This window comes from Gigantopelta aegis, chromosome 3 (genome assembly GCF_016097555.1).
Source record: "Gigantopelta aegis isolate Gae_Host chromosome 3, Gae_host_genome, whole genome shotgun sequence".
Taxonomy (NCBI): Eukaryota; Metazoa; Mollusca; class Gastropoda; order Neomphalida; family Peltospiridae; genus Gigantopelta; species Gigantopelta aegis.
In genome coordinates this window covers 57875786-57997681 of record NC_054701.1, presented here as the reverse complement: position 1 = coordinate 57997681, position 121896 = coordinate 57875786, and the positions used below count along the sequence as shown (strand labels likewise).

The 121896-nt window shown below is 36.7% G+C and overlaps 2 protein-coding genes across 2 annotated transcripts; both read right to left on the bottom strand.

Annotated features, from left to right (window-relative positions):
- Positions 1-1961: 1961 nt before the first annotated feature.
- On the bottom strand, positions 1962-72329 carry LOC121368313 (protein retinal degeneration B-like). Its single transcript, XM_041492993.1, has 22 exons — positions 72233-72329; positions 46818-46988; positions 45787-45919; positions 44901-45104; positions 42567-42815; positions 39424-39801; positions 25590-25682; positions 23703-23825; positions 21980-22120; positions 20466-20637; positions 19183-19384; positions 16124-16598; positions 13841-14011; positions 13204-13359; positions 12256-12404; positions 11510-11632; positions 9984-10100; positions 6736-6884; positions 5581-5730; positions 4599-4782; positions 4055-4183; positions 1962-3090 (listed from the first exon to the last, which is right to left on the bottom strand). Exons 2-22 carry the CDS (start codon positions 46893-46895, stop codon positions 2785-2787), a joined length of 3882 nt encoding a protein of 1293 aa, XP_041348927.1. The 5' UTR covers positions 46896-46988; positions 72233-72329; the 3' UTR covers positions 1962-2784.
- Positions 72330-84553: 12224 nt separating this feature from the next.
- On the bottom strand, positions 84554-103734 carry LOC121391215 (acetylcholinesterase-like). The gene is made up of 9 exons (XM_041522918.1): positions 103640-103734; positions 96242-96289; positions 93786-93837; positions 92248-92421; positions 90420-90589; positions 89191-89347; positions 87645-88480; positions 86796-86899; positions 84554-86420 (listed from the first exon to the last, which is right to left on the bottom strand). The coding sequence occupies exons 2-9, from the start codon at positions 96263-96265 to the stop codon at positions 86177-86179; spliced, it is 1761 nt and encodes a 586-aa protein (XP_041378852.1). The 5' UTR covers positions 96266-96289; positions 103640-103734; the 3' UTR covers positions 84554-86176.
- Between the last annotated feature and the right edge of the window lie 18162 nt (positions 103735-121896).

Below are 121896 nucleotides of genomic sequence, written 5' to 3'. Positions count from 1 at the left end.
GGTAACCTACAGGGAAACCCGGCAAGATCTGCTCACCATGACTAGTTAAATATCAACAGAGCTTCAACTGTAGGTGCCCAAACTTTGTGTGCTGGCTTACATATTCTTCGACCAAACAGAATGTCTACACATTTCTTGAATATTTAAAAAGACTAGAGAAATTTATCACAAGATTCAAAGCCATGATTTCAAATGAGAAAAACAAAATTAAGTAGCTAAAATATATGCTGAAGCAAACCCAAATTTGAGGTAATCTGGGAGAACCCACGTTATTGTAACCTGTTATTGTAATATAAAATGGTTACTACAGGGCAAATTTCAAAGAATCCTATTTGTTTTAGTACAGCTTTTGTGTCTTGGAACATTTTAATCAATGATTTCCCAAACCTCTGAGGTTTAGCTGAGCACCTTAACTAATAGCATAAGAGAGCAACTACTGTAATACATACACATTTGTACTGCACCTCAACATATAAAATAAACTATCTATAGTATATTATGTTCAGTAACTACACAAACCTCCATATATGTTGTTTTTGCTTCTTATTCACTGTGCACAAGAATCTATACCTAGATATCGTTTGGCAGTCAAGTGGCATGATCTTGCGTACAATCAACAAATACAATAAATATGAAATGAAAATGTGCAATACTATGCAGTTCTGTATTTATTACATACCCTTCTGATCTTTATTTTAAATCAATATATAAATCCTGTGCCTTTTGTTTATGTATCAAATCATTGTGTCATTAGTATTAATAACACTATCAGAACACTGTAACAGTTGCTAACAACAGTTTTTGTGCTTAAAGTTTCTGTACAGATTGTGTTTATTTTTGGTGATGTACCTTAATTTCCTGCGTATTGTCACGTGTTGTAAGTTTTAAAGTTCCTAAATTTACTCTCTGAAGGGTATTGGACATTGTGGACTATGTGACCATTTCTGTTTATCAGGGCTAAAAACATATGGCCAAAACAAAATGTGTTTCAAAAAGATTCCATAAGTGAGAAGAAGTTTTTTTGAGTAAATAATGGTTTTAAAGTTTGTTTTTGTTTAACAACACCACTAGAGCACACTGATTTATTAATCATCGGCTATTGGATGTCAAACATTTGGTAATTCTGACATATAGTCTTAGAGAGGAAACCCACTACATGTTTCCATTAGTAGCAATGGATCTTTTATATGCACCATCCCACAGACAGGATAGCACACACCACGGCCTTTGATAACCAGTCGTGGTGCACTGGCTGGAACGAGAAATAGCCCAATGGGCCCACTGACAGAGATCGATCCAAAACCGACCGCGCATCAAGCGAGTGCTTTACCACTGGGTTATGTCCCCTTCCCCAAACAGTAAATAATGGATACATCAACATTTATTTAAACACATCGCAATATGGAATTTTTTTTAGTTCTTCCAATAACTGTTCTTTGTACCTTCTCCATTGGCTTACTTATTTTTCAAACACACGGTCAGCTTCTCTGTTCCTATCTTCATCTGGGTATAACAATACATTAACTTTTAACTCGGCAGTGTAATGGTTTCTTTATGTGCAAGTGTCCGATTCCATGATTGTTCAAGTGCTTATAATGACTTAAAATATGTCCAATGTAAGTAAGTTTCAAAGGAACTAACCAGTTGCAATCAAAGCTTACATGAATGTTGTAAGGAGTTAAAATATGTTTGTCAGAACACATAAACAAGGTTGATGATAGTTATGAGATTGATCGTCTTTCATGCATATAGTCTGCCGACTATCTAACGGAGCAGACTATCTATACCGTTTTCTCTAAAACTGAATTATAGCTAGTTGCAGACTATCTGATGTAGCTGGCAGTACACAGAAAATTACAGAAAGCAGACAGTATACACTGAAGCCCTTACATATTTAGATTAATACAGTCTGAACAAGAAAATCTTGACTTGTTATACTGCTGATGTTTGGTCTGTATTGAGATGGGGGGGGGGGGGGGGGGGAGAGATAAGATCCATGTTTTGAAATTTATCAGTGACATGTCAGTAAATTAGGGTACACTGAAGTTGTTTTTAGAAGTGTTACTGTTTTTGTTATTTAAAAAAAAATTCTCCCTGTAATTTACATAAAATATTGTCCTATAACATCCCCAGGTAGTCATTAACATAACAGATTGCATTGTAACATTATTTTGTCTTGAAACTTTACCACATCATTAAGAAGGGTGGTTTGTTTGTGTGTGTATGTGTGTGTGTGTGTGTGTGTGTGTGTGTATTTTGTTGGCATTTTTAACATGTACTTAAAATATGTCTTGCAGCATCCCCATCTAGATTGCAGATCACAGAACGCTATTACAGTAACAGTATTAAGAATGGGGATTCCCCTTAAAACAATTAACTTTTTTGACACATCTAATAAATGCCAATTAAAACATGCCTTTGTTACTAAAGAAAGACTGAAGAGGTATGTAATAAAACAGGGTACCACACTTCTCTGGCTATTTACTATCTACTCCACATTAATTGAAACAAAATTAAAATACAATCAATATTTCCATTTGTTATTAGTATTGTACACAAATTAATATAACTATAACAAAACCAAAAAGAAACAAGAAGGTATCACAATATTTTAGCTACACAGACACACATAATCATGGGGGCTTTCAGTTCCATCAATTTTAAAGCTATGTCAAAACATGATATTTAAAAATCTATGGGCATCTTACAAAACATATTCTCTGCTATAAAACATAGAGCATGGACTGGCATGGCTGCGTCTCTACACATAAAAATAAGTTTTCTTTAAACGGCGGTTTCTCCTCTACAACACGATGTTCGTTTTGGCTGGGTCTCTTCTTGCGACGGGGACTCTGTGTCGGTCACCGTTATCTTGGTGGAGGTCATGACATCACGGATAAACTCGGCGCCTCCACTTGAACTGTGACTGGGATACGACGCGGCCCGCTTGGTCAGTTTGCGGGTATCAGTCTGTCGTGGCAAACGGAAACAGCTGCGTCGCAAAAACATCCTGGCATTGCCCACGGCAGGTACGGAAAAGCCTGGAGACAGCAGGTCACTGAGGTGAGCCGCGTAACCATCAGACAGTATCTGTGAAAATCAAACACACGCTATTGTTTCATGTTTACCGTATCTATATAGTATATTTATTTATTAAGTATAACCATAAGAAAATTTCAATGTAAAACAGACACAAAATATTATTTCATATTATCTTATTTACATACGAGACCACAGTAATTGAAAATAATTAAGGTTGCACAACATCATTAATTACCCCATGGATTTCAATACAATTTCTTTCAGAATACATTCTGTGAAAAATACAATAGTGAGAAAGTCATGTCACTACTAGTTTTAGGGAGTGCTCTCCCTTGACACATATCTTATTAAAAAAAAAGTCAACATGAATTTTTTTTTACTTTTGTTTAATGACACCACTAGAGCACATTGATTAATTAATCATTGGCTATTGGAAGTCAAAAAATTTAGTTACCTACCTTCACGACAGAGCACTGATGGTGTTGCTGTTATACAAGTGGCAGTATACCATTTACACAGTTGTTATCAGTTAGTACTAAATATAACAAGTAACTTCCAACCAATGGGTTATTTAAAAACTACAGAGGTCAACCTACTTGTAATCATCAAAGAAAGATTTCAAAAGGTGTATCAGAATTTTGTAGTATTTTTGTTATGAGGAACCATTTCTTATACGAGACTATATTAAGCTGCTACAAGTAACAACATGACAAATGGTGGTGTGGCATTTTGTGCCTTAACTACCCATAAAACTATTTAACCAAATTACAATTTCCTGACATAGAGTCAAAATTGCTATGACAATAAACAAAAATGACTAAACTAATTGGACACAAACTATTGGCTGAATCTAAATAAAAGGATTTGCTGCTTACCTCTAGCAAATTAATAAGCACCAAGCTGATGACTGTGTTTGAATATTATTAACTCTTACTGTTAAGTTTGTTCAATAATATTTAACCTGCAACAGTTTGTGGGTTTGTTTAGTTTTCTGAAAATAATACATATTAACCTGTGCCTGTGAATGCTGTTTCCTTGAAGCCTTGCCCACAATAAAAATATTAGTCGATGTAATTCCGAGTTCTTTGTAGAGTACAATATCCTTACTGGAACCATATGCTGTTTTAAAAACCACTTTCGCCTAAAAAAAACAATTATATAATACACATATTTTATTTTTAACATGAGATAAGTAGTTGTTAAGTAAAACATTTTTATGTAAAAAGTAAATTGTCTTTTTAATCAAAATATATTAATGATTATCATTCAATCCCCATAGAAACTTCACTCATCAGTCTACATCCCCAACATAATTTCATGCACACAAGCCTATTAAAATATGACAAACCAAATGATAATATTTTATTGATTTGACGTTTTCAAATATTTTGTATTACCAAATTGAATCTTTGATGATCAAACTGTAATCTAATTTTGAATAAGATAACTGAACTATTCTATTAGATGAAAAAACTTTACAATTATGGTAAAATCTATGGGTTTAATGTATTTGAACTGTTTGATGGTGATTTTGTACAATGTCACTGTATTAGTACCTCAGTCTGTAGGTTCTTCAGGTAGTTGAGCTTCTGTCGGAGAGGGTCCTTGGACAACCCGTCCATGAAGGAGACCATGCCGTGAGGAAAGTTATGCTGGGCCAGCCACGCCACCACCTTATTGTGCTGCATGTCCGGTCGGGCCGTCACGTACAGGATCAGATAGCCCAGTTCCTGCCAGTGTCTGTAAGGCAATCAGCAGCAAAGTTATGGTATATTTAGCATTGTCAAATCTTCAATAAATTATCATGTATACGATTGGACATGGTCATGGTCATAGGGTTTTACGTGCACATTAAGAACAAGCTGTTATAGTGCACGCCTGTCATGGGTGCAGGTGCTGGCCTCGGCCTGTTCCTCCATCCAGGACAGGAAAAGGGTTGAGGTGGGTGGGAGACGGGACCGACGGTGCTGGCAAGTGCAAGAGAGCACCAGCAACTCAATTGAGAACAGTAGCTGGTGGGGAAATTTGGTTCTATTGAATTTTGAATGTCCCATAGGATTAAGTCAAAAAGGAAAGTATTGCACAATTTCTTGAAGGAATTTTGGCACAGTTTTGAATTATTCATCTAAAGATAAAAGGGGAGGTATATGATTGTTTTCATCATGTTTTTTAATCCTTTCTTACCAGTGTTTGAAATACTACATGCATATGTGCATATTGAACACTGAATGTCCAAAATGCAGATAAACATTTGGAAAGAGAGAAAAAAAAAGCCATCTTTGTTAGCATATAGTTCTTTTCCCAGCCACATCCTCATAAATACAGAAAACATTTTGGAGATGGGGTTTTTTATAAACTTAAGCATATATAGATAAAATAAAATGCCCCATAACACTAGATTTTATTTTATTTTATATCAATGTTGCCTTATATGTAAAATTACCTCGAACAACTTCCATTTTTGGTTTCAGTTTAATTAAATAGTTAAGTGCAATTTCTGCAGGTTGTTTCAAAATAATTATTTGGAACACTGATTACCTGACAACATCAACAGCCCCTGCTCGCACTTTAGGATCTTTGCCCATGATGCTGACACTTGCAGTAAACGATCCATCCACACTGAAAATAACAGTCTCTGTCTTCGGTGGTAACACAGTTAAGTAGAAATCACAGGATGTGTGATCCCCTCTGAAAATGTAACAGAAATGTGTTTTTAGGACATCCAGTTATTTAATCATGTTTATACAACATTCCCTCACTGAGAAACATTTCGATGGAGATCTGTAATAACACACTGATAACAGACACTACAAACCTGAAAACCATCTTGACTGGGTACATTCCCTGACAGAGAAGCATTCCCTTGGAGATCTGGAATAACACACTGATAACAGACACTACAAACCTGACCACCATCTTGACTGGGTACATACCCTGACTGAGATGCGTTTCCATGGAGATATGGAATAACACACTGATAACAGACACTACAAACCTGACCACCATCTTGACTGGGTACATTCCCTGACTGAGACGCATTTCCATGGAGGTCTGGAATAACACACTGATAACAGACACTACAAACCTGACCACCATCTTGACTACGTACATTCCCTGACTGAGACGTGTTTCCATGGAGATCTGGAATAACACACTAATAACAGACACTACAAACCTGACTTGGCTGGGTACATTCCCTGACTGAGAAGCGTTTCCATGGAGATCAGGAATAACACTGATAACAGACACTACAAACCTGACCACCATCTTGACTGGGTACATTCCCTGACTGAGAAGCATTTCCATGGAGATCTGTAATAACACACTAATAACAGACACTACAAACCTGACCACCATCTTGACTAGGTACATTCCCTGACTGAGACGTGTTTCCATGGAGATCTGGAATAACACACTAATAACAGACACTACAAACCTGACTTGGCTGGGTACATTCCCTGACTGAGAAGCGTTTCCATGGAGATCAGGAATAACTGATAACAGACACTACAAACCTGACCACCATCTTGACTACGTACATTCCCTGACTGAGAAGCGTTTCCATGGAGATCTGGAATAACACTGATAACAGACACTACAAACCTGACCACCATCTTGACTGGGTACATTTCCTGACTGAGACGGGTTTCCATGGAGATCTGGAATAACACACCGATAACAAACACTACAAACCTGACCACCATCTTGACTGGGTGCATTCCCTGACTGAGACGCTTCTCCATTGGGATCTCAAACGTAAGTCGACCGTGTCCGTCTGTGATCTCGGTTCCCATGTGAATCCATTCCCCGGATGGCGGCTGACACATCATGTGGATATCAACCTGAAGAGTGGTTTTGTTGATCACATTTAATCCAATTTAGTAACAGATTTTAAAGACTATCAATATTTATGTCATTGTAAATATACATCTTATTTCAGTTAGAAATAAAACATTAAAGGAAACATGTCACGAGACCATATTATAGCTCATTTTAAAAGCAAAATGATAAAAAAATAATATACAAATAAGTTTATAACAATAAAATATGCATAGTTAACTTAAAATGAAGAAATTACGCTAATCAGTATCAAAGTACGATTTATGCACATTTATTCGTGAGCGTTCGGGAAAAAAAGGGAAGTGACGTCAGAGCCGCTGTACTCTTCCATTGTTGTTAACTGTTTATATATGAAGTAAGGGGCTTACGATCTTTTCAGTCCAACAGTGCCGTACTGCGCAGCCTTTGGGTGTAAAAATAAACAGTTTAAACGATCGGGATTGTCTTTTTACGGTTTTCCAAAGGATTGTATCTGAAGAAAGACGCGTGTATTTTATCACAAACCAAAAGATTGGACATCAACACCGCATAGTACTTTGGTTTCAGCCTATTTACAGCCCGGAGCCCGAACGTTACCCGGAGACAAAAACAGTACTTGGTTGCAAATGCTGAGGTGTACATTGTACATATTTGGCACAAAGATACACCTCAGCATGATGTATTTATATATGTTAAAACAAAAATGTAGAATTTAAAAAAAAAAAAAAAAAAGGAAAAAAAAGAAGATTTTTCACGTTAGGGCTGTAGGCCTACATAACAAAATCTGTATTCACCATCCGAAGAAGGAAACGTCAATAAGTAATTAAATATGGCATATACAAACATGGAATTTGGCATGAGGATACATCTCAGTATGATGTATTTAAATATGTTTTTAAAAAAAACGTGTAGAAAACAAAAATAATTTTAAATAATGTTTTTAATCTTCGGGCGGAGTACATCACAAAAATGTTCCTCATCGCCCGAAGCCCCAAAGTAACACGAAGTTCAATACAAAATAAACCACTACTGTCGGTGTCGAAATAACTATTATGTTTCATCCACGGGCTGAATGGGAGTGTTGTTTTAGTTAATTGGTCCTTTCTTTCTGTGGCCTGCACCTGTGATTCCTGATTGGCAGGTGTATATTGCAAGGTATCGACCAGGTAAGTGATTACCACTGTCTAGACATACGTACAAAATACTTGCCAGTTTTTTAAGATCACAGGGTATCGACTATAATACAATGTTAATGGACATTATCAGCCGCCCTGCTTCATTACTGTAAATAATGCTGTAAAACCCTTGATTAAGTAGACTTTCCCATCTAAAATGACAAAACTGACCAATTATGTAGTACCAAAGAAAAGAAAATTATCACTTGGGTATCGTGAGTGGTCTTTTTTTACTCTAACGCACCCTACCAATAGGCCTAATAATATGCTGGGGATTTTTCAAGAGAGAAAAATACTATAACCCCATTTCGTTCTATTGATGCAAATTGAAATATATTTAGTTAAAAAGTTGATTATACTCTCAAGTCATTTATGTTGTTTTACAAGTCAGGTTAATGAAAGTGAAGCGCCTTGTAAATTAGAGCGTTTGTTTACACTGTGCATACAGATTTCATTATGTACAGCCCGAACATGAAAAATGCGATATTTAAAAAAAAAAAAAATAAAATAAATGTTTGTCCTACATTTATATTTTTTACATATTTAAATACATCATACCGAGGTGTATCTTTATGCTAAATATGAACAGTATACACCTCGGCATCAGCATCCGGGTTTTTGGTTTTGTCTCAGAGTTACTTTCGGGCTCCGGGCTGTAAATTGGTCGACCGGTCTGGTCTGGCAACATCGGTTTCTCCACCCTCCGACTCGCTATCCGTTTCTTCTTCAGTGTCACTGTTGTAAGTAAATGTGTGTCTTTCTTCATTTACTAACAGCTCAAATTGATACGGCAAAATGTTTTGCGAATGAACACTCATTGTTTTGGTAAGCTGTGCAAGTCTTAGATTCTTTATGAGTGGTACGGACTAATGCTTTTAAGTGTAAGGCTTCAGATCAAGCGACGCGTCTCTGACGTCACAGACCTCGTGATTGCCCTGCTCATTAAAGATTGACAATTTCCGCTAAGAGCTCGTATCTGGTGGGGTTTTTACGGAGATATTTTAAGTAATTAATTAAAAAATTTAGTTTTTTTTAGGTGATTCAATTTATAATTAATTGTACATGGTTGGTGCCAAATATAGGTCACGTGACATGTTTCCTTTAAAGCCAATAAAAGCTTTATCTGTTGATCACGTTTAATCCAATTTAGTAACAGATTTTAAAGACTTTCAATATTTATTTCATTATAAATATACATCTTATTTCAGTTAGAAATGAAACATTTAAGACAAAAAAGCTTTATTTTTGTACAAGTTTATTCACAGGTCTCATATAAGTGTAACAGATGCAGATTAATTAGAGGTATTCCAACTGCAACAGAGGAGAAAACTCTGAGACTACTATGTTATAGTGATCTCCTCTCCCACCCACCCCAACCCTTTCCTGTCCGTGACAGACGTGCACTACAACAGCTTGCTCTGAATGTGCACATAAAACCCTATGACCTGACCTGACCTGACCTGACCTGACAATGGAGAAAACTTGGAGTGTTTTCTCTTTTATAGATACATTACCTGTCCTGTCCTCAACAAGTGTACCTCCCCCCCCCCCCTCCCCCCCATCCCCATGCAATGTTGAAAAGAAATAAAAACTTTATAAAAAGTTTGAACAGGTTTAAAACTATGCACAGGTCTCATATATGTTTAACAGATGCAGATTAATTATAGGTATTTCAGCTGCAACAGGGGAGAAAACTCTGAGACTACTATGTTATAGCGCTTCCTACCAACTATATATATAATCAAGATTTTGTTTATACATGCTAAAGATATATTTGGAATTTATTAAGTTTACTGTATGTAGGTTTATTGGATGCATCTTTCCAATAAAAGCAGTTTATTTGTAATGGTTTTACTCCTTTACTGTAGATTCTACATTTCATGATACCACTTACTTTATACTGAAAACAAACTCAACAGTAACTTATCTTATCATTTCTGTACAAACCTTTTCCCCAGAGAGTGAGCTGATATCAAGTGAACCATACATAAACTTGGCTGAAAGCACCTGTGGTTTGTCCTCCAGGACTATGACATCATTTGCTCGGTGGTTTGACTGAAGATTCTACAAAAGGAAAAAAAGGAAAAAAAAGAGATAGAAAAAGTTATTTGCAACATTCTGCATGTTCTTGTGCAAAATAAACGAGTGCAATAAATAGGAAGTGAAAACAATGTATGTGAAGTTCTGTATTTATTACATACCTTCTTTTATTTGTTTACAAAACGTTTTTTAATTTAACCCTTTCAGACTCGTGAACCCTTTGTCTTCAAAGTGCCCCAGGAATTGATATATTTGGCAGTTTAACAAAGGATAAATTTACAGATGGTTATTTGGCTGATAATTTATTTATAATTCATAGTACAAGACTTGTTCAAGCATATTTGTAAAAATAAATAAATTTTCTATGAGAAGTGCCTAATTATTATACATATATACAGGTATATTAAAAAAAATCACTGGTTATAAAAACATAAAATTTCTATGAAAATGTGTAAATGAATAAACTGCTATAATATCATCGTCGATCTCGTCATCACTTGCTCTCCGACAACATGCAAATCTAGAAAGAAGTATGTCAACTTGATTTCGTGATAGTATATCAGCTGGTGGAATTCCATCAGAATGATCACTCTCACATTCCAATAAAACATCACTATCGTAGTCATTTTCCGTGAATGTCGTATTATCAAAAATGGATGTTGCCATTGCAGTTAACAGTTATACCAAACAGGCTGAAAAGCTCCGAATAAATGAGCACATTCTCACAGCAAACCATGTAACTCTTCTACAGGATGTTGTTGTTAGCACTGCCTCTATTGCGCATGTCAACCTGTGACAAATTTGGTGGTAAATACAAATTGAAAACACAACAGGATTTCCCATTCTGTAGTCTGAATGGTGATTTTTTTTTAAACAGGATTTCCCGTTCCATTGTCGGAAAGGGTTAACGTCATAACTACACTTTCTTAAATATATTAACAAATCCTCCTTTCATGGATTTCATAACGTTAAAAATCATATTCCGCGGCAATCTTGTGTAATGCTTCAAGTATGACGTGACATCATTTCTAAATTATACATCTGTAACAAAAAGGCATTAGAGCCAGTAAAAATAAAAAGGGAATTCCCCATTTACAAGTTCCGGCCCAGATCGCACGTGTGATACAAAATACATTTATCACACGGTTTGAAAATGTCTTTATCACTCTAGTAAGATTGAATAGGTATGTAATATAATTCACCATTACCATGATTACCAAAGAACAGTTTCCGATGGGTTCCAATGATCATAAAGCACATAACTAAAAATGTGTTTCCTATAAAATTTCAAATTCCAAGGCCTATTACCAGAATTTTTAGATATGACATAGTATACAGCTTGTTGATGACTTAAGTCGAAAACCCTACATCAGTGACTACATTTAGTACACTAATATCCCTGTAATATAGAAACAATGGTACATAAGTCTTACCCTGACTTTGATTGTTGTTCTCCGTTTGAGCCACTTTTCCCTCGGCTGAGTAATTGTGAAGTTTGATACACCACCTCTAGTAGTTCTTTCTGCATCACTGGATACCATATCATTCCGAACAATCTTCACAAAAGAAACCACACCAACAAATCATGCAGATGGAAAATAACAGTGTATTCTCTGCACTTTTTTGACAGTTCTAATTATACTAATATAAAGCACATTCTGAATATCCATCTATGAATTCTATCAAGCTATATTTAAAAATAATTTTATCAACAGAAACGAGAAGAGAATAGATTCCAAAAATGTAAAATGTGATTTTTTTTTATAAATTTGAAAATTTTTGAAAAACCACCCGAAAGCAACAAGGCAAACATAATGAATTGTATCCACACACACACACACACACACACACACACACACACACACACACACACACACACACACACCACACTTGCCAGACTTGGTACTGAGTTATAACAAATTAGCACAAAACACAACCATATTGGATAACAGGTCAGGGAGAAGCATTGTAACATTTTAAAATGTTCCAAATGAATCTGCCAGCTTCTTTTTGAGTTACAGTCCCACAACAAAGTCTGTCTAAAAGTACATCTGAATTTATTTTGGTGAAAAAATTATTCTATTTAAACAAGAATTAAAATAGTCATATATAATATTTTGTAGCTGGATAAAAGCGTAATATTAATTTTTAAATGTACTTGGCAGATGTTTTTGTTTACCTGTCTCAATATGAATGCCACAGCATCTGTGGACTCCCAGAAGCTGGCATGAAAGAGGTGAGGTAAAGCATTGGTTGGGAAAGAATGAAGAACTTCAGGACAATACAACACACAATCGATTCTCTTCATGCCCCACCAGTGACCTGTCACTACAAAACAAATAGGGATTATTCATTATGAAGTGCACATCAATATTAAATTCTTCATGAATATTAAAATGTAATTGGCCATTCACAATTCCTTAACTGGTTCACAGTGAAGATAGGGGCTAGTAACCCTGAATGTGAGCATCGCTTATTTCTAGTAACATGTCACTATTGATTCATTCATTCATCGAGTAAAATAATCAATTTACAGAACAGCAGCAAATTTGCTGTGGCCACTTAAAGGCGCAGAACCTAGTTTCAGCCTGTGAAGATGGACACTAAGTTTAGTTAATCTACAAACCTGCAACACACATTTGGATAAGGTTATAACGGAGAGAAGCTAAAGTCTGTGATGTTTAAACTGGGAAATACTGTCAAAAATAACTAGAGCTTGTCTTGATAACCATTGATTCTCAGAAGAATGTGCCTTTTTAGAATTATCAAAAATGCATTTTGGGGATATTTCAAAAACCAGAATGACCAGAACAGAACCCTTCAGGTGTACAAAAATTATTATTCTAAATAATAAAATGTAATATAAATCATTAAAAAACAGCTTTAATAGTGGAAAATACATAGTAGTGTTTAAAAACTAGGGTCTGTCACTTTAATGCAGAAATTTTAGCAATTTTAGATCCAGTTTAGGTTAGCAGTTATCACTTTTGGCAAGTAACCACATAAAAAGTGGTAACTTAACAGAAAAAAAACCCTCCACTTAAAAACAAGTGACCACTGAATACAGTGGCAATCAGATCTGCATTGTTCTAAACATGAATGATGGCTGAATGTGTAATTAGCCTACCATTAGTAATGGTTGCCACAGTGGTTTCTCCCACACCAGATGTTGCACTGTTGATGCTGGATCCACTGCATCGCCGCTGCATGGTTGAGTGGACTGGGGATGAAGAGTGGCGTCGGTTGTCACTGAACAGCGACAGGTGGTTCTGAATCGTTTCAACTGGCACAAACAACAGATCACTCACTGTTACACAACACTGCACATTTTTCAATACAATAGCACACATTAACTGAATGATTAGGTAAAAATTAATTAAATCATTCTTATCCATAATGAAATCAATCAAACCATGTAACATCAATCAGGACAGATATTCCTGTGTCAAAAACACCGAGATGTAAATCTTCTCAGTTCTGGAGTAAAAATAAATGAAGATGTAAAAAATCTTTAAAATGATATGTGTATGTGTTATAAATGCCAATAAGAATCATATTATATATTAAGCAATCTTAGTAATGAAAACTGACAATTTAATATGGCTTTCAATGGAAGATTGCATCAGTGCTGTGGAATCAATTAAGAAGATATATTTTTATCACTTTTATCCCAAAATCATGAACCAAAGCTTGTAAAGCATTTATTCTGCACAATTAAATAGAAGCACAGGTTAAAATAGTAATAAAACAAACTTAAGACATACCAACATGAATTGTTTCTACATCGCCAAGAGGGAATTTGCTGTATCTCGAAATTTTTATTGGTGCTATATGTCTAAAGCCGATCTGTATGAGTGGTTCCAGTCGAATGGCAATGGGGTCACTGGAGTGGAACATATTGTACACCTGATGACAGGCTGGTCTGAGAGGGGGATCTGAAAGTGTAAAACATGTTCATTAATCACGCCGCTAAAAATTGAAAACAAATTCGGGTAACCCATTTCGTTTTTACATAACCGATCATGAACGTGTAAATGATGTCATAAATTCAACGCGCAACGAAAAACGGGTTATGCAAACTATACTTACGCTCGAGTGACGCACGAAAGAAACTATCACTCTCACAATTTTCAGAGGCTTGTTAATAGGTAGATTCCTGTTGAATGAATCACCTTCCTGGCATACTGGAGTTGTAATCATTAAGCTGTCATATGTATTTTGTATTCAAGTGGTTTTACAATAAAGAGTCTGATAAATACGGTGACCGGTCAAAACCCCCTCCAGTCAAAACCCCCTCCAGTCAAAACCCCCTCCAGTCAAAATCCCCTTATTTAGGAAATAATTTTAAGAAATGACAAAATAATTAATACCCAAAATATTTATTCACACTTGCATATTATAACATTTGATTGCATAGACTTTTGTATAAGTCATAATCCATTAGATCGCATTTAGATCTATTTCTATCTGATGCAGTGTCCGATTTTGACCGAGGGGGTTTTGACCGAGGGGGTTTTGACCGAAGGGGGTTTTGACCTGGATTCGATAAATACAAACTTTTTTCTTTTTTTTAATGGTTCCAGATCAGAAACATAGCATTGTCTGGGTTGGGAGCCCCAAATCACAGTTGTACATATAACACATACACATACCTTGTATATGCACATACCATATAACCGGACATTTTCGTGGATTTTTATTTTCGTTGGTTTCGAGGGTAAGTAGTCAGCATCGAAAATATAAATCCTTGAAAATATTTGAAAAAATCAACAAATTCTAACTAAAATATTTATTGTGAAAACCATAACACACTGACAATTTACCGGAACATTTTATTTCCTGTCATGCGCAGTCCACCGGATACGACAAGAGAATAGTATAGTCAAAACAACAAGGTAGAATTTTTAAAAAGTTATTGCGTGAATCTCACTGTTTGTAGAATATAATGAAATATTTTTAAATTTCGTATATTGGTTTTGTCAATGTCCGCCCGCACTGCATCAGAGATTCTGGGGTGGATGAATGCAGATTTCAACATTTCCTGGCGTATTTTTAATTCTGCCATAACTTTCATAATCCACCTTGCATGAATTGGTTTTATTGCCGAAGTACGCATTTCGATCTTGATGTCCATTACAACTTCACCGTGTTTCATAGCCAGGGAAACCCGCTTTGAATCCCATGTGGTAAAATTAGACTTCATGGCATCCTTAAGTACTTTGTTCACACATATGTCGTAATTGGCTTTACACAAAATCAAAGACTGTGATCAGTTGTCTGTCGAATAGCATACCGGGTATCACAGTGGCCAATTAGGCTACAGGTGACTGTTCTATTGTTTAACTTTACACGTCGGTAGTATCGAACAACTGGCAGCCGAAGTGAAACTTTAATCAACAATAGCAAGTATTCTCGCATCTAGACTTGCTAAAACTCGAAAATAAAATCACTTTCAATTTAGATTTGGCAAACAACGAAAATAAGAAACCTTGAAATGTTTTTATACCCCAAACCACGAAAAATTAAGACCACGAAAATTTCCGGTTATACGGTATTACATAAATATGTTACATACTGAGATAATTATATTATGTTTAACAAGTATTCAGAGAGTACTGCTAAAGTAATACACTGCATGTGTCCCCTACTGGAACAACATATTTTCTTATCTTCCAAGTTCAAGGGCAATAAATCTGCAAAAAAGGGTTAAATCATCATGAAATTCAAACCTGATCTGTAATAGTACATTGTAAAGCCATACACAAAATTTCATCTTAATATTTTGAGGCATTGGGGAAAAAGTCCACAATTTGTTTTTCATATCTCCTAAATTCAAGGGCCATAACTCTTGTCAACAATGGGTAAATCGTCATGAAAGACAAACTTGATTTGTAATAGTATATGATAAAGCCATACACAAAATTTCAGCTCAATATATAAGTGGGACAGATGAACGAATGGATGGACAGACGGACAGACAGAAGACGGAAATGAAACCTATAGTCCCCTCCGTTGGACCAGTAGGAGACTAATAAGACTTTACTTACTTGAAACATCTCCGGAGAACAGACGTCTGTAAGCCAGGACAAGACCCAGTGGAGATCCTAACATGAAAAAGTCTGACACGTCAAATTCAAATCTGGACACAGCACCATCCATGTGACTGCCACTACTTGTTCGCCTGGACGATCCGTGCTCGTGGACACTCAAGCGGGCAGAATTGTGACCGGACTCATGCCTCTCGCGACTGACACTCTCATGCTGCGCAGTCTCACTTTTACTTCGCTCCGTTCGTTTCTTGATATTTGGAAGAAGCTCTCTGTTCAGATCTGGATCGCTGTGACTCAACTGCTTAGTGTTGTCTGTGAGATCCGTACTGGATGGTTTCTGCTCGCTGGAATGGTCGTCCAGGCTGCTGTGACTGCCGTAGCGACTAGGACCACGAGTCAGCTGAGTGTGACTGGAGCCAGTTAGTGCATCATATGTTAGAAGTGATCCCGCACAATCAGCAACGATACACACCTACAACAGGTTACAAGGAAGTGTATCATACATAACAAGTGATCCTGCAAAATCAGCAATGATACACACCTACAACAGGTTACAAGAAAGTGTATCATACATAACAAGTGATCCTGCAAAATCAGCAATGATACACACCTACAACAGGTTACAAGAAAGTGTATCATACATAACAAGTGATCCTGCAAAATCAGCAATTATACACACCTACAACAGGTTACAAGAAAGTGTATCATACGTAAGAAGTGATCCCGCACAATCAACAATTATACAAACTTATAACAAGTTACAACAACAAACGAGTGCTCGTAAATACAAACATGCAGGCACACACATTCACATGGATACAAACACACACACACACACACAATGTAATAATTCCAATGTAAAGATTGATTTTATCAGCAAAAAGATCAGTGACAAAATCCTTAAAAGTTTTTAATTTTAATAGAAACTTAATACATTATCTGCAAACTAACATGATTGTTAACTATGAATTGAAGCTAATGATAGCCTGTAGAGGTTTACTGGTTATTGTTGTCTGGTTTGTTTGCCAAAAAGAAAGAAAGAAAGAAGTGTTTTATTTAACGACGCACTCAACACATTTTATTTACGGTTATATGGCGTCAGACACATGGTTCAGGACCACACAGATTTTGAGAGGAACCCCGCTGTCGCCACTACATGGGCTACTCTTTCCGATTAGCAGCAAGGGATCTTTTATTTGCGCTTCCCACAGGCAGGATAGCACAAACCATGGCCTTTGTTGAACTAGTTATGGATCACTGGTCGGTGCAAGTGGTTTAAACCTACCCATTGAGCCTTGCGGAGCACTCGCTCAGGGTTTGGAGTCGTATCTGGATTAAAAATCCCATGCCTCGACTGGGATCCGAACCCAGTACCTACCAGCCTGTAGACCGATGGCCTAACCACGACGCCACCGAGGCCAGTTGTTTGTAAAAAAGGTAAAGGGACAAGAAAATGGTATTGTATCGGCTGGAATTCTTTTTTATCTTAGATACGAGCCGTTTTGAGTCTTGATGACGCTACATGTGTATATGATGTCATCTCTGCATCATCACATCATAGGTGCGTCACACTATATTTTTATCTTAGATAAGAGCCGTTTTGAGTCTTGATGACGCTACATGTGTATATGATGTCATATCTGCATCATCACATCATAGGTGCGTCACACTATATTTTTAACAAGATATTTTGATTCTTTGGTATATTTCTATATACTCATAATAGGTATATGGTGTCTAAAATCAACCATTTGGGATATATATGGCTTCCAAGTTTGTGTTGGTGGCCATATTGGATTTATGCTAATTAGCATGTTTCCCAGTGTCAGATTTCGGTAGATTTTGGATATAATGTTGAGTGGAGTCACCTAAACAATATAAAACAATAAAACCTTGTGTTGCAGTTTGTTCAATCATATTTTTACTGGACTAAATCGAGTTTGTTAGAGCCACGCAGAAATCAAAGAGATCTGTTGTGTATTATATCATTTTGCCATACAGCAACAAGTTTAAAGTTTAAAGTTTGTTTTGTTTAACAACATCACTAGAGCACACTGATTTATTAATCAATGGCTAATGGATGTCAAACTTTTGACTAGTCTTAGATATGAAACCCGCTATGTTTTTCCATTAGTTGCAAGGGATCTTTTATAAGCACTATCCCACAGACAGGATAGCACATACCACAGCCTTTGATATACCAGTTGTGGTGCACTGGCTAGAATAAGAAATTTTAAGGTTTTGAGTCTTAGAAAGAAAACCAGCTACATTTTTCCATTAGTAGCAAGGGATATTTTATATACACCACTCCACACAGGACAGCACATACCACAGCCTTTGATATACCAGTCATGGTGCAATGGCTGTAATGAGAAATAATCCAATGGGCCCACTGAAGGGGATTGATCCTAGCCTGACCATGTATCAACCAAGTGCTTTACTATTGGGCTAAAGTTTTCACTTTAAAATACAAAATAATTTAAAATATTAATTTTATATAATAACTGATAAATTTCCTTATTTGCAAAGAAAACAGAAAAAGTTTATAAAAGCTAAATGGTCTTCGATGAAGAACAATACTAATGTCTAAAATGCGTACCTTTGAAAGCCTGTATTTAGCAGGGCTTCTAGATTATGGTAGCCCCACTCCCATGGCAAGTGAGCTAGTGATATTCAATGTTGGGCTAGTAAATAACTACTATTGCCATGCCCGACGGCTAGTGAAAACAAAATTGTCAAATGCTACGGTTAAGTCTATTTTTTAAATATACATGTATATCCTGCCCCCCACCACCACCACCACCACAATGTGTTAGTGTTTTTAAGCTCTATCTCCCTCTTTATGTGACATATCTGATTATTACTATTAATTAGTCAAATTATATTAACTTAAAGTAAAAGTAGGGCTAGTGAATTTTTAATTGTGGCTAGTAAATTTTTTAAATCACTGATCCCATGGCTAGTGAATTTTATAAAAAAATATTAGAAGCCCTGATTGAGTGATGTTCTTTAGTCATAATATTTCTTTGTATAACTGAGAGGTGCTCCCTACTGACCTGTCCAGTAAATCCTCTTCCTTCCTCTGATGAAAGAAAGTCCTGGAACACCTTGTTAGACTGGGCGACAAGCTCATTAACATGCTCCTGATAGTCGGCACTGGACGAAGCAAACAGGGCAATGGCACCAAGAGGAACAAATGACTGCGTTCTAGCTAAACAAGTTTCAGCACTGTGAGTATCAAAACTGTATGGACTTAGGCTGCAATACAAAAACAGTACATACGGTAAATAAATAAATAACAAACGAAGAAAAGAAGCATAGATACAACGTATTAATATACAGAATTTATCCTGCAATCTCTGTATACATTGACAAGATATGGTGACATAAGCCCCACTCAACTCAGTGTTTCAGACCAAATTTCCAATAAATATATTCTTTAAATTATTTGGTTTAGTACAGGAAGGAATGAAGGAAACGTTTTATTTAATGACGCACTCAACACATTTTATTTACGTGTTTTAGTACAATAAATACAAATAACGTTTAGTTTTGCAATAACTACAAAACTTGTCTATATATTTATGAATTAAGAGTTTAGAAACGCTTTTTGAATGTTGCAGAATGTAGCTAGCGTCTTACAAAGAATGACATCATGTATTTTGTATGACATCATACTGCAAAAGTCTTGCTAGGTTGACGATACTCAATTTGCATACACAAAAATGGAATAAATAATGATTTTCTGACTATTCCTTTTGGATTGCAGGATAAATAAAATAATCGTTACTGTCTTAAGGTATTGGCTTTATCCTGCTCAGGTCGAATGGTGAATGTTGCTTGGCAGAGCCTCGCAGCATTCGCCATTCTAACCTTCACATAAGGCAGGAACCGGTTATTCTCTCTATATAAAACTTATGATCAGAGGAACTTATATGATTCATGTTTAAGTTTAACAACTATTAATCCCCGCCCATCCCTTTGAATACTAAAATGTATGACTGTATTAACTCATTTTTCAAATCACCAAACACTGTGATTTTTAGCGTCCATAATTTTCTAAAGTTATTAATTTTCAGTAAATAATACACTGACATTAGCTCCTGGCTGCTTGCCTGCTACTTGAATATGATAGAAATTACTTAGTAAATAAGTTTTCAAATAAAAAAACATTGTAATTTTTAGTGTCCATAATTTTCTAAAGTTATTACTTTTCAGTAAATAATACACTGACATTAGCTCAATGTCTGGTTGACTGCTACTTGAATATGATAGAAAATGTCTTGTATCTGGAATTAATTTGTGACAACAGTGGTCTGTAGTACGTCTTGGTACTCACCTTGACAAAATAGACAATGTGTCACAGCAGACGGAAGGGCAGGTTACAAGACGGAATGCAATATGGCCAGAAGCAGAATTGTAGTGAGAATTGATCACAGTGTCAAAGGTCGACTTCAGAGTGTTGAAGTCACTGCGCTTGGCTGTGTCTTTCCCGGTGTCCAACACACTACCTAAATAATTTAGGAAAAAAATTTAATGATTATTTTGGAGTTTATAAAAATGACCCTATCTGCATGTAATTTTGTTTTGGTTATGGCACTGATAGATTCAGTATGGCTATTTGATTCATCACACCATACTCAGATATCTAGAGAAAATGTCAAGACTAATAAAACATCAAAACAAAAATATATTATACAGTGAAATCCGTCTAAACCGGACAGTATTGGAACCAAGTAACATGCCCAGTGTTAAGAGGTATCCGGTTTAGACAGGACAATATCTGTACAGATTTTTAAAAATCGATCATGAAAAATGTCCGGTTTTGGAGGAATTCTGGTTTACAGAGGGTCCGGTTTTGAGAGGTTTCACTGTTCACGTCTTTGTAATTAAGGAGTTGCCGAAACTTACAAAAGGATTGGTGTCTCAGGGGACATTTCGTTTTCAAAATCATGATTAGCGATATTTTTAGTGAACTGAAAATTGATTAGCAACTAATGCTTAATGTTTAAAAATTGTGTAGCGATCTTTGAAACTTGTGTAGCAAATCGCGACACGATACTGAACAAAATGTTCCCTGTGTATATTAATGTTATAATTTTCCTGTCAATTTATAAAAATGAGAAAAAGGTAAAATGTATACATAATAACTGAAATGTTATGGAAATTTCACAATCAGATGATTTGATTTCCAGTAGGTATGTTCCTGTCATCAGTTGGGTATAAGCTAAAGCATCCTAATTTTTTTTATCAAAGTATGTCTAAAACGACACAAAATTTTGAGTCTTCTGTACTATAAGACTCCATCATATGCAGTCATGTGGGATAGAAAAAGTACACCCGAGGTGGTGAAAATTTCGACCTGGAACGAGGATGTACTTTTTCTATCCCACATGACCACATATGATGGGAGTCTTTTTCTCTCATTCATTCCGTAAAATAAACCATTATTTTACATGAACAGACAAAGATGACTGAACAACTAACCTTTTTATTTGACCATTTTATCATAAATAACTGCACTATCGTATTTACCGTGTTTGTTTCATGTGTTAAATAAAATTTAACACTACAAATTAACAAGATAGCTTTTAAAATGAAGGTTTTCATAACAAAATATTAATTTAAAACTGTGGCTAATGACCTCACGTCACCGCCTCACATTAATATGACGTCGTATATTACCACCGACGTCATGTTAAATGTAAGCGCGTGATATCCCATGTAAGATAGAAATTTCTTACATGGCTTTCTTTCATGGGATAGCTCTGTTCCATATACCCGAGGATGAGAGAAAAAAGGTTCTCGTGACAAAAACATTTGATAAATTTCATCATTATACACTAAACTCACCTCCATGCATAACAAGAAAGAGAAACTTTGTTGGACAGGCAGATGCAGAAGATGGTGGGGTCGTTTCTATTCCACCTGGTAAGGACGTGTCTACGCTGTACATCTGACGAAACTCTTCCACGCGTCGTCCAAAGTTAGAATCTGAAAACCACAACCATATTTACATTGAAGCCAACACACTGATTAATAAATTTCAGGCTTCGACAAATCGTTAATTATCCACTATTATTCTAATACATAGGGCACTAGCCACAGCTTCTGTGAGGGCTAGTGATTTCTCAAACATCTGTCGAACACTGAATAATAACGACTTGGTGTAGAGCATTTTATGATTTATAACTTCTAAGTGTCATATGATGCTATTCCAACTTCAAACCTACCAATCTCTTGAAGATGTCAATTTTTCTGAGACGTAACATCACGTTGATGACAATCAGATACCAACAAAAGTGTTTTTCTGAGGCATAACATCACGTTGATGACAATCAGATACCAACAAAAGTGTTTTTCTGAGGTGTAACATCACGTTGATGACAATCAGAGACCAATAAGTGTTTTTCTGAGGCGTAACATCACATTGATGACAATCAGATACCAACAAGTGTTTTTCTGAGGCATAACATCACGTTGATGACAATCAGATACCAACAAAAGTGTTTTTCTGAGGTGTAACATCACGTTGATGACAATCAGAGACCAATAAGTGTTTTTCTGAGGCGTAACATCACGTTGATGACAATCAGATACCAACAAAAGTGTTTTCTGAGGTGTGACATCACGTTGATGACAATCAGATACCAACAAAAGTGTTTTCTGAGGTGTGACATCACGTTGATGACAATCAGATACCAACAAAAGTGTTTTTCTGAGGCGTAACATCACATTGATGACAATCAGATACCAACAAAAGTGTTTTTCTGAGGCATAACATCACGTTGATGACAATCAGATACCAACAAAAGTGTTTTTCTGAGGTGTAACATCACGTTGATGACAATCAGAGACCAATAAGTGTTTTTCTGAGGCGTAACATCACGTTGATGACAATCAGATACCAACAAAAGTGTTTTCTGAGGTGTGACATCACGTTGATGACAATCAGATACCAACAAAAGTGTTTTCTGAGGTGTGACATCACGTTGATGACAATCAGATACCAACAAAAGTGTTTTCTGAGGTGTGACATCACGTTGATGACAATCAGATACCAACAAAAGTGTTTTCTGAGGTGTGACATCACGTTGATGACAATCAGATACCAACAAAAGTGTTTTTCTGAGGTGTGACATCACGTTGATGACAATCAGATACCAACAAAAGTGTTTTCTGAGGTGTGACATCACGTTGATGACAATCAGATACCAACAAAAGTGTTTTCTGAGGTGTGACATCACGTTGATGACAATCAGATACCAACAAAAGTGTTTTTCTGAGGTGTGACATCACGTTGATGACAATCAGATACCAACAAAAGTGTTTTTCTGAGTGATAAGAAGTCATACAATCGTTTTGCAGTCCAATGATAAAAACAATGACGTCAAACAGGAGCACGTGACCAAGAAATGCACATAAGGCAAAAAAAATTATGCAACAAGATTAAAAGTAGAAGTCCCAAGTTTTGAATGGCTGAAGGGGAGGGTGTCCATATTTAACTTGTTAAATACATGAAAAACAGAGCATCTTTTTTGAGTGATGCATAATTGTGGGCATTTAATGAACAAACCATCAAGACTTGCTGAACCTTCGACTGCATCGGCGTATTCATCTCCACTTGAGATCATCTCCATGGACGACGTTCGGACGAGATGGTGAGCGCCGCTCATTTTCCTCTCCCTCTCAACAGCCTCTGAAAACACGATCATGCTATTAGCTTTTAAAGTGGGAGGCTGTTACGAAAAATCTACCGAGTGCAGTAAGGTGTAAGTACCACTGTAACTATAAAAGGAAGGAGAGTGAACACTGCAAACAGATTATTCTGAAGAACTATACAGCAGTGTATAGGTGGCACCATGGTGACATTCATTTCTAACTTAGTTACCATAACATTAACATACTAAATACTTAGTAAGATATTAATTCACAAGAACCTGTCACTTCCATGGCCTACTGAATCTTTTATGGGTATTGTAACCACTGAGCAATATCCTACTTTAGGATACTATGATAAGCTAAATATTTTGCATCCACGAAAAATATTGAATAAACAAAAACGTATTTATAAACAAGAATTCACTTACTATAATGAATTATGAAGTGACACCTACATGTAGTGCAGTCAATGATTTTTCTAATTATTTTAAAATCTGTTCTTGGAAATTGTACAATCATTATCTGTGTTTAGCAAATTCATGTTTTTTATATTGTATAAGTGTTAGATCTATAGGCTGAAACATGCATGCCTGGTAAAGGTCAAAATTTATTGGTTTAGGAGACATGGCAATTGTTGCTTTTATAAGGAGCCTTGGGACCAGGAGGTACGACATCAATGCAATTTTGAGTACCCCAGCAAATGTACAAGGAAATGAAGGAAGAAAATGGTTTATTTAACGACGCACTCCACACATTTTATTTACAATTATATGGCGTCGGACATATGGTTAAGGACCACACAGATATTGAGGGAGGAAAACCACTGTCGCCACTTCGTGGGCTACTCTTTTCAATTAGCAGCAAGGGATCTTTTATGTGCACCATCCCATAGATGGGATAGCACATACCATGGCCTTTGAAGTACCAGTTGTGGTGCACTGGCTGGACAAATGCACAAGTTCTTTATGCCTACTTCACTGGCTATGTACATAGTGCTTAGATATCAGTCTTGCATAATCATGCCGTGCACAGTTCCTTCCTAAAATGTAATTATTTATAGGATTTTTGGTTTTGTAACCCCTTGTACCAATAGCTACTGTGTCTCATATACATGCACAGTTACATTGTACATATACTTAACACATTTCATTTATTAAAATATAACCATACATGTACATTATGCAAACTGTTTCAAAAGTGTGCTTATTACATGTATAATAAATTGTACAACATCGACAACAGAATTTGTGAAAATCAGAAACAGATAATTACAACATCTAGATCTGAACAATTATACCCAGACATCATGGTTTAAGGGGAGCTATCACTAGCTCCCTATCACTGTTCAAGGAGATTGATTTTAACTCCCCTTAGCATGTGAATTTTTCTTTTTAAATAATCCTAAAAAATATTAAATATCAGTGCTCAATATACATGGGGAAATATGGTAATATTATAAAATTAAATGGCTCCCAAAAATCTAAGTTAAACAGAGAGGAGCAATTAATCAGTAAATTTTTCACTGTGAAGTCAGATTATACTCAAATCTGAAATCAGATACCCACGGCACAATAAATAATCAAATCTCTACAATGTTTAAAAAAAAAAAAATTCAAACCCTAAAATGGTTAAAAGCAGACAGCCTAATACAATACACTGTGTCATTGTACAAAGCAGATGCCATACTACAATAGAAAACAGCAGCTGCTTGAAGACTGAACTGGAAATAACAACCTGTACACATGTACACGTCTATATACAAGCAGACGATTGTATTACACCGTGTAATTGTTATGAATACCTTGAGCATCAAAGAACTCTTCTTCATCAGAGCTCGACTCTTGGAGCTGCTCCAGACTGTCCAGTCTCCAGTCTGACACATCTCGACTAGAGCCTGTAACACAATCACAGCAAATCAATACACGAATCAATACAACGCGTCAGTTCCACCGCACCGGCCTCGCGTACAACCGACAACTCACACACTCTGGGACTGACAACAGAAACAATTACATGGTACAATGTTGTTAAAAGAATACAGTTTAGGTACACCATACATGTAGAATTAGGCTGTTTAACTACACTGTATAAGACCGGATAGATTTTGTTTGGCTAACGTACTGTTCCAATGAATTTGGCTACCGGTACACATTTTCTGACCATATTTGTCAAACTGCTTATAATTTTGGAGAACCAGCTTAAATCATGGCACACAAATACACACAGATATGCACACACACACACACACACACACACACACACACACACACACACACATGCGTGCAATAAACACACACACACACACGCACACACATACACAGACATATGCACACACACACACATACACGTGTGCACAAACACACACACATACATGCACACATATACACACAAACACACATACATGCATGCGCACACACACACATACACAGACACACACACAGACAAACACAGTCAGTCAGACACACACACAAACATAGTAGCAGAAGCAGCCACCAAGTGCTATTGTTAAAAAATTAAAGTATTCCTTCAATTGATCTGCAGTAAAGAACATCTGGGGTATAATTCATGTTTATTGCTCAACTGAATTAACAGTCTCATATATATCATCAGTTCATGTAATAAAATAACAGGCAAAGTGAATGCACTTAAATTTATATTGCTGGATTAGACTGAAATCATTACTGAACTGATCGAAATTACAAGTAAATTCAGCTGCAAAAATCTTCAGTCCTCCAAAAAGAACACTACATGTATATATAGAATAACAAGTTACTGCCTTAAAATATTTGCTTTATCCTGTATCCACTGTTTCTATCGGCCAATTATGATGATCAATTAAAGCAAAGTCATATACATATACTAGCAGATTATGACTTTTGATGTCACTTATGTGACATCACATGCATAACTACATTACAAAATTGCTCATTTGACCTCTAGGTCATGAAACAATATAGCTGAATAACAGAAATAATAGCTTATCCACTTAATTGTTTTGGTCTGCAGGATAAAGATAATAACTATACTCAAAGGCAAAAGTTATTGTGACACACAAAAAACAAAGATAATTGATGATAAGTTTTTACTGCCGAGTATGAAACGTTATAACATGGAAAGAGAAGTGTCCGAAGGTATGGAAACGAGCAATAGTCTATGAAAAGGGCGCACCTGCCATATGCAAATGAGCCACATCACTAGAGGGGGTCCAGAGTGAAATTCACACAGTCAGTAGCGAGTATGTTCACCTTGAGCATTGATACAGGCCTGGCACCGTCGTCTCATTGAAGCCACTAAATGCTGGAGAAAGTTCCTAGGAATGCCATTTCAGATCTGAGGAAGGATCATCGTGATTTGGATCCATGTGTCTTGGCGAGGAGTTGTCACGGGTGGTCGGCCGCTACGGGGACGGTCCCTGACTTGGTTGTTTTGTTGATATCGCTGCCGTAAGTGCCATATGGTGTTTCTGTGGACGTTGAATTGATGTGCGACATCACACTGCGAGGTCCCAGATTCAAGCATCCCTATGACTCGCCATCTGTCATTTTCAATGAGGCGTGGCATGACAAAATTGCAGTTCACTAATGATGTTTTTTTGGCTTGTGGACTTCTGAAGGCTGCACAGAGTGGCTGAATGTCTGGCCTTTTATGGTGAACACTGGACAGGATTTCTCCTGAATATTCCATGTTTCTTGCACAAAGCATGCAATCGCTGCAACAACTGCTTGGTTGCATTTCTTTGAGCGGTTTCATGCACATTTTCTCTGGTTTACATCCATAAATCCATTCAAAATGTATTACTCCCAACAATCCATGTCACAATAACCTTTGCCTTTGAGTATAGTTAATGATGTAGGATATCAGGGTGAATCAGAAATTCCCATTCTTACCTTCACAGGATAACGCCAATACCCTACATCATTAACTAGTTATTCTCTATCCTGTGAATGTTAGTTCTAATAATTAATGCTGGTAGGCTCTGCCAAGCGGCATTCATCATTTGACCTGACCACGATAAAGCTGATACATGTATGTTAAAGGGACATACCCTAGTTTTTAAACATTAAGGCATATTTTTTACTATTATAGCTAGTTTTGTATAACTGAAATAATACTTTACTTAGATTTTATGGTTTAGATTATCAATTTCCGTACATTCAAAGTGTTTTTGGTCATCCTGGTATTTTTAATATCACAAAATTAAAATAAATTTCTCATATTTTTAAAAACGCATGTGCGTCTGAGAAGTAACAGTTATGGAGTTGCGTTTTAGTCTATTTTTAGAGCGTATTTCACCATTTCAAAGTCACAGACTCAAGTTTCACTCAACTGCAACTTCATTCAAATGTGTTACAGGTTTGTAGATTAATGAAACTTAGTGTTAATTTTCACAGGTTGAAACTAGGGTCTGCCCTATTAAACTTAGTGTTAATTTTCACAGGTTGAAACTAGGGTCTGCCCTATTAAACTTAGTGTTAATTTTCACAGGTTGAAACTAGGGTCTGCCCTATTAAACTTAGTGTTAATTTTCACAGGTTGAAACTAGGGTCTGCCCTATTAAACTTAGTGTTAATTTTCACAGGTTGAAACTAGGGTCTGCCCTATTAAACTTAGTGTTAATTTTCACAGGTTGAAACTAGGGTCTGCCCTATTAAGGTAGTAACTGGTTATTTTATATAACCTGCATTCCAACAACAATATTATATATAGTCCAAACATCATATTTATTCCTTTTTTGGGGGTGGTGGGTGCATGGGGGGAGGGAGTATATGCAAATTAAATGTGCTTTGCAAATCAAGCCAAATGCACAACTAGCAGCAAACAAAATTCCCAAAACCACATTTTTGTTTTGTGAAAAATGTTTTTTACTGCTACATTGTGTACACGTGTATGTACATTCAACTTTATCAAGCAACAAATTAACAGCCGTTGATAATTTCTTGCTTGATTACTAACATTAAAAACAAAATTGGTTATGGCAATGGTTCCACTTTTATTAGACTACATTTGTAGCTGTGCTATTAATCAAAATATTCTATTGATTTTGCAAACAATCACCTTCTATAAAGACGAAAGATGAGCTGGGGAAGCATTAGGATCGAACAAGCTGATACTAAATAAATACTTAACTTTCACACAAATCAGTTACCATGGTTAGTTGCATTTACATGTCTTGTTGCAGTGCACATTGCAATGTTACTGTAGCGGGGCTGTTTCGATGCTCCAGTTTGATGTAGCACATGATTGTGCGAGTACTGGATGTGTATATAAAACATGTTATACTACATGTATGATGCAACACGTGCATGTAGCCATATCTACTGTGTAAAATGCTCTCTTGATGCGCGGTTGGTCTAGGATCGATCCCCGTTGGTGAGACCATTGGGCTATAAATTTCTCAATTCAGCTAGTGCACCACGACTGGTATATAAATAAAAGGCTATGGTATGTGCTATTCTGTCTGTGGGATGGTGTATATAAAAGATCCCTTGCAAGTAATGGAAAATTGTAGCTGGTTTCATCTCTAAGAGAGGGGCGGGGCATAGCCTACTGGTACAGTGTTCACTCAATGCATGGTCAGTGTGGGATCGATCCCTGTGGGTGGGCCTATTAGGCTATTTCTCGTTCCAGCTAGTGCACCACAACTGGTATTTCAAAGGCTGTGGTAAATAACCCTGTCTGTGGGACGGTGCATATAAAAGATCCCTTGCTGCTAATCAGAAAGAGTTGATATCTGTGTGATCCGTAACCATGTCTCATGCCATATAACCGTAAATAAAATGTGTTGAGTGTGTCGTTAAATAAAACATGTCTTTCTTTTCTTTTCCTCTCTAAGATTATATGTCAAAATTACCAAATGTTTGACATCCAATAGCCGAGGATTAAAAAATCAATGTGCTCTAGTGGTGTCAGTAAACAAAACAAACAATTACTTTATTTTGGGATTCACTATTGTAGACATATTTATTTAGTAACACAAGATGTCTGTGTCAGTTTTGACATTTTAGTAAATCAAGATTTTGTGTCGTTAAATTTTTTTTTTTTTTTTAACTTTAATCTTCACACCCTTGTTTTGGCTTCGTAAACAATAAATATAACATATCTTAAGTAATTTCATTTGAAATCCATATTTCGTAAAAGGTACAAGTTTTTAATGACAAGATTTTCTTCGAACACATTTAGTTGCATTAGTAATGTTCAAACAAATAATATTCAATAACAATTTTGCACTGGACTTTTGCACTGGAAATGTCAGGTTTACGGTTATTGTAAGGAAATGCAAAGTGATGTCATTCAAATTCAAAATTAGCTATATTATTACAATGCTTCACCACATTAAAATAAAAACTGGTCTATTAACCTTGACCCATGTTAAAATTATATAACGAGCAGACGACGCTGTTTACAGGTCTGTATGTTTTTATTTTTCATAATTCTGCACAAAATATTAATTTTAAGTTTTAAAAGATGAAAGATATAAAAAGTACCTTTTGTCAAATATATTATATCAAAATATTACCGTTGGATATGTTTTATTTATTGTGTACGAAGCCAAAAGAAGGGTCCGAAAAGTGACTGTCGTCGACCGTAGTCAACATTTCTGCTATAGCAAAGATAACTTGCAACCATGCGTTCTAAACCAAATACACATTGTAGAAGAGTAAAATTTGTTTTGTTTAATGACACCACTAGAGTTGTAGAAGAGAGTAATAAAATTAATGTCCACTGAAACATACATGTAACTGTAATTATATTTTTGGGGTATTTTATTAGTTACAAGTAAGACAATGTTGTGTACAGTAATGTATACCCTGGATGTACATGTATATGTAGACATAATATTTGGTAGGGATGTAATGTCACATGATACATGTATAATTCTCAATACATTTATATGTACACGTACACATTTTTCATTCAGTTATTAAACTAAAAAATATATATTTACACATTTGTGTTCAAATACAGACTCACCAAAAACCTTTATTTCTATTGTTGTATATATTTTCTATATACATATATGCACAATACCCCCGCCCATTACCAATCTCGGATGGACTGCTGGTGCTCTCTTGCACTTGCCAGCATGGGTGGTCCCCTCTCATACCCACCACAACCCTTTTCCTGTCTTCGATGGAGGAGCCGGCCAAGGCCGGCGCCTGCGCCCATGACAGGGGTGTGCTACAACAGCTTGTTCTGAATGTGTACGTAAAATCCTATGACATGACATGCACAATGTATTTATGCATTTTTTAAAAGACATACACGTACATGTATGAATATATAATTATTTCACTTGGTATTTAGCTCATGTTAATGCATAATGCTTTAAAGTATATCTGAGAGATTATATAGGCTACATTTGCTACACTCTATCTCAAATCATTCCCTCACCCCATGCTGTATTATTTCTAGCAGACCATATTTTGTCTTACCGCTATCGGAACCCAACAGTACACGTAAGCCAGTCCACACATCCATATCCATAAATTCCTACAGGGAACACTTTTTTCCATACTATGGAATTTATTACACATTATTTATTTCTGAGCCAACTGCTTACTAAATTGCACACAAATATAGAAATTTCTTTTATTTCCAAAACACTTTTCCGTTTCTTCTTATGTCAAACCAAACTCAAATTATTTATAAAAAAACTTTTTTGTACGAGATGGGACGGACTGTAACATTATATTAAATTTATGTTGACTGGATTATATCAAGACTTAAGTTGGCCAATCACTTTCTCTGGCTTGGTACTTAATTCATTTGTATTATTTGACATTAGTGGTAACGATTCAAAAATATGAAAATCAGTCTGCTAAATATTCATCATCTGTGTGACACACTTTCAACTTTTCTATCTTTTATTATTATAAAAAACTTGTGTGTATGGAAGGTTTGGGGTTTTCTAATTCAGCAATATTACAGAATTATTTTAATATATAGATTTTATATGGGGATCCTTATTATATTGTAAGGTGGATATTGTGGTGTGTGTTGTATCATCATTCTACTGTATTATTACATACAGTACCTAATAATATTTTGTGACTAAGTACAGTCAAACATGTATATAACGGCCACAAAAGGGACCTGACAAAAGTGGCCGTTATAGAGAGGTGACCCTTATATACAAGTTCAAAATTAGAACCCATATATTAAAGAATATCACAACTGTCATAAAAAAAAAGGTCGCATTTTTAAACCATTCCCACACTAGCTTATTTATGTCATCATTGCCTTTCGCTTTCTTCTGCCTTTTTCTTTTGGCTGAAACATTATTGTCAAAATCGGCCAGAACATCAACTTTCCTTTTTAAAATAGAATTAATCTGAAAACGTCCTACACCAAAATGACTTAAATTGCCTTTCTCAGATTTGTTAACAACATCTCTGTTCTAACGTTTAAAGCAGTACTATTTTTCGGTGGCATTTTGCATCCAAATGTATTCGTTAATATATTTCGCAAACGCTAACATTGACTTGCAGAAAATATTTTGTGTAATTTAAAGTTATTACCCATGTGGCATGTTTGACTCATTTGTTTGTTTCATGTCACCGTTAATCCTTCAGTGGAGTGTGACCGCTGATATTACAGCTGAATAAGATCAGGAGTCGCTTTAAAAATCCGAACACGGGTCATCTGCAATGACCGCCACCTTCAGCTATTCATGTTTATTTACCAATCATGTCTGGCTAGAAACAAGGAAACGCTTAATTTTTTTTTTTTTTTCTCGAGACTCAATAGAGTGACCATACATACAGATTACATTATGTACAGCCAATGGGAAGTCATCTACTATTCAGTGAGGATGCTGAGAACCAATCGAATTACACCACCAGTAACTGCGTGTCACGGAAGTTATTGAGTGCCCGTTTGTTTTTTCAATTACGATCAGAGAATTACAATGGAACTTTACTTTGACAGAAAATAAACCCAAAGCTACAGACATGGCCATATAAACACATTTAATTTATAATTTTTAAGATGATTGAAAAAGTAAAGACATCTTGTGACCGTTATAGCAGGTTCAACCTGTGATTTTGGGTGAAAAATAGTGACCGCTGGCCGTTATGGACAGGTGACCGTTATGTACAGGTCAAATAAGGAAGGAAATGCATTGGGGGGATTTATAGTGGTCGATATAGGCAGGTGACCATTATGTACAGGTGGCCGTTAGACCAGGTTCGACTGTACACTGTATAATTTCCTAATTTCCCAAATGTTAAGAACAAAATAATGTACATATCTGACAGTGTATGTAGATCGTGAAAACTGTCATAAAAGTTGAAAAATACATGCAGTACATGTATATTGTTGCAAAATAAACTTGTAAACTTGTAATCATTACATCCCTACCAAATATTATGTCTACATTTTGAAACATTATAGTGCAGAACCACAGTACAAGTATTATATAATATCAAGAAACCGTTAATTCAAAGTATCATGAACAAATCTAATCTAATGTATGGTGTTATTCGGGTATCAAATTATTTGTTTAACTTGTCAATGTGCTTAAAAACTCTTCAAATATAATATATATATTCCTAATTTACAATTTTTCACACCTATTAGTACGATTATTACAGCAACATTTATTTGGGATCTCAAATGGATAATTAAACAGCACATCATGGATTATATACTAGTGTAATGTATAATACATAGTACAAATTATCTATAGAGACATACTGGTATGCTGACTGTTGATATGCAATACACAGGCATAGGAAGGTGCCAAAAAGTGTGTGTGTGTGTGTGGGGGGGGGGGGGGGGGGAGACACACACACACACACACATATATATATATACATATAAATACATGAATAAATATATAAAAACAATCGCTACAGCTCCTTGTCCCCCCCCCCCCCCCCCCCCACACACACACACTTCCTATGCCAGTGCAATATACATGTAAGCTGTATGTTGAACTATATTTGTAAGTTATGATGTGACACTTGAGTAACATCACACTAATATATCCACTCCATTGTTGGCACCAGATGCATTATGCAACATGCCAATCCAACATCAGTAAAATAATTACAGATGGCTTTTTCCCCCTTTTTTTTCTTGGATGTTTTGGGTTATTTTTTTATAAAGCCACATTAATGTGGTGCTGCAGAAGTGTTGATAGGTGGTTTCTGTATGAGAAATATTCTTTTAACACACCCACACACAAACACAGATTAACACCCATGCACCTGGTGTTGTAGAGTAAACAGAATCCTATCATTATCATTATAAAAAAGTTAATTTTTTATCATTATAAAAAAGTTCTTTTTTTTTAAATACAGCTTTGGACAAAATATTACTGTTATAGTAGCTAACAACTTCAGCATTATCGAGTAATCAATAGTCACGCACATCAATAGTCGCACACGTCACTTTTTTTTTCTAAAGCTTGCGAGCATGAGTGATGTTAAATTTATTAACAAATGATAAAATAACACTTCCTGGTCCGTTAATAGAATATGCCTAAAATGAAAAACATTTTGACAAGTGATTTACATCATTTGTTTTTTCATCAGTAAAAAGTCTGTTTTCTCTAATACCAAATATAAGGGACTGGAGATGGAAATTGCCAAACATGTAAATAGAATGGAGTGCGCAACCATTCATTATGTTTTACATACACATCCTGTACTACGCCAGAAGTGGGTTCTATTTAAACATGCTTTGGCTAATGAATTTGGCAATAAATATTAATAACAAATATGATGTTATATAAAATAAAATAAAATAATAAAAAATATGATGTTATATTCAGCCAAGGACCAACTATTTAAGTAAATAATATTAATTGTTTTATTTCTTTTTGGTTATAATGTCATGTGTATGTATACTTTACTGTTTGTTATTAGGTGCATGACTAGGATATAATAAGCTGCTATATTTCCAATGTACATATATAGAACATACATATTTTAGATACATAAAATACATGTATGTATCTAAAATCAGAAGCTATAGTATATAAGTGGCAAACATCACAATACAACTTCAGCTGACCTCAAATTTTAGAAGTGAATTAATGTAATGTACACATGGGTACAAACATTTTAAAACACAGAACAATGAGTACGACATGTAGTGCAGACCTTGCTTTTTAAGGTGCACGGGTGCGATCGCGCTCGTATCACGCATGTAATTTCAATCTGATGAGTGTAAAAAACAGTGAACGCTACACTCAACAAACGGCACATGTGAAATAGATGGGTATATTTATTTCCACTGTTTACAAAAATCAAGTTTTCATAGCTCATTTAGCTGATAGGAAGATCCTTTTATTAAAACAATAAAAATTAAAAACATGGCAGTGGCTTCCATGCAGTCGTTAAACTGGTATTTCTTTTTGTTGAACAAATCGGGAAATACTGGTTTAATAGACAATTTTGAAGATGTACCAGGTCAACATTCAATCAGAGATACACTGCCTATTTTATTTATTTTGGAGAGTGATTTTTCACTTACCTAGCATATTTAGGTGTGCGATTTTCCACTCGCCTATAATTTTCAAAAACCAAGGACTGGTAGTGTAAATATCAGTATGACTTTGCTTCTTGTTTCATTTACATATAAGCAATCAATAACCAGTAGTTCGTGAAAAAATAAATAAAGTTCAGTAAGCACTGGTCTGTGATATTTATACATGTATGTACATAAACATTTCATATAGGATTAGAAAGAAAGGAAGGAAGGAAATGTTTTATTTAATGACGCACTCAACACATTTTATTTATGGTTACTGTAGATCCTGAAATTAATGTGATCATAAAATCAATGTGTAAAATGTGAGATTGTGTTATTCGCATTAATAATATGACACATTTATTTCTATGTTTTGTCCAGCAATAGTCCAGCATGCTGTGTGTCACACGCCATTAAAACAAACAAAGATTAACATTCTAATACATTAGTAAAACAACTGGAGCACAATTCATCATAGGCAAGACAAACTAATTGTTCAATAGTCGAGCAAAGCCATCACGATTCATCGGGCGTGAATGGGTTTCAGCATGCTAATCCCAAGGTCAACAATTTCTTTGTTTTTACTGTTCAAGTTCGCCGTAACTCTGTCGGCATATCTTAGTAAGATACAGCTGTAATGGTACATGTATGCTAATGTTTAGCCAGATTTAGGTAACTATACACCTTAGGTAAAAGATTGCAGCAAAAGTGTGCTTTGAGTTGATCTCACTAGGGACACTAGTAACTAAACAGAACAGAAATTTATTATGCTCAGTCTGTACATTACACAACAGCATATGAGGAACAGTTTAACTGATGTGCACACTGACATGTTTATACTATTTTTGCTCCTGTAAATCATGTCCTACCATTGAACACATCCTCATAAGAATACGACATGAGTGTAATAACTTCTTGTCTTGTCTTGACACATTAGCCTATTAATGAGTTGATCTCATTGAAGATGCCAGGAACTAGGATTTAACCAAGAAGTACACAGACGCGTGTTGTTAGTAAATTAATATTTCATATGGAGGTCACTCGCATTAATTTCATGTTGCATTTTAATCTGTCCACCGTCACTCGCATTAATTTAGAGATCTACAGTATATATGGCGTTGAACATATGGTTAAGGACCACACAGATATTGAGAGGAAACCCGCTGTCACCACTTCATGGGCTACTCTTTTCGATTAGCAGCTAAGAGATCTTTTATATGCATCATCCCACAGACAGGATAGTACATACCACAGCCTTTGTTACACCAGTTGTGGAGCACTGGCTCGAAAGAGAAATAGCCCAATGGGCCCACCAACGGGAATCGATCCTAGATCGATCGTGCATCAGGCGAGCGCTGTACCACTGAGCTACATCCCGCCCCTTTTCCATATAGCTACATGTAGGTGTTGTTCTTTTTTAATATTATATCTGTAGTGTTAGTAGTCAATGTTGCTTTAATCAGTTTGATAATGGTTTAAATGTTTTAATAAAATTCACAAAGCCTCCACTCTGTACTAACTGTTTGTACTGACTTTATTTGTTCATCACCTGCGAGTGCATCTTCATAAATCAAGGCTAATATTCGTTCCTCGTATTCAACCTTGATACATGTCATCAAGAAATCGTGCCACAAAATGCTTATATTTCATTGGATGCGATGAGATCTGATTGCAACGAATCGCAACGCTCCTTATAGATTCCCTTGTTATTGTAAACAAAGATGGCAGCGTCAGCGTCCGGCGGTTAATTTTTGATATTGCTTTCAAGATTGTCACATGTTACCGATGCTGTGATTGGTCAGCGATGTCATCGTGTAAGGGACATAATCAGTGTTACAAATTTTCTTCCAATAGAGGGCGCTAGTAGTGGATATCAGTAATCTTGACTACATGTATCATGGCTGAATACAAGGAACGAATATTAGCCTTAATTTATGAAGATGCTGCGAGTGCTGTTCCTCAACATGATCAGCTTCAGGTGTAGCAACATTTTAACAACTTTTTCACTGAGAGTGGTGAATACTCTCAATAAGCATTGAACTGTGATAGTTATATGCATATTCATTTTGCTTTTTCACTCTCTTTTTTAATATTTGATCTGTAACTTGTACCACTGAACATTTTAAGTGTGTTTTTGTCAATAATTTCAGGTTGCCTTGACTTAAAAGAAAATTGTTTTGGAAATGATAAAAAATTTCGGTTTTTACGTGCAATTCGTAATAACATTGGAAAACATAGATGTTAATTTATTAATGAAACACCCATATCGGCCATAGCAAAGAATATATTTCAGGTCTTTAGACTGCATCAAAGTCACAATGGTACAGGTTGTGCCCAAAATAACTATAAACGTATTGACTACTAAACAATTTCAACTGAAAAAACTACTGAAATATTAAGTGTAAATTAGCTTGAAATAACTCGAACTGCATTTCTGAATATCTATAACCCTTCAAATCACTTCCATTTCAAATCCTCAATTAATCAGGTTAATATATACTCCTTAAAGATCTCGTTATACTGAGAACAATAAAAACTACATGTTGTGTCCAAATTAGTGAGATCTATAAAGCCTTGATTGCATATACTTGTATGTAGGGTAACAAAAAATCAATTCTCTCTACCTAGAAAAGACATTCTTCACTATGGGCAATTATTTCTGTTTTATTTGTATCCCAACCCATTTTTTTTTTTTTTTTTTTTTAACAAATTACACATAACATCACAATACAAGAACACTTAAAATGGATGGTGATATGTGGTACACATGTAGGTCAAGTTGTACAGTTTGAACATGGTTTAATTGTCGGCATAAAATTCACCACAGTTCAGACTGCTGCTCCATTCACTACGTTTTGAGGACAAGCTGTGTCAACTTCATTTGTTCTTGTACCTTTGTCCAACACCCAATAGCCATTGTTCCTTTGTGCAACCTTGATATCATTCATTCATAGACCTTTGTCTGACACTCAGTGGCTATTTTTCTTTTGTGTTGGTGTGTCAGTAAACATTCATTCATTGCATTCTATTCCTAGATAATTTTCATATTTTACAGACCTCCCCACTTAAAGGCGCAGATACTAGTTTCAGCCGGTAAAAATGGACACCAAGTTTAGTTAATCTACAAACCTGCTACAAACATTTGGATAAAGTTATAACAGAGAGAAACTAAAGTCTGTGATGTTTCAACAGGGAAATACCGTCAAAAATAATGTGAGCTTGTCTCATTAACCATTACTTCTTTGACGAACGAACGTTTTTAAAAACCAGGGTATGTGTTACTTTAAGGGTGTTATTTCACTCTGGCTCCTCAAGGAGAATAATGTTTTGCTCTCCTTAGTATACACAGGGCTCGAACTTAAGAATTTGTTACCTACATGTATGGCAATTTCAGGCTGTCCAGCACACCCTTAGGAAAAAGTAGGAATGAAAATATAGAAAAAGTAAGACAAAAGTAGGAAAACAAATGGAAAAAGTAGGACAAAAGTAGGACTGAAACATTAAGTAGTGGCATTATTCATGCTCATACTGGGAAAACAAATGTGTTAAATCCAAAAAGTATTATTATTGAGAAAAACCTTTAACATTTTTTATGTGGTGCTTAGTTTGTACCTGTATTTTATGGTCTACCCAAAATAATATGAATCTTATGTAACAGTCACAAATTGCATACTAATGAGAACCTAGTCAATTTCATCCTGTAACAAAAGACTAAAGGCTGTAAGATAAGAAAATGGACTGCCAATCAATCATTGTTTTTAGTACGTACAATATATATATAGATGCTGAATAAATGTAGGTTTTCATTGGTATAGTATTGTTTGACATCATGTTTTGTACAACACCATTTTTAAAGTAAGACATATATCAAAATAGAAACTGTACCATCAATACATAACACAATAAACAGATTTTGTTGAACATTTTACTGTTCTGCATTACATTCTTTTTCTGCTATTATTTTCAAAAAGTAGGACGTTATTATTGCAATTTATCATAACAGAAATTGTACCATCAATACACAACACAATAAACAGATTTTGTGCAAAATTTTACTGTTCTGCATTGCCTACCATTTCTACTATTAAACTACAAAAAGTGGGACAGTTGTAACAGCTGGTTTTTTAAATTTGAATAAAAAAACACCCAACACTTACCTCCCAGCGACTTTGACCTGTTGGACCCGACAGATATCCTTCTTAAAGAATCGGAGCTCTGGGTATTAACTAATGTATTTGAGCTACTCTCCAATGGACTTGCTCCATCACAAAGCACCTTTGAATTGGTTTGAGCAGTTTCATCAGGACCAGAACCACAAGTGTCTGCGAAGTGAACAGTGTTATCTCCCTTGATGCTTCCTCGTTTGCTTTCGCCGATCAGCGACTCTTCCTCGGCCACAGCGTTTGCCATCTTCTGCTGCAGTGCCAGCTGGGTCTCGAGTTCCAGACGCCGGATGTCATTCAGATTGAGTCCGTGCCATTCATCCTGCCAGCACCACGCCTGTCGGTGTGCACGCAGCATCGTTTTACGCAAGGCTGAAAATTAATTATCATAACGTTTAGTATAACATACATGTATATTAGGGGTATAAGAGGAATACATCTATTTATCCTATAACTTGCCCATAATATCCATGTTATAAACCCATGTGATAACTGAGAGTATTAACCTGGTTAATAATGGTATGCAAATTTAAAGTTTATATGCAAATTTGCAAGGTCTCTAGTTGTTGTCAATGGGTCATTTGTTTACAAACCAACAAGACCAGTATATCTGAGCATAACATTTTCATAAGCTTTTGTTAAAATCCATGACGTCAAATTAATTTGTGCTAATCGTGATGACGTCATATTACCGATGGAGGTGACTTTAGTACTGTAATTTACTAAATATCGAATGAAAATGTTATTTTAGAAGTGTTATAGGATAAATAGTATTCGCTACTCGTGTTTATTAATATGTAAAATATCAACCTCATCTAGTTAATCTGTATTAAGTCTCCCTTGACAAATACTGATTAACTAGACTCGGTTGATATTTTACATATTAAAAAGCGCTCGTGACGAATCCTCTATATATAATATAGAGTGAAACCCCTCTAAACCAGCAGACACCCTCGGGACCAAGTAAAATGTTTGGTTTTAAGAGGTATCTGGTTTAGAGGTGTCAAGGTCTTTTATTACTAGTTTTTAAAAAAGGACCATGGAAAATGTCTGGTTTTGAGGGAATTCCGGTATACAGACTGTCCGGTTTTGAGAGGTTTCACTGTATATATATAAAATCAAAAGTGGGAATATATCTTCGGGATTACGTTTCAAGTTATCATTTGTTGGTTGTGTTTATGATCAACAAAGGGGTTAATCAAATTCTGATGTTTATATATTATAAATATGTATAAAATATTTGTTTGGATAGTCAGTGATTTTAATGGTTACATATAATATCACACACTATTCAAATTAAAAATATCTATAGGGTTAATGCAAAACAAAAAAAAGTGTTGTGCAACCTTGAGGTTTACCATGGTATATTTCTGTCTAGATAATGTTTTTGTAAAAAAAAAAAAATCCATATCAGTTTGAATTCTGGTTTCGTTTATACAAGAAAATATCTTTTTATGTACTCTTGTTTGAAGCTGTATGGTTTGTTTATTTGGATGTTCTCAAAGTACAGACATGCCAAGTTCATGCTGCACCAGCATGTACAAGTTTTTAAACTTTCAAACATAATAAATGTTTAAACTTTGTTAATGTTTAAAATAAGTGGCCATAAATAAAATCCAGATGAGATCAAGCTCCCCGTGGTTACTGATTTCTTTTACTTTGAAATGTTGTTGTTCATGGGATGCATCTTATCTCACGCTAAAAGGCAGTACATTTTTCAATGTCAATATCCATAAGAGTGCCCATGCTGGAATTAAATAAGCCATTCGACATTTATCTGGTCTATTTACTGTGTTTTGAAGTTTGTTTGTTTTGTTTAACGACACCACTAGAGCACATTGATTAAATTAATAATTGGCTGTTGGATATCATGCATCTGGTACATGTAATTCTGACATGTACTGGGTAGTCATCAGAGAAAACCCACTACATATTTCCATTAGCAGCAAAGGATCTTTTATATGCACTTTCTCACAGACAGAAAAGCACATACTACAGCCTTTGACCAGTTGTGGTGCACTGGTTGGAATGAGAGAAAAAAACCAATCAGGTGAATGGTTCCACTGAGGTGGTTTGATCCAGCGACGCAAGCACCTCAGGGGAGCACTCAACCAACTGAGCTAAATCCTGCCATCTTAGTGTGTTTTAAATAACCAATGATGTATAAAATAAAATAACTGACAAAATCTGTGTAATAATTATGTATACATTATGTAGATGTATGAGACTGATCAACAGACTTATTTATTCGTCTCTGTGTACTGAAATGTTTTTAAAAATTATATAATGTTGGCATATTTGGAGCAGTGAGGTTTTCTTGTCTTCTGATGATTTTAATTTCAAGCCTGCAATAAACAAAGTTGTTCATCTTAGTTTAAAAACCACTGGTCATTAATTGAAGAAACCTGAATGTGCATCTTGAGAAAGTATTCAATTAGTTTTCTCAAGGCATCACTTTGAAGCCACTTGCCAGTACTCTGTGTAAACTTCATTAGCATTAAGCAAAGCTAGCTAGTCAAACACAGCCGACCTCTTCAACACTCGGCAAACGTAACTTGTGGTGTGACATATCTTGGACAGAATTCAATTACCTATTGATTTTACTCACACAGCATATCTTGTGAAAATGAAAGCACCAATGTATTCCACACACAGCAGACATGGTCACAACAGTGCAACTCAAATACTAGTACATGTCACAATTTGTCAAGAGTTAAAAGCTAGTATATCTTGTGCAGTTTGTTGTGTTTAACGATACCACTAGAGCATATTTATTTATTAATAATCAGCTATTGGATGTCAAACATTTGTTAATTTTGACATAGTCTTAGAGAGGAAACCCGCTACATTTTTCCATTAGTAGAAAGGAATCTTTTATGTGCACCATCCCAGATAGAATAGCACACACCACTGCCACTTATATACCAGCCGTGGTGCACTGGCTGGAACGAGAAATAGCCCAATGGGCCAACCGACAGGATCGATCCCAAACCAACCACACATCAAGTGAGTGCTTTACCACTGGACTACGTCCTGCCCCATCTTGTGCACAATGCAGCATCTGAAATGACAGATACATGTGTAACATAAATTACATGCATTTACCTATCTAATTATGCAACTACACGTAAGCTAACCTGTGTCGTGTATAAATTTTTCAATCTTGTTCTGCATTCCCCAATATCGGAACTCCACTTTGCAGAGTTTGTAGGCTGTCATGATGACTTTGGAATCATTCTTGGGGTCTTTACAAGCCTGGCTGTACTCTTCCAACCAGTTGTCCTTCAGTGGACCTCGGCCAGTTTTAGACGACCGATACAGTTTGGGGTCTTCTTCCTTCCTATAATCTGTACTCGATATTGGATCGTTCACAATATCAATTACGTCTGTCAAAAATTAACAAATGCTTTAATATCAAACATATATACATGTATATAACACTCATGATAAAAATAACTGTGAAAAAGTAGAACTGAACAAAAAGAAGAGAAGAAAATTAATATATGTGATTCAGTGATACCAGTGTACATGTACAATATACGTGTATCAATGAATGGAGTTTCTCATGATGAATTACAGTTCCACTAACCAAAGCTTAGCATTGCCAATACACCTAAAATCTAATTAGCTGAAAATGGCAAACTGCCTAAGAACCACATAATTCATCCCATAATTCAAGCTCTTTTATACACATATTTATCGGCTAATGATAATCATATTTATGTAATTAAGATATAGACCAGGAAATCCCTTCAAAACTCATCCCACAACAAGATCAGAATTACATTTTTAAAAAACATAACATAAATTAAAAATCTATATTCAGGACCATTTAGAATTAACTTTTGAAAATTGAAAGAAATAAAGTTTAATGACACACAGTACGGAAAAGAGTTGCCGTGTTATTTTAATATTTTTATATTTATTATTAAAGATAAAGTTTGTTTTGTTTAACAACCACACTAGAGCGCATTCATTTGATTATTAATCATCATCTATTGGATGTCAAACAGTTGGTAATTTTGACATATAGTCATAGAGGAGACCCGCTACATTTTTCCATTAGTAGCAAGGGATCTTTTATATGCACCATCCCACAAACATGATAGTAGATACCACGGCCTTTGATATACCAGTCGTGGTGTACTGACTGGAATGAGTAATAGCCCATTGGGCCCACCGATGGGGATTGATCAGTTTGGGCTACATTCCGCCCTATATTTATTATTTGTCATTTCTTTACATGGTAGCAAAAAGAAAGGAAAACAAGTTTAGTAAATACACATGTACCAGTAAGTGTACATGTACATGTTAAAGGGACGTTCCTGAGTTTGCTGCAATTGCTAAGATGTTATCAACTAACAGAGATTTTTTAATGATCGTAATTACATATCAAATATATTTTTCTGCATAAAATATTAGTGGCTGTATATTAAAAGTGTTTCTAATCATTCTAATATTTTTACTAGGTTAAATTTTATTTTATTTCCTACAATTTTTTTTTCGAATTATTTGAAGACAAAATCCAGTTTGGGCTTCTTACAAATATTAAGATGACCAGAAACACATTGAATATACAGACACTGATATTCTAAACAAGAAAATATATCTAATACTGTATGTAAGTTTAATCGGAGAAATATTTTATTAATTTGAAACATTGTACAATGCAGCAAACTCAGGATTGTTCTTTTAAACCTACGCTTTCTAAAATGTGGTCTTGAGGTCACCATGGCACAAGTTAAGTAGCTCATAGTTTTTGCAATCCAAACAAAACACACAGTGAAACATTTTATGGCAGATTTCTAACACTGCTGGCAAATAAGTCAGTAGTTAGGTAAATAACAGCACATAATAATTAATGGTCATTTACAAAAACAAATTAGCAGGTCTCGAAACAGCATCATTTAAAAAGCAGTCCATTTATTAGAACCTAGCAGGTCATTTATTCAAGAGACAGATCTGTTATAACTGTACAATTTTCTCATCTGTTATTTTGACTGGCCTCAGTTGCGTCGTGGTTAGGCCATCGGTCTACAGGCTGGTAGGTACTGGGTTCGGATCCCAGTCGAGGCATGGGATTTTTAATCCAGATATCGACTCCAAACCCTGAGTGAGTGCTCTGCAAGGCTCAATGGGTAGGTGTAAAACCACTTGCACCGACCAGTGATCCATAAAAGGTTCAACAAAGGCCATGGTTTGTGCTATCCTGCCTGTGGGAAGCACAAATAAAACATCCCTTGCTGCCTGTCGTAAAAGAGTAGCCCATGTGGCGACAGCAGGTTTCCTCTAAAAAAACATTGTCAGAATGACCATATGTTTGACATCCAATAGCCGATGATAAGATAACAAATCAATGTGCTCTAGTGGCGTCATTAAATAAAACAAACTTTACTTTTTTTCATCTGTTATTTAGCTTGTGATTCTATTTAGAGCCCTGTTTTTGACAATTTTACTAATTAATGTCTTACCCAGTATTCTCTGTCTTTTATCGTCAGGAGACATATTGAAGACATTTTCTGTCTCACCTCCATCACTTAAATACTTTGTCTCGATCTCCAAAAGAAACTTTTCCACAAATGGGCAGCGATATTTGGTTTTGGTATATGGATATGCATTCCATGCTTCTTCTTCCACCCGCAGAGCTGACTTGGGAAGAATAGCCCGGAACCAGCCTAATTAATGAAAAAACAAAACAAACTAGATCTTTATTTTATTAGTTCATATTTGTTTTAGAAACTAGAGTAGTGGAAAATGGGTGAAAGGGTATATTAGAAAACTTATATGATGAAATGCAAATTTGTTGATAAATTTAATTCAATGAATGAATGTTTAACGACACCCCAGCACAAAATACACATCATCTATTGGGTGTCACAAAAGGTAAGTATATTTAAATATTATTAAATTTAAATCAAACTTTCAAATGAAGGGAAGATATAATAATTATGAAAATAATTATTTACACCTGAATGTACTGCTAGTATTTTAAAGACAAGAAGGTGGATCAATTTGTTTTTGTTTTTTAGGCATATAAGTATACACGTGGAAGAATGAGACTAAATGTAATGCTAGGGTTAGACTACCAACTGCTAGCAGAAAGTTGGCCAACTCGACAATTGCATTGTAATTTCTTAACTCACGGCTTACGATAGTTGTGCTCAGAATAGCAACTAATAAGTTATATGATGGAAATAGAGTTGTAAGAGCACTCAGACTAGCAACTGGACAGTTGTGGAAGTTGTGACAGCAGAATGTTTCTGCTGGCAGTTGGTAGTCTTACCCTAGCATAAAACCTTTTTGAGAGGTTATTCCTAGAACCTTACTATTACATTATAAGTTTTTTAACTAGCGTACCAGGTAAATGACTTCCAATGTGATATATCTTGTATGTATACTGGCCACTGCCTCCCGGTCCATCGGTGTAGGGCTTGTTTTCAATAATCTCTACTCCACTACCGGCACCTTCACTTTCTTCACGACTTTTTTTCTTAAATTCACAAAAAATATATTTGTATCACATGCAGTGGAAAAACATTGAACTTTAAACACAAATTAAGTATCTGTTCCTTGTACTGTTCAGCAAATATTTTATAATAATAATTCCACTTTGTATGTACATCTAGTATGAAAAGACACGCAACTTTAATTAATAGTAACAAAAATTATCTTATTTCTTGATTATTATATTAATAATTCTTTGTATAAATTGCAAATTAAAAACTAAAATATTCTTGTTATTTCCAAAATAAAAAATAAAAATTTCCTCAGTTTTACCATAAACAAAATTGAGGCTAGCTATAAAAGAATACGCTCCTGAAATTATAATAAGCAAGCAATCACAAGATGTTTCAAATACATTTTTAACATTCTCTTGTTGAAACAAAATAATGTGAAATCAAAAACAAATAATGGACAAGTTTGCTTTTCAAGCACACACATAAGTCAAGGTTTATCACCCATGTTTTTAAGAAATGATAATCGGCATCATTGCCCACCATTCACAAAAGGCTATGTCGTTTTTTATTCCCAATTTTGGACTAAAACATTCCCAATCTGAATGTAGAGATTCCTTTTGTTTATTATTATATACAGATATACATGTATTTTGAAATTGATATTTAACACTTAACAAAAAGCCCTACCCTCACCCATAACATTTCATAACACAAAATAGATATATCAATTTGAATAAATAAACGTACATGCATATGTACAGCATTACTCTTTTAAATCTAACTTGGTTTAATAAGATGAAAATTCCCTCTTTTGTTTTGTAAAACGACACAAAAATTCCCCTAGACAAAGCCATGGGTGTCAAGTAAAATGTTTAATATAAAACCCTGTAAGTACTGAACCGCATAACATGTGCAGTAAGCGTCATGTACCTGTATCATATAAAGCTGGGCAATGCGGTAGTCCTCCACGCTCATCGGCAGTGGAATGTGGTATTCTTTAATCAGCATAGCCGCTGATATGGTGTGCCTGCCTTCATCATGACACCATGGTTAGAATAGAAGTCTTGATGGAGAACATCACCAATCAAATCATCTTACAATCTGTAAAATACAATAAACATCATTTTCACCAAGAGAAACAGAACTGACACGTTCAATATCTTTCATTGTGCATAATTTGCACAGTATAAAATTCACTGCAAATGTTTTTTTTAGAAACTACATTACATCCATGTTTACATACATGTACATGTATGTTTATGGCAGCTTAATTAAGTCAAGCAATTTAACCATGTTGTAACCATTCAAACATGTACATGAAATTACCTCGCAGCTAGAATGTCTGTATTGTAAACAATATATGTAACAAATGCTAAAATGTTCAGTAAACAGTTCAAACATAACAAATATGGAAGACAGGACTTGTCTTTATAAAACTTTGCTGTAAAGTCTGAATTGCAACATGCAGTTTGTATACCATTGCTGTGACGTTTTAATTAATATAGTCTTCAACTTTGTGGATGTCTACAGTGTACAAGTGAAAATCCTCACTTTAAAATACAAACAATTGCAGCAGGAAGGAGATCTTTAATCAGACTGCTTGCAAGTGTCATAACAACCATACATGTAGGTTAGACACTTACTGGTTATAATGGGTGCATAAATATGTAATAAAATCTCTCTCTTTTTTTTGTTGTTGCAAGAATAGGACCAGGAACGTGATTGTGTTAACAATAACATGCATAAGACTAACTGGAAAATTATGTAGCTATTCAGTTTATGTATTACGTATACATATTTGGTAGTCAGTGATTGCAAATGACTGATCATATATAATTAGCGTCCATTTGCAGGCAGTGGTGTGGGTAATTTGTGGCATGCTTCCATCAGAGAAGCGTTCAAGCACACCTGGCATGGATACAATCTCTGACTGCCTGAGAATTCCGTCCATGACAGCATTCCAAGTAGTTTACACCTCATGCTTTATCACTACCACCAAAGCGTTTTCAAACAAAACACAGAAAATAAATCCTTGCCAAATATAATCCATCTGTGAACCAAGTTACATAAAATACTTGCACAAATAAGACAATCTGTGCAATTAAAATATAAGCTTCAGCTGTAACCACTGAGGCTTCAAACTTTCTGTACAGGTAATTGCTCTGTGAAGTCCATATTGATTTAATGACTACAGCACAGCAACACAGAAAGCATAACTCTTTGCATCTGGTACCGGTTACAAGACTGCTATTTCCACACGCTCCTAAATTCACTGTTAGGAAAGCCACTATATGAAGTTCATGTACATGTTGCACTCAGCACCCAGGTACAAAATGTTAATGTACAGTGGCAACACAGCAGCCCACGTATCACAAGATACATACATGTATAGTTTTCGCACTAATTTGTTAACCTGGTCCATTAGGCACTACATGTATATGCAGTTCAGTTAATTGTATTGAAGAAATAAAACATGATCCATAAACAAATAGCTTTCAGACACATGCTAATTAACTTTATCAGTGTTTACCATAGCGGCAGGACGTAGCCCAGTGGTACAGCGCTCGCTCGATGTGCGGTCAGTATGGGATCAATCCCCGTCGGTGGGCCCATTGGGCTATTTCTCGTTCCAGCCAGTGCATCAAAGGATGTGGTATGTACTACCCTGTCTGTGGGATATGGTGCATATAAAAGATCCCTTGCTGCTACTTGAAAAGAGTAGCCCATGAAGTGGCGACAGCAAGTTTCCTCTCTCAATATCTGTGTGGTCCTTAACCATATGTCTGACACCATATCACCATAAATAAAATGTGTTGAGTGCATCGTTAAATAACACATTTCAATTGTTTGCCATAAGCAATATAAAGGTGAACTGAAATTTGCTCTTATGAATTAGTACTATAGTCCGGACCACAGGAAATGCCTTTTTTATACTATAGTGCCCATTTCTAACTCTAGAAGTATGGGATGGACTATAGGTGAGCAATCGCAATACTTAACAATACATTATTTATATAAAATACAATTTTATTATCCATCAAGTACATGAATGTGTCCTCTGGAACAAGGGTCAGAAATTCTGAGAAAAGATTATAAAAAGAAGAAATATCAGATGTCGAGTTGGTTGGATGGATGTTTCAGCTGTACCTGATCTGGCCTTGATTTAATTTAATATTTTAAATATCATGAAAATCACAAACTAAGTGTAACTGTAATTAACCCTGTGTTTTAATGAAGGATTAATTAGTAGTTACACCAGGAATTGGAAAAGAAAGGTCCCTTCTTTTCTGTTTTTTAATTATAGACAAAATACTTTTATTGGTGTCAGTACCATACAAACTGGCATAGCAGCAGTGATGCCCCCCCCCCCCCCCCCACCCACAAACACACACACTTTCTAACACCTTCCTATGCCACTGATACAATTATAGCTAGTGGGTTGATACAACTTCTAGAACCATTTTAGCTAAAACATCCACCACTCCAATCACATCCTCTATCCCCATTCATACAAATTTGTGTTATTTTCAAGTCCGCCCCAGATGTTTCAGGGTGAAATGCAAGATGATCTGTGCAAACTGTGTGAAGAGAGACTACCAGGACTTACTCCACACCTGTGACATCACACTACTGTTCTAGGCATAGATTATTTATCAAGAATCAACATCTGCGAAACAATGCAATTTGAATGCTCTATGCATTCAGGTCGGAGCTTTGAATCCACTACTGACAGAACGTATTCATTGTAAAGAAGTACCATGCTTTACCCACGAGGCCAAATATATGCATCATCAAATAAACATGTAATTTGAGCCATATAAACCTGATACTAGTGATATTAGTAATGTATTCTGTTGGAACACAGCAAAGATTGTCGGAAACTAAATTGGAAATCAGAGATTACAAGTCAGGGCTAGCTCAATCTGCCACTCGCCAAATTCGCCAATTGCGAATTTTAGGAACAATTGGCAATTTTTTTTTTAATTTACGAAAAAATTCAAGTAATAATTGGTGTTTTGTTGGAAAATAACTGTGAGTTTTGTTCTTCTTTTTTTTTTATAGATAATTTGGCCAAATATTTTGCTCTCCCAAAGCTAGCCCTGCAATTTTAGCACGTGTACATCATGCTTAATGCCAGCCATCCACATGCCGAGGATTTCCTGACCAAATATTTCAGGTTAGGTCCGAAAGGATTCTAGTTTTGGATTATTAGTTTTGTAAATATTCTTTGCCATTTTAACCAATATTTTCATTAAAAAAGATAAAATAGAAGTTAATTTAGCAATGACGTAATTTGTTTCAATGAATAATTGATTAAGATGGAGAATGCACTCGGAAGTGTAGATTCATGAAAAATAATTAACTCACCCCTACTGCAGGGCTCGTGAATTATTTTTCACGAATCTACACCCCCTCGTACATTCTCCATTACATAAGACATTTCCAAAGCTGGTGCAAGTTGATTATGGTGGTCAGTTGAATAAACATCCCACTATTACATGTAATTTTACATTTAACTTTCTTTTTTCTTTTTTTTATTATTATTATTATTTTATTTTTTTTAATCTAATCAGTACAACCAATATATCCTGGTCGGAATTAACTGAAATATGTACAACCAAAATGTCTTACCTTCAGAAAGTTACAACACATTTTTTTGTAACAGCTGTTGAGTTACAACAAACAATTTCTCAGATGAACTTAAACTAAGTTAAAGAGGTCTGCATATTTACATGACAGGTTCACAAGCACAAAAGCCTCAAGACCATCTGCAAGTACCAGTAGTTACTGCAGCTGAAAGCAAGGTGCCAAATTGCTGTCAGAAGCAGATACATGTGCGTGCATGTAAACAAAAACAAACCATCACAGAAACAATTCTTAAGCCACTACACTGACCACCACAATTATAGGTAGTATTCAACCAAATAACTTCCGGCTGGGTCAAAGTTCGAGGTGCACCCAACTTTTGATAGAGAAGTGAACACCACAAGTCCTGTGATTGGTTATAAATGTGAGTGTGTTGGCTGTAAAAAATAATAGTTTCATCTGGGTAAAAAAAATATGCAATTTTATTTCATCTAGTACCAATGTGTCAAGTAGCCTTGTGCTTGAAACATGTATGGGGTACCTGTAAAAAAAAGTACTCGAATTTTGTGCGGAACTAGGGTAGTCATAGACGCTACCCGTTATCTCAGAAACAAGTAGCTTGACCCCCAATTATTTTTGATTCACTTTAGGTGTGAGGGGTGGTAGTATTTATATCCATGGCGTTTATGTTGATTGATACGCTGCAGGTGGGAGTTTTAGCCACATATGTTACTATTGTCGTCTATGGGATTTGATTTGGTAGTATACACCCTTTAGTGATGTTGTATATTATAGTATGGTTAAGTACAAATACTAATGTTTATATGCAAATGGGTTTCAGTGGTACATTTGGGTATGTGCCCATGTCAGCTACATGCTATCTACACCACTCTGAATCACTGTCCAGCACTCTTAAACAATTCACAAATGTAAGCTTTTGGCCCAGCACTAATATGCTGTCAGTAAACAACTTATATATTCCAGCTATACAAACATCACAAACACGAATACCTTTTTACTTGGACACTTAAAATTGTCCAGGCACAATAAATTAATGTCCCTGCATGGTGACATTACATCTATATGTATCATATGTGTACAAACTTTGATTTATGCAGTGTGAGGGTGTGCCTGATAATATAAATTAAACTAAATTAATTTTAGAAGAAATTATGTGCACACCTGTATGTATTTTCACCTTAACCATAGTGTCTAAGATTGGGATTGGGGGTGGGGACAGGATTAAATCCCACCAACAACTAGGATAATGAGCATTTTTCAAGGCAAAGCTGGGGGGTGGGGTGTCAGATTTTTATTTGTTGTATTTTACTGTTTGATGTTATTTTATTTTCTTACACACCTGTTGGTGAGAACATCATTGTTATTTTTTATAAGACATACTTGTTTACACTTAACGTACATGTGTTAACAATTTCAAGAAATACGACTGGCCATACATCCAATGAAAAAACAGCACAATCGAAATTGATTACACTGTTACATATAGTTAACCTGACAATCATTTGTCTGCGATGTAAGGCTGTAATAACTTATAGTTGAAAAAGATGTTGAAATTTCTTAAAACCTGGTTTTCGAGGATGTGTAAGAAATGGAATAATACATTCGTGTCTGTTAGATACCATTTATCTTACAACTCGTTTAAAAATGTATCAAACTCACTTTCCCTCGTTAGATACATTTTAAAACAACTCGTAAGATAAATGGTATCTAATGGCCACTTATGTTTTATTCTCTATCTACATTATCAGGAAATCAGGGTACTTAAAATTTTCAGAGTGAATTTCTATAACCACAGGTGTAACTTGTAGCAACCATTATGGCATGTCAGCAATTCTACAATATATCTACATGTATATGTGTACAATATATAAAACAAAAAGTGGTCCAACAAAATGACACCCTACTGTCAATTCTATCACCTCAAACAAAAAGTGACTGTGAACGATCTTTTACATTTTAATTATGCAAATAATAATTTTCCTTAAAAAAAACCCTCATTTCCATGGGGTCCATATGACACTAATCTCACAAAATACTTGTTGATAATCCCATATACCTCGAACACAGCTGCATGTATCTCCCACACAGCTGCATGCACCTCCCACGCAGCTGCATGTATCTCCCACACAGCTGCATGCACCTCCCACACAGCTGCATGCATGTAACTACCACAGAGCTGCATAAATTGAAAATTTGAGTAACCCATATCATACTTTATGTGTAAACCATTTTCGAAATTTAATATAAAACAATAGCATAAAATATGTACATATTATAATAATGTATTTTATTGAAAAAATAATTTAAAGCATACAATTATTAATATTAATTCAGCTTCACCCTGGGAAAAAAATAAAAAAATAAATGGTGGGTTTTTTTTTTTTTAATTTGCTGCGGTTGTTGACACAGAACATTCACTGGAAGGAGTGTAGAGATGAACAACATGTCATCCAGTACTGTACAAATTATTCTCAAATTATTTCACACCCAATGCTGATGTGTATTTTTGTGGTGGGGTGTCATTAAAACTTTCATTCATTTGTATGTACATATGCCAGTTCTACTATTAGCTTTCAAGACATAAAACATATATTATAAAAAGCTTGTGAGCACCTTTATGTCAACTACATGTATTATGTCTCTGTTATGGATTTAAATGATATCCATGTTGCATATTAAATGGTTGTAGGAAAAAACAAAACCAAGAACAGATCTGGATAGCAATTAGCATTACATGTACAAATAAAACATATATAGTCACACACACACAGTGACACACACAAACACAAATGTTCTATACTATGCTAAATTATTTACCTGATTTTATAAGAAATCACTTTGCATTTCTTCCGACTTCCCAACTTCCAGTAAGCAGATCAGCATAGACAATAACCAATTCTATTTGTAGGTACAAGTACAGCACAATTATGCTGCAATCATTAACATCTTGTACTCAAACTCAACCCACTTGTCTTAAACACCAAGATACGTCATATAAGACATAAACAAACTGAAGAAGAACCAACAGCTCCATCCAGATATTCACCAGTAGGTAAAAGCCAAATACATGAAAACACACCGATCAGATTTTATTTTCTTCTACACGTCTTCCATACTGCAGAACAGTCAGCAACAGAAATGGATACAAAAAGGAAGATTTAAGCTCAATAAATTGTTAACAGACTTATTAGCATATCGTGACATTTAAAATAATCAATACAGATTGTCCCTTATTACCCCTTAGCCAGCAACTGCATGTAGTACTGTAGGATGCCATAAATTTTATTGATTTTTCAGTGAAAAAAAAATATTGGATATAGGTCTGAGAAAGGGGCATTTATCCATAATCACATTAGGCGAGCTGTATCCATGGCCGAGAACACTGGCTTCCAATCTGCCCAGCACTGATGCATGCCCGTTCTGTATTGATGGCTGCAATAAAAATGCCATGTCCATTTTCTAAGTGTGAAAGTTGCTGTGCTATACTGTAGATGTACATTAATTGCTCTTATTGATTAATTTTCTCTCCTCAGACTAGCTGACAGCAAAAGCATTTCAGCAAATGATTGATGTGGAACTATCTATGAAGGTGGCCACAGATTCCTGTTTATACAAGATCTAAGGCGGCGGTGTCTACATCGATAACAAAACATTCTTCTTGTCAAATTTTGTTATCATGGTAACCAATGAAGTGTGTAGAAAGTAAATATATATGCATGTATATACATGTGTGTGGATGTATATATACATATATATATATATATATATATATATATATATGTATATACATACATACATACATACATACATACATACATATATATATATATATATATATACACACACACACAGTCAAACTTCGACAACTCGATCTTGAAGGGAATGAGGAAATAGTTTGAGTTTCAGTGAGTTCAAAGTTGAAACAGAAGTAAATGTCTTAAATGATATAATGAATGTTGATGTATTTTGCAGATGTCAACACATGGCAGAACATAACTAACAAATAAAAAAACTGAATGCCGAATAACAGTCAGTACATATGGGGTTTTTTCTCACAAAATCATCTTTAATTATTTTAAACAAGAAAAATTATTAAAAATCAATAATTCAAATCAGGAACCAACATTTATATAAAAAAACAGAACAAAAAATAAAAGAAATAGCACTAACAATTATTACAAATGGTCTTTGCTCTTTAACCGGACTATGTATGCATGTATGTATGCCCACAAAAGACTGTCGGGTAAAATGTCAGGAATTAATGTGCTTATATCAAATAAATGTTCAATGTGGATACAGCTAACTAGACTGTGTCTGTAATTATGTGTCACGTACTGAGGCTCTCCGCCATGCACGACCACCGACAACCAAACACGGGATCAGTTCGTTCCGCTTAGCAGGTGATCTATTATTCTATTAATTATCACCGTAATCCTCGACTGCCCAGACTACCCGAAACAGGCGCACGTCATCTGATTGACCTAACTGACAATTCATTCCTCTTAAAATATTATCGGCAATGACAGTGTGATCAATCACCATGCTTCGAGTTTTAGAGGTGCATAACCTATTCAATCTTTATGATGGGACCAAAGAATTACATGTACATGTAGGTCGAGAGATCAAGTTTATCGAGTGTTCGAAGTTGGAGTTTTTGAAGTTTTCTTTTAATGACGGCATGCATGTAATACTGTACAATTCAGGCCTGTAGGTAGTGTTTGTGTGGGGGTTGGGGGAGGGACACTAGTGTAGTGTTTTTTGTCCTACTCTATACAACTATAAAAAAAATTAAAATATGTCTCTCCCCCCCCCCCCCCCCCCCCCCCCCCCCCACATCCACACTAGATTGTACCCCCTCCTGATATATATGCAGCTTCTACAGGTCTGCAATCTTAATCTATTACTTAAAATCAAAGCATACACTGTGTGTAATTAATACAGCAACATGTGCATGTAATCTTAAATCACTGAAATAGTATGTCATTATTAATTATGATCTTTCTGTCCAAAGGTTAATACCAATCATTTAGAGAACTTTTTAATTCGAAAACTACATGTGTTCAAATTGCAATACACGTATAAAAATAAGACAATCATAAGTAGCCATGACAAATCTGAGAACTGGCAGTTTTTGCCAGAAATAAATTGTTGGGTATGCATGCGCCATGGAATTGAATATTTACAATGTGTGTGCTGGCACATGCACGTGTTGTCCCCCAGAAAGAAAATGGATTATGTTTAGGGTTATGGTTAGGGTTATGAAAATCATACAGTAATGATAAAGAGTCATTAGTTTTGTCAAAAGGTTTACTTAAAAAAATAAGATCTGCAACAACATTTGGGTACGGCACCATACCCGTTTTAACCTGTGGCAGAAACCCTGACTGGGGAAAACATAAATCTGCATAGCAGACTTTTATCACATATGTATGGTACATGTATTAAATGGGTATATAATTGCATTTCTAAAAATATTTTAAATGTCCAAGTTGTTGATAAAAATGAAAACTGATCCCTGCAGATACAACAAATCATCACACCAGACACGATTCCTATCTGTGATACACAGTATGTTCACTACCTCAGGGCTTTTAGAGGCTGCCTGAGAAAAGGCAGGCAGTCATATGTATTCCCTGAAGGTAGCACTATACCAATTAATTTCCGGCTGGGTCGAAGTTCGAGGTGCACCGAAATTTTTATAGAGAAGTTAACACCACAAGTCCTGTGATTGGTTATAAATGTGAGTGTGTTGGTTGTAAAAAAAAATTAGTTTCATCTGGGCTAAAAATGTATACAATTTTAATTCATCTAGTACCACTGTGTCAAGTAGCCTTGTGCTTGGAACATGTATGGGGTAAATGTAAAAAAAAAAGTACTAAAATTTTGTGCAAAACTAGGGGTGTTGTAAAAACATCTGGTTATACCGAAAATGAGCCATGAAAGGTACCATTTTCTGCAGTTAATACTTTGAGGTAGGGGTTGTAGTACTGATATTTATGGGTCATAGTTTGGTTGATATATTGCATATAGTGTTTTTAAACACAAACGTTAACATGGTCGCCTATGGGATTTGAATTGGTATAGTCCAACCTGAACAGTGAGCTAAAAGATGGTGTATAACTGTATTAGTAGGTGTGAAAATCACAGCCAGAGTAGCCACCAGACCCTGTCATCTGAAGCCTACTAACTTAATGAACACACTCAATGACACATATGCATGATTTATACACTGTACAGTCCTGCTAATAGAATTACAGTCTTTACATTATTGTATTGTTGTTCGAGGCATACACTATGATGGTGACTATCTATTACTTATCGGCAGTAATTTTAAGCCCAGTGCTCTCTTGATGCACGGGCAGTTTGGGATTGATCCCCATCAGTGGGCCCATTGGACTATTTCTCACTCCAGCCAGTGCACCATGACTGGTACATCAAAGGCTGAGGTGTGTGCTATCCTGTCTGTGGGATGGTGCATATAAAAGATCCACTGGTATTAATGGGAAAATGTAGCAACTAGGCTTTCTCTCTACGACTATATGTTATAATTACTAAATGTTTGACATCCAATAGCCGATGATTAATAAATCAATATACTCTAGTGGTGTCGTTAAACAAAACAAACTTTATGTAGTAGAGTCAAAGGAATCAATGTAATACTGGTAAACATACAGATCATGTAAAAGCTGATCAGATTACTAGCAGCCTTTGGATTAAAGTTTAAACCTGTAACATACTGTCCTTGTAAGTATGTGACTTTATATGAAAAAAACGGCCTCCACAAGGCTCAATGGGTAGGTGTAAACCACTTGCACCGACCAGTGATCCATAACTGGTTCAACAATGGCCATGGTTTGTGCTATCCTGCCTGTGGGAAGTGCAAATAAAAGATCCCTTGCTGCTAATCGAAAAGAGTAGCCCATGTAGTGGCGACAGCAGGTTTTCTCTCAAAATCTGTGTGGTCCTTAACCATATGTCTGACACCATATAACCGTAAATAAAATGTGTTGAGTGCGTCGTTAAATAAAACATTTCTTTTATATGAAAAAAGACACTGTCAAACTTGTAATAAAAACCACACAGGACACCCAATATATATTTTGGTACTGGGATATCATTAAAATATTACTTTTATTATTCAATAAAATCGTCTTTACGAACAGGCTGTTTTTATATACAATGCACAATTGTGAAGTGAAACATTAAAGTGAAATAATTAAGGACACTGTTTGTGTTTACATGTAGCAAGGTAAACGCCAATCCAGTGAGACTTCAAGTGCCGCATATATAAAACAGCCATGATTTTCTCTAAATGCAAACATTAATTTGAGGTAACGGTTTCCATATTCATTCCATCTTGGTGACCTTAAAACATCAGTAAAAGGTTTTATTTCTTAAAGCTCCAACTGACCAAGATGACGAGTTTGTCACATTCTGTAATATAATATATTAAATTTTTTTGACATGTTAGGAAATAATGGCCAGTTAAGACATTTGGCCACCATCAAAATATGCAACTATGATCACTCTGGCCCATTTACAAATTTTAAAATAACAATAATAAATAAATGGAAAAAAAGAAGAAAAAGTAGCCCATGTAGTGGCAACAGTGGGTTTCCTCTAAAAATCTGTGTGGTCCTTAACCATGTGTCTGACGCCATATAACCGTAAATAAAATGTGTTGAGTGCATCGTTAAATAAAACATTTCTTTCTTTCTTTCATATTATCATTACCGATATTCTGTGTTACTCCAGTCGGTCTATAGGATCGACCCCAGTCGGTAGCCCCATTGAACTATTTCATGTTCCAACCAGTGCACCACAACTGGTATATTAAAGGTCGTGGTATGTGCTACCCTGTTTGTGGGATGGTGCATATAAAAGATACCTTGCTACTAATGGAAAAATGTACTTAGGTTTCCTCTCTAAGACGATATGTCAAAATTACCCAATGTTTGACATCCAATAGCCGATGATTAATAAATCAATGTGCTCTAGTGGTGTCATTAAAGAAAATAAATTTAAATGGTAGTAAGCTCATTCCCTAGAGCTAGCACATGCCCATGTACATGTTTAACCACGAGTATTGTTGTTTTCCCTGGAGCCGTGTTTAATATCTCCATCAGATTATCATTACCGATACTCTGTCATTCTCTGTATACAGTCTAGAGTGAAATGTCATTTGTAACCAGTCACAGCTATAAATGGTCAGTTATTGGGTCATCAGTCTGGAACAGGAAACATTTCTCTTGTACCCAAATTGGACGTCTTTAACTTCCTATCAGACATGGTGTATTTCTCAGTGCAGAATTTGAAAGTCATGCAGGGTCAAAAATAGCCAGGGTATACAATGTATATACATGTGTAGCAATTGTTAACTTTGTAAGCCTGTTACCTGTTTTCCGTGAAGTTCGTAAGTACAACTTTATAACAGTTAATAACTGACCATATTGTGACAGAACAGAATGTGTCATTGTACAACTCTTGTAAATAAGAAAATGTCTACAGCAAAAAAGGCAATGGAAAAACAAATAAAATATACATGTAGTCCACAGACAATAAAGGTAATTAAAAATAGAAATTTATGCAATTCCACCAGTTATTGCCATGGGTAATTGCAGGGGTTGCATATGTACTGCAGATAATGTAAACCATGCAGGGCCCATATTTTTAAAGTTATCTTTGTGCCACGATACTGTAAAACCATAGTAGGCTATGACACCACTCTGGCATGTGTCAGAGTGATGTTATAGCCTACGATGGTTTTATGGTATCATAGCGCTAAGATAACGTAGCAGAATAAAGCTGATATCTTAAGACGGTAACCAATTATCTTCTGTATATATATACATGCTAGTCTCCATTTTCTTAATGTGTTTGATTTCTGTTACATGATGAACATGCAGTGATTTTAATTTCATTTAAAGATACACTAGTTAGCACTCATTTGATTTTAGTGTTGAATCAATTCATTTTCAGTAGTCCATTACAATATTTTAAATACTGTTTTTCTGATCACAAATTATTGTATATATCTAATTCACATGACACATTCATTTGATGATGAAATGTACATTAAAATTTGGTTAAACTTTGGGCATAATTTCTTATTGATGGAAATGTTTGATGAAAAATGGAAATGTGCCAAAACTGGTAACAGAATTTGCCCTCCCTTCAGGGCTAGCTCTGGCACTCTCCACATTCGCCAAGTGTGAATTTTAATAACAATCGCTACATTTTATTTTAATTTGATGAAATAATTTCCAGTATTAATTGATATTCTGTTAAAAATAACTGGGTTTCTGTAAGTTTAATAGATAATTTGGCGAAATTTTCTGCTAAAGCAGAGCTAGGCCTGCCTCCCCACAAAATAAACTAAAATAAAAGATTGATTTTATTATCTTAGGATGCACTAATAATGAGTGAATTACATGTAAATGTAGTAATTGTTTATGGCGATTAGTTACTTTCTTAGGCTAATAGAACCCTAGGCCAATAGAAATATTTCTTACAGGATGCATGTCTGCCTCTCGGTAGGTAATGAGATGTGAAGATCAGTTTACAGGTAAACTACATGTAGGGGCTAATTTCTTAAATAAGTTGAAAATTGGAGTAGGGTTGATACTTTATTACAATTTTGAGGCAAACAGATGGTGAACACATTTCTGTAGGTGTTCATTATCTTTGGCTAAGCAAGTAATTGGTAATTTGCCTAAACTTAATTTTAGGCGAGTGATGGCAGCTAGTGCAAGCAATCACTTGCCTTAAAACACAAGGTCTGATAATAACTGTTTCACATTTGTTTGGGAAGAGGGAAAGGGAAAAATAAACCTTCTCTCTTTTTTATTCTCCCCCCCCCCCCCCCCCCCCCTTTTTTTCTTTCTTTTCTACGACTTCTTACATGTACCTCACGATCCTGGATTATCCTGCTTCATATATTTGTAGTTTGAAAGATATTTCAAAACAAAATATTATGTTAGCGCCATAACAATAGATGTAACATGATATATTTTGACATCATGTTTAGTCTTTTTAAATGTTGGGAATGTAAAATGTTCATTGACAATGTAGTCGGTATGCAGATTGGTGTAATAACAAATGTATATTTGCAGAGATCAGTATAATTTAAGTACACTTGAAGCATGTTTGAGCTATGCCTAATCGGAAAGATGTTTCTGTGAGAGCAGTTAGCTCTGTATTGATTTCTGGCACCTAGCAACGGAGTCTTTCCAGGAAATGTGTTAAGATTAATGATGGCACTTTGTGAAAATTAAATGCCTACAATCTTTTACTATTATCATCACAGTCTTAGACTCTTGGTGTGTCACATATACTCATATGCTCAATGTAACTACATGTAAATCTATATTGAAAAAAGAATTTGTCCACATTGAGACTTGCCCATACATTATAAATAAATTTACATATATTTACATGTCTATAAAATGCATTTTTATAACTTATATGCATTATATATATATATACATGTACCACTATAGTACAGGCTGAACAGAGATTTTGAACAGAGATTTCTTTTTTAATTGAATAGTGTTGTTCAGTTTAAAATCCGCACACCCTAGTTCCATCCAGCGAAAATAAATTATAATTTGGTTAATCTACAAACCTGTAACACACTTAGATCACGTTTTTATCAAATGGAGTGAAAAAGCAGGTTTTATATCGATAAATACCATGGGAATCCCCATGTCCCAATTGCTTGAAATAATTTTGAAAGTTTGTATTCTGATGTCACAGGTAGATGTCGCTCAAAGCACAACAATGCCTACAATGCCTACGTCACGACAAATTTCACAGACTTGGGGTGCGTTCGTTTCACCTCTCCTGGACATGTTCCAACTGTTCTGTCCTGGTTGTATCCCCTCTCCAGATATCGTAGGACTTAGCAACATTATTGGTTTTAAGGGTTTGTAACGTTTTGTATTGAGATACTTACTTGTCTGAACTTTATTGTTACTGAAAATGTTCACGAACTGTGAAGAAAAATCTCACAAATGAACAACAACAAATCAGATATTGATTGTGCGAACCGTGCATGAGAAAATAAACTGAACCAAAATGATAACGGTCACGTGGTATACCAACGTCTGTGACATTGAAATGGAAATATCCCGTCTAAAAATAGATTAGACCTTGTCTGCTCAACGGTTTTTTCTCAAATGTGCGTCCGTTTTTCAGAAATACGAAAAATGCATTTTATGTATTACAAACACCAGGATTACCAAAAAATACTTCAGGTGAAAGGAAATGTATATTCTAAATAATAAACGGTAAGTAAAGTGCAATTTTATTTGTGAAAAAATGGGTTTAATAGCGAAAAACAATGACGCAATGGTTAACAACTAGCCGTAACTAGGGTGTGTCCCTTTAAAGCTGTTAAATTTGTTGTCCAATTTCACTTTAAAAAATATATGCATAACAATGTTTGTCTGAAAAGAGTGCTTGAAATACACTGTACATGTATGTACATTGTACACAAGGAAGGAAGGAAGGAAATGCTTAATTACTTCACTTTAATGTTTCACTTCACAATTGTGCATTGTATGTAAAAACAGCCTGTTCGTAAAGACGATTTTATTGAATAATAAAATTAATATTTTAATGATATCCCAGTACCAAAATATATATTGGGTGTCCTGTGTGGTTTTTATTACAGGTTTGACAGTGTCTTTTTTCATATAAAAGAAATGTTTTATTTAACGACGCACTCAACACATTTTATTTACGGTTATATGGCGTCAGACATATGGTTAAGGACCACACAGATTTTGAGAGGAAACCCGCTGTCGCCACTACATAGGCTACTCTTTTTGATTAGCAGCAAGGGATCTTTTATTTGCACTTCCCACAGGCAGGATAGCACAAACCATGGCCTTTGTAATTGAACCAGTTATGGATCACTGGTCAGTGCAAGTGGTTTACACCTACCCATTGAGCCTTGCGGAGCACTCATTCAGGGTTTGGAGTCGGTATCTGGATTAAAAATCCCATGCCTCGACTGGGATCCGAACCCAGTACCTACCAGCCTGTAGACTGATGGCCTAACCACTACGCCACCAAGGCCGGTTATGATAATATGAATTGATGGAGATAGTAAACATTGCTCCAGAGCAAACAAAATTCACTTGCATACTCCTGGGTGAACATGTGCTAGAGCTAATGAGATTACTACCATGGACACTAACATATTTCATCATATTTTAGAGCCAAGAAAGATTTGATTTATCGGTCTTCGCCATTGAGCAAAATCAAGGCACGGTGAAGGTGACTATCCTGAAACGGCGTCAGATGAGCAATTACCTGTGATTTTAAACAAGCATTCTGAAAGTACCACTAAAGTAATACATCTCCCCTACTGGGCCGAACAACTTTTCATATCTCCTAAATTTAAGGGCCATAACTCTGTGAAAAATGAATATATCGCCATGGAAGTTAAACCTGATCTGCAACAGTATGTGATAAAGCTATATATCAAATGTCATCTCAGTATCTTAAGGCATTACAAAAAGAAAATACCAGAAATCTAATTTTCATCCCTCTAGTTCACAGGCCATATTTAATGTAACTGTGAAAATTGGATAAATCACCATGAAAGTCTTAATTTGATCTGTAAAAGTGCAAGATCGATAAAGCTATACAAAAAAAAATTCACCTCGATATCTCAAAGTATTGTGGAAATAAAAACATCCAGAAAACTACATGTGTAGGACAGATGGATGAAGACGGAACCAGTTGGACCATTACTTGGCATGATTAGGGGACTAATAAAATGTATTACACATTTTTGTTGCAAGATGATCAATTTGCATCTCTTCTAAACCTTTCAGGGGTGCAGAAATCAAAAACATTTCACTAGCCAGCCAGACTAGTACCAACTAAAATTTACTAGCCCGTCAGAATCAGAATTTGTACTAATCCGCCAGAATTTGATTGACAAATCATTTCCTTCATTCATATAGATTTACAAAATTCAAGTGACATCCCACAAGTATTTAACAGACCAATCTATTCATAACCGGCAATATAATTTGAATGTAAAGAATCCATTTCTAAGTAGTATTGACCTTTGACCAACTCTTGTTTCCTGACTGTAGTGCTTACGCAGTTGATTATTTGGAACTCTGAAGTCCTCTAAATTGTCTATGCTTTACATGTATTACGTATTTCGTCATCATTCTCAACGGTCTGTTTGAATGGTTTTAAATTCTGGCATGGCCGATGCTCTGTCGCAGATTCGATGGAAAATTATGGTTAGTAAAAAAAAAAACCAGATCGTCCGCCGGACTGATTGTTGCATTTTTTTAACTCGTCCCTCAGAATTTTTACTCGCTCTGTCTTTCCAGGTGAGTGTGGAGGAGAGCAAGAGTGATAACTCACTTTTCCTGGCCAAGATTGGTCCGGAAAACAATTTTTCATATCTCCTATATTCAAAGGCCATAACACTGTGAATAATGGGTAAAATGCCATGAAAGTCAAACTTGATCTGTAACAGAATATGATAAAGCTATACACAAAATTTCAGCTCAATATATTGAGGCATTGCAAAAACAAAATCTGAAAAACAAATCTTTCCATAACAGCATGGTAGGGGCAATTAAATTATGGTCCGTTTTGGTTTTATACTATTTAAACTGTTTTCATAAAGTGACCAAAATAAAAGTGAAAATTTAACATATGAATATTATCATCGTAAATTGCTACAAGTTTTTCTGTTGTGAGACTTAAGTTTATTTTAGAATAAAAAGCATTAAATTAATGTTTTTCAATTTTGCATAATTTTCATCAAGAAATGATAAAATGATCATGTGATTTATAAAGAACAGCATCTCAGTTGGTTCTTTTTAATTTTTTATTTATTTATATATTTTTAATGCAATAAACAAACACATGGCATGCCTCATATTTGGTAAATTAGAGGACAAGGCCATTTTGCTTTGACCAATGGAGATTTTTTTAAGGTATTACGGCAAACTTCAACAAATGTCTTAATACAACACAACAGCACACTTTCAAAATAAAGAAGTGTGAACAGTTTCAAATTTTTATAATAAACCAACTTTTAGGAGTCGTGTTTGAGTACGATGACCAGTTAGTACTATTCAAAATAAGACATGGTCTGCAGGGCTTCTAGAATTTTTATAAAATCCACTAGCCATTGGATCAGTGATTTAAATTTTTTACTAGCCACAATTAAAAATTCACTAGCCCTACTCAATAAAAGTTTACAAAATAATAGTAATAATCAAAATGTCATCTAAAGAGGGAGACAGAGCTTAAAAACATTAATGTTGGGGCAGGATATTCATGTTTATAAAATAGACGTAAATGCAACATTTGACAAAAAAAAATTCACTAGCTGTCGGGCATGGCAATAGCAGTTATTTACTAGCCCAACACTGAATATCACTAGCCATGGGAGTGGGGCTACCATAATCTAGAAGCCCTGTGGTCTGGTAAGTGATGAACATCATGTGCAGTTTTCTACATTGCAACGCATAAGATCCCCCTTTTTTTCTTCATTTGGCGACTAAAACATTTCATATTATATAGTATATAGATGGTTAGGCCATCGGTCTACAGGCTGGTAGGTAAGGGTTCGGATCCCAGACGAGGCATGGGATTTTTAATCCAGATACCGACTCCAAACCCTGAGTGAGTGCTCCACAAGGCTCAATGGGTAGGTGTAAACCACTTGCACCGACCAGTGATGCATAACTGGTTCAACAAAGGCCATGGTTTGTGCTATCCTGCCTGTAGGAAGCGCAAATAAAAGATCCCTTGCTGCTAATCGGAAAGAGTAGCCCATGTAGTGGCGACAGCGGTTTCCTCTCAAAATCTGTGTGGTCCTTGACCATATGTCTGACGCCATATAACCGTAAATAAAATGGGTTGAGTGCGTCGTTAAATAAAACATTTCTTTCTTTAGGCACCAGCTGGCTCCTAGATTGAAATATTAACGTAGAGGGCTGGTTGACAGTGAACGAAATCAAACCCCAAACCTTGATTGATAAATCAATATATTTTGCAATATTCTTGTAGGCTATTTCATGGGTTTTTCAATGTCAATTTTTATGTAGCTTCGTATTCGATCTCTTTTAGATATTTTATTGTAATTCCACTTCATATCCATTTTTTATTGGTACAGTTGTTTAAATTACATTTTTTTATTTTTCAAATACGATCAGAATTCAGATGCCTTATTTGGTAATCATCAAACATAAACATGAAGTTCTAGGCAACACTGGCCTCAATAATTAAAATGTAATACTTTACAAGGGAGATAACTGAAACATGAATTTGTTTTCAAAAATATAAATTAATTAATATGATTTCTATATGTCAAATAAAGTACATTTATAATATGACTTTTCACTGAATATCACTTTATGGTTTCTGTATCTAGATCTATATATTTCATCGCTAAGTATATATATATACATGTATATATATATATAATATTAAGTTTTTCACAATTCTTTCAAAAAGAGTTTAAAAATTCAAGTGACATCCTGCAAGTATTTAACAGGAGAATCTATTCAAAACACAAAGGCAACATATTTTCAACATAAACAAGCCATTTCTAGGAAGTATTGAACTTTGACCAGCTCTGTTTCCGTGGAATGAGGCTAAACCGATACCACTACAAAAAGGGAACACTTTCGCTGGGGAAAACGGAACCGATTTGGGTATAAGTACTGTAGATCCTGAAACTAATATGATCATAATATTAATGCTAAAATGTGAGTTTGTGTTATTAGCATTAATAATATAATACATTTATTTCTCTGTTTTGTCTATGTGTCCCACATTATTAAATTAAAACAAAACAAACAAAGATTAAAATTCTAATATATTTATACACGGTTTCTAGAATGTTTATAAAATCCACTAGCAGTGATTTTTTAAATTTACTAGTGACAATTGAAAAATTCAAAAGCCCTACTTTACTTTAAGTTAATACAATTTTACTAAATAATAATAATAATCAGATATGTCGCCTAAAGAGGGAGAAAGAGCTTAAAATCACTAACATTTCGGGCTCGGGGTGGGGCAGGGTATCCATATTTACAAAATAGACTTATAACTGCAACATTTGACCAAAACAAATTCACTAGCATTGGGCATGGCAATAGTAGTTCTTTACTAGCCCAACATTGAAAATCACTAGCCATTGGAGTGGGGCTACCATAATGTAGAAGCCCTGATTTTAACCCTTTCTTTGTTTTTACTGCACGGTCGCTGCAACTTTGTTGGCATACCACTGGGTGAATTATTCTTTGACTTAACCAAAAAGTACACAGATATGAATTGTTAGGAAAGTAATATTTCAAAGGGGGGACACCCGCATTAATTTCATGTCACATTTTAGTCTGCTCACCGTCAATCGCATTCATGTTAATTTCAGGATCTACAGTATTTAATGGAACCTCAATATATTGGTGAAAACGGTATAATTTTGTTTAGCTATAACAGCATCTCAATGTACTGGCGAAAACGGTGTTGGGGTGTTATCACTGTTAACACCTGGAAATGTCTAGTCTGAATAACCACTATTAAATGTTGAATAATGCAAACAACGTAGGTTTTCTGCAAACATCTAACATCTGTGGACTGTATTTTGAAGATAACAAAACTGCTATCAATATGGACATAAAAATAAAAGAAAGTAACAGATTATTAATATACATGTGTATGTAGCTGTTGTTTTATTGAAGATATCACAGGGGACAATATTTCAAAATCTTAGGTAACTTGAAGTTGATCGGTTCACGTGAGTTTTATATACTTTGGTAACCGATTGTTCGGTTATATATATGTGAATATAGTTTTCGATGAGTTAGGCCTACCTAGTAATCAGTCAGTGCTTTATTTTGCTGTTTATTTGTTAAGACCCCCAACTCTGGTAGTACCCATTCAGTGTTTCTGCCAGAAAGAAATTTTGGGGTATGGCACTTATATGGAATTGAATGCAACCACAGTCAACAGAGTTTCTGGGTGCCTCCACCCAGAAAGAAATGGGTTAAGTTTAGGGTTATAGGGTTAAGAAAATCATACAGTAATGATAAGAGTAATTAATTTTGTAAAAAGGTTAACTTAAAAAAACAAAAAATCTGCAAACAAATTTGGGTATATAGCGCCATACTCATTTTACCTTCTGGCAGAAATCCTGCCATTTAATTACTTAATCGTGGCCTTGCAGAGTACCTCCCAATGTGTCACTTGACTGAAAGCTGTTTTTGTCTACTTCTGTACTTTTGATAATGCATTTTTATGTTTCCAGTGTAAAAACAGTTTATGAAAACAGTTAACAACTATATAAACTTTTTGTTCTGGTTATATATTCTCACCCTGTCGAGTCATTGTCTCTATTAAAGTCACTCAGTCATGGATTTATTTCTCTAAATATGGATTATAAATGGAAATTACATTCATTTGGAATACTAAATCTCATTATTGTACGATCACACAGACATAGAGGGAGGAAACCTGCTGTCACAACTTTATGGGCAACTCTTTTTGAATAGCAGCAAGGGTTCTTTTATATGCACCATCCCACAGACAGGGTAGTACATACTACAGCCTTTGATATACCAGTCGTGATGCACTGGCTGGAACGAGAAATAGCCTAATGGACCCACTGATGGGGATCAATCCCAAACTGACTGCGCATCACGTGAGCACTTAACCACTGGGCTATGTCCCGCCCCTACACATCAAACACACACGGCGAATACGCTGAAATAAAATAATAAACAGTTGGAACATGAACTCACAATTTTGTATTATTATTATTATAATTTAAAAAAACTAAATAATTGTGTCTTTTGGTGTTTTTTCAGTGTGTTTTTTGTAAGGAGCTACCGTACACAGTACCACTTAGCAGGGGAGGGAGTCTTGACAGTCACAACTCTATAGTGCTCGGTTCGCCAATGTGGCTTATGACCAGCCAGTCGTTTTTTGCTAAACGGTGGCAAATTATTTTGACTGATTCACAAAGTGATCATTCAGTTTAATGCATAACATAAAAAAAAACTGTGTACTGTCACATGTTTTGCTGTCCAAAGGTTAGCTTAATTATAACTTAACCCAGTTGAATCCAGTTCTACACGCAGGGGCAAGTTCAGCCTGCCGTTTGTGTATGTGCATACACATTAATATTGCATTTTATAGCCAAAAAACCCGAGATAAAACACTGCCCCCTCCACATCAAAAAGGTAGTAGTAGGCTAATAATAATAATAATATTTAGATAAATTAAGAGGGGGACCCGTGAGTGGTCTCAATATCACTGGTATAAAACAATATATATATATTTTGAGTTTTACTGCCACTTATAATTCTGCGTATTTGAAATAGGACTACATACAGCAAAATAAATTTTAGTCATATTTATTTGCAGTAAAATTCACTTTTTAAATTTTTTTTACATAAGCAGCTTCAAAATCACAATCTGTGAAAAATTAAGTCCAAGCCCTGTTGTTAGTTTGTGTACTGTCTGTAGTTGGTTTCTCTTTCAGATAATCTACTTCAGCAGCTGATAATTTGTAATTTTTATTTATTTATTATTATTATTTTATTTCATTATTATTATTTTAAAAAATAAAATGTTCAGTACTGCAGGGACAGTATTACGCTATTCATGTCTATGGAAACAGTACACAAAAGGGTCCACTAGACTGATATACAATCTCCATGCACTCCTTAATGTATAAGCTTATTATCATTCAGTATGTTTTTTATTAATTTTTAATAATTTATTTTCATTGTTGTTTTTTCTATTTACCGTACATCGCAAAGAACAGTCAAGCGTTCTGGTTACATGAGCTTGGTAAATCATTTTAACACTGCGATTATTCGGGGATGCCAGTCACATGACACCAAAATAATATGTCACACCTCCGCTTTCCAAATAGCCATTATTTTTCTCTGAATTATGGGCCGTTGACATAATTCAATTATTTTTATAAAATATCAATAATAAGTGAGATATGGTGGTTATGTAGATGATTCAATAAATTACTTTTATGTACAAATTAAATGTATATATTTTCAGATAATACTTTGTTGGGTCATTAATTAGGTCAACCATCCATGACTGAGTGCCTTTAAGTCGTGCCATTTGGGATTTTACACCTTTTTAAAAGTAATATGCCACCTACTGTTTGTTTACGTTCCAAGTCTCACAGTAAGATGTGTAAACAGTCAAGTTGCTAACATAATTTAAGTATATCCAATTCTTTGTTACATTTTACCCTAAAAATTATTTTTTCTACACAGGAACCAAAATAGGTCAAAAACACATGACCTGTATGCCAATTAAAACATTTGTAGTTTTCTTAATTTATGGCGATCATGCCCAAAATATATATCGAAGTGTCGCCTGCATGTACATGTTTATTTTGACATACTAGTGAATGACGTCAGTACAAATGTGAGGGCACACATCAATTGTTTTTCTATGGAAGCAAATAAGGGCTCTAAAATTTTAAAACATAAACTAAGGATGTAGATCAATAGAGTTTTACTTTAAAAATATGACTATTACTACAATATATATATATATATAGTCAGCATTATTTATATTTGAATAAATATTAAAAGAATATTTAGATAAAAAAAAAAAATAGAAATAACCAAAGCTATTTACAAAAACAACAGAAAAGAAGTTTGTCCCTTCTTATGTTGTAAGCAATATTCTAAACACCATACAGCAATCTGTTGACTGCTATATCAATAAATATAACTATAAAAACAGATCCTTTTTCACTGATTGCTTCAAGACATAAATTCAACCATGCAAATTAGTTTATCTACTTTGTTTTTATGACATTTTCTATACTAGAAAATAGTAAATAACATGACTCAATAGAGTTCTGTTTTTTTTGTTCAATTGTACATAAGCATGTGTGCACTTTTGATTGTATCAATTATAGTGTTTTCCCTACCTTATTTTAGCATGGTGTGGCACCATGCCTCAATAGTCTAGCACCATCTTGCCTTAATCAGCGCCATGCTGCCCTGAGATTAAACAAGCCTTTTTCAGTAATTAATTCTAAAATTGCCTTTATAAAACACCCAAAAAGGTATTATTGCTTAATAAAATATGCCTCTTATATCTTTTGCCATTAATTTATTAAAGCAAGCACATATAAATTACATTAATGTTTATTTCAATTAATTTTTGTGTATTTTTAATGAAATACAAGTGCCCCGAAAATGGTGAAAATGCCCCAAACGTGTTTTCGTCCAAGTACCATGCCTTGCCAAATTTCTAGGGAAATCACTAAATTATGTAGATTTTTCTGCATTGTTGGTTCAGGTAACAATTAAAAGGTTTCTTCAACTAATAATTATAATAAAATTACAAAGCAGTTTTAAAATATACTAATACAATTATTAAGTACCTTGAATCACCAGGGACCCACGCTACCTCTTTGTATCACATTATTTCTGTGAATCTTGTTCTTAACCTCTTGGTGTCTCTTTTTATGTTTATATTGGCAAAAAAACTATTGAAGCGTGATCATGCATGTGAATGTCATGAAAATCTCAGTCTCGACCTTAGAATACTCTTGAGTTTACAATACTCGATCATATGCCATGATATGGGACTAAATGTATGTGGGGGGGGGGGGGGGGGGGGGGGGGTGGGTTTTCTCCTTAATTACCTTTCGGTCTTCTGTCATCATTAACCATAATCCATCGTTATATAAAATATTTGTTTGGGTTTTTTTTCTTGATGTACCAGTCGTGGGGTAATGATACACGATCGACAGATCTACTGCTTGCAACTCATTTCACTGCTGAGTCTTAGGTCTAAGGTCAATGACAGTCACTTTTCGCACCCTTGTTTTGGGTTCGTACACAATAAATATAGCATATCTTACCGTAATTTCACTTGAAATCCATATTTCGTAAAAGGTAAAAAAAAATAATGACAAGATTTTCTTCAAACACATTCAGATGCATTAGTAATGTGCAAACAAAAAAATTTCAATAGCAAGTTTGCATTGGTATTTTTGCTTGTTGTTCATTTGTGAGATTTTTCTTCACAGTTCGTGAACATTTTCAGTAACAATAAAGTTCAGACAAGTAAGTATCTCAATACAAAACGTTACAAACCCTTAAAACCAATAATTTTGCTAAGTCTTACGATATCTGGAGAGGGGATACAACCAGGACAGAACAGATGGAACATGTCCAGGAGAGGTGAAAGGAACGCACCCCAAGTCTGTGCGCACTCTGTGAAATTTGTCGTGACGTAGGCATTGTTGTGCTTCGAGCGACATCTACCGGTGACATCAGAATACTAACTTTCAAAATTATTTCAAGCAATTGGGACATGGGGATTCCCATGTTATTTATCGATATAAAACCTGCTTTTTCATTCCATTTGATAAAAACGTGATCTAAGTGTGTTACAGGTTTGTAGATTAACCAAATTATAATTTATTTTCAAAAGATGAAAGAAATAAAAAGTACCTTTTGTCAAATATATCATATCAAAAAATTACCGTTGGATATGTTTTATTTACTGTGTACGAAGCCAAAACAAGGGTGCGAAAAGTGACTGTCGTCGACTATAGACGAACGCTCTACCACCTGGCCAGCGAGCTACATCCCGCTCCGTTTAACATAAGCGAACCAAATTTTTGCTTTATGATTATTATGCCATATATACAATAACAAATATTAAAACATAACAAATAAAATACAAACCTGATGCTGTGCACACTGCAATGAAAGCGGCAGCGTTCAATGCTGCAAAATTATTCTTCTATTTTTTTCTCTTTTTTTTCCCTTTCTCAGAGGTTTTCTGCTTCCTATCATAGACTAGTCAGCCGTCAATTATTCTGTAGCATTTGTAAAGCAAACGGCGTAACATTATGTTTCACTCCAGTAAATTATTTTATATTACAGACTCTTGACATGATTCTTATTTTAAACTGGGCCGTTCAATATTGTGATACTATTAACGGGCGTCCGGTCACCAAGTGCATATATTATAAATGGAATGAATTAATTAATTAATGTTTAACGACACCCCAGCACGAAAAATACATCGGCTATTGGGTGTCAGACTATTTTAATTGCAAAAAAAAAATTGATGATCAACATCAATATAAAAATTCAACAGTTAATTATATTATAAATAGTGACATGTACCAAAAAGCAGACCCAGAAAAATAGGAACAGTGTTTGTGTGGAGGTGTGGAAGTGGATTAGTAACCATGTATGTATGTATGTATGTATGTACAGTATGTATGTATTGATGTATGATGTATTGTATGTATGTTGACTGTTACATAGATATTAGCGCACTGGCGCAAGGGATAATTAAATCCTTTCTGGCCTCACAAATTGTCCCATGCCATTGCTGGGACTCGAACCTATAGAAAGCATTATAAAAACTTAAAAGAACATTCTTTTCTTAACTGTTTAAGGAGTTTTAGACTATTAACTACTCAGCTGCCCCTCCCCCAAACAAAAAAATATATATATATATTCACACACATACAGAGAGAGAGAGAGAGAGAGAGAGAGAGAGAGAGAGAGAGAGAGAGAGAGAGAGAGAGAGAGAGAGAGAGGAGAGAGAGAGAGAGAGAGAGAGAGAGAGAGGGAGAACAATCCTAGCTACGGCCCTGTATATATATATATATGTCACGGGGATTCTATAATACCCGTAACTGAATAAAACACGATTGTCCAAATATCTCTCCTAACTGTATATCTATTAGATCTCTCTGTAACGGGCAGTTCAAAACCGCCTTGGCTCGTCTAGGTATGATCAGAGATACGATCTTATATAAAGTATATATTATTATAGCACGTTTAGTTCACTAGAAAACACAACAAAAACACAAGACACTTTGGAATCTGTATTAACCTACGCTGACAAATATACTGCCGCAGTAGGCCTAGTTAATTAATAACAACAATAATAACAGCCCAGAACTGATCACTTAATTAGTTAATCTCTAGGTGTCTAGTTTACACAATATGCTAATCACTTCACCGTGACACAACACCCGCACGTGTGATAAATTGAGAAACGCTTCTAGAGGAACTTAATTAATAAAGGAATTACAACACTATTCCTAACTGGTTAATTTTTAATTAACCCTTACTACTCGTTCCGTAACCTTGTAACACAGAATTAATACTGGTACCTATCACAATAAAGGCAATAACCTACATTTTACCTAGGTCTTCTAGGATGACTGGCTAAGCTTTATATTACTAAATACTCGTATAATGTTAGAACAAAAAGTCTACGATTTACTTCGTCAGATGACCGAAGACACTGTCTAAAGAATATTGGTATAATACAGTATTAAAATATTTAAAGTCACATCAATCACATCAAGGTTATACAACAGAGCAGAAATAATATATTTACCAAAGTCCAAACGGACAACGTTCCCCCGGGATACCTTCCTATGGTTCTCTCAGATATCTCTAAACCCTAGCTATTTATTATAAAATCAGAAAATCGCCTAGGGGTACAAGGCGGTCCTCCCCCTATCATCTGATATTCCACCTCTCCCAGAGTCGGTATATTTTCTTAGATCGCCAGACTGGCTGTCGCCATTCCGCGAGCAATCCCCTGGCCATAAACAGCACTACCGGAGATATTACGTAACTACTAGCCACATGGCCTCCACACCTGCTCTGGGTGTGTATTAGGCGTACCGACCGAGGACCGTCGCGCAGAAGTATTACGTAACAAGTTGCCCACCTGGATAAGTGCAATTTGGAACTGTACACGGCCTTCTAAAACAATTAATATCGCCACAGGCGAAAACAAAATTAAGAGCATGTACCGTCACAATATATATATATATATATATATATATATATATATATATATATATTCACCCACATAGAGAGGAGGAGAGAGAGAGAGAGAGAGAGAGAGAGAGAGACGAGAGAGGAGAGAGAGGGGGGAGGAGGGGGGGGGGGAAGAACTTTAGAACAAACAACCGGTTAGAAGGAACTGATTGTAAAGTCCCGGGGTATTTTCCTTTATATAGAACGAACTATGTATAGCGAATGAACTGTTAAAATCGTTAATTTCAGTGTAAATTGGTGTATATACAGCGAACGAATCTAAATTAGAGAGAGAGAGAGAGAGAGAGAGAGAGAGAGAGAGAGAGAGAGAGAGAGAGAGAGAGAGAGAGAGAGAGAGAGATGGAGACGCAGGAGCACTAAAAGTAGCCTAATCCTTTTAAGGGGGGTCTCGAAATTCGAATGGGCTAGGGTCAACTCCTCTATCTTGCATCTCGCTCTTCCTGATCCTACGGGCTAGAATGTTCGTCACTGGTAGGCCTGTTTATAATTCAAGCTTTGTAATATGCGACTTGGAGTAACCACTAAAGACAGACGGACTTCAAAGTCTAGTTACACGCCGATATAATAAACTATTATGCTGTATAGGACTAATTACATTAAAACAGTTTATTTAATGCCACAAATTTTCACTATTCATTCTTATCTTATATACATATTATAAAGAAATGTTGATACATTTTGCAAAATGTGTTCCTTTCGAGATGACATCAATTTAATAATAAAAAAACCAATTGTTAAAGGTAGACTTCTATTTACTTTCATAAGAGGTGAAATGTATATGTATATCTACAGATAATACTACAGTACATCTCATCTTCATTGCATGACGTTATTATTTTGACAAAAAACACACAACAACAACAACAAAAACCATAATCTTCTCATACGCTATGTTGTTGGGGGTTTTGGTGGGGTTTTTTGGGGTGGTGGTGTTGTTTGGGTTTTTTTTTTTTTTTTTTTTTTTTTTTTGGGGGGGGGGGGGGGTGGTCTGATATTAAAACATATTTTGTTTGTGACTAAGGTTGTCATGGAATGATAATTATTATGTACTCTGATACTATCCTAAGCTGCACCTTTTATCTTTATTATAGTATATTTTTGTCGACTTCTTCATTTAAGCCCTGAGCCTAATTTCAGATAAAATGTATCTTCTCTGAGGTGGTATTTTCCATATTTAATTAAGCCTGGGGTTTAATATAGGAAATTCGGGTACATCTGACCTTCATTGCATGACTATATTATTTTTGACCAAAAAAAACAAAACAACAAACAACAACAAAAACAACAACAAACAAACAAACAACTTAATCTTCTCACACGCTGTGGGGTTTTTTTTTAAGGGTCTTGGGGTTTAAAAAAAATAAATTATCAGTATTTACGGCTAAACTAAAATTGTTATATCTAAATTTAGTCTGACTACTACATATATGTATCTATGTACGTAGGCCTACATTGTATCTCAGGACAAATACAAATTTATTACGACTATTATCAGTGCCATACAGGCACACAATTGATATATTATGCTATGTTGTAGTCTTGACATTGGAACTTCCAGCAATCATGTATCGGTGGGCACATGTCACTGACGTAGAAAACTGGGGGGGGGGGGGGGGGGGGCATGTGTCCGCCTACTTTTCTTGATCCAGTAGCAGCGGTGGTGATTTATATATATTTATATATCTGTGTGTGTGCCCCCACCCCCACGTTTTGGCACCTTCCTACGCCAATGTATGTCGGCAGATGGCAGATATAACTTACTAGTAAACTCTCATGAGGATCATGCAGTCAGATTAATGGCGGAAATTCTAGGCGGGTGGATTGTAAGCTAGTTGTTACAAGTCCCAAGTTACATGTCGGTAGAATTTGATGAGCTATATATAATATATGAATGCTTCAGTATTTAAAATATCGATATAGGCTACTCGAGATTGCAATACTTAAATCCCTTTTCGAAACGAGCAGATGACACATGAACACGATTTATTGGGCATTCAAGAGGACAGCTTAACATTTAATATGGCGGAGAAATAGCCATATTTGAAACAATATATAGCTTGTAACTATATATCGCCTGTTTATGTTTTGAGGCACCCTAAACACATTTTTGGGGTCAAAGGTACATTCTGACATTTCCCTACACCGTAATCCAAGACTGCTGCCCAGTAGGCCTACTACAAGACTGTCTTTGGCAATAAAATGAGATAATCATAAATTACTTCAAATATAAACAAAACCATTCATTTCGTTACATCAGTATACCAAATATTCAACCATTTTTACCCTAGAAAAGTGCGCAATGCTTCACTGAACTCATTTAGATTGACGTCAGGTACTCCGTGGTGGATCCAGAAAATCCATTTAGGGGGGTCCCAATGACATGACGCGGAATGCCAAGGGAACTTTGGGGGAGGTTTGGAGAGGGATTGTAATTTTTTTTTTTTTAATTAATATATAATAAAATTATAACTCTGTAGGGGGGCCCGGGCCCCTGCCCCCCCCCCCCCCCCCCCCCACCCCCAGATCCGCCTCTGGTACTATACGACTAACGTTATCGTGGTACGCTTTGAGTTTAGCAGGTGTTTTGTATCTAGATTTTATGTATAGTAGGACAAAAAGTAAATGTTTTTAACGCACGTGTTTTGACAATTTGATTGAAACCAGTTCCACTGGTCTATAACTGGTACTTCCAGAGCAGTGGGACTGATATTAGTCAAAACTTCGTATGAAAAAGGGGGCGGGACGTATCCCAGTGGCAAAGCGTTCGCTTGATGCGCGGTCGATCTAGGATCGATCCCCGTCAGAGGACCCATTGGGCTATTTCTCGTTCCAGCCAGTGCTTAACAACTAGTGTAACAAAGGCCGTGGTATGTACTATCCTATCTGTGGGATGGCGTATATAAAAGATCCCTTGCTGCTAATCGAAAAGAGTAGCCCATGAAGTGGCGACAGCGGGTTTCCTCTCTCAATATCTGTGTGGTCCGTAACCATATGTCTGACGCCATATAACTGTAAATAAAATGTGTTGAAACATTTCCTTCCTTCCTGCTCTGTCTTTAGGAGGACTGCAGACTGGTTTGACCAATCTGAACATGAGCAATACAGAATAATAGATATTTAGACCGTTGTGATGGCATGCGGTCATAGCACCGTTAAAACAATTATGATATGAGGTGATTGCAAAAAGTGAGCATGCCTTTCCACACAAGTGGCACCCTATATGAGCCAATAGTTGTGATGTCAGATGTTTTTATCTAAACAATGAAACTTCTGTAGAAAAACATGATTGGGATATGTAGACAAACAGATCACATTTATTTGACAAAATCTAAAAATGTACCTGCCATAAACATACGAGACGGGGATACTCCCCACCTACCCCTTGTCTAGTGCTGGAGCAAAAATGATACAGATATTCGGGCAAAATGTGCTAACCTGAGACATTTTTATTATGCATTTCCATCATTTTACCCTTAACATCAGTTGTAATCCATGTAAATATGTGTAATGATTCGTTTGCAACCATATATAGCTGTTTGGTAGTAATGCTAATATGAATACATGTTATCCAGATTCGGGTATTTTTGTTTAATTCGGGCAAGAGCCAGCCTACCCCCCCCCCCCCCCCCCGGCCACACACACCTACAAAATGGGAGCCCGTACGACTATGGTGTCCACAAGGGTAGTCTTCTGTTTGACTGTGGTTATTTTATGGCAGACAGCTTTGCAGTGGCTACTATTAGACTGAAGTTGACAGAGAAGAGCATGTAGTTTACAAACACGTGTAACTTGTCAACATCGAAGATTTGTTTGTGGTAACTCCAACCCATGCAAATGTAATGTGTTTGATGTAAAATGGGTGTACGATGGCTAGGTTTAGTGGGTGTTTGTTTAAACCAATATACCCTGGGAAGAGATGGACAATAGGAGTTAGGAGTTGTCCTTTTCAGGATATGTTGACCTCAGGCCGGCAAAGACGCACAAAAATAAAATGAAATACACAGACCTACTGATATTAATAAAAGTGTTATAGTCACTAATTCTATATAGAAACATAGCTTATAGCGTATATAATTGTGATCTGTGCCCTGATATAACTGCTATATGTCTACAATGAACTGTTGTTAAAGCTTTTGGGAGTTCCTTGAATATTATAACTCTGATGAAACAACTTCTGTACACGAATTATATGACAATAGTGGAAGTGGCATAAATTGAGCTTGCCCTAACATACCTCACAAATTGTGATATGTAAATACCAAAAGGTCAAACCAGAAATATTGCTTCTTATCTGGAAAGCTAAAGTCATCCCTTGTGTCTTACAATGCCAACGTCGATTTGGATGTACATGTATATACAAGGTATAGAACAGATTTGATAAATCCAGTGGTTTCTTTTCTGTCTTGCAAATTTCTCTTTCTTATTTTGTCTGTTGTCTAGCTTGTGACATAACCTATTTCTGAGTTTTTGCATGAACAATTCCATTTACGGCTGCACCTGTTGGCACAGAAACGGCCATTGTTTGTTGCGGCTAGGACGTATCTCAACCTCCTGATGATCCTCCTATAACCTACACCCTCCCACCCACCCCATTCATTTGCTTTAATATGTACAGGTGTACTATAATATGAAGAACACAACGGTTATCATAATAAAAATTAGTTTTTCTGCTGAAAGCAGTAAAAGGGACATTTAACATGGTCATACTGCTACCATGTTGACTCTCATTATAATTCTTGGTTCATATATTGTATCTACAGGGCTTCTAGATTATGGTAGCCCCACTCCCATGGCTAGTGATATTCAGTGTTGGGCTAGTAAATAACTACTATTGCCATGCCGACGGCTGGTGAAATTTTTTGTGTCAAATGTTGCAGTTGTCTATTTTGTAAATATGAATATCCTGCCCCCAATCCCAACCCCCAAAGTTAGTGTGTTTAAGCTATATCTCTCTCTCTCTCTCTCTTTAGGTGACATATCTGATTTTCACTATTATTTAGTGATTGTATTAACTTAAAGTAAAGTAAGGCTAGTGAATTTTTAATCATGGCTAGTAAATGTTTTTAAATCACTGATCCCATGGCTAGTGTATTTTATAAAAATTCTAGAAGCCCTGCTCTGTAAATGGCCAGTGCATTTTTTCCACACTGTGTTTAGGCAAACAAGATGGTTTATAAGATTATGTCATAATCTTTCAACAGTAAAGTAGATTCATGTTTCGGTATTACACATGGCCAAGTTATAAGTTGTTCATACAAGCTGCATAATGACGAAATAGTGAAATATACCATGGTCGTAAAAAATCCTAAATTAGGTAGAGTATCATAATATATATTTTACAAAATATTTATTTGTCAGTTTAATATGAAAGACATAATCGACGAAAATCAGTTTTATTCTATTTCCGACACTACTTTAGTTTAACGTGCTCATATACCACTAGGGTTTCGAACAGCAGAGATGAGTGACTGAGTAATATAAAATTATAAATGCAGGGACTCAGTTTATATAGTAAACCTGCCCATACAAAATGTTCTAAAAATAATTACCTGGCTATTTCACATAGGGTGGAGATAGGAAGCATTGTACGCACACACGCGCGCAGAGAGCGAGCGAGAGAGAGAGAGAGAGAGAGAGAGAGAGAGAGAGAGAGAGAGAGAGAGAGAGAGAGAGAGAGAGAGAGAGAGAGAGAGAGAGAGAGAGAGAGAGAGAGAGAGAGAGAGAGAGAGAGAGAGAGAGAGAGAGAGACAGAGAGACAGACAGACAGACAGAGAGACGACAGAGACAGAGACAGATATAGACAGACAGAGAGGAGAGCATAGACAGAGACAGAGACAGAGAGAGAGAGAGAGAGAGAGAGAGAGAGAGAGAGAGAGAGAGAGAGAGAGGAGAGAGAGAGAGAGAGACAGAGACAGGACAGAGAGAGAGAGAGAGAGAGAGAGAGAGAGAGAGAGAGAGAGAGAGAGAGAGAGAGAGAGAGAGAGAGAGAGAGAGAGAGAGAGAGAGACACACACACACACACACACACAGAGATACAGAAAGAGAAAGATAATTATTTGTACCAGACCGCTCCAGGAGAGGATTTCGGATGGAGCACCCTTTATGACGCCGACTTACATTCTGTTAACGCTGTTTCGGTTATTGTTTGCTCAAACTCATCAATATTCCAGCCAGTACATGTACATGTATTTCACAAATTCCTGTCTCCGCTCTTGAGCTCTGTTGATATACAACATGTCTGCTGCTTCAAGGAACAGGAAGATTTCCAAATACGAATCAGCTTCTCTTTTTGTTTCCTCATCTCCAAATTCATTCATTCATTTATACTTATTTTCGCGCTTATATCGAATTAAGGTTCAAGTACGCTGTCCTAGGAAGAGAGAAGTTTCATGTCATCAACGTTAATAACGTCTTTCATTGGCTGGTAGTCGGTCATCTCGGCGGTAACATGTACCAACTGGGTTTGACCTTCCGGAGGTTCATATTTTATTCCAGGAAGGAAAGAAGGATCTTTTTTTAATTTAATGACGGCATTCAACACATTTTAGTGGGCGGGACGTAGCACTGTGGTAAAGCGCTCGTTTGATGCACTGTCGGTTTGGGATCGATCCCCGTCGGTGGGCCCATTAAACTATTTCTTGTTCCAGCCAGTGCACCACAGCTGGTATATCACAGGTCGTTATCCTGTCTGTGGGATGGTGTATATAAAATATTTTTTTGCGGGTTTCCTCTCTAAGACTATATGTCAAAATTTCCAAATGTCTGACATCCAATAGCCGATGAGTTACAATTCAGTGTACTCTAGTGGTGCCGTTAAACAAAACAAACTTTAAAGGGAGAGTAAACTCATACATGAGCCTTATGTGTTGGAAAGATGCATACTCGGACAACCAACACTGACACTTTATTTAACAAACGAAAAACGCGTAATTTGAGAGTTAATAAAAACAAAAAACACACGTGATTATTTCTGCTAACTGGGGCAGCCATTTTCTTTTGTTTTCGATGCGTCCGGTACTCCAGCTTGGGGCGAAGTGTACCATCTCACAACATATGGTTAAGGGCCACCACGCAATGGACAACTCTTTTAACCGGCCTTGGTGGCGTCGTGGTTAGGCCATCGGTCTACAGGCTGGTAGGTACTGGGTTCGGATCCCCAAATCCTGAGTGAGTGCTCCGCAAGGCTCAATGGGTAGGTGTAAACCACTTGCACCGACCAGTGATCCATAACTGGTTCAACAAAGGCTATGGTTTGTGCTATCCTGCCTGTGGGAAGCGCAAATAAAAGATCCCTTGCTGCCTGTCGTAAAAGAGTAGCCTATGTGGCGACAGCGGGATTCCTCTAAAAACAGTGTCAGAATGATCATATGTTTAACATCCAATAGCCGATGATAAGATAAAAAAAATCAATGTGCTCTAGTGGCGTCGTTAAATAAAATAAAAAAAGCACAAAAAAAAAGCAATGGACAACTCTTTCCGATTAGTAGCATCCCCACAGACAGAATATGACATACTACGGACTTTGTTACACCAGTTGTGGGGCACTACCTGGAACGAGAAATAGCCCAATTGGCCCATCGACAGGGATCGATTCTAGACCGACCATAGAGACATGCAAAATTTAATTAATTTTTTTTAATAAAACGAATCTGCAGTTTGTGTCGATTAAAGTATAAGCACAAAATATCGTCACTTGCTACAGTTTCGTTATAACTTTAAAAATATTGTTTTAGTTCTGCTTCATTCAAATACGAGAAAAAGATAGCTTTGATGTTTTTGACAGTTAAACGGGGGCAAATTCAGCCAGCAAACGTTTCGCTAACGTTCGCGAACTATTTAATTGGTGTCCGACGTGTCCATTTGGTTTGACGTGAAGCGCATAAACCAGTCTTGCGGACGTTTTTCTGCACGGTTTGGTTGAACTCGGCCCAAGTTTCAAGAATTGTGAAGTTGCATAGTGTTCATTTTTAAAAATGTAGTTGATAAAGAAAATGTTAAAACAAAAAACTCCTGACATCAGATTAGAAAAGAATAACTTTATTAATGATTGTCCAAAAAATCCCATCTACATTGCATATTAAGTGTACACAGATTATTACTATCATCTCCAAAGGAAAACTAATGGCGGGGATATATATGTGACATATGAAGAAGTATACAACCATGGCATAAACATGACATACAAGCATCCAACCATGGGATAAACATGACATATAGACATACAAACATGACATAAACATGACATAAACATGACATACAGACATACAGAGTTACTGTCATATGAGAATGCTACTGGTTTCCTCTTTGTCTTTCCGCAAAAACGATTGACTTATATATATATACTTGAAACTGACTAATATAAAATAATGAGAAATATTTAAATATATAAATCAGTAAAACACATTGTTTTAAAACAAATCACCTTTTTTTAAAATGAAAATAAATGTTTAGCCTTATGTTGATACTTTCGATGGTTTTGTGTGACCGAATTATATACATATAAATATTTATGTAACTAACGAAATTCAATATTAATTATATGTAATGATCTAAATATCAAAACTTAGTATGTTTGTACATAACATGTTAAATAGACATTCCTGAGTTTGCTGCAATTTTTAAGATGTTATCGACTAACAGAGACTTTTTAACGATTGTAATTACATATCAAATATATTTTTCTGCATAATATATTAGAGGCTGTATATTAAACCTGTTTCTGATCGTTCTAATATTTGTACTAGGTTAAATTTCATTTTATTACCTAAAATATATTACCTAAGACAAAATCCAGTTTGGGCTTCTAACAAATATTAAGACGCCCAGAAACACATTAAATATACAGACAATGATATTCTACACAAGAAAATATTTTTTAATATGTAAGTTTAATCGTAGAAATAGTTTATTAGTCGGAAACACTTACAATGGAGCAAACTCAGGAATGTCCCTTTAATGTTTTTATGGTAGGTGGGCTTTTACTTTTGACATAAAAAAAACAAGTTCGTAGAAAAAACAAAAGGAAGAAACCGACAAACAATTCGTCTAAGAAATGTTTTGAATCAACAGTCAAAATTAGGATTAACGGGAAAACCTTTTTCGCCTAATAACGTTTGCCGTAAGTCGACGTTTTTTTTTTTTTTAAATACAAAAAGAATTCGAAACAAAACACACACACACTCACACACACACACACACACACACACACACACACACACACACAAAGAACCCCAACAAAACAAAACAAATATCACAATATTATGTCTACTTTATTCACTACATTTAGAAGCTTAAAGTTCGAAAGATTAAAAATCTAGGTCAAAATACGACTTGAAATTAATTTAAATTTATGCCGATAATACAGTATATTTAACTATTTTATGAAGATATACATACTGTGAACGCAGCAACATATTTCTTCATTCAATCAATAATGATTAAAGGAACATATTTATATTTGGTCAATGGTCGTTAAAGGGACATTCCCGAGTTTGCTGCATTGTAAGATTTTTCCGACTAATAAAATATGTCTACGATTAAACTTACATATTAAATATATTTTCTTGTTTAGAATATCAGTGTCATCTTAATATTTGTAAGAAGCCCAAACTGGATTTTGTCTTCAAATAATTTCGTACGTACGAAAAAATCGTTTTTAGGAAATAAAATGAAATTTAACCTAGTACAAATATTAGAATGATCAGAAACACGTTTAATATACAGCCACTAATATTTTATGCCACTAAAAGTCTCTGTTAGTCGATAATATCTTAAAATATGCAGCAAACTCAGGAATGTCCCTTTAAACCGTAACATATTGGCCAGCTATACATATAGAGTAGGGGAAATTCACACCCTACATTTTCGTCCTCACGGGTAGGGGCTGATGTATTTTAAATTAAAGGGACAGATCCTGGTTTTTAAACACTAAGACATATTTTTCACTATTAGAGCCGTTTATGATAATTAAAATCAAACATTACTTATATTTTATTGTTTAGATTATCCATTTCCGTACAACCGAAGTGTTTCCGGTCATCCTTGTTTCTAATACTACAAAATGCATTTTTCAAATTTTTAAAAACGCACGTGCGTCTGAGAAGTAACGTTGATGGAGTCGCGTTTTAGTCTATTTTTAAGGGTATTTCAACGTCACAGACTCTTGTTTCACTCTGTTGCATCCAAATTTGTTACAGGTTTGTAAATTAACCAAACTTAGTGTCCATTTTTACGGGTTGAAACTAGTCTAGGTAAAAAAACCTGTCTTAGTGTTTAAAAATTAGGGTCTGTCCCTTTAATAAACAAAAATACTACATAATGATATCGTCGATAGGACATATTATTTGTAAAGTGATTGTCAATATGTGGCAATACTATAAAGTGTAAAATTTTCCAACATTTCTGTATTTCTGTGCACAATTTCGGCAGACGGGTAACGCGTTGATTGATTGAAAACATATTTTATGGCATATAAGGTACAAATGGAGCTGGCACAAGTTATGCAACTTACGAGACCCTCTCCTAATAACATACAATAATGACAATATTATGACAATAACGGCGACTACATCTATTACAAGAATATACAAAAACAAAAAATATTCAAAGACAAGTACGATATGAGAGAAAAACAAACATAGAAAAAATACCAATTAATAAATTAATAAATAAAAAATGAATGAAAAAATTAAGTAGCAAAGTAAACAAAGGTGATTCATTTTCCAATCAGACAACCCAATTTATAACATATTCTTAGCAGACACGTTCCTGCGTAACGCGTTTGCTTAATGATGTAAAACACAGGCTGTAGTCAAACGCATTATAACTTGGAGGAAAGCTAGTTAAGATAGCAAAGCAAATTGGACTATTGTTTTGTTTTTGTTAAATTATTACATTCTGCTTTGCTGAGTAGGGGAAGCTCTTTTTTTTTTCAAATTTGCAAAATTGACCTTTGAAATATTCCTTGACGTGTCTTGTTTACATCTTTACTGAACAAGATTTATGATAAAATATTTAAAAACATTTTGTGTTTTTCTTCTAACTAGGTCCATTTGCTTCAGTTTACTTTAAAAAAACGTCATAAAAAACTATGTTTGGAAAAATACTTGTTGTGTGCTAGGTAATAGGTATAGATAGATAATAACTTGTTACTCTCTTAAGATATCGGCTGTACCGGTATCACGCGAAGGTTAGAATGGCGAATGCCGAGAGGCCATTCGACCTGAACCAGGATAAAGCTGATATCTTAAGACAATAAACAGTTATTATTATTATTGTTATTGTTATTGTTGTTGTTGTTGTTGTTGGTGGTGGTGGTGGTGGTGGTGGTGTTGTTGTTGTTATTATTATTATTATTATTATTATTATTATAATTATTATTATTATCCCTTTGCTGATTATAATTTGGGTAAAAGTAGTTCAGTACCCAAAAAGCTAGATTTTGTGGTCAGTGACCGAAAATAGAAATTTTGTTATCATATCTTGCCAGTGTATATAGGCCTAGTGATTTCAAGATAAAATTTACGTTGATTCTTATTTTCACATTAATTAATCTAAACCAGTTAATTTAATACACCGAAAAATGTACTTAACTTTAGCTTGACAAATACTTTATTCTATATATTCTATAATTCAGACTCAATAACAAACTCTATGTTATCAATATAATGTAGTTTATATTGACGTTGAAAGCGGGGATGTGTGGGGGAGGGGGACAGGGGACATTATCCCTCCAACTCTAAAAAGTATGTTCCCATCCTAGTTGAAAGTCGACTTAATATATTATTGCCCCTATTTATTAAGTTTTCTGAATTAATACATTTTTATGATGGATTGTGTAATAAACAAGTAAAGTAGCATTGTAACTACATTTCCCAGAATGCAGACAGACTTAAATCTACTTCCGCTAGAGGAGGTTCTAAGTTGATTCCAAAACGTACATTGATCGTTCCGTAAGCCGCCTGTATGCACCGTACAGGCTAAATTCAACTCCATGTATGACATCGTATCCTCATCATATTGCGGCCATTCGAGCAGTTCGGGATCATTGGGGTTTCTGAAAATATAGAAAATAATAATATTATGTAATTATTACATTATTTTTCAGCACTCGCCTGATGCGCGATCGATCTCGGATCGATTCCCGTTGCTGGACCCATTGAGCTATTTTGTCGTTCCAGCCAGTGCTCCACAACTGGTGTAACACTTTAACAAAGGGCGTGGTATGTACTATCCTATATGTGTGATGGTGCATATAAAAGATCCCTTGCTACGCCCCGCCCCACTATATATATATATATATATGTGTGTGTGTGTGTGTGTGTGTGTGTGTGTGCGCGTGTGTGTGTGTCTGTGTGTGTGTGTGAGTGTGTGTGTGTTACTATACATATGGGTACAAAACACTAGTTTTAGCTTGTTACGTGGTACGTACCCAAACCTTGCAAAATTGGTCCAGTACGTCATCACACGACGAGACAGCATGACATCATCGTTACTGTAACGGTCAGGGAAGGTTACTGGTAGACCAAACACGAACTGAAAGATAAGAAGATGTTTTGGTATTCCGTGCAGATTCGTAGAAACGGAGTGTGTGTGTGTGTGTGAGTGTGTGCGCGTGTGTGTATTAGTGTGTATGTGTGTGTGTGTGTCACAGACCCCCTTACTCGAGGACGAACATTTACGTTTTTTGTCCCGCTCTGTAGAAATAAAGATTAAAGAATTGGCTTGTCGTCCCCCCCCCCCACCCACCCCCAAGGCTGTGAACAGTGGCGTACCGTGGGCGGGGCCACCGGGGCGGTTGCCATGGACACAGCAAAATTCTGGACTGGTGGAAGGGAGTACTAACGGTCCACTGGTTAGGGGACGAAATACTTGCCTTGCCCCGGGCGCTGGCAACCCACGCTACGCCACTGGATGTGAGCTTCACTAGAGATTGTGATATTCCTATGTCGCCGTCATATATTGAACTTATATAAACTTAAACATAGTTCTTTTATGCATTGTCAGTGCAAAAAACCCCAAAACACTGACTGCACCTTTCATCCCTCCTTACATATATTAATACTCAATATATATATATTATATATAAACTGAACATTTTAAACACCAAAACACTTTTCATGGAATCACTGACCAAAACCAAAACAAAAAGGGAAAAAAAGAGCGACATCCCCATCCCCAAACATCTCCCCTCCACAAAAATCAAATAAAACCCAACAAAAACGACAACAAAAGCAAAAACACTTATAATTCAGGCTGGTGCGGGGTGCACCAAGGTTACCTGTATCTCTATGGAGTGGTAGGCGCCCATCCACGACGGCCACACCTCACTGACGGGACGGTGTGCAAAGTAGTACAGGAACACGTCCTGACCAGCTCGGGCGATCCTGTCGGAGAGCCGGACAGCCGGACACACAAAGTACCGATCACCGACGATATCGCTCGATATTTTCCGATTTCTGATCAAGTCTTTGACATCGCCGCTCCCACCCCTCATGTAGTGGCGGTAGATCGCTTGTCGTCTGTCTCCGGAGAGATCCGGGTTCATTACGGAAATGATCTTCCTCACATCCTGGGCCGTCTGCTCGTTCGAGGTGTTGTCTCTAGAAAAGGACGTCGTGAAGTTGAGCAGAAGGTAAGTCGCCTCGTCCTTCGTAACCCCTAGCAGCACCCGAGTCTTGTTGTACGGAACTGAATTCCGTAATACGTCCGGCTTCTCGGGGAGGAACGGTTTCGCCACCGTTGGCACCCACGAAAACGCGAAGTCCGACACGACCTTCTGAGATTCAATGATCTGTCTGGGTGATACGCGACTTTGCCGCAGACAGTTCAGTATCCGATTATCGTTCGTGCAGTTCAGACGTTGGAAGAATATGGCAGATCTTTTCTTTGCCTGTTCTGGCCTCATGTAAAAGAGTGGAGAATCTGAGGCGGCACTCTGCAGAATAGCTCGAGTAAACAGGCTTCCCCTGAGAGGGGACAGCATCAGATAGTCTATACTGGTTCCACCGGCGCTTTCGCCAAATATAGTCACAGAGTCGGGATTCCCTCCAAAAGCTGCTATGTTATCCTTAATCCACTTTAAAGCCATAATTTGATCCATAGCTCCAAAATTTCCTAAAATACAGAACATAGAACTTCTAATTTAAGATATCTATCCACCGAACGGACATGTATGTGTGCACGCGTTTCCGAGCGTCCTATCTCGACACTGGAGTATAAATGTTTGCGTTCATGTTTTTTTAATTTTTAATTTTGTTATTATTATTATTATTTTTTAATTATTATTCATTCGTCATTTATTTGTATATACGTTTGATTTAATAAGTTAAAAAAAAAACAATATTCGATCGCCATTCATTCATATGTGTTCCTTTTATTATGGTATATCAAAGGCCGTGGTATGTACTGCCCTGTCTGTGGGATGGTGAATAAAAAGGATCGTACCTACATACCAACCCACTCATCTACCTGCCTATATCCATACATACATATACCTAAATCCATACACATATACTAGGATCGATTCCTGTCTGTGGGCCCATTGGGCTATTTCTCGTTCCAGCCAGTGCTCCACAACTGGTGTAACAAAGACCATGGTATGTAGGCCTACTATCCTGTCTGTGGGATGGTGCATATAAAAGATCTCTTGCTGCTAATCGAAGAGTATCCCATGATGTTGCGACAGCAAGTTTCCTCTCTCAATATCTGTGTGGTCCTTAATCATCTATCTGACGCCATATAACCGTAAATTAAATGTGTTGAGTGCGTCATTTCTTTCTTTCTTTTCTTTTTATTTAATAAAATAAGCTAACTACTCGGCATACCCGAAATTCTACCATCACCAGTTGCCAAGAAACCAAAGGCACCAAGCCTGTAGTTAATGGAAACTAAGATGATATCGTTAAGTCCAACCAGAGTCTTTCCATCATAAATCGACAACGCCGACGTTCCCGTTTCATACGCTCCTCCGTGAATCCAGACCTACAAACAGAACAAAGTTAAATGCTTCAACAAACGATACAGTGTGACGAATTAAATTCGTGTATTACAAACCTAAATCATGATATCGTCATACTCATAGGATAATTGCCTAATTATTTTTTTCTCGTTTTGAGAAAAACCACCACTCAAAAACATTTCAAATCTGAGAGGAAACACATTTATTCCGAATTGCACAACGTCATTTAGGATCTATAATATTTATCTACGGTCGTTACGTTATTCAAAGCCGCTGATCTCCAAAAAGAGAGTGATGTTACGACGTTAACATAACTGTATAGTTATGCTTTAAGTACCTCTGGCTTAATATACCTAGTATCTCTTGCTTAATATATCTACATTGGTAATACCATTTGCAAGGTTTTTGTAATGAACATTGGTTGTGGAATATCATTGAATATAGGTAGTACTAAACCAAACAACCTCCGGCTGGGTCAAAGATCGAGGTGCACCAAACTTTTAATAGAGAAGTGAACACCACAAGTCCTGTGATTGGTGATAAATGTGTGTTGGTTGTAAAAAAAAAAATTGTTTCATCTGGACAAAAAAGATATGCAATTTTATTTCATCTAATACCGCTGTGTCAAGTAGCCTTGTGCTTGAAACATGTATGGGGTACCTGTAAAAACTAAAAAAGTATTCGAATTTTGTGCGGAACTAGAGTAGTCATAGACGCTACCCGTTATCTCAGAAGTGAGCAGCTTGACCCCCAATTTTTTCTAATTCACCTAGAGGGTGAGGGGTGGTTGCTGAGGCTGATCTAGGAGGGGGAGGAGGGCAGGGGCCCGCCCCCCCTATTTTCTTTTGCGACAGTTATAATTTTATTATATATTTTAATTTTTTAACGATCCCTTCCAAACCTCCCCCAAAGTCCCATTGGCCTCTTGCCCATGAAATGATGACAGCGTGTTTTCTCTCTCAATATCTGTGTGGTCCATAACCATATGTCCGACGCGATATAACCGTAAATAAAATGTGTTGAGAGCGTCGTTAAATAAAACATTTCCTTCCTTCGTTCAGAAGACAGAGAACTTCTAGAATTACATAGTCGTACCATGACTGCTGCCTTTTGAGGCCTGGGTTGAGTGGTCCAGATGTTGAGATTCAAGCAATCTTCGTCCATCTGATTTGGCGGGTTCCACATCGTGATGCCAGAAAAACCATCTTTGGGCTTCTCAATCCGCTGATGACATGACGGTCCGTATCTTCTTGCGTCGTGCGTACCTGGAGTAGATTTGAAGCAGTGATAGACTACAGTATGACTCTGTGAGAGTTAATTGGGCTATTTCTCTTTCTAGCCAGTGCTCCACAACTTGTGGAACAAAGGCCGTGGTATGTACTATCCTGTCTGTGAGGTGGTGCATATAAAATATCCCTTGCTGCTAATCGAAAAGAGTAGCCCATGAAGTGGCGACGGCGGGTTTCCTCTCTCAGTATCTGTCTCCTGTCACGGGGATCCTATAATACCCGTAACTGAATGAAACACGATTATCCAAATATCTCTCCTAACTGTATATTTATTAGATCTCTCTGTAACGGGCAGTATACCCGCGTGGCTCTTCTAGGTTTGATCAGAGATATATAAAGTATATGTAATATAGCACGTTTAGTTCACTAGAAAACACAACAAAAACGTCACAGAGGTCCTTAACCATATGTCCGACGCATTATAACCGTAAATAAAATGTATTGAGTGCGTCGTTAAATAAAACATTTCCTTCCTTCCTGTGAGAGTTAAGTACACAACCAACTGGATTAAATGCATAAAAAGAACATGTACCATGCAGTTCCAGTTAGTACAAAACACAAAATATATACTGACAGGATTCAAGCCTTCACCAGTTCGCATTGTATTTGACAGTCCAGAGAAGCGAGACGTTGCTCAGCGGGAGGCTCATTTGACTATTTCTTGTTCTGGCCGGTGTTCCATAACTGGTGTAACAAAGTCCTTGGTATGTACTCCCCTGTCTGTGGGATGGGGCATGTAAAAGATCCCTTCCTACTAATCGAAACGTAGCCCATAATGGATTTGCTTTCGTTATCTATCTGTGAGATCCTTACACAAGCGTAAATAACAAATAACATTTCGATTCAGACGATTTCAATACAGACGATAGGAGTACCTCATACAGATACCATACGAACGATATTACATAAGATTATAACAAGTCATGTGTTACAATTGGCTAAAAGCCAGTGTATTTCTCCAAGGAAAACTGAACCAATTCTTTGCGTAATTTGTTTTTCTTGAGACATTGCAAGAGTAATGTATTTTGGAATAACCTGTTTTGTGAACATATCGTTAATGACGTAAAGTCAGGGGAGAGCGGGACGTAGCCCAGTGATAATTAAGCGCTCGTCTGATGCGCGGTCGGTCAAGGATCGATCCCCCCATTGTTACACCACTGGTATCAAAGACCGTGGTATGTGCTATCCTGTTTGTGAGATGATGCATATAAAAGATCCCTTGCTACTAATGGAAACATGTGTGGCGAGTTTCCTTTCTAAGACTATATGTATGTCAAAATTACCAAATGCTTGACATCCAGTAGCCGATGATTACGAAATAAATGTGCTCTAGTGGAGTCGTTAAACAAAACAAACTTTAACTTTTAAAGTCTGAACATTTTGATCTAGTAAACATAATTTATTGTTTATTACATTTAGATTAGTACCTAAAATATGTTAAAAAACAACAACAACTAGAATACATTTCAGCACTTGGTTTTGTTTTATCGATCGTAAATACACAGCATTGTAAAGGTTAAGATTTATAGAATAATTATTAGTCTTACAACTAAAAAAAGGTATAACTTATATACATGTATACATATATTGTTCGTGTTTAGTTTTAAACTCATATTGTTTGACATGATTATTACCTTCCCATGATTCTAGTGGCTCTGGATTGGCAAAGCGCCTGTTTCCGGTTGGAGGACTTGCGTACGGAACTCCCAGGAACTCTTGTAATTCCATTGTAGGGCTCTCAGGAGGATGCCCTGTCACCTTGCCCCTCAGTGCTCCAGCCTTCACCACGACGTAGGCATCATACCTTTCTAAAAGAAAACAGTCAGTTATCAATTTAAAAAGAGGTTATATCAATAACATTGGAAATTCAGAAATATATAGAATAGACCATTTGAAATTTCATCTTATTTTGTACGATTGAAACCTTTTTCAACTTCTGACAATCGCATCGGTGTAATATGTGGGTCAACTGTAAATGGAGTCTTTTTCAGTTCAATGCAATTCAGTTCAGTTCAGTTCAATACAATACGTTCATTGCTTTAAGCTACACGCGTATTAGAACAAACAAGATTTTCCAGTCAGCCACCCTCATGTCAGTCAGAGTACCGCCCCGTGTTGCTGTTATACAAGTGGCACTATACCACTTGCACAGTTGTTATCAGTTAGTACTACATATAACAAGTAACTTCAAACCAATGGGTTACTAGTATTTAAATACTACAGAGGTCAGCATACTACTAATCATCAAAGAAAGATTTCAAAAGGCATATCAGAATTTTGTAGTATGTTGGGTTTTTTTTTAATCAGAAACTATTTCTTAAACCGGACTATATTAAGTTGCTACAGCAAGTAACCACACGACAAATGGTGATGTGTTGTCTTAAAGCAGAAGTTGTTATGGACCCCGAGCAAACACTTTATAGAAATTAAACATCTCTCAAAATGGAGGCGGTTATTTTGGACATTGTTGACAGTCGGCTTGAACCCGGTGTTTATACCAATCTGATTAAAATTAGCTCTACTGGTCTACCAGTAGATCTAACAGTATTGCGTGGACACCCATGTCCAGGTGACATTTCATCTATAAATAACAATTTAAATATCGACCAATTACACTTCGCCTTTTATAGCGTTATTCGGGAGCATACAAATTGGGCTATTGTTTTGTTTTATTTTTGTTAAATTATTACATTTTGTTTTGGTGAGTAGGGGAAGCTTTTTTTTTTTAATTTGCAAAATTTGCCTCTGAAATATTCACTGACGTGTCATGTTTACATCTTTGCTGAACCAATCTGATTAAAATTAGCTCTACTGGGTCTACCATTTCATCTATGAATAACAATTTAAATATCGACCAATTACACTTTGCCGTTTATAGCGTTATTCGGGAGCATACAAATTCTAAAAATATCGGGCAAGACTATTTATGCAATGGGCGAACTTGTTGGTCTATTTCAACATTAAAAAACAGGGGGAAAAGTGCAGTAATAAACTCTGCATTGTATACTAGTATAAACAGATTTTATGGCTATACCATCATGGGGTAAGCAAGGTTTTGAATGGTCGAATGAAAGGTCAACTGGACATGAGCTCCAACGGTGTGGTGTTAGATCCACAGGTAATAGTAATTAACCAGTGGAGCTAATTTTAATTAGATTGTTTTTATACTTACTCGAGTCAGATACGACACTGTATAATAATATTAAGCACAAGAGAAGTCTAATCTGAAAGAAAGAGAGAAAGAATTAGAGATTCAAGAATAATATACTGAGAGGCATAATTAACGCAATGAGTATTTCACTTAATATTTTCTTTTAGAAATGTCATATCATATAAATTAAGCATGTGGACAAATGCCATATTGGGTTACAACTGTAAATGAAAACGGATTTGGTTCAAATCGGAAGAAAATGGAATAAAATGCGTTTAAAACAACAACAAACAAAAATAACACCCATAGCTTTGTGTTTATTGCAACAATACATCATTGCAAAACTGAGGATTAAATACATGTTCTGTTAAACTGTTAGCATTTCCGAAGTGTATAAGACAGAACCTCTGAATATTATACTAAGTCCTGACATGAAAACCGAGTTATTGCAAACACTTCCTCATACTTCCACGTTTCAAGTAAACAAAACACAACCCCATTAAAGGGAGTGTTAACTATCATAATGACCTTTATGAAAATCATGGAAATACTCCACTGGAATACAGTTTTATGCTTCTATAATACACAACACCGCACAGCTAACTAAACGCCATTGAGATGTGTAATAGCATACTATCAAACTGGCAACTGGAGAGCCTACAATGAAAATTAATCTAAAGTTTGTTTTGTTTAACGACACCACTAGAGCACATTGATTGGCTACTGGATTTCAAACGTTTGGTAATTCTGACATCAAAGGAAACCCGCTACATTTTCCTAATGCAGAAAGGGATCTTTTATATGCACCATCCTACAGACAGGATAGCATATGCCACGGCCTTTAATATACCAGTCGTGGTGCACTGGATGGAACGAGAAATAGCCCATGAAAAGTAATAACCCCAAGACAGATTTTAATCTAAACACATTTTATATATGTAACATGTACAATATAGTTGTCCAATATACATGTACATGTTTGATTTTCAAAACCACTTATCCTGTCATCCCGCTACATCCGAATGAAGCGCATGTGTGCAAACTGGGTGTCATTTGTCGTGCAGTGAAGCGTGGTAATTTCAGATAGGATATCCGAGTGAAGCTATTATTAACCTTTAAAATTACTTCCAATAATTGATCTCACGCTGCTTGGAAAGGTCGTCGTATGCAGTAATATCGGAGTCGTTGGATAGTTTAATAAAGTGACATAATATTATTTTTGATAACAAAACGATGCATATATATATATGTCTATGGGATAGTGCATGTAAAAGATTTCTTGCTACTAATGCGAAATGTAGCAGGTTTCCTCTCTATGACTGTGTCAAAATGACCATATGTTTGACCAATGATTAATACAATTAATCAATGTGCTCTAGTGGTGTCGTTAAACAAAACAAACGTCTTCATAAACAATGTTAAAGGGATCGAGGTTACAGCCTGCAGTAACTGTAACATGTTGTTGACGAACAAATATATATGTTTGTTTATAATATATACAATGTGTTTTCTGTATCACCAGCATGGGTATAACGTAGTACAGTATTTGTTGTTACCAGTCCGTTTTAGCTTAAATGTTTGTTTAACGACACCACTAGAACACATTGATTTATTAATCATCAGTTATTGGATGTCAGACACTTGGTAATTCTGACATAGTCTTAGAGAGGAAACCTGCTACATTTCCGCAGTAATAGCAAGGCATCTTTTACATGCACCATCCCACAGACAGCATAGCACATACCACGGCCTTTTTGTATACCATTCGTGGTTTAAACGTATGTAACCATATTCTCGGGGCCATTAAAGTGATTTGGACTAAAGCATCTAACTGTGCGTTATACAAAATGGTCTATTAAATGCATTTTGTGTTTAGAATATCAGTATTCTGTTTATCCAAATTGTCCAGATGTTTGTAATAGCTCAACTTTCATTTTACTTCCTAAATATATTTGTTTCGCACGTATGGAATTATTTGGACTGTTCTTCCATCATTGTAGATTCATGGCGGTTTTTGTTAGGTCCGCACCTTCGTCAACATGTTAGGTGCTCAGTGGCGTAGCGATGGGAGGGAGCACGGTGGCAATACCCACCCACCCCCAATCAAGCCTTTTTTGGGGGGTTCTTTTTTGACCGTATTAAATTTTGTAAATACATAGTGTTGCTTGCCCTCTCCCCAAATAGTGGTTTGGCCCCAACCCAATATAAAATCCTGGCTATTCCAGTGTAGGTGATCTTATATACATTCACAACAACATGTTATTAAGAACAATAATTAACAATAATTAAACTATGTGTTTACCCCCCCAAAAACAACAACAACAACAACAAAACAACAACTCACAAACCCCCACCCAAACAAACAAACAAAAAACGAACAAAACAAAACAAACAAACAACTCCCAACAACCCCCGAACCCCCCCCCCCCCCCCCCCCCCACACACACACAACAAACAAACAAACCATGACAACATACCTCACTTTTCAGATGTAAGTCCATGATGTAATCTCACATTCAAATCAACTGTAAAGAAATTAATTTTAAAGCAGGAGGGATAAAGGTAAAATACATATATGTACAATTATTTTTAAATGTCTCTCTCTCTCTCTCTCTCTCTCTCTCTCTCTCTCTCTCTCTCTCTCTCTCTCTCTCACACACACACACACACACACACCATTCATTTCATACAGGAACAGTTTCGTTTGGGCAGTTTAGTTAAAACCTCAATAAAAGATGAACTAAAATGATATATTTTATAAGAGTGTTGTACCTATATTTCAAAATTATATTAAAGAATTAAAATATATGGGGAAGTTCATATCGCTTCACTATGATTTGTTATCTTCATCATATAACAGCTAAATGACTCAAAAACAGTTGATTTTTCGTAAAAATACACGCACAACAATTAGATATAAAACAATCAACAAGGAAGAAAAACAGCTATCAGCTAGTAGGATTCTAACTACTTGGTCGACATGTAGGGTGATTACATGCAAAATATCTCTATTTTGACCATAAGCGTACGAGAAGGGTTGGGGGAGGGACAAGGGAGCAAGTCCCATCCCCCCCCCCCCATTGCTGGAAAAAATTATCACATTCGGCCTGAAACCTTTTTACCATGTATTTCGACAAAAATGTATATTAAGAAACAAAATGAAGTTTGATCTATATAGTACAGACATCAGAACAATCAAAACCACATTTAATATACAAGCACTGACATTTTATCTGACATATTGTACAGGGGAAATATATTTAACATGTAACATTAGTCATTTCATTTCAAGTTATTTTCGTGCTTATATCCAATTAAGGTTCAAGCACGCTGTCCTGGGCACACACCTCAGCTATCTGGGTTGTCTGTCTACGACAAAAGCTTAGTTGTTAGTTGGTTTAATAGTGGTTAGTGAGAAAGAAGAAGGTGTAGTGATCTTACACAGAGTCGTTAAACCTAGCTCTGAGTAGTCCTGAGCCGGTACCGGGCTGAGAACCCTGTACCTACCAGCCTTATGTCCGATGGCTTAATCACGACACCTCCACCGAGACCGATATTAGTCGTTAAAACGTCTCTGTTAGTCGGCAACATCTTAATAATGGCAAAACAACAACAACAAAAACAAAAACAGTCCTGTCAGTCCCTTAGAATAAACCCATGAGGAATTAAACAAACCTCCAGTCACATACCACTGGAATTCCTCTGGTTTTGTCTCCAGCTGAAACGTTATCTGATCGCTATACACATATCCTTGCTTGTTCAACGTCTCACCCACATTCTTGGTGTTGTGAAATACATGTATATATATGTTACTCGTCAGTTGTAGGAATCACAGATCAGAAATACAAGACTGAGTGTAACTTGTAGTCACCCTAGCGATGACTAATTAAACAGGAGGTGATGGTTTATTGCGGAGTGATGGTGCTTCAGTCGAAAGGAGTGTTAATGTACCTCAGTACATGCTATGTGTCAGAAACATTATGCACATAAGCATTTGTTTTAACAAATACTCAAACTACAGCCTTTGTCCAGTTGTGGTGCACTGGTTAGAACGAGAATGGATCCATCGAGGTGGTTCGATTCTGCGACGCAAGCACTCAGGCGAGCACTCAACTGATAGAACTAAATCCCCCCCCCCCCCCCCCCCACACACACCCAATTCGAAGTCATGTGTGTGTGTGGGGGGGGGGGGGGGGGTTGGGGACGGGATTTAGTTCTATCAGTTGAGTGCTCGCCTGAGTGCTTGCGTCGCAGAATCGAACCACCTCGATGGATCCATTCTCGTTCTAACCAGTGCACCACAACTGGACAAAGGCTGTGGTATGTGATTTCTTGCCTGTGGGAAAGTGCATATAAAAAATCCCTTGCTGCATTAGACAAAATGTAGGTTTCTTCTGATGACATCCAATAGCCGATGATTAATTAATCAATGTGCTCTAGTTGTGTCGTTAAACAAAACAAACTTTAAACTTTTTTTTATCGATATGTGGCGACATTGGGTTTCCTTTCTCTCTTTCAACAATGTGTCGAAATTATCATATTTTGTTACACCACACAGCCTTAGTTGTAAAATAGGCTGAGCCTGAGTTCTAAAACGACGAAAAACAAACGCTCGCTGCTTTAAAAAACAAAACAAAAAACACAGAAATGTTTTATTTAACGACGCACTCAACACATTTTATTTACGGTTATATGGCGTCAGACATATGGTTAAGGACCACACAGACATTGATAGAGGAAACCCACTGTCGCCACTTCATGGGCTACTCTTTTCGATTAGCAGCAAGGGTTCTTTTATATGCACCATCCCACAGACAGGGTAGTACATACTACGGCCTTTGATATACCAGTCGTGCTGCACTGACTGGAATAAGAAATAGCCCAATAGGCCCGCCGACGGGGATCGATCCCAGACCAACCGCGCATCGAGCGAACGCTTTACCACTGGGCTACGTCCTGCCCTTTAAAAGAAACAGATTTAAAAAAAAATAAAAAAATGGCCATTTTCCTTTTGTCCGACCGTTGAAAATTGCGCCCAAATTCCTCAATCAAAGTTGCGCACCTTTTTCTCTTTGGCATATTAACTGCTCCATTACAAATTCCATAGCACCACCACCACCCTCCCCCGCCTGATACCGACCTTGGTCGGGCTGCTGGTGCTCCCTTGCACCTGCCAGTGCAGGCTGTCCCTCCTCTCCCCCCCCCCCCACCTTTCCTGTCATGAACGGAGGAGCCGTGACAGGCGTGCGCATGACAGGCGTGCGCTACAACAGCTTGTTCTGAATGTGGACGTAAAACCCTATGACCTGACCTGACCTTTTAAAATGTCGACTGTATTTCAGTCTCTTCGATCTCCACCATTCCTGTCGGCTAGAAAAGTAAAGTAAAGTTTGTTTTATTTAACAACGCCGCTAGAGCACATTGATTTTTTATCTTATCATCGGCTATTGGACGTCAAACATATGGTCATTCTGACACTGTTTTTAGAGGAAACCCGCTGTCGCCACATAGGCTACTCTTTTTACGACAGGCAGCAAGGGATCTTTTATTTGCGCTTCCCACAGGCAGGATAGCACAAACCATAGCCTTTGTTGAACCAGTTATGGATCACTGGTCGGTGCAAGTGGTTTACACCTACCCATTGAGCCTTGCGGAGCACTCACTCAGGGTTTGGAGTCGGCATCTCGATTAAAAATCCCATGCCTCGACTGGGATCCGAACCCAGTACCTACCAGCCTGTAGACCGATGGCCTGCCACGACGCCACCGAGGCCGGTCCTGTCGGCTAGATAAATGGTTCATAAATGTATACTTTCTTCGACACACGGGTGATGGATTTCATGTTTTAGTCAGTAAAAACATTTTCATCTTAAAGCCAGGAATTTTCATCTTAAAGCCAGGAATTTGGGCTAGGAACATAGTCACATTGTACATACTTGGTAAACAGTTACTTAAGATATACTAAGTACTGTCTGTTATTTCTTTTACGTTCATCGGGGTATGAAAAAAACAACAACAAACTCCCCCCCCCCAAAAAAAAAAAACAACAACAAAAAAACAACAAACCCCAAATATATATATATATATATATATATATATATATATATATATATATATATATATATACCGGGTATATATTAATATATCACCCGCAAACTGCGTGAATTGGCGAAGAAATATGGTAGCAGCGGTATCTACACTGGGTCCATATAATAACAGTTACGTCAGAACGCATATCTCTGGAAGTTCAAAAGAATGCGCGCGTGATATCAGTAGAGCATAACATGCATAGATAACCATAAGAAAGGACGCGCTAAATGACTATTGCATAACACACACAGCAGACAAAAGTACCGTGTGATCTCATTATACGTACGGTATCTGCTATCGGCCGTGCCAGCAACAAATGATTTACTTGCATTTCCTTTCTTCTCTTTCCACTTCCACGTTCATTCGCATTACTTGTCTGTTTAGCTTTCTTTTTTTCTATGTACAAGTATTTACTTTGTTGGGTTTTTTACCGTTTATATTCTTGAAAACAGTTATATTGTAAATAGGAGAGAGCCTCGTAAGTTGGAAAACAAGTGCCCAGTCCTTTTGTATACAGCATAATATATATACTACTCAAAAGAATTTAAGGGTCAACAATTTATAACCAAATAAGTTTCAGAGTGTATTAGATTGATGATGTAAACTACACCAATTTTTTATTTATTGTTCCATATTTACAAAAAAACACAAATAAACGTCACTGTATACAAGAAAGTCACATGACATTCTGTCAAAGTTGAAGGTTGTCAAACATGGATTTTACACATTAGAACATTCGTTTAATAGTGTGTGAATCCACCCCTGGCGCGAATACACTCGACACATCGTTGCCTCATGCTGTTGATCAGACGTCTGAAGAACTCTTGGGGAATGGCCTGCCACTCTGCCATAAGAAGTTGACCCAGATCATGAAGGTTGGCCGGAGGGGCATGGTTATCCCGAACTCTCCTGCCTAATTCGTCCCAGGCGTTCTCTATTGGGGCCAAGTCAGGCGAATATGCTGGCCAATCCATCCTGGCGATACCTTGTTGTCTGAGAAAGTCCGTTACCACCCTGGCGCGGTGGGGTCTGGCATTGTCATCCTGCAGAACTGCCCCGCCGCCAATCTGCTGAAGGCCTGGGAGAACCAACGGCCGGATAATCTCATTCAGATAGCGGATTCCATTCAGATTGCCATCCACCACATAGAGGGGGTCCTGTGGTGGATAGAGATGCCGCCCCACACCATGACGCTGCCACCACCGAAACGGTGACGTTGTCTAACGTTAACGTCAGCGAAGCGCTCCCCAGGACGTCTGTAGACACGAACCCGACCGTCGTTGAGCTGGAGACTAAACCTGGACTCATCAGTGAACATCACTCGATCCCACTGAACACGTTGTCACCGCAGATGAAGCGTGCACCAGTGACGTCTGGCCGTTCTGTGGCGTGGTAGGAGTGGTGGTCGAACAGCCTGGCGACGGCAGCGTAGATTATTGGCTCTCAGACGATTGCGTATGGTTTGATCAGACACTCGAGTTCCAGTCGCAGTCCGCAGATTGTCACGTAATCGGCGTGCAGTGGTTGTGCGTTGACGTAGAGCCATATTGGTAATGTAGCGGTCCTCTCTATTTGTAGTGCTTCGGGGTCTTCCCGAACGTGGACGATTTCGAACAGAATTCGTTGCTTGGTACCGTTGCCACAGTCGGCCAACGACACTCTGACTGACACCAAGTCTCAGAGCAACATTTCTTTGCGTATTGCCATCCTGAAGCCAAGCAATAGCCCTTCCTCGGTCTTCGATAGTCAGTTGACGTCGTACCATTGTCGAATTTGGAGTGTGCACCGTACACGAACGCAAGCTCCAATTATACGGAAATTCAGCATTGGGAACATGGAATACACATGCAAAGCGTGCAAATGAAGCGCTTTGTGAAAAAGCAAGTTATGGGCACTTAGCAGACCTTTCGCTTTCGCCCTAATTTACGTGCAAATGTAAGCATGTTTTCGCCATTAGAACTAGTCGATAGTGTCAATGACAGTGGATTTTATTTCATTTATGGGTTGCTTAGACCCACTTTCGTCAAAATGGAACAATACCATGCGTGACATTATGGTCTAGCTAATATAATTGACATTCAGAAAATAATGTCGAAAATATCGTCTGACCCTTAAATTCTTTTGAGTAGTATAATATATTATATATGCAGTCATTAATTTTTATTTTATTTTCGTGCTTATATCCAATTATGTCTCAAGCACGCTGTTCTGGGCACACACCTCAGCTATCTGGGCTGTCTGTACAGGACAGTGGGTTGGTTAGCAAAAGAGAAGAGGGTGTAGTGACCTTACACCTACCCATTGATCCCTTTAGAACTCGCTGTGTGTTGGAGCCGGTACCGGGCTGCAAACCCTGTACCTACCAGCCAGTAGTCCGATGGCTTAATCACTACGCTACCGAGGCCGGTTTATATGCAATGAAATGTGTTTCAGTCAATCAGCCATCCATGTTAAATTGCCCAGATTCATACTGAGGCTGCCAAATAGAACACATGTTCTCATTGACAATAAGTTAAAGCTTGTTTTGTTTAACGACACCACTAGAACACATTGATTAATTAATTATCGGCTATAGGTTGTCAAACATTTGGTAATTCTGACACGTAGTCATCAGAGGAAACCCGCAACACTTTTCCTAACGCAGCAAGGGATCGATACCTGTCGGTGGACCATTGGGCTATTTCTCGTTCCAGCCAGTGCACTACGACCGTTATATCAAAGACCGTGGTATGTTTTATCCTGTCTGTGGGATGGTGCATATAAAAGATCCCTTGCTTCTAATGGAAAAAACAAATGTAGCGGGGTTCCTCTCTAAGACTATATGTCAAAATTACCAAATGTTTGAAATCTATTAGCCGATGATTACTAAATCAATGTGCTGTAGTGGTGTCGTTAAACTAAACAAACGTTCTACTATTGTGTACTAAACGTGTAGAAAGATTTCCTCTCAAGACTATATGTCAGAATTATCAAATGTTTGACATCCAGTAGCCGATGATTAAGTAATCTGTGGCTTCTAGTGATATCGTTAAATAAACCAAACTTGAAATAAAAGCACCAAGAGGTTTTATACAGTTCTACATAGGTGATTACGGTTGTGCTTGAACCTTGGAAGGATAATAGGCACGTACATGCAGCTTAAGTTTAAGATTACGGTTGTGTTTATCTTTCCATGTTACGAGTGTTTGTTACTGTAAGTAAAACCTTACCGCGACCGCAATCCACACGGTTAAAAGGATTTAATTAATTACAGGTATTCTAGAAATCAGGAAACTTTTCGGAATTTTGCTTTATGTCCATGATTGTTTTACCTGAGGAAATGCCCCACATATTGGTGATCATATCCATTGGCATTGTAATAACTAAACTGTAACATCATTGCACATTTAAAGGGACATTCCTGACTTTGTTGCATTGTAAGATGTTTCCGACTAATAAAATATTTCTACGATTAAACTTACATATTAAATCTATTTTCTTGTTTAGAATATCATTGTCTGTATGTTCGATGTGTTTCTGGTCGCCTTAATATTTGTAAGAAGATCAAACTGGATATTTTAGGAAATAAAATGAAATTTAACCTAGTAAAAATAGTAGAACGATCAGAAAAACGTTTAATATACAGCCACTAATATTTTATGCAGAAAAAATATATTTGATATGTAATTACAATCGTTAAAAAGGCTCGGTTAGTCGCTAACTCCTTAAAAGTTGCAGGGAACTCAGGAATGTCCCTTTAATTGTTTAAAAATGACTTAGATAGCAATTAGTAATTTTCAGACTTACCTTTTTTATTTCTGTAGGAATTTGACAGAGGGCTGTCTGAATTTATCTGCCTGTAGATGGTTACATAAAGCGTGTTGAAGTGAGATGTTTCCCCTAAGACGAGCAGACGAGATAATGTATGCAAACATCAGGCGCCTTGGGAAAAGCCTAACCTTTGCTTTGTGACTATAACTGAGATATGGAAATTATTAGCACAATGTTTATAATAGATAGCACATCCGCTCGCGAATCGCTTATATTAATAATAACTTTAATGTCAAAAACATCACTAATACGCTGTAATGACCTCTTTCCGTTTGTTACTTATAAACGACACTGACCATGGTCTTTTAAGCTATTATATATTATTTAACGATGACAATTTTGTGGTTCGTCAGTCCGTTGACGCTAACTGACGGCCTTTCATTTACTTCAGTTTGTCATTTTGAAACATGGTCGACAGTCAAAATTATTCATTGACTTAGAGAGAACCGGTTATCAGATTTTGGCGCCAAATAATTTTGATATGAGCAATGTTACGTAATTTTCCTTTACTATACGTGAATAGAAGATAAAACTCAAACTCGGTGTCTTTCTTTTGTGTAGATTAATGCATCAATTTAGTACATCAATTTATACAGTAGCAGACGTGAATTCTATTACGCAGAACCGTATATATATATATATATATATATATATATTGTTTTTAATGAAGACGAGTATGTCAGAGTAGATTTGATCATTTGACGCTAACGACACCACTAGAGCACATTTATTTATTAATCGTCGACTACTGAATGTCAAATATTCGGTAATTCTGACATAGTCACATTTTCTATTAGTAGAAATAGATCTTTTATATATCCGAAAGACAGGATAGCACATACCACAGCCTTTTATAAATCAGTCGTGCTGCACTGGCTGGAACGAGAAATAGCCCAATGTGCACACCGACAGGGATCGACCCTAGACTGGCGGGAAAAAAGGGGTGTAACTGGAGAGGAGCTTGCCCCACCCCACCCTACCGCACCCCACACCGTCTGGCTACACCAGAACACCACTGTGGAGACAGTGAATTCTGGATGTAAGACAAAAAACTAATTTTTTGTTTTTGCCATACCAAGTTGTATTCAAATATTAGGAGATGGCATTATCTATGATTTCTTTTCCAATATGCGAACGCTTGATGTGCGGTCGGTCTAGGATCGATCCCCGTCGGTGGGCCCATTAGGCTATTTCTCGCTCCAGCCAGTGCACCACGACTGGTATATCAAAGGCCTTGGTATGTGCTATCCTGTCTGTGGGATGATGCTACTAATGGAAAAAATTTCTAGATGACCTACTGAGGAACTGAAGTGATAAACCAGGAATGAAGAGGTATAAAAAGGAAGAAGCTTGCCCCAAAAGGCGGTAAAGGGGAGGGGACTGAAACCAGCGGCTCTACTGCCGCCTTTGGTTGCTTCTGTTAAGTCGCAGGTCAGGTCAGCGTGTTTAACGTGCACACTCAGAGCAAGCTGTTGTAGCGCAAGCATGACTTCTTAGGCACAGGTGTCTACCTCGGCCGGCTCCTCCGTCCAGGACAGGAAAGGGGTGGGGTGGGAAGAAGGAGGCACCGCCTGCACTGGCAGGTGCAAGGGAGCACCTGTAGTCCGACCGGGGCCGGTAACAGGCGGAGGGTGGTTGTGAAGTCGCTCCCGGTCTTTATTCTTATAGCCAGCAGTGATTTAAGTTAATTGCTCATACGACCCAGCCAGCCCGTATCCCTCACCGCCATCAGTCAAGCCGTCCCCCCCCCCCCCCCCCCCCCCTCTTGTGGAGATCGGAGAAATGAAAATGAAGGCCACCTCGTCACTAGACAAACTAGGCTATAATGGAACCTCAACTAATCCCACGAGTGGGATGTCACAGTGGGGAAGGTCCGGACGAGGAACAAGGGGGACATCAAGGAAGATTCTGTCGACTCAAAGAATTGGCGCAATCCCCCACAAGGCCTGTCTAACACCTTCTCACAGGGAACGCCTTTTTTCATACTGTGCAATTTACTATAAATTATGTATTTCTGAGCCGATTGTTTTCTAAATTGTACACAAAAATTGTATTTTTCTTGTTATTTCCAAAACACTTTAACTTTTCTTCTTATCTCAAATCAAAGTGAAATTATTTACAATTTTTTTTTTTTTTTTTTGTAGGGGGATGAAACGGACTATAGATTAATAGGTTAGCGACCATCCGGCCATCTTCGTCACGGTACAGAGAGGGAACATCAACCAACAAGTCATGTTGACGACAATCCGACATAGTGACCTTTAGTGTGGTAGGTACTGGCGTCGCACTCCGGTTTGGGCTCCCACCCAGAGCGGGTTTGAACGGCTTAGTGTCGAGATGTATGGCCATGACACTGACGTCTCTGACAAACTAATCATTAACACACTGTCCTTGGAACATAGGGCTTACCTCGCTGTAACGACTTGACCAACCTCCAGGAATCATACCTCTTGAAACATAGGGCTTACCTCGCTGTAACGACTTAACCAACCTCCAGGAACCATACCTCTTGGAACATAGGGCTTACCTCGCTGTAACGACTTGACCAACCTCCAGGAATCATACCTCTTAGAACATAGGGCTTACCTCGCTGTAACAATGTCACGGGGATTCTATAATACCCGTAACTGAATGAAACACGTTTGTCCAAATATCTCTCCTAACTGTATATCTATTAGATCTCTCTGTAACAGGCAGTTATACCCGCTGTGGCTCGTCTAGGTATGATCAGAGATACGATCTTATATAAAGGATATATTATTATAGCACGTTTAGTTCACTAGAAAACACAACAAAAACACAATACACTTTGGAATCTGTATTAACCTACGCTGACAAATGTACAGCCGCAGTAGTTAATTAACAACAACAAATAATAACAACCCAGAACTGATCACTTAATTAGTTAATCTCTAGGTGTCTAGTTTACACAATATGCTAATCACTTCACCGTGACACCACACCCACACGTGTGATGATTGAGAAACGCTTCCAGGAGAACTTAATTAATAAAGGAATTACAACTCTATTCCTAACTGGTCTAAATAATATAGGTATAATACAGTATTAAAATATTTAAAGTCACATCAATCACATCAAGGTTATACAACAGAGCAGAAATGATATTTACCAAGTCCAAACGGACTAACGTTCCCTGGCAGCCTTCCAATATGTTTCTCCTCGATATATCTAAAATCCTAGCTATTTATTCAAAACTCTCAGAGACAGCGAATATCGCCTGGGGGTACAAGGCGGTACCTCACGTATCAAGTGAATTTCCACAGCGACCAAGACGGCATATCTTTCTCTGATCGTCAGACTGGCTGTCGCCATTCCGCGAGCAATTCCCTGGTCATAAACAGCACTAGCGGAGTTATTACGTAACTACTGGCCACATGGCCTCCACATCTGCGCTAGGTGTGTATTAGAAAAGCTCGACGACCGTCGCGCAAAGGTATCGCGTAACAAGTTGCCCACCTGGGCTAAGTGCATTTGGAACTGCACACGGCCTCTAAAACAATTAATATCGCTACAGGCAAAAAGAAATTAAGAGCATGTACCGTCACAAACAACTTGACCAACCTCCACGAACCATACTTCTTGGAACATTGGGTCTGTCGGTCTTTAAAACGTTTTGGTTACACATGTTTTCTTCTTGTAAATAGTCCCATGCATTTTAATAATTTTGCAGTGCGTCTAAATTGCTGCTTACCTGAAATCGTTTACCTAAACTGTCTTTATTTATTTATTTATTTATTTATTTCCCGCTAATGTTCTCAAATTCCGCCAATTTCAAACCTACTCCCGCCCACTTCTGCTCCGGACCCAGTCTTCGTCGATATATTGTGCCGTGCCTGGAATACACAGGCCTGAACCTCAGGTACTAACATATGGGAGGCTTTGGGAGCTTTCTTTTCCTTTTAACGTATTCGTGCTTATATCCAATTAAGGTTCAATCACGCTGTCCTGGGCATACACCTCAGCTATCTGTCCAAGACAGTGAATTAAGGGTTAGTTTGTTAGTGGTTAGTGAGAGAGAAGAGGGTGTAGTGGTCTTACACTTACCCATTGAGACGTTAAAACTCGTTCTGGGTGGGAGCCGGTACCGGGCTGCGAACCCTGTACCTACCAGCCTTATGTCCGATGGCTTTACCACGACGGCACAGAGGCCGGTCGCTTTGGGAACCCTATCTCATATAAGATTTTTTGTGTTCAGATAGAACGCAAACACTCCATTTTTTTTTTTTTTTTTTTTTTTTTTTTTAGAGTGCGGGACGTAGCCCAGTGGTAAAGCGCACGCCTGATGCGGTCGGTCTAGGATCGATCCCTGTCGGGGGCCCATTGGGCTATATCTCGTCCCAGCAAGTGGATTGCGACTTGTATATCAAAGGCCGTGGTATGTGCTATCATGTCTGTGGGATGGCGCATGTAAAAGAGCCCTTGCTACTAAAATGACCGTATGTTTGACATCCAATAGCCGATGATAAATAAATCAATGTGCTGTAGTGGTGTCGTTAAACAAAACAAACTTTAAACTTTAACTCCACTGTTTTCGTTATTACCTGGTGAAACGTCCCTGCACGACATTAGACTGTGTCCTTGCACACCATATGATGACGTCGGTGACGCTGTGTGTTGATATTGCTTCTCATTGCAAACGAACGAAAGTCCCACCGATCAGTTCGGAAGACCGACAAAGGCTTTCATCCGTACGCAACAAGGAACATTTTATGGCGTCACGTCATCCGACAAATGGTCCTAAAATTATAAAATATACAAATATCAACTTAAACTAAAAAAAATAGGGGAGTCCAAACAGTTTCTTAACACAATTTTATAGAAGTTATCATGGAAAAATAATAATATCAACGTGACGTTTGCATTTAAAGGACATCGCAGCATCATAGTTTTGGCTCTGTACACGATAAATATAATTATTTAACCCTAACCCTAACACTGAGGGAACATAGAACTGAGGAAACCTAACCCTGAGGGAACATAGAGCTGAAGAACCCTAATTCTAACCCTAAGGGAACATAGAGCTGAAGAACCCTAACCCTGGGGAAACCTAGAGCTGAGGATCTCTAACCCTGACTGAACATAGAGCTGAAGAACCCTAACCCTGAGGGAACATAGAGCAGAGGAACCCTAACCCTGAGGGAACATAGAGCAGAGGAACCCTAACCTTGGGGGAACACAGAACAGAGGAACCCTAACCCTAATCCTGAGGGAACACAGAGCTGAGGGAACATAGAGCTGAAGAACCCCAATTCAGACTCTGAGGGAACAGAGAACTGAAAAACCCTAACCCCGAGAGAACATTGAGCCGAGGGAACATAGAGCTGAAGAACCCTAACCCCGAGGGAACATAGAGCTGAGGAACCCTAACCCAGAGGGAACATAAAGCTGAGGAACCCTAACGCCGAGGGAATATAGAGCTGAAGAACCCTAACCCTGAGGGAACATAGAGCTGAAGAACCCTAACCCCGAGAGAACATTGAGCCGAGGGAACATAGAGCTGAAGAACCCTAACCCCGAGGGAACATAGAGCTGAGGAACCCTAACCCTGAGGGAACATGGAGCTGAGGAACCCTAACCCTGAGGGAACATAAAGCTGAGGAAACCTAACCCTAACCCTGAGGGAACATAGAGCAGAGGAACCCTAACCCTGAGGGAATAGAACTGAAGAACCCTAACCCCGAGGGAACATAGAGCTGACCCCATCTGACTGTGTTTGAGGGGAAAATATTGTAGTTTAAAACATTGTACCCCTTACCAAACTGAATCAGAAGTGGAATTATAAGTCGCCAAAAACGTTGGTTCCACAATGTCCTGTCGTCAACCGTAGGAGACACCCAACACAACTTGCTTTAGATGTGATGGCTTGCTGATTTTGTAACTAAATATGAAGTCGATACCCCAACCCAGTAGTTTGAACTAACAATACATCTATATTCGATTCAAAATTACCCCCAAAACATATCTATAAACGTCATGTTAAAAATGTATGTTGAAAATTTGATCCACGTATAAGTAAGGAAAGGAAGGAAATGTTTTATTTAACGACGCACTCAACACATTTTATTTACGGTTATATGGCGTCAGACATATGATTAAGGACCACACAGATTTTTTAGAGGAAACCCGCTGTCGCCACTACATGGGCTACTCTTTCCTATTAGCAGCAAGGGATCTTTTATTTGCGCTTCCCACATGCAGGATATCACAAACCATGGCCTTTGTTGAGCCAGTTATGGATCACTGGTCGGTGTAAGTGGTTTACACCTACCCATTGAGCCTTGCGGAGCACTCACTCAGGGTTTGGAGTCGGTATCTGGATTAATACGTTTCGATTAACAGTAAGGGATCTTTTATATGCACCACCCCACAGATAGGATAGTTCATACCACGGCATTTGTTACACCAGTTTGTGGAGTACTGGCTGCAACGAGAAATAGTTAAATGGGCCCACCGACGGGAATCGATCCTAGATCGATCGCGCATCAGGCGAGCGCTGTACCACTGAGCTACGTCCCGTCCGCCGATCCCCGTATAAAGTCATATTCGGAATCGTGACTTTGTGAAGGACATTCAGACACTGAGATACCATACATCTATTTTAAAACACGTTTACCAAACCACCATAAATACTGAACGACCAATACTTATGTACAGACTATGGATTCATGTAATTTTTAGTATATTTTAATATACGTTTTTAACTACACAACTGTATATTTTGAAGACATTTTTGATTTTATATACTAGTCCTTCTCACAGGGAACGCCTTTGTTTTTTTACTATTTATTTCTGAGCAGATTTTTTTTTCAAAATTGCACACACAAATATTATTATTATTATTATTATTATTTTACTTTTTTCCAAGACACTTTTACTGTTTTTCTTACGTCAAACCAAACTGAAATTATTTACAAAAAACCCGTATCTTTATAGTAGGATGGGACGGACTATAACTATATCCGTTACAGTGGCCAGTTCAGTATGGTAAATGCAATACCTTAGTAAAGTGAACTTGACGCACACTGTAAACAGTTATCGCCCCGCGCGTGTCACTGTGAAAGGAATCGATATGTAACACGTGTTGCTTCTCGACGTTGCGGCAGATGTTGACAACAGCAACGAGTGTTCACGTTAACAATAAAGCGCTCGGCGCCGGCGCACGCGCTATTGTAAATTACACATTCCTTCCTCGACCAGCACAGACGAGCCCGTCTCAATCATTGTACTACCCATCGACCGTCACGCCGGCCATATAATCTGTCAATCGCTATATATTAGTAATTAAAACAAATCTGAACGTCGGTGTTCCACGGGCACTTTCTGTACTCCACCGAAGCCAGCTCGCGGCTAGATGGACCTACTTTATGGATTACTAGCAATAACTGTATCGAATATATTGCACCGATAACATCCCCCGACCCTCAATTATTTAAATTGTATTCCGTGTACACAAATGATGATGTGTCATTTTAAAGAAATCCTATTGTAAACATATTCTTTAATTAAGATACAACGACGACGATAAGGATGGGTCGATATGGGGAATCTGCCAGGTGCAAACTATTTCATTATAAGACCTTGGAAGCAGGAGACTAGCCGCTGAGAACACCTCATATTACTTTGATTACGTTACCGGCCTCGTGGTTTCAGCCATCGAACATAAGGCTGGTAGGTACAGGGTTCGCAGCCCGGTAGCGGCTCCTACCCAAAACTAGTTTTAACGACTCAATTGAGTAGGTGTAAGACCACTACGCCCTCTTCTCTCTCACTAATCACTAACGATTAACAACTAACCCACTCTCCTGCCCATATAGCTGAGGTGTGTGCCAAAGACAGCGTGCTTGAATTTTAATTGGATATAGGCACGAAAATCAGTTGACATGAAATTATTGTTTTTCTTTAATTATGTGTTCACGACTGTTACTCGCATCTCAAATGTACACTATCATTGAACTACCCTCCCCCACCTCATTTTCACATTTGTCCATAATTATTACGTTACATAAAATGATACATAAAAAGTCCGTAGGAACCGGTGGGGAAAGGGATGGGGGGGGGGGGTGTGTGTTGGAGGGTTGAGGCGACGAAGAAGATGAGGACAAAAACACTTATTTTTGTAATGTAAATATTGTTTTGAATAAAACCCACCCACCACCACTTCAGACATCATTCCTATGGGCTTCCTAAATATGTGCTGCCTCTTTGTTCATTAGATAGTACAGTGTAACCAAGACGAAAGGAAAGTATATAATGATTACACCTCCATCACATGCACGTATCTGCCCCAAAAGGTAAGGCATAGCGAAGACCTTTAAGTATTCCAGTCGTGAAGTAAATTGGAACAGGAAATTACTCATCCACTGAACAGAACAACTGTACAACACGTTAAAGAGACTATCTCAAAGTCATTTAAGTTGCCAGACTTTGTGCATTTGTCGATTTCGTACGACGTTAAACAAGAATCCAATTCTACTGAACGCGACTCTGTTTAAACGTTTTACAAGGACGTTACAATTCGAATATTCCCCAGTTATTTATGCTAAGATGCGTGGGATGGATTGATTTGTACATATTGGTCAGAAATAAATATGAAAATAACGAAATATTATAGGTTCAGCTTTGATTTTAGCACGTGGAAATGACAAGTTCTGAAGTTACGAAACGACAGCTGGTACACATGGGGTTATGAACTGGATTGCAATAATATGTTATTTATTCTTCCGTTCAAAGCAGTTGTAATTTTATGTCTTATAAACATAAACATTCTGAATAATGTAATTCGGAAGTAAAAAATTCTTATGCTTTTTGACTGGTATGTTTTATCAGTTTTATCTGTTTAGTCTCGAGTTAAAGCCGCACAACCTAGTTCCATCCAGCGAAAATAAATTATAATTTGGTTAATCTACAAACCTGTAACACACTTAGATCACGTTTTTATCAAATGGAGTGAAAAAGCAGGTTTTATATCGATAAATACCATGGGAATCCCCATGTCCCAATTGCTTGAACTAATTTTGAAAATTAGTATTCTGATGTCACCGGTAGATGTCGCTCGAAGCACAACAATGCCTACGTCACGACAAATTTCACAGACTTGGGGTGCGTTCGTTTCACCTCTCCTGGACATGTTCCAACTGTTCTGTCCTGGTTGTATCCCCTCTCCAGATATCGTAAGACTTAGCAAAATTATTGGTTTTAAGGGTTTGTAACGTTTTGTATTGAGACACTTACTTGTCTGAACTTTATTGTTACTGAAAATGTTCACGAACTGTGAAGAAAAATCTCACAAATGAACAACAACAAATCGGATGTTGATTACGCGAACCGTGCACGAGAAAACAAACCGAACCAAAATGATAACGGTCACGTGATATACCAACGTCTGTGACATTGAAATGGAAATATCCCCTCTAAAAATAGATTGGACCTCGCTTGCTTAACGGTTTTTTCTCGACAGCACGTCTTGTGAAAAAATGCAAAAAATGCATTTCGTGGTTTTACAAACATCAGGATTACCAAAAAGCACTTCAGGTGAATGGAAATGTGTATTGTAAATAATAAAATGTAAGTAAAGTGCAATTTTATTTGTGAAAAATGGGGTTTAATAGCGAAAAACAACGCCGTAATGGTTAACAAATAGCCGTAACTAGGGTGTGTCCCTTTAAGGTACACAAATCCAGTTTTTCGCGAAATTCAAGAGTTATCTTTCTTAAACATATCAAAAACCAGCCGCCTATAGCTTAAAGGCACAGGCCCTAGTTTTAACACGTAAAATCTAGACACTAAGTTTAGTTACTTTACAAACCTATAACTCATTTGGATAAAGTTACAATAGAGTGAAAGAAGAGTCTGTGACGTTAAAACAGGAAATATTCTTAAAAATAGACTAGAACTCGAATAAAAAACCGCTACTTCTCAGACACACGTACGTTTTAAAAATATGAAAAATGCAAGTTTTTGGTACTACAAACACCAGGATGACCAGAAACACTTCGGTTCTACGGAAATGGATAATCTAAAGAATGAAATACAAGTAATGTTGGATTTCAGTGATTATAAACGGCTCTAATAGTGAAAAATATGCTAAAGTGTTTAAAAACCAGGGTCTGTCCCTTTAATAAAAGTTTGACTTGTTTAACGACACCACTGGAGCACATTTATTTACTAATCATCGGCTATTGGATGTCAAACATTTGGTAATTTTGACATATAGGCTTAGTCTTATGAGGGTGGGGGATGGGATGTGTGTTCTTGGTCAAAGACATTTACTTACATTAATGATTACATTTATAAAGGGGGTGGGATTTAGCTCAGTCGGTTGAGTGCTCGCTTGAGGTGCTTGCATTGCAGAATCGAACCACCTCGGTGGATCCATTCAGCTGATTGGGTTTTTTCTCGTTCCAACCAGTGCACCACAACTGAACAAAGGCCGTGGTATGTGTTTTCCTGTCTGTGGGAAAATGCATATAAAAGATGCCTTGCTGCATTAGAAAAAAATGTAGCAAGTTTCCTCTGATGACTATGAGTCAGACTGACCAAATTTTTGACATCCAATAGCAGATGATTAATTAATCGAAGTGCTCCGGTGGTGTTGTTAAACAAAACAAACATTAACAAACGTTTTATAAAGTATGCTAATTTCTTTTGTGTATTAATTCGTTAATTCTCCATTAGTCCTAACATGGATGTGTTTGACACCCAATAGCAGTGTTTAATAGTTTATTCAAGTGTCACCTTGCAACATATGTTTGACATCCAACTGCCGATGATTAATATATCAATGTGCTCTGGCGGTGTCGTTAAACAAAACAAACTTCTTATTGAGGTGTCATGAAACTAAGATGTCTACCCTTTCGACAGAAACCAGTAACGAGAATAATAGCAGCAGCTATAACATCCCGCCCCCCCCCCCCCAAAAAAAAAAAAACCCCAACCAAAACAAACCCCCAACACCCACCCACCCCCCAACAAACAAACAAAACAACCCAAAATACGTTTGTTTTTGTTGTCGTGGGGTACTAATTGGAACGGAAACAAACATAAAATCGGAGAATGGGTCCTCCTCCGAGGTTCGATCCTGCAACCCAATTACTTTCAGTCAAGCACTTTACGGACTGAGCTAGATCCAGTCGCCCCGATAAAAAACCCAAGAAATTCAATTACTGCTACAAGTATTGATCACGATTGCGCACGTGGAAGAAGAAAAAACCCTGAGAAGCAACAGGTTTTTAATTTACAAAATAGAAGCAGATGAACAAAAAAAGAAAGAAAAAAGAAGGAAAAAGAAGGTATAGATGACATTTTGTTTTCAATTCAGGCAAAGCTAAATGAACCTAGAGCAAGATGATACATTTTTTAACACTGCGGTAATGTAGTATTACACTGTTTAATACAGCTATTTAAAACAATAATCAGAATTTGGAATGCAACAGCTGGCGAAGTAGAGAACATGGTTATATTCCATAGCAAAGCCGATAAAATGATAGGTTTAAGGCTAGATTTAAAACGTGTTGTAGTTCAGTTTAACTGTTTTCAAGAAAGGTTAGTAAAACAATGTTTTCAAAACCACGAAATTCGTTCAGAGAACTGCGTGTTCGAATCTTGTCAACGGCAATAACATTATTTGTTGCATTTAGTATATGAGGGCTATTTAAAGGGACATTCCTGAGTTTGCTGCAATTTTAAAGATGTTATTGACTAACAGAGACGTTTTAACGATTGTAATTAAATATCAAATATATCTTTCTGTATAAAATATTTGTGGCTGTATATTAAACGTGTTTCTGATCGTTCTAATATTTTTACTAGGTTAAATTTCATTTTATTTCCTAAAAATTATTTAGTCGTACGTACGAAATTATTTGAAAACAAAATCCAGTTTGGGCTTCTTACAAATATTAAGACGACCAGAAACACATTGAATATACAGACACTGATATTCTAAACCAGAAATATATTTAATATGTAAGTTTAATCGTAGAAATATTTCATTAGTCGGAAACATCATACAATGCAGCAAACTCAGGAATGTCCCTTTAAAAAAACAAAGATTATGGTGGAATAGAGTAATTATTAATTTATAAAATGGCAAGTAAGAATTTTTTTTTCATTAAAACACATAATACCAGATTTCATCAGCTGTCTCTATTTTCTGTATCTCTGCCTCTGTCTGTCCCTTCGTCTCTCCGTCCCTCACTCTTACACACATGGCCAAGTGTCGAAGTAACCAATGTCGCTGAACAAACATTCCTTTCCTTTTAGTTAATTTATTTATTTGATCGATGAAAGGTGTTGGAAAACATAACACAGTCCTATGAAGTGTAATATGTTCTCCGAACTAAACGACCGGCCTCGGTGGTGTTGTGGTAAGGGCATCGGACTTACGGCTGGTAGGTACAGGGTTCGCAGCCCGGTACCGGCTCCCACCCAGAGTGAGTTTTAACGACTCGGTGGGTAAGTGTAAGTGTACTCTCTTCTCTCTCACTAACCCTGTGTTCTGGACAGACAGCCCGGATAGCTGAGATGTGTGCCTAGGATAGCGTGTTTGAACCTTAATTGGGTATAAGCACGAAAATAATTTCAAATGAAATGAAATAAAACTAAACATATTTACAAGATCCACAATTTGAAATGACTTGGCGGCCGTTTGCAGGATGTCTGCAGGGTATCACAGAAATATAATTTGTGACCCTTTTAGTTTTAAAATGCCTTTTTCTATCCAGAAGGAAAACAAAACAGATCTACATGTACACTTTGAAAAAGTTCCACGGCCCTTTGGTCGCATACATGTATGTATGGTATTCCAGAAACATAGTTTAGGAGTGCCTTTGTTTCGTCCAGCCAGAGAACTAAACATAACTACATGTGCCAAAAAACATGTTCAACGGTCCTTTGCCCGCATAAATGTATGTATGGTATTCAAAGAAGATATAGAGAGCGTCTTTTAGTCCATGCGAAAAGTCCATATAACTAATGAATTATTATGATTATGTTTTTCTCGCACTGCTGTTTAAGGCAAAACCAAGTCTTGTGGGCTTACTTGGTAAGAAGACTATATTAGTCACTGTGTCATACTACCATGAATTACCTGCAAATGTTGTTGCCAACAGAAGAGTTAAGAGGGGGGAGGGGGGATCCTCTGCCTCCAGGTCACATATACTCTTGTGATCGGTTTTGTAAACGTTTATCCCATACCTATGTTTTACTACCTTGCCGTGAACATATACCGAGAGATCAAAACATAAATAAGGGAACACTTCAATGTTGGTATTGTAAACCAAATGGTTAACGTAGTAACCGTAACACTAACAGTAGTACAAAGCTGCAATGTAGGATGCAATATCGGTAGTGTAAGACTGAACGTCGGTAACACAGTTATCGTCCTGACATTGGGCGAGGGGTTTTCTTGCAGTTAATTTCCCCCTGTTTGTGAACATTGGTGAGATCCTTTATTTATTTCCACAGGGCGGGGCGTAGCCCAGTGGTAAAGCGCTCACTTGATGCGCGGTAGGTTTGGGATCGATTCCCGTCGGTGGGCCCACTGGCCTATGTGTCGTTCAAGACTGGTATATAAAATGCCGTGGCATGTGCTGTCTTGTCTGTGCGATAGCGCATATAAAATATCCCTTACTACTAATGGAAAGATGCAGCTGCTATATGTCAAAATGACCAAATGTTTGACTTTCAAGAGCCGATGATTAATAAATCAATGTGCTCTAGTGGTGTCGTTAAACAAACCAAAGTTTATTTCTCTCCATCAATATATTTCTATGAGCTACCCAGGACGTATCATTACTTTATTTCACAGTGGTAGACAGAGAGTCATCGGGTGAAATCAGTGGGTAGATTTTAACTTACATTTGTTTTCTGAAAGCAGCGACATTAACAAAGTAGACCACACTATCGACCATTATCAATATTTATATCTATCACTGACACCCTTTAACTATGTATTCTGTTCCATCTGTTCCAACAGATACTTCTCCAGTACAAACTACTTTAAAAGTTATCTAACATATTGAATGAAGTCAGATCTAAACTTTGTTTTAAATTGCCATATGTTCATATAAACAACAGTAAATCATTCTTACATTTGATTAATAGATCACAATACTGTAACAGTGAAAAAACAAATAAAAACAATTTAAAACGTGTCCACCCTTTTCTGTAAAACTAAAAACTCACCAACGACTTTTTCGACTTCCTACCGAAAGAGCATCGTGCTTGGAAATACAAAGGTATCGCCAGCTTGTCATACTAAAAGGCGTGAGAGGCCACGTGGCACGTGTTGAATATGGCTGATATTCTGTATTTAACAAGGCAGGCGATCGATAAATATAAATTTCATGTTACAGCTGTTTACAGTCAGTCGAATAGGATCGGTGAAATATCTTAATCTGACCTGATACGAGCTGGTGGTCTGCTCACGCGGCTGGAACGATTTGACAATCAAATAATATTGATTAAAACCGGTAAACCTGTAGGCGAGCGTTGCTTAATTAACTCACCTTTTCGGTCTCTTAACTAAGCTAAAATTATGAAAGCAAATTAAAACCATTTTAAAATTTATTTATTAATATTATTATTATAAATTCTTTTATTATTAATTCATTGCCACTGTCACATTTATTTTAAAAACAGTTTCTGTAAATCTCAGTCTTTCTTTTGTGTTTTTCTTTCTCCGTTTATTAATTATTCCTTCCTTCCTTCCCTTTTCTTTATTTGTTTGTTTTTCTTTCTCTTTATAGAAATCAAGTATAAGTATACTTATTTTTACGGGAATGAAGTAGCTGAATGTCAAACTCTATTGGAGTTTGCTTACATCTTAAAGGCATACTGTCACGGATTTAAGGACACTATTTCTCTAAAAAATAATAATAAATAAAAATTACATTAATTGGAAACCAAATCTAGCTATTGCATCACCTTAACTGAACCATGATGGAGTGAAATCCATGCCAACCCTCTCGGCAATTTTAGTTCTTGAATTATGGACCATTGCCATAATTCAATTATTTTTACGAAATATCATTAATAAATGGAGTATGGTGGTTATGAAGATGGTTGAATAAAGTACATTTAGGGACAAATCAAATTATTTTTGTTCAGGTAATACTTTGTTAGGTCATTAAATAGGTCAGTGATCTGTGACAATATGCCTTTAAATTGTAACTGAAAATAGCCCTACTGGATGGGACGGGACGTAGCCCAGTGGTAAAGCACTCGCTTGATGCGCGGTCGGTCTGGGATCGATCCCCGTCGGTGTGCTAATTTGGACTATTTCTTGTTCCAGTGACTGGTATATCACAGACCTTGGTATGTGCTATCCTGTCTGTGGGATGGTGCATATATAAAATTGTAGCGGTTTTCCTTTCTAAGACTGTTAGAATTACCCAATGTGTGACATCCAATAGCCGATGATTAATACATCAATGTGCTCTAGTGGTCTTGTTAAACAAAACAAACTTTATTGTTGATTTATTACTATTATTTTATTCAGAGCAAGCTGATATAGCGCACGCCTGTGCTGGGCAAAGGTGCCTGCATCGACCGGCTCCTCCGTCCAGGACAGCACAGGGGTGGGGTGGATTGGAGGGGGGGCCGCCTGCACTGGCAGGTGCAAGGGAGCACCAGCAGTCCGACCGGGGCCGGTAACAAGCCGAGGGTGGTATGGTGCTATGGAATTTGGAATGTCCCGAAGGATTAAACCAAAGAGAAAGGGTTCGCTTTTTTTTGTGAAGGAAATTAGGCCCAATTTTGAACGGTCCGCCAGAAAGGAAAATAGGGAGCTACGTATAGTTTTGGAAAAATTAATAAGTAACACCTGTAAAACTGTCTGGCCTTTATAGGCGTCACCTGCCATTGTCCTGGGTATGCCATACTTATTTTACGTATTGGTTTGTTACAACTGAAGGACAACCACTAATACTGCTACCTTAAATTAATAAACCCTATGCCAGCCGTCTTTTTTTTTCTTTATATATCATTTAATAAAATACACAATAATCGTGTATGTCGGAGTCGAGTTTTATTTGTAGAGGACGTGACATAGCCCAATGGTAAAGTTCTCGATTGATTCGCGATCGGTCTAGGATATTTGGGCTATTTCTCGTTCCAGTAAATGCTCTACAACTGGTATATCAAAGACCGTGTTATGTGCTACCTTGTCTGTGGAATCGTGCATATAAAAAATCCCTTGCTGCTAATGGGGAAAAAAGTAGCCCCTTTCGTGACAGCAGCGGGTTTCCTCTCTCATTAGTGTGGTCCTTAACCATATGTTCGACACCATATAACCATGATTAAAATGTGTTAAAGTTACAGTCTCTGGTTACCATAACCGAACATTGCGAAACTATAGCGATGTGGTGGACCTTTTTTGTACCAAACAGAACTAAATCATCTATTCTATATGCTTAAATAATAAAAAATATTCTAGGGAATGCAGCTTTAAGTGCGTCGTTAAATGAAACATTCCTGTCTTCCTGGGTTAGATTAATTGTTACTGCAGTGTTTTGTGTATTGGTCAAATCATCAGAGTTACAAATCTGGTATTAAAACCTTTGAAAAGAAAGGGAAGACATTTACAAACTTTTATTTCTGAAGGTTATTTATTTATACACCTGTTTACAAGATTTGTGTAATAGTAAACTGCACACATATCACATCAATTGAACAGCTGAAAACGTTTAATAGCGAATGGGGCGGGACACGTCTCAGTCGGTTGAGCGCTTGTCTGAGATGCTTGCGTCGCACGATCGAACCACCTCGGTGGATTCATTCGACTGATAGTTTTTTCTCGTTCCAACAAGTGCACCACAACTGGTCAAAGGGCATGGTATGTTCTTTCCTGTCTGTGGGAAAGTGCACGTAAAAGATCCCTCGCTGATAATGGAAAAACGTCAGAATTTAAACAAAATTGACATGCAATAGCCGATGATTAATTAATCAATGTGCTGCTTTAATAGCGACGATGTAAATAGTACTATTATAGATTTTCATTTGTTTTCTCATTTGTCCTAGTTTCAGTTCCCTCATGTTATACCAGAGTTATTCGTATCACACGCTGTTTTCCAGTCCAAACAGAATGAATGAATGAATGAACGAGTCTAACGACACCCCAGAACGAAAATACACATCTGCCATTGATTGCCAAACAAAGGTACCACGATGTTCCGTACTTAAGCACACGTAGAAATGAAGCCCATGAGCTTAATAACGGACATTTTACCGAAATTAAACACCATGGGCTTAAAGGGACATTCCTGAGTTTGCTGCATTGTAAGATGTTTCCGACTAATAAAATATTTCCAAGATTAAATTTACATATTAAATATATTTTCTTGTTTAGAATATCAGTGTCTGTATATCCAATGTGTTTCTGGTTGTCTTAATATTTGTAAGAAGCCTAAACTGAAAAAATATTTGAGGAAATAAAATGAAATTTAACCTAATACAAATATCACAACGATCAGAAACACGTTTAATATAAAGCCACTAATATTTTGTGCAGCAAAATATATTTGATATGTAATTACAGTCTTTAAAAAGTCTCTTTTAGTCGATAACATCTTAAAAATTGCAGCAAATTCAGGAATGTCCCTTTAAATTCTGAATGAATGAATGAATGAATGTTTAACGACACCCCAGCACGAAAAATACATCGGCTATTGGGTGTCAAACTATGGTAATGCAAATAAATAAAGTGATGATCAACATCAATATAAAAATTCAAGGTTCAAACAAAAACAGTGTAAAGAACTGTGAAAAAATACAAATACAAATATCAAAGAATTTTACGGACACCGAATTTTACTCTAAACTTCAATTTGTGCTGTATTGGCCATTCTCATACTATTTTTAACAGGAAACTCCCATAGGTTGCATACTATCTAGTTTACTATTAAAATAAACTAAACTTTGTAACAACAATTGTTAAATGTAAATTAATGAAAGAATGAATGGATGAATGAATGTATGTTTAACGACACCCCAGCACGAAAAATACATCGGCTATTGGGTGTCAAACTATGGCAAAGGCAAAACCTAGTGATGGTCAACATCAATATAAAAATTTAACAGTTAAGTTAAAACACAGTGTAAAGAACTGTGCAAAAATACAAATATCACAGATAGGTAATATTAAAAATTAGAATAAAAGTCAGTATTACGTAAAAATTGTAGTAAAAGTTCCGGATGGAATGATTCCATCAAAT

Coding starts and splice junctions, on each gene's coding strand:
- LOC121368313 (XM_041492993.1), bottom strand. CDS start 46,895: ATGCTGATTAAAGAATACCACATTCCACTGCCGATGAGCGTGGAGGAC. Junction 16,599..19,182: donor GAAGAGGATTTACTGGACAG/GTCAGTAGGGAG, acceptor AACCTGTTGTAG/GTGTGTATCGTTGCTGATTG. Junction 11,633..12,255: donor TGGCATTCATATTGAGACAG/GTAAACAAAAAC, acceptor TCTTTTGTGAAG/ATTGTTCGGAATGATATGGT.
- LOC121391215 (XM_041522918.1), bottom strand. CDS start 96,265: ATGGACTTACATCTGAAAAGTGAG. Junction 92,422..93,785: donor CAGTGTCGTATCTGACTCGA/GTAAGTATAAAA, acceptor GTTTTCTTTTAG/AAAGGTATGATGCCTACGTC. Junction 88,481..89,190: donor TGGTGATGGTAGAATTTCGG/GTATGCCGAGTA, acceptor TCTGTATTTTAG/GAAATTTTGGAGCTATGGAT.